General features: G+C 41.3%; 2 protein-coding genes across 4 annotated transcripts; both read left to right on the top strand.

Annotated features, from left to right (window-relative positions):
- Positions 1-36,478: 36,478 nt before the first annotated feature.
- TOPAZ1 (testis and ovary specific TOPAZ 1) lies at positions 36,479-74,898 on the top strand. Its single transcript, XM_033068358.1, has 20 exons — positions 36,479-37,634; positions 39,007-41,578; positions 43,920-43,981; positions 46,366-46,496; positions 48,449-48,510; positions 51,601-51,707; positions 53,888-53,973; positions 54,695-54,832; positions 60,022-60,085; positions 60,892-61,043; positions 61,251-61,343; positions 61,629-61,744; positions 62,614-62,680; positions 63,649-63,823; positions 65,246-65,346; positions 69,941-70,106; positions 70,885-71,049; positions 72,057-72,260; positions 73,315-73,495; positions 74,140-74,898. The coding sequence occupies exons 1-20, from the start codon at positions 36,479-36,481 to the stop codon at positions 74,348-74,350; spliced, it is 6,009 nt and encodes a 2,002-aa protein (XP_032924249.1). The 3' UTR covers positions 74,351-74,898.
- A 4,981-nt stretch (positions 74,899-79,879) lies between these two features.
- TCAIM (T cell activation inhibitor, mitochondrial) lies at positions 79,880-101,994 on the top strand. Of its 3 annotated transcripts, none has more exons than XM_033053049.1 (11): positions 79,880-79,966; positions 81,897-81,972; positions 85,182-85,317; positions 85,847-86,000; positions 86,915-87,161; positions 88,783-88,905; positions 91,501-91,598; positions 93,225-93,316; positions 96,101-96,333; positions 96,841-96,972; positions 100,290-101,994. In XM_033053049.1, exons 2-11 carry the CDS (start codon positions 81,944-81,946, stop codon positions 100,513-100,515), a joined length of 1,470 nt encoding a protein of 489 aa, XP_032908940.1. In that variant the 5' UTR covers positions 79,880-79,966; positions 81,897-81,943; the 3' UTR covers positions 100,516-101,994. The 3 variants fall into 3 exon arrangements, with proteins under 3 accessions (XP_032908940.1, XP_032908950.1, XP_032908957.1); XM_033053059.1 differs by lacking the exon at positions 79,880-79,966 and adding an exon at positions 79,993-80,081; XM_033053066.2 differs by lacking the exon at positions 79,880-79,966 and adding an exon at positions 80,283-80,547.
- Positions 101,995-141,868: the final 39,874 nt, after the last annotated feature.

Genomic DNA, 141,868 nt, shown 5'->3' with positions numbered 1-141,868 from the left:
GTAGCTGTGGCAGCATGTGTCCCTGGGCTCTTCAGGAAAACCAGCATGTGAACAGCAGCCGTGGACTGAAACAGCTGCAAACTCTGCAAATGGTGTTTCATTTGCAAAGCTCCAGCTGAATCTCACCACTGGTAATGCAAGATCTGGTGGGGGTCTGAGGAGGCAGAGCTCTGTGCTGGTTTTTGTAGGTGCCCACCACCCTCAGCTGATACAGAGCAGGACAGTCTTCTAGAAAAGGTGCTGCTATCCCCATACACCTGACAGTCCTATTCCTTGATAAATGGCTAAAGGCTTAAGCCTTTTTTAGGGTGTTTACGTGACTATTTTTTACTTGTTCCCATAGCAACAGCCATGTGGGTCAGCACATACCCCAACTCTGAAGGTAAGTAGCGGAAGATTCTTGGAGATTAAAAATCCCCAAATGCCTGGGGAACCACTGCACATCCACAGGTGTTACCAGGGAAAGTACCCCTGCACTCCATAACCTCTCCCTTTGCTGGATTTCAACACATCTAGTTTACTATTTTATTGTTCCGAATAAACTTCTTGTTCGACTATGGGGACCTCCAGAGAGACTCATCACACAATGACAGCATCTCCCATGCCAGCTGCAGTGTGTGATAAGTCTCTGGTGAGAAGCAGCAGCTCTTTTCCTCCAGGAATGGGTTTTGATCTCTTCCCACTTTCTGCTAGTCTAAACCCAAAAGTATTGAATCACATTCTGGAAGCTGTGTTGCTGTAAGAGCTCTTCTAGTTTTATCACTCGAATTAAAATCATACTGGCTTCGAGCCTTGAATTCAAAATGGCAATGTCTCTGCTGCTTAATGACAAGGTAAGGGAAGCAGAGTTGGTGACTGCTCCCAACAGCACATGCAGAGGGAACAGCATCACTCATCCTGTCATGGGGGAGATGTGTCTGCTGTCAGGAAAAAGAAACACAGAAATCCTCTCTGCCCAAAGCAATGCAGCAGTGAGCATGCAGGCAGCTGCCTGCGTGGGAGGCAGTGCATGCCCCAGGGCCAGGGCAGCCACCCTGGGCAGCTTTGGGTGGAGTTGGCTTGATATAACCCACGTGAAAGACAACCCACACGATTGGGATTGGTTTTTCCCTTTATAAGCAAAGGAGTTAAATTTCTGCTGGTGAAAAGGGAGACATTCACCAAAAAGTCCCCCTGTCCCTACCAGGATGAGCAAGCAGATTCCCAGTGGCCAAATACCATTAACACTGATGCCTCCATCATTGTGAAGCTGAGCTTCCCCCTCAGCCCCTGTCCTTGCCTGCCTGTGTCGCAGGCACATCACTAATTCAAGCACCTTCAGCAGGGCTGCAGCTTCATTCACAAGAAGCTGAAGATTTATTCTCTCCAAGACAAGACCCCAAAAAACACCAGACTGCAAAATACAGCTGTTTATAGTGACTGAAATACTCAGTGACCAAGAAAACCCTCACATGAGCTTTCTTTTTTAATAAAGCAAACTGCTCTGCCTTGTCATGTGAATTAATATCCCTGCAGCATGGCTTTGTCTATTTATTCCTTGCTGATGTTGTTTTTGATCACTACTAGATGAAAATGAAATCTTGGATGCTTTGGGGCTGCTCTTAGGACAGATTCAATGAGATGAAAACGCATTTCAGGAAACACCACTGAAGCCAGTTTTTGTTTTAATTTCCAGGCACACACAGGGCTCCAATTCCCTGGAGTCAGGAAGAATTGCAATTGAAGAAAGGCACACTGAAAACACATTGAAAGTGTGTCCTTCCAGTCCTCCAAAGCAATGTCACCTAGAGCCATTGCTGTTACGCCTCTCAATCAAACTCTTGAAGGCAACAGTTTGGCAGTCCAAGTCCCTTTCTTCACAGGCTTTTTGAATATTAAATAATCCCTGGGCACAGACAGGAGCCCAGGCTGTAGCACCCTGGAACACTTTCTACTCGCAGGACCCACAGCCTCTATCCTTCTGTCCATCAGTCCGTCAGTCTGTCCCATCAGTTCTGTCACTAGGTTACTCAAAGCCCCATTTCAGTGGCTGCTTCTCTGGCTTGCTCATGGCCTCGCAGGCAGGTCCCCAGCTGAAGGGGGCACAGGGACTTTACCCTGCACTGGGGGTTACCCTTCTGACTCTATTATGGGTAGCTTCTTTTCCCAGTTCATGTCTCCACATCTCAAGCTGGGAGGTGTCCCTGGCTGGGGAGGTGGTATGAACACCAGGTAACATTCTCTTACTCCACACTCCTCATTGCACAAGCCTAAGGCAAGTAGTGCCAGGCTGGATGATTTGCACTGTGTAAATCACTGTTTTTCACAATCTGTTTGGTTCAAACCCAAGACAAATCTGACTCTGCATCTGAAGAATCAAGTCTCTGAATTTAAGCACATTACTGGTGTCCACCAAGTCTCATAGCTACATTTGATCAAGAAAAAAAGAAAGTACTTTTCCCCATATGTTTATAGAAAGAAAAATCCATATTTGGAAACAGCTTGATAGAAAAAGTTGGACACTCTGTTACTCATTATAACCCAGATTAACAGTGACAGACTCTGGGATTTTCTTAGAGAAAAAAAATCCAAACCATTTCTAAATTACATTTTTCTGAAAAAAATAAACATTAAGGCAAAGAGCAAAACTTTTGCCCACACTTACCTTGCTCTGCAGTGCAGTGGTAAGGGTCTGGGTGCCCTGAGTCACCTCCACGAGGGAGCAGGGTGGGCAGGCATGGATCTCTCCTTCTGCCACTCCTGCTGTGCCAAGGGAGCTTAAAAGGCCAAGAAATTTGTCCCCTTTCAGATTTCCTTTCAGCACTTCCCCAGCTTTCTCTGTATATGCATCACACTCAACACAGCAGGGTTATGACCCACAGTAGGTTTTTTTAACACTCACACAAGTAACAATAAAAAGCCCAGACCATCCCCATCTGGGTGTCTCGCAGAAATGGATTTAAAGACCCATGGTCTTTAAATATTGTGCTGTTGTGACAGGACAGAGCCTACAGAGAGACTGGCCAAATCCCACCACTGCAAGGTGGGGAGGAGACCTATGATGCTCTACAGCCTAAAACTGCCTCTCAGCCACCTGCTTCAGTGTTTTGCCACAGTTTAACTCTTCATGTCTACACCTCTCCAAAGACTTCCAGCTTAGAGAAATAAACAAATTAAGTTTGTTGCCACATCAGCCCAAAAAACTCACAGCAAGGAAATGGTGCTTGGACCTGACATTCTTAGCAAGACCCAGTGAAGCCATCCACCTTGTGTGAGGCTTTATGGGTTGTCTTTTTATGTGCAGGTCAGCATCAGTCATCTGCAGTGTAAATACAGTGATGCAAACATACTGGTGAAGTGATTCAGGAACTATGGAGTGAAAATACTTACACCTCCCTCCCATCCAAAACTATAGACTAGGAGAGGAGGAGATAGCTGAGTGCCTTTGGGAAGCAAAAACTGTTTGTATGGTGTTCATTTTAATTATCCAATGAGGGAGCACAGCAGCCTGGGTGAGTCTCCTGCTGTCCCACAGCAGGGTGTTGTTTCAGCATAGTAAAATACATCAGAATAAATACCAACCCACATGGGAGTTTCTGAAACTCTCCACCAAGACTTTCCTCTTTCCCCAGATAACCCAACTTCTCCTACATGGCCACAGCAATTTCACCTTCATTTTAGAACAGAAGATATTGAAATGGAAACTAAGGCAGGAGGGGCTGGGGGGGAACCCTTCCAGACTCAAATCAAAACAAATAACTTTTTTGCATATTAATAAGTCTCCTGATTGAAAGTGTTCTGGCTGTTCGAGGAGGAATATCAACAGTAGATGCTGCTAATTTAAGCCTGGCTAATTAAAAGCAAAACGAAAAAAATTGCTCCCGTAGAAACAGCCGCATGCAAAATGCACTCACCCAGCCCATTTCATCAAACTCTGCTTATTATATCTGGGTTTAGGGAAACAATCCCATTACTTTTTTACTCTCTTTCTGGGTTGGGTTTTCCCACTCCGCGTTGCCTCCAGCACCCTGCCCCTCTGCAGAGCCAGCAGCAGCAACCAGCAGGACCTGCAGGACATCCACAGCTGTCACCTGTTTGGAGCTTTGATCAGGCTGTCACCAATGGCATGGGGCATTGAGTCAGGATCATCCCTGCCTGTAAGAATTGACACCTGTCAGAGTGCCACCCAGCTCACCTGTAGGAACATTAAACTGTAGCAGCCCCAGAAATTAATCCCTAACCCCATCTCACCACTTTTGCTACAATGATGGTGTGGGCTATTGTGGCAAAAAACCTGCTACAACAGGGACAAACGGCATTCACCAGCATTCCCCCTGCCTGGCAACCAAGGTGGTCATCTCAACACAGCAAGCAATCCGGGCGGGCACAATCTTGCTTCCCTGCAAAACTGATTACAAACCAGTCATAGAATCATAGAGTCATTAAGGTTGGAAAAGAACTCCAAGACTGTCCAACCTTTTGTGGAACACCGCCATGTCCATTAAACCACAGCACTAAGTGCCACACCCAGCTGTTTCTTGAACACTTTAGGGATGGTGACTCCACCACTTCCCTGGGTGGCCCATTCCAATGTTTAATCCCTTTTTCAGTGAAGAATTTTTTCTGTTGTCCAGCCTAAACCTCCCCTGGCACAGCTTGAGGACATTTTTCCTTGCCCTGTTGCTTGTTACCTGGGAGTAAGAAGCCGACCTCCACCTTGTTACATCCTCCTTTCAGGTGGTTGTAGAGAGAGGTAAGGTCATCCCTGAGCCTCCTCTTGCCCAGTCTTAACACCCCCACACTCCCTCAGCCACTCCTCATAGGACTTGTGCTCCAGACCCTTCACCTGCCTTGTTGCCCTTCTCTGGACTCACTTCAGCACCTCAGTCCCCTTCGTGTTGTGAGGGGCTCAGAACTGGACACAGGATCTGAGGTGTGGCCTCACCAGCACCAAGTACAGAAGGACAACCACTGGCCTGGTCCTGCTGGCCACACTACTTTCCATATAAGCCAGGATGCCACTGGCCGCCTTGGCCACCTGAGCACACGCTGGCTGGTGTTCAGCTGGCTGTCAGCCAGCACCCCAAGGTACTTTTCAGCTGGGCTACTTTCCAGCCACTCTTCCCCCAGCCTGTAGCAATTTCATTTGACAACAGCACATACAAATGATGTAAAAACTCTGCAAAAAAAAAAATGAATGCAGACACAGTGTAGGAGGAAGGAAGGCTGTATCCCTCCCTCACTGCAGAACTCTGGCAGTGTCCAGCAGGAGTCAGGAGAGTGGGTGGCAGTGAGACACCGCTTTCCCGAAGCAGCAGTTTTTAAACAGAGCTATTGTAGGAAAAGCTGCAGCTGGGCTCTCAAAAACCAACCAAGAGCTTTGCTTTAACAGCTTAGAAGGGTAAGGCTTGGGCAGCATTGCTGCTTATGTTCACTGGTTTGTAATAGATGAGGGGAAGAGTCTGGTCCATAAGCATAGGTTCTACACACACAGGGGGTACCTGCAGTCAGGCAGTGCCCATCCACAGCTGCTCTGGCAGGCAGTGGTCAGCCAGACCCATTTTCTTTCTACCCCCTTCTCCCTGAACAGGGTGTGGGTCCTGCAGCCCAAGAACGGAGGAGAAATGCCTCCATGAGTCTGGTGTCAATCAGCACATTCCCACTGAAATGAGAAATGGCGTTCTGTTCTCCTTCTTTCTCTTTATCTTTTTTTCGTTTACGGTTATTTATTGTGTCTTTTTGAATTTGCATCTCAAGGGCTCTTGTATGACAGAATGTAATAGTATTAGTCACCGTTTTACACATTAGAGAACATAATATTTAGCGTTCATAACAATTTCTAGCTTAAAAGTGCCACACAAACATTAAAATATACTGTATTTTTCCCCGTGTTTTTAAGGGATAACTTGTTCTTGCCTGAAGCTATACAACTCCCTTTTTATTATCCCTCACAAGAACTGGGGTGTTTCTGTCACCACCTCTGTCATACAAGAGAATGCCAGTTTTATGGCCCCTCCCTTGCAGCAGCTCTGAACAAAAGGAACTTCCCTGGCTCCTTTTTCTCCTCATCCATTCACAGTTCCCACACACTTGCCTTATTCCTGGCTCCTGAAATTGAAGTCCAGCATTAGACAGCACCAGCAGCAGTCAATCATTCTTTTCTTTGGCAGCTTGTCCTGCTGCCTGTATGAAAAAAAAAACCCCATAAGATATTAAATTTCTTTTTCCTTTTCTGCTGAGGCTTTGTTCATGCTGCCAACAAGCTCATTCTCTGTCGGGCACTAGAGATGCTGTAACCCACCTCACAGCCCCGTGGTTTGAGGCATGGCAGGGACCAGGAGCTTGCAGCAGGTACAGTGGAGGTCTGTAGAGCTCCTGGAGGTAATGGTGAGGCTGCCCTGCATCATTCTGGAGATGAAAAAGACCTTATCCAATAAATCTGTCCTCTGAGAGGAATGCTGAATGCATCTAATGAAAAAGCAGTATCTATCATGTTTGTGTGGCAATATCCAACTTGTGATACAGTCTCATAAATTTTACATGTGTATTTTGGAGACCAGAAGAAATACAATTTATATAATTTGTGACATAATGTTTTACATGCTATGGCATTATATGACTTCTTAGTCCCATGGAGCAGCACGTGAAAAGTGGTTAAGAATTTAAAATCTGTGTTCTTTGCATCAGTGATTTTTCTACCTACAGGAATCTACAGTTTTTCAGGATCTATAAAGCTCCTCCAAGTGTTCTGAAAAAGAGGGCTAAGATAAATGAGCTTGTCAGTACATGTCTGCATATATTACCTTTCCAAAGCACCTCTGCTTTTGGGATCCCCAAATCAAAAAACACCTCTTAATGTTATGCCTCAAAAAACATTTTTTGATCTTGTGTGTAACAGGTCTAAATCTTTCCTTCAATTTTACTGCCTTTAGACAACCGAGAAAGGAAGATTAAAAATACTGTCTCAGTTGGAGACATCATACAAGATTTGTATTCATTCCCCAACTGTGATTTGTAGTATGATGAATTCTCAAGAAATATCATATCTTGGCAACTGTATTCCTGAAAAAGAATGATTTGAGCTAGATAGAATCTCTCCTGGGTCATCTAGCCTGCTGCCCAGTAGTGATGGCTATGCTATGGCCTTGGTTGTACTGAAAGGTCTTCCATGAAAGAAAAACAACAAAAAGTATGTCGTGGTATGTATGCCAAACACACACACTAGATTTGACAAACCAAAAATCCCAAATCTAAGAACAATGAAGCATATAAATATGCCAATTCAGGAGTCATAACAATCCACAGTTTCCACAAATTGCACACATTTTTCTTCTACCAGCCCCAGCCTTACACGCCTCATGCATTTTAATGCACACTTGCAATGCAAATGAGTTTCCAATAATTCCTGTTTGTCAGCTGAACAAAAACCGTAAGTCTCAACCAGAAAAAGTTTCTTCAGCCTCAACAGATTATCAGCTTTGCCTTCAGCCTCAGCTTCTGCAGGTGAGTCAGTGCCTGAGCTTTGGGAAGGAGAGGTCTGGGACGCTGGTCCTCAAGCAGGCTGCTTTGGAAAGGGTGAAAAACTTAGTGTTTCGACCTTTTTCTCTCAAATTGAATTTCTTGTCTATGTGCAACTGCCAGGTAAAATGAGTTCTGTAGGTCACTTTGAAGTGGAATAAAACATGCTGCCTTTTGAACCACCAGAGAAGCACCTGTAGTTTCTACAGTGTTCAGTGAGCTTGTAGACGTCTCATCTGAATGGGAACCAGAGACCAGAGCTCATTAAAGCCCATGGGAACCTGGGCCCTCACCTCCTTCCTCAGCGCAGGCAGACATGGACAGGCCCTTCTCTGATGGGGAATCCCTGACAGAATCCCTTCCCCATTTTATCTGATATCTTCTGCTACTCCCTTAATCTTATTTCATGATGGGTGGGGGGGAAAAAACTTGTCATGGCTTATATTTCACCAAGGGCTTTGTAAATTCACCCATTTACAACAAGATGTAAGTACGGATGGATTCAGCACAGCTTCTCAGCCACACATGAAAATCTCCCCAGTCTGATTCTGGAGGCACCGAGTCTCAAACATACATGTGCACATCCCTCTTCTTTTCCTGGTTGTCTGCAGGGACATAGCCCCTGTCTGACACATCGCCATTACCCTTCTGCATCTCCAGAGCTCAGCTATGGGCCAGAAGCTGTCTGTAACTTGACCCAGTAAGGCTGGTACTCACTCTCAAACTCTCTCCTCTCCTCTCCTCTCCTCTCCTCTCCTCTCCTCTCCTCTCCTCTCCTCTCCTCTCCTCTCCTCTCCTCTCCTCTCCTCTCCTCTCCTCTCCTCTCCTCTCCTCTCCTCTCCTCTCCTCTCCTCTCCTCTCCTCTCCTCTCCTCTCCTCTCCTCTCCTCTCCTCTCCTCTCCTCTCCTCTCCTCTCCTCTCCTCTCCTCTCCTCTCCTCTCCTCTCCTCTCCTCTCCTCTCCTCTCCTCTCCTCTCCTCTCCTCTCAGATTTAAGAAGTATCTTGTCAAATTAATATTAGTGTATTTGATCACCTCTAGGGGAAAATACGGGGATAGGAAAGAAAAGACACCTCTAAGTTAGTTTTGATTGACTACCATGAAGTGCTGGTATAAGTCACAGCAGCACCAGGTGCAAACCAGCTGTGTTCAGGGTCTTCATGGGGTTCTGCCTCTAAACCTGCAAAGTTCTAATCTCTGTTTTACAAGATCATTGAGCCTAGATCATAGGACGAGTTGAGCTTGATGAGCCTGACGTGCTTGAGCAGGGAAGCTGGACTTGGTGACCTCCAGTGGTTCCTTCAAACCTTACCCATTCTGTGACATTGTGATATAAAAACAGTTTGGCGCAAATTATGCATGGTATTCTCCCTGTTTAAACTGGATTTTATCACAACCCTTACTACGTAGCTGTCTCCAGCCTAACCAGTGGTCTTTGCTCCCGGGTTGGAGGAGATGTGGTGAAGCAAACTCTCTGTGCGAGCATAATTTCTAAACTCCTCCTTAGCCTTTTTCTTTGCTCCAGTCACCCAGGAAGCTCCCAGGAGGCAACGTGATCACCTTGGCTCCAATTCACTTCTTCAGCAAACTTAAAAAAATAATTACACAGAGTACAGCCACATCCCATTGCTGTAAGCGTACAGAGGATCTCCATGGAGAAGACCACTAGAGCTTGAATATAGGGGATCAGGTCCACTCATATGTGTGCCACGAAAAGATTAGCTGCATGAACTCATCTTTGGGCACATCTGCCAAGTCCGTGGAGTATGGACTTCACCCAGCAAACCAGAAGACTATCACAATGTCACATTTTTGAACACTCTTACCAGCTGTGCTTGCACAGTCCTCCCCCAAAGTAGTCATGGGGTCCCTAAGATTTTGCAGGGATAGACATAACTTGCTGGTACTTAGTTGTGTCATAGATGCCCCAGATGGCAGCCAAGCACCACCCGTGTACTCACCCATGGGACTCACTCATGCCCCCGTCCCAGTGGGATGTGGAGGAGAATTGGAAAAAAGTAAAACTCATGCATTAAGACAGTAATAATTGAAATTAATAAGAATTGAAACAAATTAAAATATAGCAATAATAATAATAATAATAATAATAATAATAATAATAATAATAATAATGGTGGTGATTGTTGTTTGTTATTATTATTGTTTCTATTTAATGAAAGCAGAAAAAAAACCCCAAGGAAATTAAATCCCAAGTAAAACAAGTGATGTTTGATACACCTCAGTTGTTCACCACCCACTGATTGAGGTCCAGCCCCTCATTGAGAAGAGATTGGTACCTCCTGGCCAGCTTCCCCCAGTTTATATACTGCTCATGATGTTTTATGGTATGGAATATCCCTTTGGCCACTTCTGAGCAGCAGTCCAGGCTATGCTCCCTCCCAGCTTCTTGTGCACTTCCTCACTGGAAGAGAATGGAAAACTGAAAAGTCCTTGACTTAGTATAAGCACTGCCCAGCAGCAACCAAAACATCAGTATGTTATCAACTTTATTCTCATATTGAGTTCAAAACACAGCACTGTACCAGCTACTAAGAAGAAAACAAACTCTGTCTCTGCTGAAACCAGGACAAGCTGGAGATCTTTAAAGTATTTATTTCTTTGCAACAGGTCATAAGTTCAATAGGGAACACAAATCTATGACTTTTCCAGCTTTGGGGACAGACATTTTCTGAAGTCTTAACTGCATGCCTGTACCCCTGGGTACCCAGCCCTCTCCATATTAACATTTGCAAATGATGCTTTGAGGTATTCCAGATCTTTTAGGGCAGAGAAATTTCTCTGAAAGGCAAACCAAGTTGGCTGTGATACATTGCTCTGCCTCTTCCCTCACCAGCTCTGTAGAACCTGGATATTGCACTAGCAAGCAGCTGGTGAACTGCAGGCAGAAAGAATCGCCAGTTTTTAAGTTCTGATTCTTCTATGCAAAAAGTGGGTACATGGAGGCACCTAAGATCTAGTATGAGGTTAAAACCAGGTCCTGACCTTGTGCTGGCACACAGCAGAAGCAGGTAATTCATGGGTTATTGTCAAGAGGCTTTGCTCCAGTGACACACTTAGAGAGCAGCTGTGAGCAGGTGAATCCTCCCCAGTGCAACGCAGCATCAGGGCTGTTCAGGTTTACACTGCACCTCGTAAAGAGATGCTAGAAACTGCTCAATTTCTGTTACTCTGCCCAACCCACAAACCTAAAATAGACTGCAAAATGTCACAGCCTCGCGACCCCCTCTCGTGCAGACTGAATTAAAGATATAATTGAAGGTGCCCTATTGGCAAAGCTAAATGTCTATACATACTGCGTTTGGACAATACAAAGAACTCATAAAAGGCACTGAACGGCTTTAAAACTATAGATACATGCCATCTGAAGACGGAGGCATTCAACCAGAGTCTGTTCATTTCCTGTGACCCAAAAACCATACGCAGGCTACTAACTGAGCAAACCAAACAGGAGAAGTAGGAAACAAAGAGAATTTGGAGTGACTGAAGATCAGAATGGGTAGAGAGATCATAAAATAAATAAGGAGATAAGGACCAGACGTGAAGCAGAGACATCACGCAGAGCATCAACATGAGCGATTGCCAGTGGGCAAAGACATAGTATGTCTCAGGGATCTCACAGGTGACATGGGGAAGCAGAAGAAAGCCCTGCACTGCTGCAGGACCTGCTCCAGACAAGAGGTTGTCACTCTTCCAGCAGAAAATAGGACTATAGGTGAGGAAAACAGGGCCATAGGTGAGTATGAGAGGTCTCAGCCTGTTTCTGGGAGACAGTTCATTTAATGCTGCTCACAGCATTACTGCAGCAAGAATGCAGAATTTCAAGTGTCAAGTAAGTAAATTTATATTAAAGTAACTGCAATTATACACAGCCTGCACTCACTCCCACAGGAGGCTGTGGCAGGTTTGTGATGGACTTCACTGAGAGCAGAATTAGGATGATAATCGATACAAGCACAGGCATCATTTTGCATTTTCTTGTAGCTGCCAAAGCCTACCATAGTAAAAGCAAAGGGCTTTTTAGATTACAGAGCAAAGGCCTGCAGAGATTTCAGCTAGTCTCTGAATAATGGCATGTGATCAAGTCCTTTTGTGAACAAAAAAAAGAGAGAATTTCCCAATACGTGAATGTAATTCCAATGCTGTGATAAGTTATTTGTTTCACCGCTAGTTAGATCACTGCACAGTGTTCAGTGGCACAGAAGGTTTTGGTCAATCAATGCATTTTTCATTTCTCACCTCTCATCTAAATACTGGTTTGTGCTTCAACTGTGTTAGGGGCACATGTATCTCTGGTCTAACAAAAGAAATACTAATTTTAATGCTGTGAAAAAACCACTGTGCTCAAAAATTAACCACTTCCTTCAATTACATAAACAACTGAAAAAGTAATTCAATTTATAACCAATTTGATTGCTTTTTGAGATGAAAAAAAAAGGTAACAGAAAGAACTCATCCAAATGGCAGGGGGCCAAAGGGAATTAATGGGAGGCAACCAGGGCTGCAGGTGGATACCAAAGGTTGCTCCTTTGGTGCATCTGAAGTTGGCTCAGAAGAGAAAGGCTTGCTGAGCACCACTACTACAGAAAAGCTGAGGCTGTGAGACTGAAGGCATGATTACAGTGGTGAGCAGCCAGTGCAAAATACAACTGTACCTTCCCAGATAACTTCAGCGTATCCCATACTTCTGATCTGAAGATTATGAAGAAAATCCCCATTCAACTGCTGTGCCTGACTAACCTGAAGAAATAACGAGTTCTCTAAACAGAATTTATTTTCCAAGCAACTACCTTGATCTGCTTCAGGATGAGCCTGTGTTTGTTGCGGGGAGCAATACACAGGGCATGCTTTGGCTTTTGGGTGCTTCAGAAGGAGCTGAAAGATCTGAAGAAGCTTGAAATGGAGAAGAGGCTCTATCCAGCAGCAGGGTATGCCTGACCCCAGGCAGGGCTGAATGCTCTTTTGCATAGTGCTGGAATTAGAAAAATATTCACATGCAGAAAGTGTCTCTTGTAGTGCCTGTTGTAGAGATTGGCCAGGAGCAGGTGAAGACAGGGAGAGGGCAGCGGCAAAGAAAATCATTTACCTTCAGCTGCCATTTGCAAACTGTTCAAAAAGAAGAGAAGGAAGGTAATGATGATGATAGAAGACCTTAGGCTGGGGAGTTAGCAGATTTTTTATCTCTGCTGTATGTTGAAGCTCAATGGAGCTGCCAACCTGCTCCCTGCTGCCTGTTGAGTGAACACAGGTGAGAAATCAGGGAGTGATTTATGGTGGCCATTCATGAAAACAGGAAGACAGAAAAGGGTATCCAGCTTCCTAGCTTCTTTCCAGTCCCAAGACAATCACCCTGCTCTATAACAAGCAAAATCCTTTCAACAAGGGCTCTCACAATTTCTGCAGATTTCACTATCTCAGAGTTCCCTCTATAGTCTTGGGGTGATACAGTCTCCTCTTTCCTCAACCAGCCTCTTCTCTGCAAAGCCTCCTTCTCCATCGACTCTAGAGCAAACCATTCCTCTTTCCCCTGCATCCCTAGTTAGCAGGGCTCCTTGGTTCCAGGGGGCAGAACGGGGTATGTCCTCCTTTGCTCCTGCAACTTCTAGAATTTTTCCTGGGAAGACGGAGATGAGCAGAAAGAGCAGCTCATGCTCACTTATTCTCTGACCCTGTGAGGAAGGGCTGAGACAGTTCCAATTTGCCCCTCCACAAAAAAAAAAAAAAAAAAAAAAAAAAGAAAAAAAAAAAAAAAAAGAAAAAGCCACGCCTGGAAAGGTGCACTTTTCTTCCCACCTCACCTGTTTTGCACCTGCATGCAGTCAGGAGGAAGGATGTGGCTGAAAAATGGTTGCACAGTTCTCTTGGTAGGAAGTTCTGCTAATATGCAAATTGATTGTTGGGATTAAAAGTGTTTAAATTCCCAGCACTTTGCTCTGTATACACTCTCTTTTGACAACATGATGTCCTATTGAAGCTACTCTCCAAATCTTTTTGCTCTTCATGTGGGAGGTGTGATGGGCAGATTTGGCTCTTGCCTTGTGCCCTCAGACAGGGCACAGGGATAAGGGGAGGTCATAGCTGATCTCTGCCTCACACTGGTTGCCCTGGGGTCAGCCAGATTAATGTTTGCATTTTGTTTGGTTCATTCACCATGCTATCAGGGTAACCCAAGACAACACGAGTGACATTTATTGTGAGCTAGCCCCTTTTTCATTAAGAATTGGCCTAAATCCACACACATTTAATGGTAATTGCTAGGCAGGCAGCACAGAGCAAATACCTTTTATTTCAAATCCAAGACAAGTCAGTGCTGGCTGATAGTTTGTTGGCACTTTCCTACATTAATTAAGTACCTCTCATCTAATATTACATGCGGTCTTTCTGAAAACCTCTAGTGAAAAGTCTATTTGTTAAAAGTGCCAGTTGAAGTCAAAACAACATCCAATATTGCAAATTAGGATTCCAGATTCCAGGATGAGATCTATTAGTCTTTCCCTGTTTAACTAATTAAAAACATGGAGGGACAAAATTTGTTTTGTCATTCTTCCGTCCGTAGGAGTCCTTACAGTAGCTAAGAAAAGAAAACAAAATTCCCTTCATTTATCTTAAGATATCGGCTGGCTTACCCATCTGTGAGCAAAGAATGTTTTTGCTTAGCTTGCTTAACTAAATGAATCTTGGTTCACTTGCTTGCAGCTGAAGACAAATTAGGCTGATTATACACGAAAGGGCATACAGTACATCTAGGAATTAAACTGCGACTGGGTATTTAGGATGAATGAAATGAATAGGCAGCAGCAGCTTTGCGTGGCTCTGAACAATCAGCAGTCCCCTTCTCTTGCAATCTTTTTAAAGCACTTTCAAAATAATCCTCGGTGTTATTCTTGTGTGTAAGTCGCTGGTTTGCAAGTATGGATTTTTAAAGAAAAAAAAAAATCCCCATGCAAACTTTTCCCCCTGTGGAACGGGAAGCGCTGCCGAGCTCAGCAGCTTGCTGCGATGCCGCCTTTCCCACTCAGCGGAGGAATTCCTGACATGCCACGCCGCTGGGCTGCTCCGTGCACAGATCGTAGAGGCGAGCAACAGCATCGCCCCCTCCAGCAGCTTTATTTCCCACATCCCTGACTCCGTAGGACACCGCAGAATGTGTGCTGTATCGGCTGCAAGCGCTTGACAGGTGGTATTTCACATTCACCGCTCTCGCTGCTATCGGGAGTAGGCTGAAATACTGAGTTCTTCACGTGTCGGTGGTTTTCAGTAATTAGCATATTTCAGCCCAAATCACAAACATCCTCCCTTGAAAAGAATGATAATTGGTGACAAAATCCACGACATGCAGTTACATCAAATGCAAATTTGGGCTAGTAAGATAGATGCTGGGCTGCACTAGGAGAATTAAATGCACCGCTGTTAGCAAAAGTAATTTTTGCTAACGTTTTGGGCATAATGATTTTTTAGAAGACATTTCTAATTTTAGTGTTTATGTGATAAAAGTGGGGTTTTGAAATACACAGATAAAAAAAGTCTTATTGGACTGTTCTTGTGGCATACCACTGACCACCCCCTGTACAACTGCTTCTCAGTATGACCGTGAAAGATCGATAAATCCCAAACAAACTGGAGATTTAGATGTCCAGTTCCTCTTTGAAACACATATCCTCTTTCATTCTATTCCAGATACGCGCTGACATGCAGTAATTCCAGTTTTGTGCTGTCTCCCTTCACTGTGCATGTAAAAGAGAGGTTGGAGGGCGTCTCTGGGTTTTTTGAGCCAGCACAGGCTTAGGTTCATGCTAGCTCCTTTTCTGTGCTGGTTTTACAGCTCCATGACTCGAGCAAGGGCTCAGGAACATGTTTGATCTTGTGATTGTTGTCAACAGGGAAAAGAAAAGCAGTCCCTCTAGCAAGAGGAAACATGCATTTCTTGAATAGTGGGTGTTGCCCATCTACTGAAATCAGATGAAAACTGAAAGGCAAATATTTGTACCCAGATAGGACAAACCTGTCTTTTGAAAGCAACAGACAGCTCCTGGGAAAAGCAGTAGAGGCTTGAAATGTACAGAGCCCCAGCAAGGAAATTCCTTCAAACAAAGAACACTACTAAGGAGTTTGGAGTCCGCCGACCAAAAATTTTTTCCACATTATGATCATCTTAAACCTTGAGGAACTCCTTGGGTGCACATGGACGACTGAAAGACAGAAACACTGCACTTGTTTTACCCACTATGACACAGGGAGCCCATGCCAAAGCCAATAGTGAACCCAGGTTCTGGGGGTCTCGCTCACAATTACAGCCAAAGCCACCTTTTCTTCCCATCTCTTGTTTCCAAAGTGTGATTGTTCATTCCATCTGCACTTGCTTTCCTGCAGCTTGGCCAACCGCTCTCCCTGACCATCCCGGCCTGTACTGCCATGGCCATCTTCCCTCCCCAGCATGCCAGGACTCAGTCTCAATGGGTGTGATACCTAAAGCCTCCAACACCTGCTATATTTCCTACACTCCGTTTTAGCAGCATGGACAGTCATGGAAGGCTGACTCTCTGTCTCCTCATTTCAGCTTCCTTAACACATATTAAGGCTCTGGAGATGCAAGAGAGCACTTTCCAGACCACTGGCACAAAAAATACCAAAAGCTACAGCAGCACCTGCAGACCCAGCCACTCCCTGTCGATGGAAATGTGATTCTCATCTCAGTAAGAAATTAGAACAAAAGTTTTCTTTCAAAGACTTTCTGACTACAAAAACATGGGAAGCAAATATAACAAATCAAATCCCCAGGCTGAGATAGCATTGTCAACACAAGGCAGAATATGGCATTTGGTGTGAACTGGATGCTGTTTTATTAAAAGCTGATAGGTGCTCATGAATATTAGCAGTTTACTTTAATGTGGTTTTTTTCCCTCTGAAATGACAGGTTCCTATTTTAGTATATAAACTTGGTTTTGATGTATTGATGTAACATAGAACTTATCAGTTGTGGAGAAAACAAGACAAACCATCGTAATATTGGGGGGGTGTAACGCAATTACTGAGCTTTCATGATATAAGCATCATAGCGAAATTATTAACTACATACAAGAGTGCACAACCAGCTTGCTTTTGAAAAATCACATTCCAAACACACACACACACACACACACACACAAATAGACATTCAGTCATATCCTAACTTACGAAACATATACTACTGGCAATAGGTGTGATAAACCCTCATCTAACACTGAACAGCTTTGTCTCTTCCCTCTCCACAGCTCTCTACCGTGCTGAAAACAATTTTGCATGTACTGCTGAATCCAGGCTCTGAAATCTGAAGACTGTTAGATCACCGTGCTGTACAATCACTGAATGCCAGATTAAAGTGTACAGAGGCACCATATTACTCCATCATAAGCAAAGCACAAATACATCTTCTTTCCATTATTATTTATACAGTTTTAAGAAGATTAATTTCTTTCCAGAAAATAATGTTTGAGAATTCCCATCCTGATGACATAGCAATGTTATGGGTATCTAAAGGAAAAAAAAAAAAAAAAAGGTGGCAATTTGTTTTATACATATTCTGTGTATAATTATTAGCTTTTTAAAAAATTAGGATGAAGTTACATCCATCAGATATGTGAACAATTTGTAAAACAACTTTCTTGGTGTCATAAAAGATGAGATTTAATTTAAATTTTATATTACTGCTGAAATATATTTAATGTAACAATAAAAAGGAAAATAGCAATGTTAATAGCCAGCTTGCTTTAAAAGCCATCAGTAAGTGATCCTCACAATGAGTTCATGTGGCACAGAAAGCTGCAGTATCCCCAGAAGTCTACATGCAGGGAAATATTAAAAAGCAGTCACACAGGGAGACAGAAACTAGGATCAGAAAAGAAGTAATCGCAGAAGCTCCATTTCTTTTCCAGCCCTAGAGACATGCCAGTCCTCTCATCTTCAGCATCAATGCCATGTCAGTGAGAGCCTGGCAACCCAGGGAGACAATGCTCCTGGGGCTCGGCATGTGTCAGGAAATTCTTCCTCTTTTCTGCTGGCTGGGCTGCAGTGGCTGCACTGGCAGTAGGAGCAGCTCAGGGAAGGGAGGAGGGAGATGTGCTGCAGGGGCCTGGGGACATGGGCATCTGGGAATAACCCAAGCCACACTGGCCCTCTGCCTCATAGATGTTTGTAGGAGTTTTTGTGGGGAAATCCAATATACAGACGAACCAGGGAGTGGCTGTTTTCCATAACATGCAAAACCAGGCTGCATGGCATACATGTGAAATGAAACCTGCCTACTCATGATGGAACTGCAGTCTCAGTTCAGCTGCATAATTTTCCATTGCTACTGTATAAAGAACAGCATTCAAAACCTGACATCAGCACTTTCAGTCATACAGGACTTCCCCAAACAGATGACTAAACAATCACCCAGGAAAGAGGTTTAATGAGCACTTTGAAGGCTATCTTCATCTAGAAAAGACCCCTATGCATATACATAAGCTTTGGTCAGAATTTTAAGTGATTTTTAAAAGGCTGGTTGTAAATAATCTAAGATTTCTCATGTAGGGTCTTCTCCTCCACTGGAAAACATGGAGGCATTAATAAATTAATTTTTTTTGAAAGGCTGAAAACTGTGGAAGTGGCACCACTGAGTTGTGCAGACTACCAGCAGGGCAGGTTATTGTTATAAGCCAGAAGCACTGGCTGCACCCACTGCTTTCACCATCCTGACCAGTGGGTAACTGGAAAGCTTCCCTGGGAAATCAGCTGAGAGACACCAGCAGGTTTCTCATGCAATGAAGAGAAGAACAAAGCCAGAATTTGGGCTTACTTTGACTAACATTTACCTGCATGTTGAACATTCAGACATGAAGGGATGCCAAACCCCTCCCAAGCCCAGCGTTTGTGAGTCCCTAGCACTGAGCAGACACAACCTTGCTGATGTGTGAGCCACAACAGACAGTTTGTAAAAGCCCACTGCAAGGAACAGCAAGCCCTCCTGAAAACTTTTCCCAGGATAAAACCGAGTTTCCTATTTTTCTGTAGTGATTTTTGGGTTTGTGCATGCTGGCTGGTATTTCCCAGCTCTGCGTGAACATAACTGGACATAACTGGACATAACTCCTGGGTCTCTTCTGCAGAAGCCGGAAAGCACAGACTGCTCACAACACTCACGACCAAATTTGCAGACTCATTCTCTTCCCAAACCATTGAAAATACTGCGTTGCTAATTCCAATCTAACCAGCAAAACCTTCATCCAGGATTTCCTGGGAATGGCCAAGCAGTTTAGGATGCCCGGCAATCCTCTTTTCTAGGAGGCTCAAAAGGTAGGAAAAATAAATATGTCAAACAAGGATTTTAAAGGAATAACTGAGATGGTAGAAAACATGAGCCCAAAATGTTGGCTGTACCCACTATCCTCTAATATTTTCCCTTTCATATTATCAAAAGATCAAGTTCTTAAGCCTGCTGAACTCAGATGGCTAGGAAAACCTGAGCTCAAACAGAAGCTGCTAATGAGAGGCATTTCCTAAAGCTGCTTTAGCAGGTGCTCCCTGCTGAAATGGGGAGGGTCACGAATGGAAATCTCATTTGGAAAGTTTCTAACCCCGAGGATAATATTCAGTGGTGCTGCCACTCTCACTGCCATCTGCACTTGAAAGTGGCTCAGACTGAACTAGATAGCACTTGATCCCACTGAGTGAGCCCAATTGTTTGCATTCTTGCACAAATGTGTGAATGGCAGCCTTCCGGCGAAGCAAATGCTGGGTCTGCTCCCTTCAAAGGCTTTGCCAGTGATCCTTGCCCTGCTGGCTTCATCCTTAATTGGCCTACACGGTGGGGAGCAATTAAAAATAAATGGTAGCTTGCTGTGCTGCTGTAAGGGGAACTTTTGCGACTCCAGGCATGAGCGCAGCTACCTTAGTCCATGGCGTATGCCATTCACTGGGAATGGCACAACGAAAGGGGAGAGACCTGGCTGTTCTGAGTAAGTGCCAAGGGAAAAAAAATCCCACTGTAGTCTGCAATAAATCAGCATTAACTTTACAATTAAAGGTTTGATTGTCTGGGGCCAAAGCATGCTTTCTCTTGTGTGCCTGTGGAATCTGGGAATGGCATTTCCTATTATGCCTGTCATCCAGAAATAGGATTTTTCATACCATCTTCGCAAGACAGTATGCCCCCCTTCAATTCAGTCTCACCAGAGAGAGAAGAATGGCTCTTATCTGCCTGGGGAAAAAATGAGGTTTCTTCAAATTAAATATCCGATACCAGAAGCTTTAGAACTAGTCTTTAATGAAAGACAGCTAATCTCAAAGAAAAACAGTGTCCCATAACTGTGTCATGAGACTCTCTGAAACTTTAATCATAAGGAGGGAATTTTGAATGAGCAATTAACTTGCCACAATCATCTGTATCAAGCAATGAAGTTTCTTAGATAATTTCCTACTACTTATTAATGAAAGTCTGATATAAGGATGAACTGAAGAACATGATCATTTATGGAATTAAAACTTGAATTAAATAGAGTTTTGCTACACAGCAACCCATATTTCCATGACATTCAGAAGTGGATTAAAGCACAAAAAAAGATGAGATGCTGAGAGTCACTTGATTTTCCTTTATTCCCTGAAGATATTTGACTCTGAAGGTGGTCAGCTTCACACAGGAACTAACCAGGTAACTCATGTCAGCAACAGCCATTTTACAAACATGACATGTATGCCATTTCATTATGATGGAGTTGCACATCATTTTTTGCATCTTGCTGCTTTACTACAGAACATCTCTGCACTTCCTGTATCACAAATGTGTGGTACCTTCAGGGATGTTTCTTCATTTCCTCGTGGAATAAAAAGGGATGAAGTCTGCCCTAGGAAAATCTCCAGGACATCCTTTTCTTTTATCTGTCTTTGTTGATACTAAATAGAGGCTAACAAAAGGCTTTACTCAGCTGATACCCTGAAAATTTTGTGATGCAGTATATAAGAGCTTATCATCTCTGGGAAAAACTACCACTCTTTTTAAGCAGATTCAGTGAGCATGGAATAGAGCTAGTGTAGGACACACTTCTTGTTGCACTGATTTTTATGCCCAGTGTTTAGAAAGAAAATCTAGACATAAATCTATAAATTATTTCTCCCATAGCTAACATGTGACATCCCACCATCTTCAACACACGTGTAGGAGTAGGACAGCAAGGTTTATTGGCTATGGCAGGGGCACTGGGACTAGAAGGCCTTTAAGGTCCATTCCAAGCCCTTAGCATTCTATGATTCTATGCACCAGTGCAGTTCAATCTCAGATTATGCAGAGCTCCCCCCTACCAGGAAATTTCCTAAAAGAAGCAGTACAAAAAGATTTTTTTTTCAGTAGATTTCATCCTCAGGGGGAAACAGGTTATATAAATTGGATTTCTGCATAGAAGTATCTTGTGTCTTGTATTGCAATGTAGCAAACCATCTCAACTGCACTGACTATGATTTACTCAACTGTTGAACTACTGAACTGCTGAACTAGGACATTTATGTGCAAGAACATACATTTGCTGTATTGTTTGTAGGCACCTCCAAAATTCACCCTCTCCAAACCTGCAAAATTTCGACAGCAGTAGGATGCTGTGGGGGTGGCAGAGGCACTTTTTATGTTCTCTCCATAGACGGCTGGAGAAGATAATGTAATTTCTAATTCTTCAACAAAGAAATGTCACTCATCTAAGGCACTTTCTTTTTAGTCCATTAATTCCTGATACAGTTTCTAAAAGAGAAAAAGTTTAAAATTAGGCAAATCTCTCTAAACCAGATCTGAGCACAGAAACAGTGAGGGGGCAGTTGCTTAGTGATAATCACAAAGGCAAAGAAGAAAATACTGCAAGCCCTGCTATAGCTACATGGTCAATGTGATGAAAAGACCATGGCCTTGCAAGGGAAAAAACATTGAGCTGGTTTGTTTTGTTGCTTGTAAAGATTTCTTATATGCTCATCCTACCTGATTACATTCAACACTGACAATCAGGTTTTTTTACTCCAATATTGATAAAAAATTATTACTAAATAACACTAGGGTTCTAATGTGTTGTTACTATGACTTTGGAGTAAGGTCTTTAGAAATCAAGTCATCTTCTAAAGCACAGGGTAACTCACAGCACCTTGCACATACTTTTTCTTCCTCCCACACACTTAAAACACAACATTTAAGCATTATGAAACATATTTAGATGAGGCACAAAAGATGCCAATGATACAAAGGCTGCCCTAAAAAGTTTGTCTGTTCAGACTATTAGACAAAATCTGTGAGAAGACTTTAATATTAAAAAGCTACTTTTGCTAGGGCTGGTCTTATCAGCCATGAGGTCACTTATGAGGTCCCTTCCCCACTGCTCAGGACCTTTGACCCCCTATTAGTCACTACACGAGTCACAGACAAATGGTCCTCCACATGGCAGGAAGATATCTCCAAAATAATTTCTGACTGTTGCCAGTCTCTTGTGTTCGAGAAGCACAAGCCAGAGCTTACTGAAAATTCACCTTTTTTAGTGTTAATTCCTGGTTACAGTGCTTGTGGTAAAAATGTGATTTTTATAATGCAAACTATAAAAATTGCAGTTTTACTTACCTACCTGCTAAGTGCTTTTAGCATTTACAAATCACTCCAAAACAGAGAAAAGGAAGTGAGACAAAGATTTCCTTCCTTCCTTCCTTCCTTCCTTCCTTCCTTCCTTCCTTCCTTCCTTCCTTCCTTCCTTCCTTCCTTCCTTCCTTCCTTCCTTCCTTCCTTCCTTCCTTCCTTCCTTCCTTCCTTCCTTCCTTCCTTCCTTCCTTCCTTCCTTCCTTCCTCCCTTCCTTCCTCCCTTCCTTCCTCCCTTCCTTCCTTCTTTTCTTTCTTTCTTTCTTTCTTTCCCAAAAGGTTTTGTAATACTTTAGTCAAGAACAAAAGAGGAGCACTGCCCTGACCCATCTAAAAGGACTGACAAAATGAATATGCACATAATTTCTAGCCCCGAAAGTAAGTTGTATATTTATACAAATTATGTGAACCTTGGGGGAATACAATACAAAGCCAATAGTGCAAATGAACTAAAGATTAACACAAACATAACGAAACACCGCAAGTGGAAATTCAGATTGTGCAGCACCCATGCACATGTGTAAACAGGCCACTTCCACACTGCTCAGTGGTGACTTTCAGTGTCCTCTGCATCCCTTTCCCTCAATAAATGTTGCATCTCAAGTTGCGTCTCACAAAGGGATGGTACTGGACGAGGAGCTTAGTCCTGGACACATCCCTTGCTTGTGGCCACCAGTGCAGCACCATCTGCTGGGAACACAGACACTTTGGACAAATCCAGCACCAGCACTTACCACCTGTCCTAAACATGACACACAGAGAAAATTTCTACCTCCCTGCTTTTTTACCCTTCTTTTCAGCAAATATGAAGTGATTAACCTCCAAAGGCTGATCAGACTATTACTTGAGCAACTGGCAGCTCAGAGGACTTTGCAGAAAGCAACAGGATACACAGAAAGCTGGCATGTTAAGGTCCTATTCAAGAAGTCATTTCAACACAGTTACAGATTAGTGATGCCAAAATGAAGCCAGGAACAGGAGGCAGGGCCCTATGGACTGAGCAATGTTTTTGGGTGTTCAACCCTTGCAAGGAGACTGGTTTCAGACATTCAAAATTGAAACAGAAAAGGCAAGGGTTAATTCAGCTAAAGGTGCTGTTAAGTGAGAGATCTACGCTAGTGAGCACAGCACTTGCTGAGTTATGGTGTCAGTGGTAAATCTGTAGAAGAATCAGTCATATTTCCACAGTCAATACTAAGCTTCATTATAAAGTAGGACATCAACATCTTTATTAGCTATGAAAAACACCATGCGTTCTCCCTACATTAACAACAAGAGCCAGCTGGAAAATTTTGGCAGGCTTTTACTTTTTCTCTCAGAAAAGGATCCATTGGAGGAGTCTGAATCTTTGACAGAAATTAGAAAACTTTTACCCTGACAGAATACTGCAGGACAGAATTTCTGCAACCTCAGAAGGGCTGGTAAAGGGTATAGGCAACACAGTGAGACAACCATACTGCTGCTGGTGTGGGAAATACCTTGATTTGTCTATCCTCGGAGATCTCCTCATCCCATCCTGTTGAGTGACACAGGAATGGCTAGAAAGACATTAATGAAAAATGTCCAAACTTTTTGCTTACAGAAGGAAATACAGAGTGATACTCATGAAGGTTCCACAGTTTTGGAGTGGGACATCTTTGGCAAAACCTTAATTCTTGGATTTCCTTCAAAAGCAACCCAAAACCTCTGACAGCTAAGGATCCCTTACTATGATGTAGCTTAGAGGGAGCTGAACTAAAATGATATTATCTTAGAGTATAAACTTTGCATTGAATAAAAGAGAGGAAAGATGTCCAGGAATTCTCAGTGAAATGGCATTATTCAGTATCAGCTAACCAGCTGTGCATGCTGTAAAGTGGCAATATATATCAGAGATTTAAAGACCAGGGTCACTTATGAGAGCCAATTCATCTAGTTTGTTTGAAAAACTCCTCCACTTCTTTTGGTAACCCCGTGGACTGAGTTAGCACAGACAAGTCTGCTTGTGTGTTCAGACTTCTGTTGAGAATTAACTTTTTATTCACTGAGAATGTCGTCATGGATTAACAATCAAGAAAGGGTAATCCATAATGTTTTTCAAATAAATGCTCCCTGTTTATCAGTGAATCAAAATATTACTAGGTTTTCATCGCTACCTGGCCACAGCTTTGCAAATTCACTATGCCACTGTGTCATTTGCTACACGATTGAATTTGAAAGTAAGGCAGCCATTCCTGAAAAATCTGATCTACTACCCACATCTTATATTTCTCCTAAAACATTTTATGATTTTGGAAAACAATTTATATCATGAAGATTTCATAAAATAGCAGGGAAAATCGAGTGTATAAATCTATATAAATACCTAACTGTAACAACCTCTGGCATTTTAATTCAACATAGTTTAGTTTCCTTCTCATAAAAATGGTTTCATTTCACAAAAGGTATGTTTTAACACAGGAACTAACAGAGTTTGGATAATGTGAATTGTCCAAATTTACTGTCCTGACAGTCCTAATTAATTCTTTTTTCCAACTATTTTTAGGAACAAAAAACGTACAGGAGGGAAGGTCACTCTGACCAGCAGTGTTCTCTGAATCCAGCTGGATACTGCTCACAGCAGCTATTTACAGTTTCAGTAGACAAATCCACAAGTCCCAAATATTTCTCAAATGATAAATCAATTAGTCAGTATTTAAAGGCCATATATGATAAAATTCTTTGTTCAGTTGCCCCTGCAAATGTCACCACTGTTATCTCATATGTACAGGGCACAGCAGTAACTTGCAGGCTCCATCAGCTGATGGCTCACCCTGAGAATCAACAACACCCAAAATAATTGTCTCTGACCCAAAGGCCTACAGTTTAAATGGCAAGTCTCCCCAAAAGGATGACACGAAGCATTATCTGGAAGGGGATAATAAAAATGTTGTGTTCCTAGTGAATACTACTGCAGTGTATATAATTCCTTTTCAGAACAGTACCTCTGCATCTCCATTTGACTAATAAGGTGTGCTGGTTTAGTTTGGTTTTTATAGCAAAAACAGGCCATACACTGTAGCCTTTTTATAGGCTATGTACTAATTCCTATTTTATGGCTTGAAGCCTTCATGCATGGTGGAGCAGTCAAGTAGACAAGGGAAAAGAAATGGTAGTGTCCTCACAAAGCATGCCAGGATTTCTCTTTCCATAGTCTCCTGCTTCTCCTGTTTATTTTTCTTCTCCAGAAGAGCAGAGGTTTGTATATGTGAGAAGCCTGGCTGTGGTGGCAGGGCATGCACTCCAGCTCATGGGGCCAGCATATGCTGGTCAAGCAGGTTTACCTGTCACCCTGAAAAACAGACACAAAACCCAAACTGAAGACTCAAGCATGGAGAAGGTGAAGTTATAGCATGGAAAGATTTGTTGTCTGAATACCAGTTATTCACATTGGGGTATGCCCTCAGAATCTACTCACACATAAAAGGGCAAGACCAAAAAATCCCATCAGAGAGCTCTGTGCAACCCCATGTGTAGCCTCTTGGCAGTGCAGTAGGTTCAGCCGCACCAACAAATTCCATAGTGAATGTAAGAACTCAGTGTAGCCCCTGAACTGTTTACAGTAATTTTCTCATCTTACTCCACAGAAAATATTTGTTTAGAGAAACAGAAGAGGAGGATGAGGTTATCAGAAAACAGGTCTCTGAAAAAGCAAATGCTGCATATAGTGCCTCACTTTTTAATGAGGCAGCAGTTTGTTAATTCACCTTTCTGTTTTACTAAATACAGCCTATAAAGTAAGGAAACATACTGTATTCACAGAACTACTTCAAAGAAAATATGTTACTTAAAAACATCCAAATTCCTGATTGGAAATAACTATTTGGCTATTTCCTCATACTAATTTCTTCAGCAGACAGGAAAAACAAGCTAATAGCCCCCAGGAAGACCACAATGCAGATTTATGTGACAAATCACCACCTGAAGACAAAGTGTAAATGCTATGGGTGAGAGGGGAAAAGACAAGGTACTGAGTATATCCTGCAGCACAGGAAGAGGTTTCAGTTCAGCATTCACCCAGCCCTGATCACCTGAATCCCTGCCAGCATCATTCTTAGCCTACATAAGGCAACTGACTAATTTCAGTTGTCTCTTTTCAGACTGTTGAGCATGCCAAATGAATACAAATACCTGGCTTTTTTCACAGTTCAAAACTGAGTAGGAAACTCAAACATAAGCTGCAAAGATAAATACCTATTTGCATGTTTACAAAAGCAACTCATATAAGTCTAACATAAATAAATATATTGTTTACATTTATTTGAAATTTCACTACACAACATAAACGGCATATATAAATTTTTTTCCTTTCAATGCCCATAGACCAAGGAACAGTCCTGAAAAACATTCAGATGTGTCATGTATGGAAACATTATTCCACTGAGGGATTAATGCTGCTTTACAGCTTGTGTGCCCCAGCTTTAGGAAGTTGTTCCCTCAGGAACAACATTTAGAGCCTTCTGGTCATAAAGCTCTGTCAGTAATTTTAATTCCCATGGAAGCTCTCTCCTCCGACAAGCAAGATGCCCCCTGACACCCAGTTGTGCCTGAAACCCTGTTCGAGATCTTATAATCCCGAGCTCTGTAAGCAGTGGGACACGACCTGGTATGTGACATCTCTCTTTTCTGTGGATTCACTCATGTTTAATAAAGGGCAAGTCTTTCTTTCCATGGATGATTTCTCATCTGCATGTATGTCCATCTTCCTGAAATATGCAGGAATTTAACAGCCCTGGTCTCTATCCCATGACAGTCAAATTTAGACAAAATTCCCCAATACTTACTCAGAGATCAGGAAGGAATGACTGGCATAAGCAGGCACACAAATAGTGAATGCAACACGATTGCTGCAGCCAAGAAAAAAATTGACTGCCTTGATGTTCTGACTGGTGTGTTGGATGGCGACAACATTGCTATTCATTGAGAATTATCACTTATTGCCAGCCTTCTTACAGGTGAAAGAAATGACAGCGTTTGAAAGAAAGGCTCCTGAGGTGCAAGGAAGGTACTTCTGCATAGATTCTGTAACATCAGAGAAAACCCACTCTTCTTCGTTTCTGTACCCTGTGCTGTGTGAACACATAACCTCATTTCCTACCTGATCATCACACCATGATTAATGCAAAGCACCCCAGTTTTCATCTTGAGCAACATGCCAAATGTTGTGAATGTGAAACTATGAATTACTATCATGAATTAAAGTCTTTAAACCACACATGTACAGTCTCTGCTCAGAAAGTCTTCTCATCTTCATAAAACTAGCACTTGAGGTGGCTCATTCAACTGTCCTCAGCTGACTGGTCTGGGGACCAGGAATATAACTACTCACTTAAGAATTCTACCAACGTAATAGTAATAGCAACAGTAATATTATGCAGGAAACCTATAGTGGAGTTATGACTCATAATGGGATTTCAGAGCTGTTGTGTTATATTATTAAAGAATGTTTTCTCTATGTTGCGTCAAAGGAATTGCTCTTGAAAGTGACAAGGCTGAAGGGTAGTCCAGCAAATAACTCCTCCTATAACAGTAAAACATCTAATTTCTTCAGTAATCACATATTTCTCTACACCAACAAGCACAGAGATATTCTGATCAGCTCTCAGTAGTTGCTTGCAGGACGGTAACTCCAGAAATCACACGTTCCACAATTACTTATGGGCTCAGTCTGGCCCAAAGAGTGGACACCCTTGCAGTTAGCACAGCATGGAACCTGGGCCATCACAAACACATCAGCAATCCTCATGCTGATTAGAAAAATTTTTACCTAGGTGAAGAGGTGAAAAAGAAATTGCTTGTCCCCAAATGCTGGCTAAGCAGCAGGACACACAGGCATGGAGTGTTTAGATTTTAAATGAAACTGTCTTCTCATACACAGAATGCAAGTAGCTGAGATACCACTCAGAGGTTATGATCCAGCCACTCAGCCCACCAAAGTATGAAGATATACAAGTGCTGTCAATATTAAGCAAATTATTTATGCTGGATGCAACTCTGTGCTGAATGGGTGCCTTGGTTTGACTCAGTATCAACGAATTTTACCTCCAACCCTCATTACAGCACCTAGTACGTGCCTGGTTTAGTTGAAGATCATTTTCTGTTGTTTTCAAATCGCATAATTAATAACATGTGAAGAAGCAAGCAAATGAATGCAAATGTAGGTAAATCTCTGTTCTACTCTGCTCTTTCCTACACAGCAAGTTGTTGCACTCTTGTATATGTGAACCAGTAATGTCAGCTTTCATGCAACTCCTCCTATAGATTACCCTGGATATGTCAGTGGGAAAACGTTCAATGCTAAAGTCAGTATACACTCCAAAATGGTTGCATGCTGCTTTGGTAGGGCAAGCTATATAATTAGTGCACTGCACAACAGCATGGTTTCATCAACTGTAGAAGGTACTTCCATTTCTAGAGAGTAATACTACCTCAAAAAAATTATAAATATGTAAGTAGCAGACTTTTCCTAGATCTGCAGCTCTAAAAACACAGAGTAACTGCAAATACACTCCTCAGGTTCAAAACTATATATACAGACTATGTAGCATACTGGGGGATGTGGAGTGACCTGATGCTTATGGATGAATCACCCAAGGAAGAAAAGACACATCAGGTTGTTCTGAGGATTCACACATCAGCCACCTTGACACGACTAAGCAGACAAAGATGTAAGGCCTTAATGAATGACCATGGCACAAGAAATTGAAGCCAGAAATTGAATGTAGGAGCCAGTCACTTTCGACGCCTAACAGCAAGATAAATTAGGTCTCAGATTGGGGTCCCAGTTTGTGATTGATCACTGTCATTATTCAAAGTTCAGGATTTCCTTACTTTCCCTAGGACACTGCTAAAGACCATTCCCCACTGTTTCTTCAGTCAGTCTAAACCACAGGAAAGTTTTCTATTACTGTATTTAGTCTTCACCACCCCTTTCTGTCCTTTAAGAGTAGTTCTCTGAAGCCATTTGTGGGGTTTTTTTTGTCAGTGTTCTAACACTGTTTTCCCTGACTATCTACTGGTTTACTGCAGTCTATCTATACTTTACTCCATACCCTACCATTTCTAATACCATGCCTTTTGTAGCTCTGCTTTACTCAACTTTATTTTCCTCTTTTCCTTTCTTTTTTAACTTTCTCATCTTGAAATCACATTTTATAATCTTTTTTTGGCAGCAAGATGGAGGTGTCACGTACTTGCTGCTGTGCAGATACTTTCCTCCTAACGCCATCTCTTTCATCCACCCACTAGAAGGTGTTGATTCCAAAGGCAGACTTAGTGGTAGGTACATGGTGTGTATTACCTATGTGAAAGCAAAGATACGTTTTATTTAGAGAATTTAAAAAATAAATCGAGACTGAATGTGTAGTCCTCTGCTTGAATAGTTAATGCTCTATTGCTCGTGCATTTCTTAAATTTCTGATTGCAGCTAACTAGCTAGTTTATTCTTAAACTTCAAAAGATACATGGATGAAAGGGAGTAAAACAGGATACGAACAGGAGTTTAAACAGGAGTTCCCTTGTGGAACCTTAAAACTGGTTAGTGCCACTTTCTGTAAGGTTCAGATCAGATGTGATCATCTGAAAAGTCAGTCTTCCAGAATAAATGTCAAGCAGTATAATTACAAAAAAAAAGGCAAATTATACAGATGATTTTCAAGGCTTGCAAACCCAGTGCAAGAGGTCCTTATCCCTCCTATGACTATCCTTTGACAGAAACAGCACTGCCAGAGGGTAACGTTGATTCTATATAATCAATAATTTTGATTTTCATGCTGTCACAATTCAGTAGTAAATTAGGAATCAGAGGATCTACCAAGAAATGCCAGATGGTTCATTACAAAATATAGCAGCTGTCCTTTTTCCTCCAATGACTCATTTTAAACTGGTGGAAAATGAAGTTACTTTAATCTGCCGTGTACAGCTCTATAAAAAAACAGAATCCAGCTACTCACTGGACTCACCTAGTCTGCCACGCAGTGTAATCACTCAGTAGTTTCACAAAACAGATTACATATTTTCACCGAGGTATCTTTGCTCTCACCACCCTACCGGCCCTTGTCTAGCAGAGTTCACAGTGTCAGGGCAGACAAGGAAACAGCTGTCAGTATGAACTGGGTCAGCACCTACACAGGGGAGCTACCAAGGACATGAGCTGACCACGAACATTGTACCTCAAGCCCAATACAATGGCAGTTAGCAGCATTCTCATTAAATGCCATGTCAAAGGTGGCTCCTGACTCAAGAGCCTGAAAGTGAAAACCAAAAGTAATTTTAGAGGGATATACATGAATGGCTTGAGAGAAAAAACAACTTCTTACTTAACAGATTAGCAATATACCTATTTCCAAAGCACCCGAGTATTTGAACAGAAATCAGAAGATAAAGAAGTTACTTAAAAATCATATCAATATTTACAATCTTTGGATTCTAACTTTGCAAAAACAACAGCTCAAAACTGTTAATAAATCCTTGATGTTATAAAAGAATAATTTCTTAGACATACTGGACTGAAAGTCTTTCCTGTTTCTTTTTAGTTGTATCACTTAAGTGTGGAGAGCTAGGCTGAAAGGATAGTGCAGAAGGGAATCTTTCCCAAGGACTTGCAGCTGTACTGATTACCAAACATCTGTTCTGCCCAGTCAGTTTTGGGGTATATAAAAGAGTGGGATATAGTCGTTACAGGTACTTGCAGTTAGAGTTTAAGACTGAGAGCCTGTTGGAGTAAGAGCAGGAGGCTGCTGGCTGTGCTGTGAGGAGGTAAGGGACATGCAGTCATGTAAAGGGACAGATAAGGTAAGAATATGCTGTATGAGGGATAGACAGGGCTGGGCAAGGGACAGCTTGGGATTAGCTAGCCATGAAGAATGAAAGAAAGAGTCGGAGCTACGTGAGACTGCCTATAAGAAAAGTGTCTTAGGTTGCAATACAGCATGTGACTAAAAGTATGCATTCTATCACCATCTGTTGAAACTCGGTGGGGCAGTGTTCTTTACGTTTTCTACAACCTATCCTTCCTCCAGGAAGATATTGGCTGTTAATGGGCTATTAAGTCCCACTGTGGGACTGATAAAGTTACATCATCCCATTGGGAGATGCTCCAGCCAGGGAGAGGAGCCAAGCCTTTCCTACCTAGATAAAAACTGAGATTTGGAACACCAAGGCAGCCTTCTTTCCACTGGATTCCAGAGGAAAGCTGGACCTTTCCACATCATCACTGGACATTCGGAGGAAAACTGCACCTTCTACAGGACCACTGCTTCAACTGAATCACATCTGTCACTGCAAGAAGACTGCAGCCACCATTTAATGGGACTGCTACCAACACCCTGCCTGACGGGGTGTCAGGGTGTATTCTGACTCTGTCAGTGTTTTGAGTTTGTTCTTTGTAATACTGTATTTCTATTTTAATTTTCCTAATAAAGAACTGTTATTGTTATTTCTCATATCTTTGCCTGAGAAGCACCTTAATTTCAAAATTATAGTACAGTAATTTCACGACTATAAGGCGCACCCTTTTGACTAAAATTTTCCCCTGAACCCGGAAGTGCGCCTTATAGTCCGGTACGCTTTATCTGATGTACAAAGTTGCGACATTTGCCACCTCGGAAGTGCGAGCCCGCAACAGTCCCCAGCCGAGCAGAGCCTGCCCGGCGGCGGCATCAGGCCAGCACCGGGCCAGGGCGAGCCCGGTGGCATCGATGCAGCGGCCGCGTGGGGGAGGGAAAGGGCGAGCCCGGTGCAGCCCGGGCAGGGGGGCAAAGCCACCAGCATCAGGGAAGTGGCCCCGCGGGGCGGGCCCGCCGGCATTGGGGTGTCCCCTGTGCGGGGAGGGAAAAGCCGCCGGCATCGGGGCGGCCGCCGTGCAGAGGGGGGAAAGCCGCCGGCATCGGGGCAGCGGTGGCGCAGGGCGAGCCTGCCAGCATCGGGTCACCCAGAGCGCCAGGGAACTCCCAGAGCAGCAGGGCCCCGGGGACGCTGCACAGAGCGGTGGCGGGCCTGCCCCGGCCCCGGGGACGCTGCACGCAGCGGCGGTAGGCATAGCCCGGCCCCGCCAGGTACAGGCGGGCCCGGGGGCCCATGGCTGCCGGGTTGAGGCGAGGCCTCGGCCAGCAACCGCGTGGGGGGAGCTGAGGGCGGGGCCTTGCTGTAAAAAAAAAGTGCGCCTTATAGTCCGGTGCGCCTTATGTGATCTACAAAGCTGCGAAATTTGCCGACTCCTGGGGATGCGCCTTATAGTCCGGTGCGTCTTATGGTCATGAAATTACTGTAATTTGGAGAGAGGGGATTTACGTTCCCAATTTCAAACAGAGGCTCCCGCCTTTCTTAGCGGACAGCTGTCCTCCAAACCAGGACAAAAATGAATTAGTGCAGTGTGAATCTGCCAATAAGAGGAAAAGTCAGAGTTATGAGAGAGAGAGGTCTATAAGAGAAGTCAGAGCTGTGAGAGAAAAAGGTCTGTAAAAGAAGGCATGTAGAGTTTGTGAATAAAGAACTGGTGGGAATGCCAGTTAAAGGGCTGGTGGTGATACCAGCTCTGTCCATCCTGACTTAACAGTGAGGGCTTCATTTGGTGTGTTTTAAAAACGTAACAGACTGAACATACTCGTCAGAGCTCAGTCTCAGTTATTACAGCATAGCCAGAATCTTTTCACCATGGTTTGCTAGAGATAACAAATCTCTCCCTCAGCCAAGCATAAAGATGCAAGCAGTATAAAAAGAAGTGGTCCAAGGGGACATTTTTCACATTGTTTCACTAAAAAAAAAAAAAAAAGTTCATTTTCAAGTTAATTCTTTCCAGTTCCCTAGCTAAAAAAAAAAAAGACAAATTAATTCCTGTTGCTAGGTGAGTATATTACCAAAGTCTAAAACATAACCCAATAAAAAATTTATATCATTTGCTCACCTATGTAGTTGGATTATGTGTTTATAAATTTCAGTCTTCCAAAAACTTTTGGAAGATTGCTCAAATGTATCATTGTTAGATCTGCAGCCACAATTTCTCCACAGTAGCAATACAAATTATATCAGCTGGGGAGATAAGTGCACACACTTCTCTGAAGGAAAGAAAAAATTATGGACTTTACATAAACATAGTCCCACAAGTTCCTTCTTCCTGCTTGAAAATTGCCAGGCATCTGTGTAATACTGTGTAATACTGGCATTTATGGGAGAAAAATATTCTGGGCTCCACAATCCCCTTTTCACTTTCTGACACCTGGTACTTCATCTTTCTATTACTGTCTTGAAGTGTCTAGAATGAACAAGAAATCAGTGAAACAAAGCAACGGATCAGAAAAAGTTTAATTCTAAGATTTAGATATGGCATTGAGATAAGCATTTATTTTTATTTCTACATAAGATATAATTTAAAAATAAAGTTCAAACATTTCCCTGCAGTATTACTAATGCAAATGCTGTTGGAATGTGAAAATAACTTTTTTCATTCTTGAGCTGTTTATATGATTTTTAAGTTTTTTCCATTTTAATAGCCTGCAATTCTAATAAACACTTAACACAGGATTTCTTTAAATGTGCCTATATATTAAAATTCTCTTATCTTTCAAGTATTTTTAAAAGACAGTTAAATTGATCCACTTTGCAAGACAATGTTTATACTACCTCTTTTTAGCAGTATTGTAAACTGAATGCAATCTGTTTTTTAACATAATCCACAGCTGCTTCAAAATGTCCTTTCTGAAGCTCTAGTGCTTTTTTTCAAAGTACTTTAATGAAGAATGCCTTTAATCAGTATCCATTTCAAGCAGATTTTTATTCATTTCATAAAAATCTGGTCTGAGGAGAGTTCTCATCATTGCAAATGACTAAAACTAAAATCCTGAAAATTAGAGTTAGTAATAAGATAATTCATATGTCATTTTTCCAGATTTCCTTTACTGTTGCTTTTCAGCATATCTTCTTCATCGTTATAAAACTTAAGATTCTATCACACACTGAAGAAGGTTTGAACTGAAAGGTTAAATGGTTAAATTTCACCAGAGTTGAATGTTTTATGTAATACCAGCCTTGCAAGAACACTGACAATGATAAATGTTGTGCAGTTAACTCCCTTTTATTGGATCCCTTCTGTCCCAAGGTCCAGAAGCACAATACTGAGCCACGGGAGAAACTGCCTAAGAAATCTGTATTCTTTGATTAGTTAGCCATTTGCTGACTTTCTATACTTAAGCATGTATGTGTAATCTAAAAAGACAGCAAGTAAATGAAAGTTAAGTTTCCCAGCCTCCCTGTTGTTCTTTTTTTCATCTGTGGAGAGATTTTAGCAAAAATCCAGTGTTCTGTCTTTATTTGGACTGAAATGTATTATCTCTACCTCTGGATGGAGAAACAGAGCTAAAGTGAGTTACATGGGCTGAAGTCATATAGGGACCCAATGCCAAGTAGTAAAATACACCTTCCCACCTATTCTTCTACATTCACAGTACTGCACTTCTAGCAAGTTGTGACATAAGGCACTTTATTTCTTTGCATTGATCTCAAACTAGGATGTATGAAACCAGAAACACCAGAAAGCACTAAGCCATGGTGAAATGAATTTGAGTAAGGTATTTCATCCCTCAGAGACCACCTGAGGCAAACACAGAGACTGCTTGTAGGACAGTCATTTACCAACCATGTGCAATTTTGCTGATGGCATTATTGGCATTACCATACCACCTTATTAAGTTTAATAATTCTGGATTTTCATAGCTCCTGCCACTTAGATTCAGTCTTTGTACAACATTGTTTTTTTAAGCTAACTTCTACCTGTTCTTATCAGTAACACAGGGGATGGTCCTGAAGCTTTGGTGTTCTCCACCTGTGTTGAAACTATCACCCCATTCAGAGTCCAAACACCAACTTCTATTGTTTTCTGACTATATAATCTTTTTGAGTGACTTTCTTCCCCTAACTGAAGTCCTAAGAATCTGTGTTACTTGAAATACAAAGTTGGTGTCCTAAGTGCAACGGAGACATGGAACTCTTAGAGCAGGTTGCATGGAGAGCTTTAAAGTTGATCACAGAACTGAAGCATCCCTCTCACAAGGAATGGCTGAGGGAGCTGGGCCTGTTCAGCCTCCAGAAGAGATGACTGAGAGGGGACCTCATCAATGTCTGCCAGTATCTAAAGGGGAGGTGCCAGCGGAGCCAGGCTCTTCTTGGTAGTGCCCAGCAATAGGGCAAGAGGCAACAGCCAGAAACTGATGCACATGAAGCCCCCTTGGAATGTGAGGAAGAACTTCTTTACTGGGCAGATAACCAAGCACGAGAACAGGTTGCCCAGGGAGGGTTGTGGAGTCTCTCTCGCGGGAGATACTCAATAAATCTCTGGACACAACAATCCACCGTCATGTGCTCTGGGATGGCCCTGCTTGAGCAGGGAGGTTGGACCAGGTGACCGCACTGTGGCCCCTTCCAACTTGACTCATTCTGTGATTCTGTGAAACCACCGCATGGCCCCTCAGTGTTGGCGAGCTTCCGAAGGAAGGGCACATCACCGAGTGGGATGGAAGACCTAATGAAATGGGCGAGCCTGGGTGTTCACCCACGCGACTCCGAGCCCGGGGCGAGTTGGGCGTTTGCTCACGGGCTCTGGCAGTTCCACACCCGGTACCTTGGGCGCCCCATGAGCCCGTGGCTGTGCCCGTGGCAGAGCCCAGTAACTCCGCACGCCGCTTCGGGCACCATGGGGGCAGCACGACGGCTGCGCAGCACAAACCAAGGCATGCCCGCCTGGCCGCGGGCTGCTGACACCGGGGTACGGCCCAGAGAAGCCACGCTCGCCACCCCCAGCGCAGGGGTTTAACCGCGCAGGCGGCACCGCTGACCCGGCGAGCGGGCGAGCGCCGGCAGGCGGCTGTTCCCGCCCCGCCGCGGAGCCGCCCTCACGCCGCCGCCCCACCACTGCCCGCCGGCGCGGCGCTTAAACGAGGCGTCGGGAGCGGTAGACGAGGGCAGGGGTGGAGGAGAGAGTGAGGGTGGGGAAGCGGCGCGGGAGGCTGCAGGCAGCGGCCTCTTGAGTTTGGAGAGGTGCGGGGCTGCTTCCATCACCGCCCTGGTCTGAGAGAGGTTTCGCCGGGTGTGTGCTTGGGGGCGGGGGGGTGAGGGTGTCAGGAAGGGCTTGTCGGTGGCCGTGGTTTTTCTCTGGACGGCCTGAGCCTCCTTTCTGTCGGTCTGGGCTCCCCCAGGTGTCCTCTGAGGCGGCAGCCTGGGAGGGATTGTCATCCGCTCCAGGTCGGGCCTGCACCCATCGTGGGTGCCGGGCTACCGAGGTTACAGCGAACCCACTGGCGAGGGAGTTTTGTGCGCTCTGCGGCTGTCTCTGCGCCACCGAGATGCCGCAGTTGAGGTCAGGGAAGCTGGTGAGAGCCAGCGAGGTGAAGCTGGTTGACCCGGAGGTCAGCAGCCCCAGCTCTTCGGAGACAGGGTGTGAGCCAGGGGAAAAGCTGCTAGTCAAAGAGAGTCCTCGCCGGGCACCAAAGAGAAAACTTGGGCAGCCCTCACCTTCCTTTCCGCAACCTGCCAGGCTTTCTGGCGCTTCTGTGAAGTGTTTTGCTCTTCCTGTGCCTGTGCAGAAGGAGCAAGGTGAGAAGAGACAGAAATTCCCAGGTAAAAAAATCAAGGGAATCCAGCGCAGGAAGTCTCCCAACAGAAGCAAGGGTGTAGCTTCAGCAGTTTCAGACAGAGCTGAGTGTGAAGATTGGCAAGCAGCAGCCATGGCTACAGCAATGTGCTGGGAAGAGACTCTAAGAGGGACAGGTCAGAGTCAACAGCTGTTTTTCTCAGGAACTACCTTGCAGAATAAGTTCTCAGCCGAGATTGAAAGGTATGAACGTTGCTCAGAAGACCTGAACTTCTCAGGTTTCCGCAAGAATTCAAGGAACTCAGGAAAAGAAGGCAAACATTCCTGTATGGAAATAGAATTAGAAGTCCCATCCTTGAAGGGGGAGATTGAGAACACAGAGAGACATGGAATATCCTGTTTCCCAGAACCAGGAGGTCTTCAACCCAAAAAAATCTTATGGAATACTGAAGTGAAATGCACTGACTCCATAATGACCAAGAATATGCAAATCTCAGATTTTAGGAAGAATTTGGGCACTCAGGAAGCTGTGCCTGAACCAAAACCTCAGCAAGAGGTTGATATACCAGAGAGGTTGAATGGGTGTGAATTAGTTGGATCAAGAACACTAGGGACACAGAAAAAAGAAAGGAGATATTTGGGCAAAAAAGGCAGGAGATCAGTGGTGAAACCAAAAGTACATGGTCCCAAAGAGAGGGGTAGTTCTGCCTTGCTAGAACAGCATACACGGTGTGCAGAGTCCAGGAAAGGAGCTTTGAGTATGAGGAACAGAAATGCATTGCTGTCACAGCAGCTGCGGGATTTGAGTGGACAAGAACAACCAGCAACCAGAAAAAAGAAGTGTTGCATGAAAGAAGAGCAGCAGAGCTCAAGCTCTCAGAAAGGACCCGACAGCCCAGGGGAAGGTGGTAAGCACTGTTAAGAGTTCCATTGTAGAAGTACAGGTACAAAATTTGGGATCCCAAATTGGTCCTGCAGAAAGATCCTTTTAAAAAGTGGCTGCTGACTTAGTTTGAGAAAAGCTAGGGTGTGCTTCCCAGTACTGTGAATACCACCAGTCCTAGAAGGAGACAGATTTTCAGAAAGAGGAAAGGCTTTTCTTGAAGGAGAAAAGCAGCCTATCTAACACCAAGGAGAGGAGGGCAGTTAGCCTTTCGAGGGGAAGAGGGAGGGAGGGAGGAAGAGATATGGATAGAAACAGGCAGCCTTCGGTAGGAAGTGCTGGGAGTTTGTTTCTCTCAAAAGCATTCCCCATTTCTGCAGAGGTGGTCAGCCACAAGCAGGAGAGGGGGCAGTAGTTTCAGCAATGCCAAGAATAAAAGACAGTGAATTCCTCATTCATCTATTATCTGTTTATTTTTGATTATGTTTGATGCTGTCTTATTTCAGTGTCTGCCTTTATAGGATGCTGGGGTTTGCTCTCAGACCTTTTTAGTTGCTGCTTTCGGCAAAATCCCAAAAGATGTAGAAGCAATGATTGTGTTTTGATGTTTTGAGTGAATGCTGAGTCAAACTGGAGCAATTCTGAAAGAAAAGTCTTAAAAGTCTTTTTTTCAGGATGATTGTCTAAAAGCATTTTTTTTACTTTTGAAGTGAATACATTCAATGACAAATGCTTACTGTAGATTATTAATATTTTATGTTAAAACCATATTCTGAAAAACTGAGGTATTAACATTGTGTTTTGCCTTGAAAATGAAGGTCTAAAAAACCCAACATTATACTAGTATATGCGCTTGAGTCCATACTCTAGTCTAAATTTTCAGATACACAGTTAACATAATCTCTGTTTGCTTTAAAATAAAAAGTAGTAGTATCTAAAAATCCAAGTCCTTCAATTTTTCTGGATCTTCTTGGTCAGTCTGCATTTGGTTGGACTGCGTCTCTGAAAGATTGAATAAGTGTTCTTATTACAGAGAACAAAAGATTTTTAAGACTGAGCGTGCAGACAGCATCTGCATTTTCTTGACAGTTTTGCTCTAGTTTGTTTTCCACCTATGTGGAATACACAACAAATACACAACTTCCAATGTCCTTATGATGCTGTAAGGTTCTGTTTCTCTGCATTTGTTTCTGAAGATGGTATATCCTTTTTACTCTAAGTGTCTCAGTAGTGGTTTTTTTTAAAATCATTAAACTTCACAAAAATATTTTAGCCTTTTCCAGTGTCATGTTCTTTAGCAGCCTTAAATATTTGGGGGCTTTTATTCTCTTTATAAAATAGGGTAGTCTTTTTCTCTAAGAGTTTTCTTTAATGACACTTCTTGTGTTTTTAATCAGCAAAGGAACAACTGAAAGCAATTGAGCAAGATTCTGGTACTTCACAGGCTGTGAAGAGGGTTAAGACAAAGCAAAATAGAGCAGAAGATTCTAAGGAAAAGGAATCTCACTATTCTAGATATTTTGCAATTTCTACATCAGGTGACACTGAAAGCAAGAGCTTTCTATGCCATGCTGTAACAAAAGAGCCTGGTGTGCGGTGTAGAAAAAGACAACGCAGATCTGGTCAAATCAAGCACTTGCAAAGTTTAAGTGTGACTGCAGCTGAAAAAGTGATGAATACATCTGCAAAATGTGATGCTGAACATTGCAGTAATGCCCTAAACCATTGTAGTGGCTTGCTCTGTGCAACCAATAAGAATCCATTTGTCATATTAGAGGACTGTAGTTACATCAATACACTAGTGAAGCCTTCGGCTAGTGGAACTACCAGCAGTTACAAATTAAATGGATTCTCCCATGTAGCCCATGGTACTGGAGACCTGAACGATGGAATTTGCAGCACTAGTAGAATGCAGAATGAGAGATCACTCATTAAAGGTGGTTTATCATCTAATAAAGAAAAGAACGAAAATGAAGGAGGCTGTGTTGCATGCTACCTGAGTGAAAGCAGTAAGTGTTTAAGGGGGAAAAAGTGGAATATTGGTAGAAAGCCTAGAAAAAGGATGAAAATCACAGAGAAATCTGCAGACATGGCTAGTAAATGCAAGAAGTGTGAGTTACAAACAGAAACAGCAGTTGCCATGTCAAGCTCATTTGCAGTTTCAGGACTAAATCATATTTTTTCAGCTTCATGTGATCATACATCAGATTTTGATGCAGAAAAAAATACTCATGAAGTGCAAACTGTATCAGCCTGGAGAAAGAATAATACTAAATTACTTTCATTTGAAACTGGCTTTAAGAAGACATCTGAGCTCTCTGTAGTAGTAAAAGGAGAAAATTCAAGCAGTGTGGCACATTATGCAGATGCCTCAGATAGTCTGAGAATGTTAGCTCAGATCCATGATGTTTCTGATCATCACAAAAGCAAGACAGGAAGAAATTTGAACAAAGTTAGTGAGAAATTGCAGCAGTTTACCTGTCAAAGAACAATACCCATGACTGGTAAAAAAGTTTGGCCCATTGAATCTTGTGCCAGGACTTCTGAATGGTTCCTTAAAAATCATAGGTCCATCTCAGAAGGAGAAAGACTTTTAAAGGCTGCTTTTGAGGTTTCCTCTGATAAAAGCAGTGTTAAAGCAGTAGGACATAGTGCAGTGACTAAGAATGTGAGACAGCTGGATTTGCATACATCATTGGCAGAAATTACAAAAAAAATGACACATAAAAAAATTGATCCAAATATTGACTGTCAAGCTTCACGTGCAGAAACAGAATCCTCTTCTGTGGACATTTATAAGACTTTGACAATGAGCAATGAAAATGGAGAATCGCTAGTTAGTACAAATGGAAGTGACATGGCTTTTAACCATGATGATGTGCAAGGAATTAAAGCAACCTTGAATTTTACAGCAAAACAAAAAGATGAAAATGAAAGTGATGTAACAGAAAGAAACCTGTCTGAGACAGTCCAGAATGGTAAAACAAAACAAAAGGATAAAAACAAAGGAGATATGACAAACAGAAACCTGCCTGCGACAGTCCAGTATGGTACAACAAAACAAAAGGATAAAAATGAAGGAGATGTGACAAATAGAAATCTGTCTGTGACAGTCCAGAATGGTACTTCTACAAGTAACATAAACAAAATAAACTTTAGCCCTGAAGTATCAGTAGTGAACCAGACAACATTTTCTGATTTAAACATAATTAAACCATTAACTTCTGGAAGCCTTACAAAATTCAAAATTCCTTACTGCAGAAACAAACCTAAATCCAAGAAACGGGAATCTGTCCATTCATTTGAAAACAAGACTTGTAACACTTGTACTAGTCCACTAGAGCTTCTTGAAGGCATTGGTCCAGGAAGGCAGAAGACAGGTGAAGAGATTTTCTTGCTAAAATCTGAGCAGCATCCTCTTCCTGTCATGAGTGATGCTACATCTCCAGCTTCCATACAGAAAAAAGCAGATGAGATTGACAGTAAGGACTTTCAACACAGTGGCTCTGTAAACCTCTCTGATGAGGTGTCTGAGCTCCCTGAAAGTTTTTCTGTGTATCCACATCCTCTTTTTGATGGACAACCAGAGCCATCTGTGTCTGATTTCAGTGGTACTGAATGTGTACTGAAATCTAGTTTTCCTGATCATTCTTATAATGCAGTCGACCACTTTGTTGGATTAGAAATAAATGGTGATAGAAAATCAAGAGGGAATTTTTCACAACGCGGAAGTCAAAATTTACCAGATATCCTTGAAGCTTACAACCAAGATGTTCTTGTCATTGATGTGATTCAGGATGACCCTGACCTTTTTGGAGCCAGTAATGAAGAGGAGTTTGCACCTGCATGCTGTGAACATAGTCCAGTGAAAGCGTCCTCTGCAAACTGCATTAAAAACACAAAGGTGTATATTAAGCCTGAGTCTCCTGGTACCTCCGAAAAGACATATTCAGTAGAGAGTAGTTTTAGGTAGGCATATCATTCTTTTTTTATCCTAGTATCTCTAAGTACTTTTGTTTCATATCCATATACTTTGGTTGTCATGGTCAGGCTTCCTTAGAGAACCTCACTAATTTCTGTTGAAATTATTTTTATTTGATTTTGAGTGTCTAAGTTTGAGCTATGACAGTATTCTGAATACAGATAAATTAATTTGCTCTTCATAAGAGGTGGTATAAACTCTGAATTGTAAGACAAGGTAGTCCTAAAAGGCTTCTTTAAATGAAGTGAAATATGAAAATAGAAACAAAGATGATTAAAAATAACATTCTTAATCTGACCTGACTGGAGATAGCAGATATCCCTTTGAAGACAGTTTTCTTAATTGTGAAGTGGTATAATACTTAGACATGTCTTTACTTTTTTTAGATGTAGTTTATTCTTCTCTTGAATCTCTGAGAGTAAACGGTTGTCTCTACAGTAGTGTTCCATTCTTGCCATTTTTCTTCCCTCTTTTTCTCCTATCTCCAGTCATATGAATATTTTTCAGATGTGTAATTTGGCTAAAGTGTTGGAGAGGTTTATGATCCTGCATCTTCATTCAGCAAGTTCCTGGTGTAAATCATTGGGTGTTAATGTTTTACTGGGTTTTGAGATGATAATAAAAGTCACAGGAAGAGGAAAAGAAATTTAAACTAGAAACTAACTTCTGTAAATGAGATAGTAGTTCTTCATGGAATGGATGAATTCATCTACTGTTTAGTCTGTTTTCTCTCTTGAGCTTTGATACTTGCATTCAATGAAAAAGTTTTAGGATTGTATTTTTCATTTTGCAAAAAAACAAACAAAAAAAAGTTTAGATAGAAATAAAGCAAGATTTTCTTCCAAAGATTAGGTTTATTTGTTGGGTTGGGTGTTTTAATTTTCTTAGCATGGTCTTTCTAGGTGGCTTTATGTTACCTGTATTTTAAGTAACACTTCCAATTATTTTCAGGATTGCACCACCTTATAACTGTAGTCTTTTTTTTTTTTTTTACTCACTGCTTTCCTTATCCTTTCCTTTTCATTAAATCCATATGTAAAAGAGGAAGGGAAATTTCTTTGAGGTGTTGAACATTTTTTTGAACATGAGAATATAAAACTTTCAGATGTTAATAGAATAAAATTTCTACCAAAACAAACCTCTAGGGAACTGGGCAAATCTGGAGTAGGAGCATCCAACTTCTTGAGGAGCAACTAGGCTGTAGCATAGTAAATTTATTAGGAGTATTCATTTCTTTCTGACACCTGTTGTATGTTTGCTATTAGCCAAGGAAAACAAAAATGCATGTTTTTTCTTTCTTAGAATTTCCCCTTGATTTGCTAAAGAAACAGGCAAAATTTCTTATTTTGCTTTTTACCTTCCATAATTTGATGTTAGACAGTGATTAACCATAGTTGGTAGCAGTCAGGAACATATTAATGAACTGAATATGAGAATATTGAAATAAGGCAATAGACCTTACAGCAGTTTTATCAGGTAACTTACGATACCACCAAATAATAACCAGATCATGACCAGTTCATACTATTTTTTTAATTGAGTTCTACCAAATACAACTGAGACTTCAACAGGTTATTTCACTGGTGCTTGCATTTTACATAGAGTAGAGTGCCGGTCACTTGCAGGCATCAGGAAAACATTCTGGCCTGAAGCCTGAATGGATCAGTAAAACTAATTTTTCACAGGTGCTTTTGTTTGGCATTTTCTATTGCCTTAACTGGACAGCTTGCTGTCATTACACTTGGTGTCATTCACCAGGTACAAGCTTCTAAAATCTGTGATGATCATTATATATTCTATATGTAACATATAAAATTATTATTTGTCCCTCCTGAGCTTTTCTAAGGAGTAGTAGTAATTTTTTCCCAACTTGTCCTTGAAATAGGTGAAGTATCTTTCCTATGAACAGTTGTTTTTGTTGCTTTCTTTGAGATTCATTGTTGTGCAAATGATCTTGAATATAAAATGGCTGTAAATCATATTTTTTAGTAACTGATGAACTGGCTCATTAGCACAGTATTTTCTTGATTTGTTATACAGAGAAAATTTCCCTTCCCAGTGTTTTAGGCAAAGATTAAATGAGATCATGAGCTTTTACTAAAATTTTGGGGTTTGAAATGTCTTTGGTTTACTTAACATGTTTGGGCGTATACCTGAAGGCGCATACCTGAAGGGATAAACCTAAGAAAGCCAAAAAGAGTCTTAAAATAGTGTGTTAGATGTAAGAATTCTGTCCATGGCTAAAGAACTTTAGATTTTATGTAACTGATAGATTATTTTGCTTTTTTGCAAGGTGGAAATCTTAAATATGCTTTTTGTTCAAAACAGATGCATGCAAGAATCTGGAATGTCAAGTGATACTGAAAATTCTTGTAATTTGATGTTAAAAGGTAAGGGTTTGTGGAAATTTTTGGTATATAATCGAAAGAAGAAAGAGACCAAAAAAATATTTTGTGGCAAAACCAAGGCTTTCTGCTTTCCACAAAGGAAAAAAAACCAAAAAAAAAAAAAAAAAAAAAAAAACCAGAGCAAAAAACTCACAAAAATAACTTGTCTAGTTTTGTATTATCTTTTATTGTAACAGCAATTTGTTTCTTAATGCATATTGAGTCAACATCTTTCAAAATGACACAAACTTACATCATACAGGGAACGTACACTTTGTAGTGCTTGTCTGTTGGTAGTACTGGTGGGTTGGAGTGGGGTATTTTGGTTGGTTTTGGTTCTGGGTTTTTTTTGACGTTTCTCTGATAGTTTTAGGCAAAGAATCATGTTGCTTATTGAGATCATAGTAAGATGCTGAGTCCTGTGGTACTGCTTTGGAGTTTCTCTTGTGTTCATCAACGCACAGAATTTTGTAATCAAGTTTATTTCCAGGTTGTCCTTTTGGGTCTTTTTGTGGATGCTATACCCATTCCACTGCAACCCTGTTTCGTTTTTAAAGGATGCCTTTTCTTAATCAAGTAAAGTTACTTATGATTTAGTGGGGTTTTTTCTTCCTATTTAAAGCAGAGCAATCCAGCTAGGCAGCACATAAACGTGATTTGCTTTGTTTTGTATAGCTTGCACACCAGACCTACTGTGCAAGGTATACCTAATGTAGAAGTTTCTACTAGATAGGTTGGAGAAAGAGGATTTTGATTTTGAATAGAAGCCCATTACTGATAGTGGTGGACACACAGTGTGATGATACTGGTTTTGAAGGTTCATGGTGTGTCCCTTCTGGTATCAGCTTGTTGTTAATCTGACATTCTGACATTACATGTTGATTTTGCTTCAGGCTTGAAAGGTGTCTGTGACAGTACCTCTGGTTTTCCACATTAATGTGTTATATTCACGTAGTAATGTAGAAAGTGACAGATAGTGCCTCCTAGAAAGGAGTGTCTGGAGACTATTTGGGCAAGAGAACATTTTGGGTTTCAGGTATTAGAAAGCAAAATAAAAGGTAATGAGGTTTTAAGAGCTCAGATACCAAGAAGTAGACACAAGTTACCTGAGAAGGGGTAAAGAGGAAGTGCACAATTAGGCCTCTGATCATGTAGAGACTGTGGCCTGTGCCATGGAATCTGCAATGTTGAGGTGATCAAAGCCAAACCTGGCAACAAGTTTTGTACTATTCAGTAACTTCTGCATTTTCTTTGTTATTTTAATTCATGTTCTGGCAAAGTTTGAGGCTGGTCTTTGGTTCTTTTTGTGGTGCCTGAAGTCCTTCTTCCCAGATCTGAGAAGCTAGATCACATCATAATCCTAGATGAATATGCACACATTAACTTATGTTTAATACATGACTTTTAAAAAAGACCTGCACAGAACAAAAGAAAGGTGTCTGGTTTTACTAATTGCTGATTATTTATGTATTTATTTAGAAATACATGTTACTGCTTTGGTGTCTTATGTTACTTAGTGAGATCATGGCTCCTTGCCTTAGTGGCCTCACATTTTAAGAAGGGGAAAAAGTACTACAGTTAAAATATCCTGGATTATATCAGTCCTCTTCACCTTTCTGGTGGAAATCTTGTGTACGTTGTCTTCAGCCGATGTGTCTTATACTTGGTGATCATAGAGACCAGTGACTATAAGAGAAAAGCCTTCCCAATACTAATGTGATTCTTTCTTCCTGTGTCTGGACAACACAGTGTAGTTGGAAGTCGTTGATGGGATACAGTAGTGAATTTCTTTTCTATGTAGAACTCTTCTGTTGTACATAAATGGCTGTTTCAGAAACTTGCAGCCAGGTTTATTGTTCATTTCCTGTGGCATCTGCAAAAGGTGATGAAATTTCCTGACACTGAATTCTTACTGAGTTTACTATACTACAGATCTTTGGAGTTTATCAGAGCTCTCTGTATTTAGTTCAGGGTTGCATCATGTCAGTATGATTAACTTAGGCCATTTTCTAACAAAGACTAAGTATTTTTGCTTAGCAAATTACCACACTTATCTTTGGCTGTGTTTTAATAAAAAAGCTTAACTGAATTTATTTCTAAAATACTGAATTCAATATTCTATAAATAAACCTCTTGTACTGTTCTACAGGGACTATTAAAGAACATACAACTTGGATAGAATTTTAATTGCAGATTCAGCCTAATATTTATTTGAAATGGTTCCTGCCTTAAGCATGAAATATTTTTCCATATAAATTTCACATTTAGGGTGTCTTAGGAGTTCTTAAATGCCATTGGTTCTAAGCCTTTATAGTATTTAGGAAATAAAAGCTTTGTTGTCTGGTAGCATGAGAAACAAATAAAGCAATGCATTTATACATTTTCAGCTGAAGATGTGAAAACTCACAACTGCTCCAGAGGCAGCAGTCCTTCAAGAGATGTTAGCCAGGACTTTCTGAAAGATAGGCAACAGAGCAAACTAGATGAACTTTTGACAAATTTGGACGTGGATGAAAAGGTACTGAGAAATTATGCTTTCTCTCCTTAAGTAGTTTTAAGAAATTAAATCCACATGATTGGATAATTTTCGTTACTAATGCTTTTTTATCAACAAAATTTTAAATTTCCTATAATAAAAAGAATATTAGCATTTCATAGATCATTGTGTATTGGCAGTATAATCTTTGCTTAACAGAACTTGATTTCTTTTTAATTGTCACCAACAGCTAAGATTCAGATTTGAACTGAAACAGGATATTGTTATGTCAGTTGTTGCAGTAATGCTGTGTTCCCAATGGTATGAAAATTACAGTTCCAGTGTACACCTATGAATACTGCTTTGCATATATTACATTTTTACATAACATACCTAATTTTAAATGTTGCTGTTAAATGCCTCTCAGTATCAGAAGGATGGGGCAGTGTTGGAAAGCTGGGGAGCTGCAAAGCCATCATCCATCATAGAGGAATCATTCTGGGCTTCGTTACTTGAGCAAAAGGACCTTTAACATACAGATTTCTGGCTGTTCAGGGGAAATAATTTTCATACTCACTGACTTTATCTGACCTTTCTCTGTCTTCCCTCCTCTAGATAATAAGTCTAGGTCTTTTAAGATTTGCTGAAGTTTTATACTATTTGCTTCTTTGATAATGAATTGGAATTTACGTCTCTGTAATGCTGATAGCATTTACTGTTTTCCACTACTTCAGGAGTGGCTAGTGGTTTTAACTGGTAAAATTTGCATGGTTAAAAATTGGTGAATAATTGAGAAGTTAATCAAACAGCAGAGAATCAGTTTCCCTTTCAAAATCATTTAAAAGAAAAGGAGCATTTACTTCAGCAAATGGAATTGGGGCTGCTAACATGCGATTCACAAAGTTAACAGTGCCATTTCATTTCCCGATCTTTTGGAGAGACAAAAAGGGTCTGTCAAATTGTAAGGTTTGCTGAAGGTGCAGTACTTGTTGCAATATTACCTGGTCAGTCCCAGTTGGGTTGTTTCATACCCTTGTGGCTTTATAAAATCAGTGTCCTAGTGCTTGCTTTTCTGTGCTGTGTTGGACAATAGAAAATATAGACAAATAATCTCACTCAACCCAAACTCAAACCACAAAATGCGTACCAAGCCCTACATAAACCTCTTCTGTATGTGGATAGAAAATAGCGGTGCCCACCTGCAGGGGGAATGCAATGGCAGAACAGTTATTGCAGGTACTCTACCATTAAGAGAGATTTTCAGGTTTTGCTTTTTTGATAGTTTTTCCAATTAATAATCCTGTGAGAAGGGCAAAAATTAACCATGGAGAAAATGCTAAAACTATTCAGGAACTGGTAAAATAAAGTTTGGAAATTTTATGAGAGCATATGCGGCTCTAATTCTTTGGCTATAACAAATTTGTGCTAGAATATGAAGTCCTAAATTACTTCATGAAAAATGGACGAAACAAAGATAGGGTTCTGTTACATCATTCTGTACCAGTCATTTCAGATTCCCTCTTCCAAATACCTTTTGTGCTGTCTTTTTTCTCCATATCATTGGGGACTTTTTAACTATCCACGATTGTGTAGAACTGAGCAAAAGGCTTAAATTCCTCCTTGGTGCAATTCTAAATTTCACTAAATTTGATGGAGTAACTTTTGTGGGGTTCCACGCATCTGTCAAGCACAGTTAAAATTGGGCAGTGGGCCTAAAAATTGCTGAGATTATCATGAGAGCAAAGAGAAGCGAAGACAGTCACATCACCTTTTTTTTTTCCAATTAACAGTCACTATTTTAAAGAGTATAAAGGCCGTATGTCCATGAACAAAGATGATGTAAGAGTAATGCTACACTGAATTACAGTTTCTGTAGTTAAGACTCTTATCACACCTTGCAATGATCACTAACAGTTTTAAGTCTGTAGAGTAAAGCATAACAGGCTTAGTAGTGCTTTGGTGTACCTGAAAATAACTTTTAAATATCTTCGCAGTTCAGACTTGCTGATGGAGTGCCTGCTGTTGAAGAAGAAAACAAGAGTGAAGCTGAACAAAGGTACATATAGTGTCCTTCATGTAACCTGTGGTATACTATAAAAATAAAATGTGATGTTGTTACCTGAACACTACCAGTATTTAATTCAATTTTCCATGTTACTCTGTAACTATGTGATGAAGAAAATAAATATGTGAAATAATTTAATTTCACTGTACAAAGTACAAAACAGGTATAGTTATAGCCTGCAAGGACAATGGGGCTTATTTTGTCTTTTGACTGGTAGCAAAATATATTGACTTCATGACAGTGTCTCACTTTAGCATCTCAATGTGATTGTAGCATAAGATGCATTTCTTGCCACAGTAGCACTTACCAGAACTTAACAAAACCAAAAAAACAGTAATAAATTAATTGTGAAGCTTTTGTTTTCCTTCTCTGCTTATGGAAGAATTATCTCATTCTAATTCATATTTGTACAGCAGTAGAAAAAGGTGCTTAAAAACATGTCACATGCTTTACTGTTCTTCTAGCTTCAAACTGTGTTTGAGGTGTTTGTTGTATACATCATTTCTTAGTCTGATTTGCAGAATCACAGAATTACCAAGTTAAGCTGAGTTGGAAGGGATCCATAAGGATCATCAAGTCGTACTCCTGGCCCACCACAGCAGTATTCCCAGGACTCAAATTGTTTCCCTGAGAGCGTTGAGTCCAAATGCTTCTTGAACTCTGCCAGGTTTGGTGCTGGGACTGCTTCCCCTGGGAGCCTGTTCCAATGCCCAACCACCCTCTGAGTGAGGAACCTTTTTCTAATGTGTAACCTAAACCTGCCCTGACAAATCTTCAGGCGAATCCCTCGGGTCCTGTCACCAGAAAGAAGAGATAAGTGCCTGCCCCTTCTCCTCCCCTCACAAGGAAGTTGCAGACTGCAGTGAGGTCTCTTCTCAGTCTCATCTTCTCCAGGCCAAACAGATCAAGTGACCTGAGGCACTCTTCATACTGCTTCCCATCAAGGCCCTTCACCATCTTCATTGCCCTCCTCTGGACACTCTCTAATAGTTTAATGCCTTTCTTACATTGTGGCACCCAAAACTGCACAAAATATTCAAGGTGAGGCTGCCCCAGTGCAGAGCAGAGCAGGACAATCCTGTCCCTGATGCCCCTCAGGACAGGGTTGGCTCTCCTGGCTGCCAGGGCACTGCTGACTCACATTCCACTTGCCATCAACCAGAACCCCCAGGTCCCTTTTCACAGCACTGCCCTCCAGCCTCTTGTTCCCCAGTCTGTTTGCACTTAGAGGGTTGCCCCATCCTGGGTGCAGAATCAATCCATCTCTTTCCCTTGTTATGGTGGGTGATTGTCTGAGCCTGAATTAATGTCAGACTGCGAAATTTTCACTCGTCAGCAGTCCACAAATGGCAGAAAATTAGTTTTTGTATGAAAGGTACACTCAATTCTTAAGTAATTAGAAGAGAAATGACATATTTTACAATGTCATGGTTTAGGAGCAGTAATCACCAATTAGCTACTGCAAAAATTAATCCTGTCCTGGAACTAGGACCCAGTAATTTTCAAAATAACCGAGAAACCTTAGCTGACATAGAAGAGGGTACTGCCTTTTTTCCAACACCGCTCACATTTCTGCGACAGACTTGAGTGCACCAGAAGTCTGTTAGTGGAGAATACTGCATCTTTTTGTTAATCCACTAGAGAGCTCCAAGCTCCTCCTTCTGCTATAAAATACCCATTTAAATTTGCCTTGGTAGCATAAATAGTTCTTTATATTATAGAATAAGTAGATTGTGCTAAATAAAATGTTTGTGCAATGCAGTATTCTGTGTGGTTAGAGAAGAGGCCTTCATTTGGAGTTGAACTGTTTTCTTTAGTTCAACTGAAAAATGTTGTCATTGCAAGGTTTTGTCTAGCAGAAAACATAGTTGCTGTTCTTATTTAGTGACCTCCACTTCTAGTGATGCTGTTGCTAAAAAGAAAGGCCTGTAGAGCTGTACAGTTTATGTTCCTGGCAAAATTGTCTGTAGTTTCATGTCTAGACTAAAGAAATCTGAAGGGAAACTTACGAAAATCTTACTGTGTCAGCACCGAGGCTGGCATCATGAGGAAGCATAAGAAGATTTTATGTGGTAATTTGAAATTTCTGAGTAACTGAAACTGCAGATTTTTTATTCCCTCTGGAAACCAACTCAAATGCATTGATGAGAATAGAGACTGATCTTTAAAAATTTTGGTTTGTTAGATGGAATTTCTTCTTCTCTACTGTAGCATTTTTATTTCAAATTGTATTGAAAACATCCTGAAGTTTAGGAACTATTCGAATTATCCTGGCTGTGAGAAGTATTAAATATCTTTAATCCCTTATAGGAGGTAGCAACTCTGTTTCTGTCTGCAAAGGATCAAGCCGGTTAAAATGTCCTTTGTACTGAACCAGGATTCTTAATTGAAGGGGAGAAGGGGATGATGTTTTTCCTGTGGCTTTGTTTACAAATATGAAAGAGATTACCAAGTATTTTGCTAGTAATATTTTAGCTTATTTTTGAAAACCCACATTTTAGCTGTTTAATTCTCTGGAATGTACATATTTGGGAATAAAAGCAGAACAGTCTTTAATTGGAGTTCCCTTTGAAATCACCTAAATCTTCTGTCCAATAGGCAGTTTTTAGGAGAGAAAACAGTTGTACTGTTACTGTTCAAATGTAATTTGAAAAACCTTGAGGTTTACTCCTTAATGGATATTACATAACTGATTAATGTAAAGTAGATACTTCAGACATGACAGAAACCATCTCAGTCTCCTTGTCAGTGTAGGGTGTGGGAGGGAAGAAGTGGTTCACAGGTGCCTTTTCTAGTTATTCATTGAATTTCATATGGTTATGCATTAGGCAGAATAACCTCACTTTAAATCATAATCATAATTGGACCAGGCAAATGAGACTAATGAAAGTGAAATTCCTGGCACTGCTGGCTATTTAAATTTATTGCAAGTTTTGAAGTGTTGTGTAAGGTGTTAAAGAAATTCTCTTCTTTTATGCACTTAATCCCCCTTTTTAGGCATGCAGTATATGAAAGAAATGCCTGTTTAATTTGGTTAAACAAACTAATTTTAACAATTTTTTGGTTTTTAATGCTCAACAGTGACTCTAAATGCAAAGTGAACTGTGAATTGCTGCCGGGATTACCACCGAATGACAGAAAAGTAAATCTCTTCAGTGGAAGTACAGAGGTGAAATCCTGGACAAATGGTATTGTATGCTGTATTGGTGAACCCTGCAGATTTTATTTTGTTTGTGCTTTATTTGCCTATGAAATCTTAAGGACTATCTTTAGTTCCCAAATATGTTGGCTGGAATTCTGCTTTACATATATAAAAGCAATTCTGCAAGCTCTCATATGCTAGATTAGTGAGAGGTTTGGGGTGGGATTTTGGCAGGATTCTATTTGGTAGGATCAAATAGAAATAATTATATCTAGTATTTATGCCTCTCAGATACCTTAACAGTACAGCAGTGCCTGCATTCTTAGTAGTCTGGCACACTGTGTTTGAGACATGATACTAGCAAGTAACTTGTTTTCCTTTATTTGTGGTTAGAGAATGTGACTGCAGGTTTGTTTGATTGATTGTTCTTAACAAAACTTGCTAGAGTGGTTTGCCCACCTTGCTGAACGTCAGAACTTTTATGCCAATTCAAACGTTTTTGAGGCATTCACTAGACTGGATCAAATAATAATATAGATTTAATAAGTACCACTTCATGTTGACCCAGTATATTCCACACCTGGGACAGATACCACTTCAGTGTCTGTGCCACCAGAGAAATCATAATAGAACTGCAGTCACTGCAGTGACAAATCTGACATTTAGCCTTGCATAAATGCATGGTTTATTTGGTGTACAAGATAGCGAAAAAACAGAAATCGATTACTTGTGGATAGATACTGCGTTCTGTTTCTTTGCAACAGGTGCTTTGGAAGTCAGTGTTTTAAGAATTATTAACATGGATGTTTATAAACATAGATTTCTTGAATTAAGATCAGTGACAGAGGTTCTTGTTTAATTTCAAATTATACTGTCAGTCTGAGGTTGTGGAACAATTTTTTTATCATATCTTTTAACGGTATTTTCAGGTAGTGCAGGAAACATGCTGTAAAAAGCAATTTTGAATATGTCTTCAGACTCCAGTCGTTTGAACCTGTTTATGTCTTTGGCCTTCAAAGCGTATACACCTTCTGAAAGAGTTCTTCTGTCTTCCTTCTTAAAGTCATTTGAAAGTTGCCAAAGCAAGAGTTTCTGTGCTAGGACAGGGCAAAACATCCTTTTATTCCCAGAACTCTGCAGACAGGATTGGCTATTTCACTTTAGTGCCTGCCTCCCTACAAGTCTGACCTACAGTCAGCAAGTGAATGTACAAACTCTTGAAAGGACCTGGTCAAAAACTGTGCTTGGGGATGGCAAAGTTCCCAGTGGCATTTTTCTGTAGCTAGTGGTTGGCTGTTTTCTCAGTCTTGTCACTAAATGTATCCAATCCTGAATTTATCGAGTGGCCCACCATCACTTGACAAGTTTTTTCAGTGTGACAATACATAACAAATACATTAAAAACATTGTTCTACTTTATGCTCTTCCTTCTTATCCTGTGATAGCCCTATCTGTTAGGAAGACATGGAGATTAAGAACCATGTACCTAGAGCCACTATCTAGTAGAACATTCTTCACTGGATGCTCTTTAGTAACTACAGTTTGCCAGAAAGGCCTAAGCACCCTGTCTTTTGAACACTCAGTTCTTTGAAGGGGCCAGATGGGAATCCTAGAATGCAAGGCATTCAAAAACTCTCATTTGTCTTTAGATATGGAGTTGAAAATTTGAACTTTTATCTTCCAATAACATAATTCATTTTTCAAAGAAAGAAAACTGTTACTCAATAGTAATTAAAGTTCTAAAACAAAGTTTCATGGTAAAAAAAACAGTAACTTACGCTGGGCTTAAACTTGCTACTTGCACTGCTTAAAACATAAAAGTGTGAAAGGTTTTCTATCAGTTCTGAAAAAATAGCTTAAATTTAGGGCTAGTGATGTTGGAATGCAAAGATTACTGATAAAGTGGGTAGGTTTTGAAATTAAAACTTCTGGATATTTTTATTCCTTTTCTTATCTCTGTAAGTTAGAACAGGAACCTTGCATAAAGTAGTGAAGTTTTTAATTTAAATGTGCTTATTCTTGAAGTTTGTGTAAAATCTCACTTTTAGGATAATTAAGAAAACTGTAATTTAAATTTGTGGCTTTAGACTGTGTTAATCAAATTTTCATTAATCATTGCTGTGACTTGAAGGAACTATAAATATAAAGGAAAATAAGATTAATGAGAGTGGTTTCAGTATGATTCATTTTTATTATGTGATTTGCTGCCCTCATCCTAATTTTTAGGTTACAAATCTTCAGAAAGAAGTACTTTATTGCCAGTGAAGAATTGTGGAGATTTTGAGCCATGGAAGATGGAGAAAAATGCAATTGTGAGTTGTTAAATCTTTGATTTCTGATCCTGTGACATTTAATTTTTTACAGATGTTCAGACAGTTCCCTATGTATCAAGTCAGAAACTGTGAATCTGTATATGTTTATGTTTTTGCACCTTTAAAGGTGTTATCACTGAGTAAGTATAATTTTTGAGAACAAAATCAGTGATGAAGGGATCGATATTCACAGTTAAGTTCTCTTGATTTCTGTTTTCAGTTTAAGCAAAATCAAATAATAATTTTTGCTTTATTGGTGTTTGTAGAACTGAAAAGCAGACAAGGTTTTCACATATATAGGACAGCCTGCTTTACCCATGATGCTGGGCACTGACAAAGGGTTAAGGAAATTGATGCCCCAGGATTCTCAGATGGTTACTCAGAGATATGCAGGAATTTGTCACCCTTCTCCCTCGTCTCTGCTCATTGTCCATCTCATTTAGGACTTCTTGCATTCTCCCTGTTTGTGGTCTTCAAGACAGGCTTTTGTTGTATTAGATGCTAACTCGATGTGACCAGGGATTAATCTTTGTGTCCTTTGAAATGCTGCAAGTACAGTATAGCGATGAGGGTTGTTTCAGAGGCTTAATTATAGATCACATTTTCTGCTTTTGTGTATGGTTTGTAGATATTTTGAAATTCTAAAAAAGCAAAGACCATGTTTTCTTTCAAGAAATATTATTTGGCTTTTTCTGCTTGTTGTAATTTTATTTTATTCCAGGCTTGTCATTCAGTCCAGCAGATCCTTGATGCACTTAACTTGCCCCGTAAATACTGCAGATATTACTTCATGACTTCACGTGGGTGTGAAAGAACAAAATGTTGGTTCTGTCATGTTCCAGGACATGGAGATGAAAAGGTAAAAAGATTCATTGAAGTAAGGAACAGATTGTAAATGTGAGCACTTTTGAAAATTAAAACATCATCTCCTTTGTTCATTTACGTGTGGCAAGTGAGTACATTAATTTCATGAATACAAGCCGCAGCAATTTGACCAAAATTTTGGTGGAAACCCGGAAGTGCGGCTAATACTCGGGGGTGGCTAATATATGAACAATACTCTAAAAGCTGCCAACACGGAAGTGAGAGCCCACTGCAGCCCCAAGCCAAGCTGGAGCCCGGCCGGCCCCGGCACAGGTGGGAAAGCCTGGCAGAGGCGGGGCCAGCGGTGTGGGGGGCGGGTGGCAGAGCCCGAGCCAGCAGGACGGGGCAGAGGGGGCGGCAGAGCCCGGGCCAGCAGTGCAGGGGAGCCCGGCTGCGCAGGGGAGCATGGCAGAAGCAGGAAGCCCGGCATGGGGGGCTGCCCGGTGGCGGGAGGAAGCCCAGCAGAGCTGAGGCTAACAGTCCACTGGAGCCCAGGAGAACTGGGGCCAGCAGCGTGGGGGAGCCCGGCGGTGCAGGGGCCTGCAGTGCCAGCCAGGGCGAGCAAACGCGGTGGCGGCGGTGCAGACGGTAGGAGGGTGGCCAGGAAACCCAGCGGCAGCACCGCCCGGCCGGCCCCAAGCGGCCCCGCCGAGCCGTGGCGCCGAGCTGGGCCACCCGGCCCCGTCGGCAACCATGAGCGGGCCGAGCCTGCCTGGCCCCGCCCCGAGCCAGTAAACCCCGCTATGCCGCGATCCTGTTACTAATTGGCAAATTTGTGAAAGCTGCGCACGGATTCTCGCTACGAACGAAAGTGCGGCTAATATTCGGGGTGCGGCTTATTTGTTGACAAAGACATCAACATTGTCGACGCACCGGAAGTGCGGCTTATACTCCGTGCGGCTTGTATTCGTGAAACTACTGTAATCGGAGATTGATGTATGAAAAAATTGTTCAGAAATTTCCTCTCAAGGTCTTCTAATTTATTTTTTTTTTACGATACAATTTTGAACTAGTAGATGTTTTAAGAGAGTATGCATCAATAATTAGGCTGTACAAATACAGAGTAGTAGAATGGGCAGATTCTGAGACATTTCTATCCTGAGCATGAGAGACTTCAAGCAACCCTTTGCAAAGACTTTGTATGTATTGTTAAAGTCAAAAGCCATCTATGGTATATTGCTTCCTGCATGTTTTGTGCAACAATGGGCATGTTTGTTTTAAGATGCTGTAATCTCCTTAAACAGAGCAACAACTCTCATCATATTTGCAAGCAAGAATAGTTTTCCAATGATGGGCAAAGTAAATGTGTTTTCAAATAATTTAAGAGAGACGTGAGTTTAATGTTTCCAGGATCTGTGCAAGGCAAGCTAACTGTACTGGCAAGTAATAAGATTTTTAAACTGGCTGTATGAAAGTTTTGTCAATTAACTAGAAACCAACAAAAACATCAAAGCAAGAAACCAGTAACAAATGCCTAAACTTGACCTCATCAGATCTTACCTACCATCCTACTGGTATGAGAGCAGTTTTATCATTGATATCAGTAAATAAAAAATTTCAGAATCAAAATGTAAAAAATAACTTGCAGTTAACCTGTTAGACATAATTACTAAAAAAAATTAACATCTAAAGGAGCTTGTCCATCTTACTGATATCTTAAATATACTGCATCTGAATTTTTAAAATGCATCAGTGTAATTTGGTTTTATTTTTCTTAATGTTTTCCTTTATATATATATATACATAAATCTGCATTGTATTTTTGTTAATGATTTCTAAACCCTTTAAAAATTTCTATTATTTATGACATCTTGAAAATACTAAGATAATTTGAGAGTAGTTTTGTATAGAACATTTTTCCTTTTTTTTGAAGTGATAGGTCTTTGGCAAACTGTAGTGAATATTTGTAATTTTCAGCTAGTTTATCTGAATTATTGTGGTTTACAGTGCTTCTTTATGTTACAGGCATATTAAATAATTATTTACCTAAAACTATTAAAAATCCATTCCATTGATTTTACTTGTGGTGCAGCATTCCAGCACACTGTAACTGTTCTACTCACCAAACCTAGCCAAATATTCTTGGTAGCCTGAAAATAGACCTGAGTTTTGTTTGATTGTGTATGAATTTATTTTTAGACCTGTCCATTTGAAAATGATAATAGGCCAAGCACCTCATGGTGGCACCAAAGTACATAAATGAAAAACAGGTAAAGAAACGATAAAGGAGTCTAATCTTACACAGGAGGAATAAATCTCTTCAGGAGGAGAATTTTTATGCAGACTGATAGTCCATCTGCTTAGAACTGTGTTCTCAGTGATAATAGTTACCAGAGTTTTTGAAGAGAAATACCTTTCCCCATAATGATGTTTTTTCTTTTTCATTAAGTAACTGGTTGATGCTTTAAGATGTAACTTCCTAGTATTTAGCACTTTACAGTTGCAGTTGATCACACAACACAGCAGTGCTTGAATTCATAAAAACATCATACATTTTGAAAATCAGCATACTCTTGAGCTCAGCAAGTTGTACAAGTTACCAATTTTTGTTTTTTTTTTTTTAAACATGCTTTTCATTTTCAAATAATGAAATCTGTATTGTATTAGGTAAAGTAAATAAAATACAATACTTGCCAAAGTGTTTAAAGGCAGGATGGATCTTAACAATGCACATCAGCAATGGAGACGAGGGTAAAGGAGGTGGCACTGGACTTTTCGCTGTGATCCTCAGTGAAAGGGCAAGAGATAGTGAGCTTAGTACAGTAAATTGTTTTGCTCAAATGACGCTTCAGAGTGTAGCACAATCATTTAATGGTTAAATAATTGGTTTCAAAACATGATGTTATTCAAGCCGTATTTCTCCTTGTAATTTTATCTTAGCTTTGTGAACCTTAAGTTTTTGGACTCCTATCCATTAAAGAAATTTTTACTTACTGTGACTTCATACTCACCTTTTGCTTGATCCTATGAACCTCTTAACTGGAAACTGAAAGGATATAAAATAGGAAGATTTCTACCTTCATTAGTGTTGTTTTACAACTTCAGGGTCTTGGATATATGCTTCTGTTGTGGTGGATTTTGGTTTTGTGTTTTTAATGTGGCTTCCTAAAGAAATGGGATTCTACACTGTCCTTTTATTACTGTCTCTAACCACCACTAAATGACCTTTGAACCTTTTGGTCTGTTTTAGCCACATTGAATAGGGATTGTGGATCTCAAAGCTTCCACAGCATACAGAAACTTCCTGTGAGAAGGATCCTGGTTTTGATCTCACTGAGATAAAGGCTGCAGTATGGGGCTTTCTCTCTTATTAAACAGTAGAGTGGGCACTGACAGGGAGATGCTAAATTATTTAGTGAATTTTGTGCTTGTTCTTCTGAATAAGCACCTCTGTTGTAGTAGGACCATGTTTTTACTGGGAAGTTGGTTGTTTGTATAAGATACAGAGGCCTTTATTATGGTTTTTATTAAGTTGCTGTGTTAAATGAGTCATGGAATCAACTGATAGATGACAGAATAGTATGATTTATACTGCCTTTTGAAAATAGGAATAATCTCTTTCATGTACCTTCATTCAAAATCCATTACAGCTAACTCAAAATTTAGAGATTCTCACATTTTTACATAGTCTGTGGGTGCAGTTACACCTTTCAAAAATGGAACAACTAAATCAACTGAAGCCTTCTAGAAGGTGTAAATGAATGACACATTTAGTTTCTTTTATTGATGTAATACAGCATGTCCCATCATTGAATATTACTACAAATGGTTGTCCAAGCAATTTCGCTAATACTTGGAACAGTCACTCCTCCAGATTCATTCTTGGCTTTTTTTGGGAGTCAGTCCAAAGAAGGAGAGAAATAGATTCCAAAAGAAAGCAAACTAATTTCCATACTGTAAACATGTGCTGAAGTTTATTCTGGAAGTGCCCTCAACCACCTGGGAGTATGGATTTGGATTAAGTGAGTTAATCTGTTCCCAAGTGACTCCTCACATATATTAATGATCAAAAATTTGACATGATTTTCTGAAAGGTGTATCTTGGAGAATAGCTCAACATTGTGATACTGCTTCCAAATAAAAACAATAAGCTTCATTTGTACTTCGATGTACAATTTTTGTATTCTTTGGCTTGATGATCTGAACAGGTTAATAGTTTTAAAATAAGAAAGATGTCTTGGCCATAAACCAGTATCTTCTGTTTTGATGATAGTTCATTTGCTATATAGCAAGCTTCATGAGTGAAACCTGTGTCATTTTGAAGTTGCATGTGAAAATAAATCTGATTCAGTTCTGTAATACCATGACTATTATTAATTTAGGGCATTTTCTGCCTCTTGATACTTAATTATTTCACAAAATGGTATTAAATATGACAAATTTACATTGTTGTGCAGAAAGACTGTAAATGTTCCAGAAGTGACAGAGAATTTCAAAAAGGGGGCAGGGGTTTACCTAACTTGGAATTCTAAGATACAATATCTTTATTTCTTCATCTGCAGAGATGGAGAAAAATGTTTTAGTATCACAAGGCTGTCAGCTTAAGATGTTAAGACAAGAATGTTCCAATACTAAATAACATTATAATATATAGGTATGGATTTATATTTTTTTTAGCCAATTCAGTCTATGGTGAAATGGGTCATTAAATCAAGTTAGTTCTGAGTTTTTTAATCTATGACCTTATGAATGATTCTTTTTGGCAGTCGATGTTACCAGCTTCTTTTTTGGATGATTTTTTTACTTCTTATTTGATACATTAATGGATTTTTTACTTACCACATTTCACTTTCACATTTTTGCTTCCCTTTCTTTGTTTGCAGTCTGCCACATTTATACTAATTCTGAAGTAACTGCATTTTCTAATTCTCTTTTTTTGTTGTTTTTGTTTGTTTGTTTGTTAGCTATGAGTATATACGCACACATGCAAACACTTGTGGTCCCAGCAGCTTCTTTCCCAAACATTTCATCTACATTGTTTTTTCTGTTTGATTTGATTTGTCAAAAGGAGGCCTTTTGACAGAGCCTGTGCCTACAGACCCCATTACCTTCTTATACCATTTATCAGTATGTATGGAAGCAATGTAAAGCTCATTATATAATAGAACTCATGTTTGTGAGTAGTTCTTTGTTTGGCATAAACTGAAGTTACATTTTACTTTAACTTTTTTCTTTTTTTTACAGATTTGCATGGCAATTCTTAGGACATACATTAGTATCAAAGAATCAGGCCTCCTAAAACGTGCAGGTATGGTATAGTAGTAGCTGTTGATGTATCTTTGTTACTTAGCTTATTTGAAGCAAATTAAATAGGCTGTTGAGAGAGAAATGGTAGCCACTTCAGCAGCGAATCTTACTTCAAATGAAAGAATGCATTCAGTTTACGTACGCGCTTACCTCAGGAGGTTCTTAGAAATCTTACTTCCACATAAAATGAACTTAACCTGGCTGTAACTAGATTTGGGAGTAGAAATACGTAAATAAGGCAGGGAGGAGGTTTAACAGAACCCAGATTTTATCAAGGTGCTTTTGAACATCCTGGCAAAACATCACAAACTTGAGAATGGAAGCACTTGAAATTAAGTGTTGCTGCTGCACCCACCCCCAATAGCTTTAGTTTAGTCCTTATACCATGTATGCAAATGTTAACACATTTTAGGGACTCTAGTTCATTCAGATCCAATCGAGCTTTTGAGTTCAGTCAGAAAGGGTCTTTGTTTTGTTTTTACTCTGGACAGTGATTCCTTTTGTACTGGCCCTGAGCAATCTTTAAGTTTTTGAAAGCTTCTTAGAGCGTAGCAGAAAGAGAACAGGGAATCTCAATGATACAGCATTATTTTCAGAATAGTCAGTCTGGTTCTGGTAAGGTTAACACTCTATTCAAACTGGATCCTTTCACCCATATTTCTCCAAATCCTTGTCCCATAATATCTTGGGCAATTAATTATTATTGCACTGTGTCTAAGGAAATTACACTGTGTGTAAGGAAATAACTTGTTTAAATAGTTAGCATCAGTTAACCCAAAGTTAAATTGAATTTAATTCCTTTTTCAGTCAAAATATTTGTGCAGTATTACAAAGAAGTTACTCCTGGTGTGGATTTTTCTTCTGAAGTGCTCAATGATCTTCTTGTTTCATTGCTCAGCAACTGTATGTTGCAGGAAGTATTTCAGATATTGAATGTAATTGTACAAATCAAGACACTGGTAAGTGGCTTTGTAATATTTTTTAAATTTTAGTTTCATAATTTTAGTTTTTTGAGTACCATGCCGTTTGTAAGTAAGAGGTTTGCTTTTACTCTGGTACCCACATCTTGGGAGAGGGGAGTAATTCAGAATACCCTAATATAAAATTTCTAAGCTTTCTAACTGAATGGAGTTGCAAAATTGATTGTGCTTTTTCTGTCTTATTAGCCAGCTGTAGATGTTCTTCTGAAAGTTTTTGAGCATGTGGCTTCTTTGAATATAAGAAATGCTGTGCCTACATTAATCAGTACCTTCTGTAAGGTATGAATTTCACTTGTACTACTTCTGCTTTTTGGAATTTCTGAAATATATTGCCTATTTTACAACTCGGATATATCAATTTAAAAAACAGTACTGAAATAATATTTAAAGTGTTACTGTGAGTAGCTGAATTTGTGGTATCGGTTTTCATTTTTTCCTTTGTTTCTGACTGAGATTCACTGCGATGTGTTTTTCCCAATGTTCTTTGCCTCCTACCTCTGAAGATACATTAAGTCATCCCAACTTTTTGTGTGCTTACTTTTCTTACCTTGTCTGATATTGCAGCTCGTTGATGCTGGTATCTTTCTTGAGTTAGAACATTTTAACTACATTATTAAGTTACTTCACCAGTTGCAAGTTTCCAGTTGGGAAATGAGTACTGTTTTGAACATAAAATCCAGGTATGTCTTTAAGGAGCTGTTTTCTGATTACAGCTGCCTAGTTCCTTATTCAGCATCTATTTTTATAAATTTATGTGGAATGTTTAAAAGGTCTGTTGGATGAAAATACTATGATATCATGTCTAATTGTAACTTAAAGTGCTGATGATCTACTGTGTTTCAAAGACCAAGCATTGTTAAATCAAAACTTAGATTCTGACCACAATTATTAGTTTTTTCATATCAATCATCATTATACAATCTGCTGCCAGCTGTGATAGAAGTTTATATAGCTAGCCAAATCAGAAACATCATGGTTTAATATATCGTTTAGGCCCACTTAAGCAAGCAGTACTTCTGCAATGAACAGCCCTTCTAGGATTAGTTATAATCTGAAGTAATTTTCTAGTTTCCTTTACAGTGTGACTACATAAACATTTGTGCCAACACTACTAGAGAGGAGGGTAATTTTTTGAGTGCTGCTGGGATATGCTGGGCAAAATGTCAAATCTGTTCAAAAACTGCTGATACTTCCCCATCTCTTGAACAAGGTTGTGATCCGTTTTCATTTTTGTATCATCTGCATCATACACACACACACACACACACACACAAGTTGAGAAACTAAATTTGTGGTTCATAAACATATCTTTGATTCTTAGTGGAAACCAAATATGCAGCATCTGTGAAAATAGCTCTACTCAATTATTTGTTTGATGCATGCACTAACTTCCCTTGGCAAGGTTTTAAATTAGCGTTTTCAGTGTAATGTGAAGCAAATAGGATCAACAAGCACATCAGTTCAATGATCATTTGTGATAATTTGTTCACCTTCTGCTAGTTCAATAGGATGTGTTAAAATTTAAGTATTCCTTTTTTTCATATTGAAGATTTAAGGAAAGATATTTTGAAAAGACATGGATTTTTGACTTCAACTTGGCAGTTGCTGAAATTCAGGTACAGTATGTGCATTCTTCATGACTTCTTTTAAACCTACATGAAATAGCAGTTTCTAGACTTTTTTTTAATTAGTGGGCTTTATTATTAAGTATAGTGAGCTTATGCAAAGCCATGTTTGGGAAGGCTTAACATTCAGGAGAAAACTGTCTTTGGCCTTTTTGTAATGTCAGTATTTTAATCTACATACTTGTAATTTTTATCTTCCTTTTGCATCGAATTCAAAGATTTTGTAACTTTAGGCAATTACTTCCTCTGCTTTACATTTGTTGTGTTTGTAACTGGTAGTAGTAGATCATTCCTCACCAAAAATGTATTTAATACATTATTTAGCAAATAGAATTCGTATCTAGTATAAAAACACACAGTTGTAAAAGCTGCAATGGACAACATTAAGCTGTATTTTAAAGAATAAGAAAATACTATAAAACATTCTTCATTTGGACACTTGTGTCTTTCATATTCAGGGTCAGATTACTCATTATCCACAATTATGATATGGTTTACATATTATTACACATCCTGTATAGATCCAGAGATTGAAATGTAAATAGGCAAAAAATAGTATTGATTTTTTTTACTCCTTTAACACCAAAGTCATCAAGTGATCTGGCAAGCAAAAGACTAATTCATACAGAAAATAACCATAAATTCAGTGTACATCATGGGAAAAAAAAATTGAATTAATGCCAATTCCTAAATAAGATGAATAAGTTATGAGCTTCCTCAACTGGGGTCATGACATGAAAAAAGGAATTTAATTTCTTGAGGGGTAGAAGTAATTAGTCCGTGCAAGTTTGGCAACATGTAACTGCCATATGAACATGAAGGTTCTTGGCAGTAGCATTTCATCTCCAGTTTTTTCTCCTTTAAGTCTATTCCAGGTACATATCTCAAATTTCACTATATTTTCTGTTTTGTTTTCTGGAAGCTAGTTTACTTATATTTGTTCTTTTCCTTCTTTACAGTATTGCAAGGAAAAAAGGGATTGGACCAAGCTGGGAGCTTTGTATCTTAATGCAAGAACTGGATGTGAACATTTTGATGATCTTCAGAAATTGTTTTTATCTATTGCTGAAATTCTAACCAGAGCTTCTGAGACAGACAAACCAAGAGTCCCTTTTTGCAATTTTGCTGATGCAGGTAAAATTAGGATGCAAGAAGTACTTTTTGTAGAGTTCTTAAAAGAGATAAAAATTAATTCGTATAGTTTTCTGATTATTCGTTAATTTAATGTTACAATATTCTGAATTTCTTGAGGTGCAAATACAGCTGCAATGTTCAGTAGAAGCTATTCTCCAGCAGAAGTAAAATAGTTACACTTGAAGTCAGGGAAGACTCTGAAGGAGCAACAGTAGAGTTTTGTGAAATCATGAAGAGATTCCAGAATTCATGATCTTTTAATAAAATGGCCTATACTCAGGACAATGGCAAATGTATTTTAGTATTTTCATGTGAAGTGTCATACTATTAATAGCATAAATAAGCTTTAGTGCTGTAAATATATATCTATATAGTTGTGTATTTTAAAACACATTGAACAGATTACATCATGTATTTAATTTTTTTTTAGTAAATTGGATTTTTAGAATTATTTTATTCTCTAAAGAACCAAGGGTTTCTGCAAGGGCTAGGTGTTCAAGAACCCAATGTTTTTAATAGTTCTGGCAGGCTTTCTTCCCTCTTTCCTTCCTATGCCCCTTCATTATTTGCATGTTTGTATCATTCTTCCTAATGAGTTTACAGATTACTGAGGCTTGGTGAAGTGTCAGTGGGATATTAAATCGTTTTGCAAAGTATTACTTAGATATTTTTCAACCTTTATTATGTACTAAAACCTAATGAATATTTATTCCAGCTATGTAACATATCCTTTCTGACCACAGACATTCATATCATAAAAAAGCTGTCAGAGGTTCCAGTTGTGACACAGAGAAAAAATTTTGTCGGAGCTTGGAACTTAGTCTATCTTCCCTAGAGTGGTGGTCTTCCAACTGATATGCACCTCCATCAGTAAAAAATTTTTGAGCAGTCACGCACGATTTATTTATTTATATATTGCATACATATGCTACTACACCAATGCTATTAAATTCACTGCAAACCATACACAAAAACAGGAATTACAAATATGAGATAAAAGTTAAATAAGCACTACATTTTAAAGTATTTTACTTATTTTTATTTTCTAATAGTACAAAAAATATTTCCTTACACAGCTGAATGGATTGTTGTGCTCACACCCTACTTTGATACCGCTGCTCTAAAATCCTAACAGTGCTTCCAAAGAGGTTGTAATTACTCAGTTCTGCAATTACCAGAATTTCTTTGTGGTGCCAGGAAATGTAAAGCTTACTTTACAAATAATGATGTTACTAAATTAGGCCATTACATGTCCAAGCATTTTATGGAAACTTAGGAAGCTTCTACTTTCAATGGCAAATGCTTCAGAAAATGTATTTAGTATTTTCACAATTACTGTGTTTTTGAAATGTGTAATTTCTTTAAAACTGCATTTACATGTTAAATAAATAAATAAATAACCCTTTTTCTTTTTCTTTCCAGTAATGAAAAATTCACGCCATAATAAAGCAGACAGACTTTTCATTGGAAGGACTGGGATAAGCGTAATGTATTCGTATCACAAAGTACTGCAGTGGGTAAAGGTATGCAGAGCTACAGGAACCTGACTGGAAGAAAAAGAGAAAAAGAATTAGTAATTTCTCTTCTGGATATTAAACTCTAGTTTCTCTAGTGGAATGACTGGGTGTGCACCTGCCTCCCTGCCATCTTGGTACTTCCAAACTGTCCAACTGGACTAAAGCATTTTATTGTGCCTTCTTGAGCAGTAGTCTTCTATGGAGCTGATCATAACTTGGTCTTGCACCTAAAAACTGACTGCTCTTGTTCATCTTGTGATTTTTCTGAGCTGAGGTTGAATCTGAAGTAAAAGACAGGTCTTCCTGAGGTTTTGGGGTGAGATGCTGATGGGATTATTTCCCAGAAACATTATTTTCTTCTGCCTGGCAATCATACTGCATTCTGAGACCTCCCAACTGAAGTGATATTTAGAGATGTTGGGGCAATTTCCTGCACTGGTGCTTCTGCATCTGACCTCAAATGGAATAGATAAGGCCAGGAGGACAGAAAAGCAGCATAGCATGGCTGCACTTTGTAAACTACTTGTTCCCCAAGTTCCCAGAACTGCTGGAAGTACTTTTCGTCCACTGAATCTAAGTTTCTAAGTTCCGTGAATCTTGCAAAACTCAGATAGCACAAAGAAATACCTTTACAATCATACATTTACTGTCAAATATTACACAGGGCCAGGGTTAAGAGACTAGACTTTTGACTGAATGTTTTACGTTTCTTAGGCCTCAGGCAGCATTGGTCATAATTTCACTGCAGCAAGATAATTTCAGTGATAAATTTGGAAGGAAGGAACCAGTGCATACCAAACTCAATCTCTTATAGAAAGCAACATGAAAAGTGATAGCATAAGAAGTAATATAAACCCCCAATGATTTTAGATTATGTTTTGGTCAGTGATCCCATTCTGAACTTGGGCCTGATCCTTTCAGTGATAATTGTGCTGTACTGGGATGTTCCTCATCCTGTACAAGATGATTTCTAGAATGCACTTCCATGAACAGAAGGAAATGCTCCATCCTCTTTTGTCTCTTGAGGTTTTGGGTTGGCTTTTTTTTGTGAATTACCATCAGGAATTCTTTCTGGTTCGCATCAGGAATTAAATCGTCTTTTGTATGATTGTCTCTAGGGGATGACTTTCAGGAATTCTGTTATATAAAAATCCTGTGCACTGCTCAGTCTGTTTACAGAGTCAAGCCAAGTCCCAGGAGATATTTGATAGAGGGGCTTAGTCTAGAGACAGGATACCTGTTCTGATGAACCATTAATTTTGCAGCAATGACTTCTTGAGTTGAATGGCCTTCAGCAGGTCCCTATCAAGCTGCAGCACAGTGTGGTACTGTTTAAGAGTAAAGGGAAGGAGAGAAGGTCTTTGCATTAATACTTGTGTAGTACTGCACTAGAACTCTTTAGGCATTTTTGTTCCATAAAACTTAACAGTTAGAACAGTTAAGATATTCCTGACTACAGAAGGGAGAGTCTAAATTCTTGACATTGAGGAGTGGTAGTGCTCACATGCCCACTGAAGAGTTTAGTTTGCTTGGATTTTGACTATCTTCTTCAGCATATAATATTTGTGTGCCTTCAGACATTTTAGCTGCTTTCCAGATCCATCTTAAGGAAGAGTCTTATCTTGGATTGCACAGCCCCTGATATTTCAAGGAGATTTCTTTTCATGTCCTAATTTCAGAAGTGCAAGGTGTGAAAAGCATGTGTAGCACTGTTCTTGTACAACAAGATGTTGTAGAAGTAGATGAAGTAGATGCTTCTTATAATGCTGAGATTTCTTTCATGTCTAGAGCAAAAATCTTTGTTTTTTTGAGTGTTGTGTTATGTATCAAACCTTCTTCTCAAGAGATTACTGACAAGATCCTCAAACAGCTTTGTAGACAACCTGTATTGTCTATATTAGAGTGTGAATGAGGCACTGCTCTGAATGAGTTTTATCAGAATTGGCAGATCCCAAATTTATCTCTGTCATTCTTACCTCTCTACCAGTTTCTCTCCATTATATATATCAGATAAATCCCTAATCCAGGGCTTATGGGCTAGTATCTCCTTGGTCCATGTCTTTTTTGCCCAAAAGGTAGTTAATAAAGTAAGGTAGTAATGGATTTGTTCTTCCTGCTCTACCCAAATTAATTTTGGCTTTAGGACATGCCCTGTGCTCTTTTAAGAATATGTTGGACTGCCTGAAACTCTAAATGTGCTTTTCATATCATTTTTCCTTCAACAGCACCAAACCCTTTTATTGCAGTACTTTGGTGGCTCTTGGGGGTAAAAATATGTATGCTGCTTGGTTCTGAAGAGAATTTTCTTTGTAAGAGGCAAGGAAAGTTCATAAAACAGATGTACTTCAAAAAAACATGCAACAGGAGTGTGTCTTGTATGGAGACAGGTCTTCAAGTAGCACTAGACTGCTTTCTGGATTTTTACTTGTAGAGAATTCTGTAACATCAGTGCTACTTTGGCAGCTCTTTCATCCATTTCCTATTTCAACTTTTTCTTGAAAGACATCACTATGGTTTATTTTTACTCAGCTTTTTAATATTTCAGAGAACTGGTCAGCGGTTCTAGTCCAATTAAAGATCTCATTTCTCAGCTGCATTTTAATTGAGGGCCCTTCTTTTAAGAGGATCACTTTTCTGCTTATAGCTGCATACTTACCATCTTCCTATAAAGACCACTTCCTAGTGGGCCCTTCGTTTGCCAGAAGCATGGAATAGATGCAGATCCTCCTTAATTTTATATTTCATTTCTGGTTTGCACTCAGATTTCAAGTTTCACCTGAGTCTTTCTGGTATGTATTTTCCCCTTCAGCCTCATACATCTACAGTTGAATGGGTTTTTTACACCTTAAATGTTAACTGCAGTTAGTGTTAGTATTTTTTATGGGTTATGTTGAAATAAAAGATTGCAGATACCCATAGGCCGTCAAAAGTGTCCGATTTTAAGATTTTAAGCACATACCAAGTCCATAGAGTATATGTACATATGCATAAAGCTTTTTTTTTTTTAATTAACTTCTTAATAAGTACAGTAATTTCACAATTACAAGCCGCACCTGATTGTAAGCCGCACATCCGGGTGTCGGCAACATTTAGGTCTTTGTCCATATATAAGCTGCACTGGATTATTGGCCGCACTTTCGTTCGCAGCGAGGATCCGCGTGCAACTTTCACAAAGTTGCCAACTAGTAACAGAATTGCGGGATCGCGGAGTTTACTGGCTCGGCTCAGGGCCGTGTGGGCTCAACCCACTCAGAGCTGCCGATGGGGCCAACTGAGCCAGCTTGGCGCTGCCGCTCAGCAGGGCCGCTTGGGGACAGCTGGCCAGTGCTGCCACTGCTGCCGGGCTCGCTCACCCCTGCCTGCACCGCCGGCGCCGGGCGGGCTGGCCAGCCCTGGCCCGGCACTGCCGACCCTGCCACTGCCATGTTCGCTCTCCCCCAGCCCGGCGCTGCCCCGCCGGGGCCGGGTGGGCTCAGCTCGGCTTGGGGCTGCTGCGGACTCGTACTTCCAGGTTGTCAAATTTCAGAACTTTTTTCATATATTGGCCACTCCGGATTACAAGCCACACTTCTGGGTTTGGACCAAAACTTTAGTCAAAATGGTGCAGCTTATAATCAAGAAATTACTGTAATTTTCTGCTGACTTCTCTGTTCTCCTAAACCTCTCTTTCCCTCTGTCACCATGGCCCTTGTTCTGCCACCACAATGCACACTCTCACACACCGTAGTTTTTGGTAAGCCCTTCATCACTGATGCACCCACTAAGCATGAGCTGAAAAACATGTGGTTTGGAGTTTTGTCTTTGTTGCTTGACTAGCAAGGTGCAGCCAGGTGGGACAAGTACTAAATTCTCTCTAGCCATACCTTGCTGGGGACATGATTTTGATATCTCACCTTGACTTGATCATCCTCTTTTTTAGATTCACATTCTAATTACCTTTGAATCTGTTACCTTTCTTCCATTTTTGACAGAAAGGGACAGCCAAAAAGTTGTTTAAGATGAAGTTTCTGTAGAAAACTAGTCTAAATATAAGTCTAGAATACAGTGATAAAATTGTTGGTTTTTGCAGTGTTGGCCAGATAGGCCCAACTTGTTCCAGTTTATTGTCCTGCTGCATACAGTCATCAGTGTTTCCTTTGACTTATGCTGGAGTAATTATTTCAGTTTAACAATTATATCTCGGCTGCAAAATGGAAACTCTGTATGATCTAGAATTTTGTAGATGGTGTAGTGGTGAATGGAATCAAAACTAAAAGTATTAATAAACCAAAGTAAGCACATACAAATTAATTACAAAGTATATTAAGAATACTGTATGGGACATTATATAGTAGAAATAATGTTATGGGTAATAGTGTGTTGGAAACTCTTCAACAATAGGTTGGTAGAGTTTTTTTGTCTACACAGTAAAAAATAACCTAAACTTTTCATTTGAAATTTTACTATACTTCACCCCTGACTCAGTTTTTATAACTGCATTAGTACCTATAAATATGGGTCACCAAATTAAATCTGTTCTATTTTATGTAAATATATTTTGTGCTCACTGATATCATCACTTTCTCTGACCTTCCCCCTTTCCCTCTCCATCTTACACTAGGGAAGCAAGGTTTTGGATAAACTGCATGAATTACAGATAAATTTTACACTCTTGAAAGGACTTATAGGTCCAGGGAGATCAGCATCCAGATGTCAGATTGTTAATAAAGCCACAGAAATCTTTCTTCATTCTGGAAATTTGGATGGAGCAATTAGGGTATTGAGAGGTAAATCTGTCTTACAATTTTGACTTGAATTTGAACAGTTCACTTCTATGACAGATTTCAGATAAAAGTTACACACTCGTGTGTGTTAGTAAGTAATAATACTGAGGCAGTAAAGGAGCAGTGATCATCTTACTGGTTAATGTTTTTCTTGATATGTATAAGAAATATTACAACTAATTTTTTCAGATGTCAACACCATTCTACCCAAAAATCTGCCATAGTGAGGGAGGAAAATGATGCTGTCCCATGTAGTTTTCCTTTGAACCAGGGGACATTCAGTATCAAATTTCTGGATTGGGTCAATGCAGTGTTCCTTTGCAACTCACAGTATCACCATTTAATATAATTGCTTTAGAACAGTACCGTATTTCTGCAATTATTGCATATGGCTTTTTGGAACTCAGATCTGCTGAAAAGAGAAGAAATTCAGAAGTAAGAAGAACAGAATGCATGCTATAAAGTGATATTGAGGATGTAAATTTGCTGTTCAGTTTTATAGCTGTACATAGATATATACATATCTATATAAGCCACTGACTGTCCATTTTACTCCAGTGATATTTCACAGAAGGGGTGATTTATAATATAAAGGTTCAGAGAATCAGTCTAAGGAATATTAGTCATGAGGAATGAATTATTAATAAGTCGAGCTGCACTTTCGGTGCAGTTCTGAAGTTTCTGTCATGGTACAGTTTACAGTACATTCTTAATGGCTTAAAGTCTCAACATCCAGGAGTTCCAGTTCCTAGAAATAACTCTGCACTATTGTTTGCCACAGAGTCAGAGTGGATTACAGATGCACCATTGTGGCCCTGTGATAAAATGGACATCCTCAATCGACATAATCTGTTATGTGCAATAGTGCACAAATACTTGAGGAAGAGTTTGTACAGGCAAGCGTTTGAAGTTCTGCAGAACTTACCAGGTTTGCAGAAACATTCCGGTAAGTAAAGATACTGTGTAAAGAGTAAAAATTTAACAGATTATTCTGTGCTGTTCTTGTAGTGTTTTCTAGCTAAAATTTGTTGAAGAAGATGCATCTATACAAGTCTGTTTCTGTTTTCCAAGGAGTACAGTGTCAGTTAAGTATGTGTTGTTCTCTGCAGCTCTTGCTGCACTTGTGCACACACACTTGGATGTGCACATACACCTGTCCTCTTTTGCTCAGTTACTACACAGGCTAACAGGAAAGACCCATTGACTTTTTAAGGATCATACACAGTCTATACAGTGAGATGAAATAGGGATATTTTAATTTTATCTTAATTTCAGATGAATGAGGTGGGGATTTTTTTTCTTTTAACTTAACGTAGACATCCCTTATGTACCATGTTAAGAACAGAGCCCTCTTTCAGGCTCTATTTATCTGACAAATTTTGGATGAGTACTTCAAAATGAGATACACAATTACTTAGGCTCCACTGAGGAAACCTCAGCTGATACCTGTGTTTAGGTCTCACTGTGTGCTGCCACTTTTGGGTATGTTAGGAGAGATTGTTTGGAGGACCATCTACTTAGAGAATACTGAAAGGATCTAGTTCTTTGTGTTATGAGGTGAATACAAGGCTACTCAGTCCTGCCAAAAAGGAGACAGTTCAGAATAAGACTAGAAGCAGAAAACCAAGGGGATTTTTATTGGTGGAAATCTTAAATCTGAGAGATCAGGTGAAAATTGTATTTATAGGCTTAAGCAACTAAATGTATTTTTATCTGATTCTATTGGTTTTGTCAGGAAATTATTACTTGAACCTTAACACTTGTCCTTCACAATATGAATGAACTACTGTATGAAAAGACTTCTGATGAATAAAACATTCATATTTTCCCAGCCTTGTTCCATCTTGCTGATAGGGGCAAGAGTTCTGATTTAGGTACTTATTGAGAAACAGTCCTTCAACTAGATTTGTATTTGAATTAATTAAGTACTTTATATTCCTAATTTCATTTCAGATATTGTAGATGCTTCTCAATACAGCCGCCTTTTTAACAAGCTGATAAATGCCTGTTTTGAGAACAAGAACCTTGGAGTCTCATCTTCTGCAGTAGACTTTATGTTTTCCAGGAAGATTGCTATTGATTTTGTTTTACTTAGAGGATTAATCACAGCTTTGGGAAGAAGTTCTTTATGGTCCAAAGCTAGAACCTATTACAAAAGTAAGTTGCTTCTTAAACAATATCGTCTCCTTACATTCTTTAGATAATGTGCTCATAAGATTTCAGTGATACTAAAAAGAAAAACAGTACTTTATGTCATTCTCAGGAATTCATTTGTAACCAAAATATTTATAAGGAAATAGTGAGTTGAAAATAAGAATCAGTGCATACTACCTGGCATGAAATAAATGTAATTGTGATAAAATTATTTTTTTACATTCAGTTTCAGAATTTCAAGTATGTGAGTCCTGAAGTGTTTGAAAAGTGCATCATCTTCACATTTTCATCTAGGCAAATTAGATTTCTTCATACTTCTCTCTAGAAGTTTACCAGCATCTCGGTGGTGGTATAATATTTAAGATTTGAGAAGTCTAGCTAATTAGTTTTTCCTAACTATTAGAAAATTCATTTCAGCTAAAGGCTAATAGTCTGTAATTGTTTTCAACTCCCCATTTCTGGACTGAGATAGTACTCAGTGTGCCACTCTGCATAGGGTCTCTCCATATTGTCACATTATTTACTGTTTGATTCTGTCTTAGGATTGTTGAGGTTAGCAGACTGCTTTAAGAGTCCATCCTTCCTAGGATGGATACTTGGTTTTGTTAACATTGAAATTAGTGTTTTTCCTCATCTCTTTTTTTTTCCCCTGAAATGCTATGTATATTGGGTTGCTGAGATCACGTGACAGTAGAGAGGGGAGCAAAGTGCGAGACGCTGTTCAAATGTTCTCTCACTTTGACCATTACTAACAGCTTCTGTCTGACCTGCCTAAATTGTATTTTTGTTATGACACACTTGGTATGCCCAGACTTCTGATAGAGCTTTATAATGATAGGTGATAAAACTAATTGAAAAAAAAATCCAAACACTTTACAACCGTGAATATTATGTGTGAATGTTGTGTTCTCAAATCAGGCCATTTCATAGGTGAAATAGTAAAATCCATTAAGGGTTTGGAGTTGGGGTTTTTCCACATTTTTTCCACACAGAAGAAAACAGTTCTATTATTAGTATTGGTAATCCTAATTCCTTATGTTTCTGCATTTACTCACAGATGCTTTATCACTGGGTTGTTACCCAGAGCTGCAGGGAAATTTATGTCACAAACTTCTGAACATTCCCTCTTACCTGTCTGAAGTTGAGATGCTGTTGACCATTGAAATATTTCTTGTTTCAAATGCCAGTGGTATTCAAAATCCAAGGACTAGTCAGGCTCTTCAAATAACACTGAAAAGGTTTGTTGTCCAATAAGTACCATTTTGATTGTATTTATTCATGTGATCATGTAAGTAATAGATCTTGTTTTCCTTATCCTTTCCTAAGAATACATCTCTTCATTTTGTTTCTGGGATAAATGAGAATATTTTTATTTCTTGTTTCCATGTGTATGCTACTGTACATCTGCTTGTGTTCTTAAAGAGTAAGTTCTGCTCTTGCAAAAAATGTAGGCATGTCACTTAGGCACAGCCTTGTTCCAAAAGTGATTACATGCCAAAACTGAGTAAACCTTACAGATTCAGGCATGTACATGAATTCTTGCTATATCCAGTTCATTAAATGGTTTGCATTCATTTACTGAATTCTTCAGCCCAGAGACATTTTTTCATTATATGTGCTGTGAATATTGCAGAGCTACTTTGCACTGGCATTAAAGCCTATTACTTTTTATTACCATTAAATATGTTAAAAATACACTTTCTATAACTTTTTAATTATTCAGAACAATAATATAATCTGTCTAGAAATTAGCATAATATTTATCAGTGAAAAATACAAGGCATTATTTTAATGTTTTTATGTTTTCCTACCAATATAAAGTGACAAGTGACACTGAGCCTGTATGGTACCTAATTTTTTATTTTTTGTAATTCCCTTACAGATCTGAAGATGCAGTTCAGAATAACAGTGCCTATCACGGGGCAGTGGAGAAGCTGATCCAGGCGGCTCATTTATCTGATCCAAAGCTTTTTCTTAAGCATATGACAATGAATGTTAATATGGAAGAAGTTTATAGCCTTGAGCATTCATCTGCTCTAAAATGGCTTCAAGAGAATATGGAATGGGCTGAGAAAGTCTGGCTGTTTCAGTAATTACTAAATAGTTTCCACTGTGTTCAGAGTGTGTCTTAATGATTTACAGCAAGGTTTCAAACTCAAGTTATGGTTTTAAATACTATATTGATGATAATGCAGATAGTACCACAAAAAGAGTATTTTTTTCTTTAACTATATAAACTATCACACTGACATATAGGTGTTTTGCAATGGCATCACCAGATAATGAGGAAGCTGCAGCCTCAGAACCTATGTTCTCCCTTCTTACAAAGAATTAGCACTTAGCTTCTTTCTCCCAGCAGGTAATCATATAAGTGTAGTATAAGCATAGATAAAAGTGTAGGTAAGTGCATTGGTTGAGTGCATATACTGTTCTTCAGTAACACATTTTCCATAGTCTGTAGAAGTAATACCTGTTTTCTTTTACCTGTTTGCTTCACAGTAATTTGTGAGGTCACTGTCCCAACTCTTTGCACCTTAGATCTTGATTTCTTTGCTCCAAAAGTCCAGTAAAAAGCACAGAGAATAAAATAACTTCAAAATCACTTGAGACATGCCTGATTTAGGATACCTTTCTTCACAGAACTGAGAGCCTACACGCTGCTCACAGCTAAAGGTTTAGTTGATCATTTAATTAGATATTTATTTGGTATTGATAATAGCTTTTGTATGGCTTCACATTTGTATATATGGATACTTTCACTGAAAAGGAAAACTTGCTTTCTTCCTTGATTGTGCTCTTAGAGAGAGGTGATTTTGCCCATCTTTTAGGTTCTGCCAACTGCATGATGAGATGGAGTCTTCTAGCAAGCTCTTTCCACCATTCCTGGTTCTTCAGGATTTCTGCTTTTTTCCACCTGAAAATCCTGAATCACATTCAAAGCATGAGTTGCTTAAGTCACACTCTACAGCCTGAATAAGAAGAACCAAACATTTAATATCAGAAGACCTCTCATAGCAAAACAAGCCTCTTTCAAAGTTGATACTGAGCTCACCACTTTTGTAGTGTTGTTAGTTTAGAACTCCAGCACTAACCTTCACAAACTTGCCAGTAATACACAGCTCTTTTGGTCCTGCTCTCCGTCAGTTTTAAAGCTTTCTGTTCTGAACACCTAAGTTCTTTTACCTCTAGAAGCTGATGAGTTTTAAGGCTATTCCATTAGAAGTGAGATTAAGATGGTGGCACAGGACCTCAGTGTTTGAAAAATGGCTCTCCTTTGGGGTAGCGTAAGTCTCTTCCCAGTTCCTGCAGCAGGTGTCCTTTGCAGCTCTAAATCATGGAAGCCATCATGACCTTAGTACTGGATGGTTGTGTGGAGGGTTTTGGTATCCAGGGTTTTTCTCTTTGGGGAAAGTTGCCACTCCAGTCTTGGAGTTTATGCCATTAATCTGATGTCCTGAATCTGATTGTCATTTGTTGGATTCCTGACCTCCTCAGGACCAGGTCCTGACCTTTTTCAATACCACTTCACATCCAGTCTGTTAGGGAGTTGCTACTGGAAGAGAGAGGATTGAATCTGATGACCACCAAGATCACTACTTCCTTCTGTGCCACCTGTACAGAGAAATGCTATGATAGAGGCTGTTTTCACAGGGTGTCATTCTTCTGTAGGGATCCTCTGCCTGCCTTGTAGGTAGGTCCAGTACCAGGTAGGTCCAGTGGTACCAGATGGCATTTCTGTAGGAGCCATTCACCTCAATCTTAGAATACAGTTGGCTCTAGTCCAAACAGACTTTGGGTTCTGCCCCTTCAGATTCATGAAGATGGTTTTGTCTTTTGGAAGGGTATCCACCTGGTCAAATCCAACTGGATTCTCCTGATTTTGCTTCCCAGTAGCTGAAAGACTGGGTTAGAAGTAATCAGGTTTCAGGTGAGGGCTCTAAATTGATGCTCTTGCAGCCACTCTGGCATTAGTGAAAAGAGCAATTTTGGAAGGTTCCAACAAACTAAAACTGGTAGTAAGAAACAAAGTAAATTTTGCTGATTACTCCTTGTAAGATCCTTTGTGGCTTAACCTCTCTTGGGATTAGCCAGAGGCTATCTGACGCTCAGCTAAATCCCACATTTCTGTGAGTGGTACCCGATGTGGCTAAATAGTGTGTATGACAGACACTGAAGGACAAGATTCTCTTTATAGTATGTGCGGCTTCAAAACTTGGGATTTTCTGGAGACAGCAGAATTTTTTCTTCTGTAAGCAACCTTGAATTTTCACTTAGAACATCCCCAGAACAAAACTCCAAATGTTGCTTTATTTTTCAGACAGAGGTTAATCATTGACCTTCAAGCTTGACTTGGAACTGTGTAAAATTTTTGCAATGTTTTGGCTCCATCTCCTGAGTATCATCTACAGCTGATAGGGTATAATCTCAGTCATGTTTTATATTAACAAGCAAAGCAAGCTCCCCACATCATTGCTTAGAAGTTTTGTTACAACTGAGGCTTCTGGTGTTTGTGTCAATATAGTTTCTCCCTGTATCACCATGATAAACCAGTAGGCAATTGAAAGAACTTTGCTGTTAAGTCCCTTGTTTCACATTTTTGTTCTGTCTGGGTTCACATGAAATACAATGCAAATCTCATCATTTTGAGGTGTATCAGAAGGCCAGAAAGGTTTCTTGAGTAACATTACCTCTATTTTGGTTAGAGAAATTCCATGTGCCGGACAGGACAAAACCGTTTTTTTGTCTACTGCAAAATGGAAATTAGCCTGGAAAGATGGAAAAAATATCCTGAAGAATAAAGTACAACAGGGACAATGCAATTTTGCAGAGTCAGCCACGCAGCAGACAATATCCATATTTTTGCTTTCTCTCAGTATAAGTTAAGCTGAAAGAACTTCTATGTTTGACATTAAACAACTTATTTGGTATAATTTTTCATATAGGAAATAACGTGTATGTTTACTTGTTTGCAGAGAGAGATAGGAAAATGTGCAAATAGAAGCTTCCCTGTGCTGTGCTCAGTAGCTTGGAATAGACAACACTGTGCTCCTTCAGTATGTTGTTAGATGCATGAGAAATTCCCTCTGTGAAAATCTTTCTTCAGTTTTCACTGATTACTATGCTCTTGGAAAGATTATTTTTGTTGGGTATGGACAGTTTCTGTAACTAAAACAGAATAAAGTAGTTTGAAAGACTTACCACAGTTTTATTTCAAAATATTGATAATTTTGAGAATTTCAAAATGTGGGACAGAGGTGAGAAGCTGGGAAAAGGACCTTGATAGTTTTTTGGTGTTTTATAAAGAGCAGTAGGGAAAGAAGTGGGAGCATTTTGGAGGAGTTGTTGTTAATAATTTTTTAATATTTATATAAAGCATTCAAAATATCTGAGTCTGTGTTGTCATGAAATTATTTAATTCTATTCAGATTCCTGTAATGAAATATGCAACAAGATAGGCAAGCAGGGAAGTAGACGTGGAGAGTTTAATATCTTGTAACCACTACAAGAGTCTAGAGAATGATATGCGGCATGAGGAGGTTAAGAAAGTGTGAAATCATTCAGGCTATGCAGTTCTTTACCACACCAGAGCACACAATGTAGCAAATGCTCATGAATAAATTGGGCTGAAACTCCCAGCTGTGGAGATGGCCAGCTTCCAGCTTTAACTGGAATTAGAGGCTACAGCCAGGGTTACAGGCTGTGCTCAGTTCACTGAAGAATTCAGATGGATGTTAGTGAGAGCTTCACTTGAGAAATAGTAAAATTAAATGTCTCTGCTATAGTAGTAGAAGTTTAATTACTAAAGTCTCAATATTGTACTCCTAAGCTTAGTAAAATTTAGCCACAGTAAAAGAAATGATTCACATTCCTTGTCCTTTCACATTTTCCAGATGTGTCTTGCGTCTGTGGTTTTATTGGATAGAGTTTTGTTGTAAATCCAGCTCTATATTTTGTAGTCTTAATTCCTGCATAACTTTTTTTGTTTGTTTGTTTAAATTACTAGAATGATGTGTCGTGTCAGAATAGAGTTCTGGACCATTGCATGTGATGGGATTGCAGAAACTGATGCTATCATTTGATCTTCCACAGATCAAGGACCAAAACGGAAACAAAGGAGTAAGGAGAAAACAGTTCCAATTGCCACTTGTAGCAACTTAGAATTAAGAAGCAAGAATGTTTAAAATTCTCTGTTAGGCTCAAGACATCAAAATACAAAGTTTTCCAGGTGATAATTTTATCTGGTATAAAACAAGTTTTCCATTTGGAAATCTGTGCAGCTCTTGCTGAGCTAGTGGGATGTGTCCTGGGTATAGATAGGGAATATCGTGACCAGATAAAGCTACAGTAATACCACCATCAGTACAATAAATGTTGATACTTAGCTAAAAAGCAGGAATGAATTCCTGCACTGGGGCAGGATAGAGGTGCTTTCTTTGAAAATGTATCCCCTAAGCAGTGGAGCTGGTATCTGGCACTGGCACTTGCTGAGGACCTCTCCCAATTTATTTTATTCCTCAACAAGTTAAAATAAATTCCAGGTGAAACAAACAGCACGCTTTTCTGTTGAATAAATTAAATTTATTTTTCCATTTGCATAATTGTCCAGACAATTTGCTTACATAACTGATTGGCTTCTATTGGGAAGTGAAAAACATGCTGCACATTATGGAAATTATGAAAATCCCCCTAGGGCTGTGAGACTGTTAACTTGATTTAAAGCTTCACTGAACTACAGATAGTTCCTAAACCTTGACAGTTCTCTTTTTAACCTTTTCTGACTGAAAATGCAATAAATTGCATGCAAATAACTCCAATTCGTAATCTCCCTTTGTTCTCGGAACTCCGGCAGCAATAGACATTTTTGCTCCGAGACTCCATGTCCCTCTATCAGCTGCATTTTGACACCAAGTATCTTGGAAGAAAAACAGATGTGAAAATGTATGTGTACATCGAGCATTAGTAACGTAAGACATCGTCTTAAGCTGTGCCAGGGGAGGTTTAGGTTGGACAATAGGAGAAGTTTCTTCACAGAAAGAGTGATTAGACACGGGAATGGGCTGCCCGTGGAGGTGGTGGAGTCCCCGTCCCTGGAGGTGTTTGAGGAAGGACTGGACGTGGCACTCAGTGCCATGGTCTAGTGGCCGGCTGGTGCTCGGTCACAGGTTGGACTCGATCTCAGAGGTCTTTTCCAACCCAATTGATCCCGTGTAACTGCAGGAAAGCAGCTCTTGCATTCCCCTCGGGACTGCAGAGCTCATTCCTGGTTTTTCGCCTACTTGGTAGGGTTTTTTTGTGCAGAACAAAGGGCGACATGAAGCGCACGAAGGCATTTGGCTGAGCTGCTCCCATTCCCTCAGCAAAAGGGCAGGCATTCCTTCCGTCAGGGTTTTCCCCTCCAGTATCCGTGAGGAGCCGCTACAGGTGCGGCGGGACTGACGGGCGCAGCAGTCTCTGGAGCGGGAAGGGGTCGCTTCCCTCAGGCGCCCCCGAGGGGCGGGGCCTGCGCGGCGCGCGCCGGGGGCGGGGCGGGGGTGGGTGAGCCCCGCCCACCCGAGCGGCCGCTCAGCGCCGGAGCCGCCAGGGGGCGGGAGCGCAGGCGCGCGCCGGCCCCGCCCCCGGCGGGAATCCCCCCCCCGGGCCCGCCCCCTCCGGGGCCGTCGGCGGGGGCGATGGGGCCGAGCCCCGGCGGGCGCTGTCCGGCCGCGGCGGTAAGCGGGGCCGGGCGGGGGCCGTCGGCGCGCCTCTCCGCGAGCGGGAGAGAAGGCATCGCGACCCACCGCCCACCTGCGCGGGGGGCCCGCTCGGACGGCGGCCGGAGGACCGGTGTGAGGCCGAGCCCGGGCGGTGTAGGGGGGATCGGGCCGCGTCGCTCGGTGCCCGCCGGCGGGGTAGGGGCCGGGGGCTGCCCGCGCGCTGGCACGCGCGTGGCGGTACGTGCGCGCGAGCACGCGCGGCCCCGCGTGTCGGCCGAGCTCGGCTCGGTTCGGCTCTGCCCGCCCGGCCCGGCACCGGCGGCTCCTCATCCCGCGCCTTGCTCCTTCTGAGGGTGCGAAAGGCCCGTGAGCCGGATCGCGGTCGGCTCTGCCGCCCTCTGGGAAGACCTTGCCTTTAGCAGATCTTAAAGCGAATTCTACCAGGGCTCTCTTTTCGGTAGCTGAAGTAATTAGTGGTCGGACTGCTGCAGCTGATTTCCTTTCAAGCAGTGAGCGAGTCACGTTCGCCCGAGCTTATTTTCTGAGCGCTGTCATCTTGTTGATTTTCACGCTATTTTCTCCCTGCTGCCTTAAGTGTATGTAAACACCTGGAACACACAAGAGCTGGGGGGTGGCAACGATGGGCGACGTCGTGGTGCCAAAGGCTTCTGCGACAAAATTCACATTTTGTTATGTTTCAGCGGGTTTGTCTTTGAGGTGGGGTGCAGGTAAAACTTAGTCAGACCCAGGGAGTTTTGTTTTTCAGCTAAGCAGTGTACCAATTTCCAAGCAGTTAATAGAGCATTTAAAGTAAGAAACAATGATGCTTTTGTCTGGTTATATAAAGTGTCACCGCGGATTAAGTGAGATTGTTGAGTTTTTTCCATTCTCTACCCAAATGCCTAAAGCTAAAATTACAGTGAGGGCAAACTGTTTTATGACCAGAGAACTTGTTAATATATTTAACTTAATTTATGATTAGCACTGTTGTTACAGACAGCGAAAATGTCATGGTTACTGTTTTACCCACCTGTCTGAAAATCAGAAGACAAGAATTATCAAATGTTTTGGGGATATTTTAGCTCAGTATGCTTTTTTCCTCCCACTGTCTGCCTCTAGTAAAAATTTAGGTTCTTGGTTAAGTACATTTGTATTAGTAATACGTGCTTCTGAAACTTCAAGTGTTTTGCAAAGTAGGCATAGGAAGTGTCATGCTGTATTGGAACACAGATGATGTTCTCTGATAGCTGTTCGTCTCGAGTTCTTTAAAACAGCATATGTAGCAGGCATGTTATTTTGATAAGTGCAAAGTGTACTTTAAAAAAATGCTTGAAAACATTGCCAATAGGGAGCTTACCACATAATCCCTAATAATTAGGTGTATACAGGCACTCTGACATGCCAAGTGGTTTGTCTCCTGTTGGCAAGCTCTAGCCTACAGTTGCCTAGTGCAGAAGCTACTGGTAAGAATTGCTAATTCATTTTTATGAATGTCAGCAAACCTTTGATAAAGATTCCCAGACATTGTTGTATGACAGTGATTTTCCCTCTGGTTTTATATTCCCTCCTATAAAGTAGTTGGCACATGTGTTTTAAAGTATTAATATTTGAGTATAGGAATTAGTAAAAGTTTATGTGGAATTCCATGTGTTAGTGCTTAAAGAAAGCTTCTATTTGTTTGCTTTTTAAATTCTTAGGAGTTCTTCTCTAGCTGGAGTACCTTTCAATATTCATTCTCAAATCAAGATACTGTAACAACTCTTAATATTGGCAAGACTCATTCTTACACAAAGCTTTAGGTTTTATGTGTGGTTGCTCAATGTTATATTACTATTGCAACTTGAAAAGTTATCACCCAAGGTTTAGAAAATGCACTGGTAAGTAACAGGGTAAAATAACCATGTCTATTTCTAAAAGGAATTTTTTTTTCCCTTTTTTTTTAAAGTGAGTTAGTGGATGGCTGAAATTTGGCTCAACCATTAAGTTGCTGAAATGTTTTGCTGCTTGAGAACCGTGAGAAGGTACGGCATGCTACTAACCTAATTTATCTTTAGCATATGTTTCAGTGTTTACTTATGATTTACATATTTGTGAAACTGGTTTGGTATTTTTGTTTCATGCTTATTTCTTTGACATTCTCGTCTTTACAGCTTGAAGCTTTCAGCAGAGCATCCACAGTTGAAAACCCTCCAAAGCTAAATGCCTGTCCTCAAGTGAGACATTAAAAAAGCTCTCAACAAAACAAGGGTTTTTAAATGGCTTAATTATGAGAAATATGAATATAATATCCAATCTATTATTGCATTATTGAGTTATTAAAGCTTAGTGCTTCAAAATGTGTGAATATGTCTGTAACTATGAACTTAATTTAACACAGCTTTTTGGTGCCTTTTAAAACTATACGCCAAAAAGTTGAACTTTGAGAGATATGAAGAAAAAGGAAGTTGAAGGGAATTATTTAACCAATAAATTAAATCAGTCTTGGAGTATGATTGCATAATGTGTTCTAGTAGGGATTGTGTTTCATGTCTTTCATGGAGACGCTGTCCTCAAGGTGGTTGTGACCTTGATTTTAATATGAAGCCTTTCTCTGCTCTTCAGATCTAAATGAAGCTCTTGGAACAGTCTTTTCTTCTTGTGAGTGAAGCCACAAACATCTTTCTTGTGTTTTCTCCCTCTAAATCCATTTTAATTCACTTACTTTGTCACTTCAGTTGAAAGATGCCTCAGAGTTCTGTCTTTCACCTTCAGTGAATGAGTTCTTCCTTCTGTCACGCAGACTAATTTTGGCCTTTGAGCATTTCTCTTTTAAGCAAATTCAAAATAGATTTTTGGCTGGAATCCTGAGCCTTCCTTCTAGCATGACAGTGTTGTTTAGATACAAAACAAGGGAACTAAAGTTAGCCATACTTGGCCATTTTTCATGTAGAATAAGAGATGGAATTTTATGGTTAATAAACTCAGAAGTGTGATTAATGGTTTCCAGGTATGTTGAGCTTTTTTTCTGAACTACTGGAAACATTAAGCAGTGATGAGAGTGGATGTGGGAAATGCTGTACAAACAGGTGGACAGAGAACTGAGCTCCCCTTCCTCCTAGCAGCTTGGTCTAGGAGGATGTGAATTTCTTGCATGGCAGTCAACTGCAATCAGAAAGGTAGCTGGTTAGTTTACTTTTTTCCTTTGTTGGAAATTTTTTTTTCCTTTTACTGTTTTGTGTCCACTTGCTACCTGAAAAAAGAGAAAAATTTTTATTTTTTTTTTTGTCAGCAAGACAATTATTTTGTCCAGATCCAAAGTGATAAAGCATATGACTAAGTGAACTTTTTTCCAGAGTGCTTTGCTTCCTGTCTTGCCTAGTCTAGTAGAGGTGTTTTTCCTGCATCACTGGGCAACTGTGGCATGATTTTGTCATTAAGAGCTTTCACTCTCCCTAATAACATTATACTTCTTCACCATCTCCTGCTGTTTTGAGTAGGATCATAGGATGTAGTAATGAATGGTCTAGTCTTGGAGTCTCTGAGATGCAACCAACAAGGAGGTAGAAGTGTTTACCACTAATATATTTTAGCACTTCTTCTTTTTTTTTTTTTTTTTTAATCTTATATTTCATCTACATGCATGAAAATTGTTTTTAAGTCATACAGGATTTGGAATTCCATCGTGAGGTTTTTGTCCCACTTTTCTACAATAACTTCTGTTTTCAGAAAGATGACTTCTAAGATTTACTAATTAAATATTTGCCCACCTCTTAGGCAGAAAAAATTACTCTTTAGTGCTTTCATGTTTCTAATTGAAGAGCTGGGAAGGTTGACAGAAAAAAGGTAAAGTAAGGGTCACTGCTTCTGCTTGACAGCTCAAATGTTGTCATTTATCATTTTCCAAAATGAAACATTCTGCTTATTGTCTGAGCACAAATTTGGGGATTTTTGGATTTTTTAAAATTAATGATAGCAGTTGGGAAAGTCTCCCATTTCTGTGTCCGGGATGATTATTTGGTCTGGGATGCTGGACAAATAGCTCTCTGTAAAACAGTCCTACTATCATTAATAAAGTTATTCATTTTATGTGAGTTGGAAGCAGCTTTGTCTCTAATCTGCCATATATTTTCCTATTTGGGGGCTGCGGTTTGAATGATACTGTACTGCATTATACTGCTTAACAGAGCAGAGTCTCTGCCCTTCTGATTTGCAAACTGAAGTGAATTTTAACCACCAAAATTGGCCTGTTGAATTTGTTAGCTTGTGAATTCGGCTGAAGGAAAAACCTATTGTTCTATATCTCCCAATTCACATTTTCTCGCTGCTTTTATGTATACTTTCTTGCTTTTTAGTTTGCTAAACCTGAATATTGCATTTGAACTATGGCAGGATATTTTTGTGGTTTTTAATGCAGGACTTGGTTTTTCTTTCCATTTCAGTCTTCTGTTACACAAGTATACTTGTTACAGAACTGTTGTTTAATTTCTACATAATTGCAGGCATTCAATCATTTGAACTTTCTGAACTTCCTAGAACTTCTTCAACTTAACTTTTCCTTCTGATCTTAGGTAAAACAATCTTCTTCTCTTACCATTAAATTTCTTTTAGTCCTGGTTTCTTGTAATTCAGTGAAGATAAAAGGGCAAAAAATATTGTCTTTTTACTTGATGTTTTCTATAAAAGGTTATGTTCAGGAAAGTAGATTTTTTTTTTCATGGACACAAGTATGGAACTCAGAAGCTATTGCAGAACTTGTTTTCACTGAATCATGATTATTATTCCTGGGTAAAATTTAATATTCTTTTGGCACTACTTGAAAAATACTGGGTTTGGCTCTTTAAGTTGGAGGTTCAAAGGTATATAAGGGTTGGCTTTTAAGAGCAGCTTCAGCAATGTCTACAAAAAATGCCACTAAAGCCAGTATTTGCAATTTGCCTAGTTGCCTGGGGAATTTTTATTTGAGGCGTGTTTGTGAAACTATAGAGAAGTTCCTGTACTTATTTACATGTCTTGCTGAACCACTAGCATCCACCATTCCTCAAACCTGTTGGATTGGCACTGTCAAAACACAACTTTGTAAATACCAAGGGGAAAGATCCAGAATTCAGACTCCTAATTTAAATTCTCCAGTTTTAAATTATTATACTTGTAACTATGACTGTTTACTCCATTCTGTCACATTTTAGTGTAATTATATCAGTTTGTCACTTGATTGGTAGCATCATACATGAACATTTTACTACTTTGTTAGGTTATGTCTGGACAAGATACTGCTGCAGTGCGTTCTTCAGTCAAGAACTTTGTCAGGCGCTGATGCCATCAATGCTCTCAGACCTTTCTATTTTGCTGTACATCCAGATTTCTTTGGCCAGCATCCCAAAGAGAGGGTAAAAATACTTTAGTATGCTTTCTTTGTAAATATTTCATATATCAAGGATGGAAACTTTCTCATTTTCCTGCTGTCAGAGAGACAAAAGTAATGTTAGAATTAATTGTGGTTGGTACCAGAGAACAAAAAAATGAACTTCCTTGATTTTTAACAAGGATGGGTTCTGTAAAAGTCCCTTATTTGTTAATCATATTTTCTAATTGTTATAAAGAAAATACTGAATTCTTCCAGGCTAATTTATAATACATTTTACTTTATCCCTTTGAAATTCTTTGCATTATATTTGGATCAATAAATTTCTTAAGGCTGAAAGCCAGTGGGTTTTGGAATGTACACATATGTACAAGTATGTACACCATACAAATGCAACGTAATTATAAATGCTGAGAATATGAAGCATATTGCTACTTGTTAAAAGCAACTGACATTTTGTGAAACCTAATTCTGCATGTAAGATTAATAAGGTTTTGATGAAAAATGGCCAAATTCATAATCTGTAATTTTTGTTTGTTTTTGTTTTAAAACAGGAAGTAAATGAGAACTCTCTGAAGAGGCTAAATGGCTACTTGGAGAACCTGCAGAAACCAGGATTTCGTTCCTTTAAGCCTACTCAGCTTACTTTCTATGTAAGAGAAAGAGAACCAAATTCTTCTAATGTTCAGGAATCCTTCAGTGCTTCAGGTGCTTCTATATTGGGTAGAATGTATCTTCCTGTATTTTAATTCCTTCAGAGCATTGCTTAACCTTGTGCAGTCATAACAGCTTTTCAACTGAATAAAATCCTGTCAAAGTGTAAAATCTGTCTTAGATCAGGCAAGGTGGGACCATCCCAAGTAATTACAAATCTTAAGCTTTAAAAAGCCTTGAAAGAATGAGACATGATACCTGTAACAGGTCAAGTTACAGTAGAAGGAAGTAAAAAAGGTGGATGTAAATGATAATATTTCTACTTGTAATACCATTGCCATGTTTAACTGTAGCAACAGTTGGTTCCTTGTTCTCATTGCATTTCATGTGTACTACACAATATCAGGGCACTTGTGGAGTCAGTAGGAACTTACTCTCTAAGCAGAAGCTGTATAATACCTGAAGTTTCAATTTAGTTCATGGTCTCTTCTCTTTGAGACTACAAAAAATATTGCCAAATTTGGGATGTTGGCTTTTGATTAACTTTATTCTACATATTTGTCTCCAGTAGCAATATGCCTTACCTAACAAGAGTTTTACATTCTATATCCTGACAGTCAGAGCACCTGAGCAAATTGTGAGGGACCCTCATGCTAGAAAATAAAATCATGCTGTTTTTCAAGAAAATGGTAGTGTTATGTCTGGTCTCCTTAATATAACATTTGAACTAGAAGCTGTCCTCTACTCTTGAGTCAAAGCTTACTTTCTAATAAGGGAAATTAGGTCTAGTAGCTAAGTGATGGGACATAGTTAAACTATGTGCATGTGAAATTTTGCAGTGAGTGTTGAAATAGCAGTATCATCATAATTTCCAACTATCTGAGCCTTGTTTAACTTCTTGTGTAAGAGGAAAGAAATTTGAATGCATTTTAAATAATTTTAATTAAATGATACTTGTTTTTTTACAGGGTTTCGAGCAGTCAGTTTTACGTTACATACTCGGGATCTCCTGAGCACAGTATTAGATATTCTCAACTCCTGCAGTTTATCTACAGAGCACGTTCAGAGTTTGAATGTGAACTCTCAGCCCCACAAGGAAGCAAAAAGCACTGTGAACAGACCTATCAAATGGGATAAGACTTATTATTCATTTACTGGATTCAAGGATCCTGAGGAGGAACTTGAGCAAGCCCAGAGAGTGGAAACAACTTTACTGTATGTAATGCTTTCATCGAACTAAAATTTTGAAACCTAAATTAGTCTTATTCTAATGCTGACTTTTTAAAGGTAGGCAATAAACGTTCTGAACAATACAAAACTTTATTGTCCAACATGTAATTTTGCCACGTTTTTTAGAATTAGAGTTCAGATGAGCTCCTGAGGTAACTGAAGTGCCAGTAAAGCATTCTTGTCTCTTTGCCCAGAAATCATGTTTGGTCAATCTAGTTTTGGTCAATCTAGTTTTTCAGATTTGTGGAATATTGGTGGCAATTCAGAAGGGCTCCACTTGCTCCAAATAGCTGTTTACATCTTACAGGACTTCTGTAACACAAACTTATATGGCTGTTAACTTTATTGTTCCTATTTCATTAGCACATGCTGTTGAGGGTGAGAGATAATACACGAGAACTAAGGTTAAAAGGTTTTAATATACATGGGTATCTTACTGTTGTGCTTCTCATTTGTTCAGCAGGAAAACCTTAATATTTAAGTCAATGTAGTTATAAATGCTGAACTTGCATTACATGTAGTATGTTTTGTAGTAAAGTTGGTGGTTTAAAAGAATTTATATGTGCTCATTTTGGGACATATATGCATTTTGGAGCCTTGAAAAACGTTTTTGGAACAATGAGATTTAGGTGCCATTTGAAATGAGTGCCAAACTGTGCTGAAAGGATCTTCAGAGCAAAGTATGCCCCTTGTCCTGCATACCACCTCACAAATAAAACTACTGTAATACACACAATTATAAAACACTTAACTGAAATTTAACATGCTAGAGAATATTTTTACTTATTTTTACACATTTACAAGGAATGCCACAGACAGTTACGTATTAACAGTCTAGTTTTAATACATAGACAGCTGGCATCAGGCCTCCCTTTTTACTTGAGTTTGAATTTTTTTGCTTCAAATACAAATGGGAATTAAACTATTTGTTTTGCAAATGTTAGATTATGAAAATTAGTTTATACTGTGAACAAAGACTATTAAATCTCTTAAACAGTAACCTTTTCCTAGAAACAGAATTACCTACTGAAAGTCTAGATGTCCTCAAAGAGTCATGTTTGTCTGGTTGTGATTATTGGCAAAAAAACTATAAAACTTTGACCTGTTTGATCTATGTTCATGTCAGCTCTGTAAAAGTTACCTAACTTAGCTCTTTAGTACCACCTGCCATATTTGATAGTCTACTATTATCACTTTGTGTAGGGTTTTGGTTTTTTGTTTTTTTTTTCTTTTTTTAGTAGATTTTGGTGTGTTTGGGTTTTTTTTAAAGGCACGTATGTGGAAATTCCTTAAATTAAGTCGCAGAGTTCTGAAGATCTTCCCTGAAGTCACACACATATCCAAGTCTTAAGTTTTATCACTGTCAGTGGTTTTGATTTTCATTTTTTTCATTTCTTAGTCCCCTCCAAAGACGTTAAGTGCCACAGTTTCTACAGATATCTTCAGCTGAAGTACTTAGCCATTTCATCTTCTATCCTGTTTTTAAAAAATCCATTTACCTGATAATTTGACTTGAAACACATTAACAGTGAGAATTAACTGTACTGCTTACGTAGTAGATCATATAGCAGCATGCTTCTACTGTTGAATATTTTTCCTCTTTCAGGTCCTGGCTAGATTATAATGAAGCAAGTGCAGTAAAAAAGCTGAAAAAGAGTTTGCCTCTTAGAAAAGAATTAGAACGTTTAAAAATTGAACTTTCTCATGAACTCCAGCTCTCAGATATCAGGTAATTAATTAGATCAGTTGAACTTGGATTAAGACAATCAAAGCAAGGAAGTGTTGTCTAATACTATGCTGTGAACTTTAAAAACTTATTTCAGCAAAACAGCTATATTTCCTATATGAAGAAGTGTTACTGCACTGAGTATTTTTCTAGAAGTATTCTCCTGTGACAAAAGTTTTCCTGTTACAATCTGCTCCGAGAGAGCTCCTGTTTGTATCTGAAAAATATAGGCTCCATATGAAGCATACACAGAAATAGAATTGACGTGTATGTTGGTTTGGGTGTTTTGCTGGTTAAAATTGATTTCCGTAATTCAAGTTAATATCTACAAAGGCAACTAGACCAGCAGTGAAATGCAACTTTGCGCATGGTACGTAATGACATCCTGTGAATGCTTAATAAAAATGTTCTTTCTTCTGGTGTTTAGTTTCTCACTCTCTGGAGGAGGAGATTTGTTTGTTTGAAAGATCTGAGTGCCATTGGAGGTCTTGATTCTTCAGAATATTTTCCAGAAAATAGTTTGCAAGTTTTTAAAAGTTTTTGTGCCTTTGAGTGAGGATGTTGTGAAGTGAGATATTCAGGGTGGGAAAAGTGACAGCAAAGGTATTCACAAATAGAAAAGTAAACTTTGGGTGATTATTTCAAGGGGTAGTCTGTTAGGTTCTATTTTTTTAACCAGGAAAGAGAGTTGGAGCTTCTAAAGTCATGCTTTTGTCCTTTCACCCTGCAAAAGGCCCTGGTTTCCTTTAAGCTGAAGCCAGGTTTTTTGAGCACAATTTCTAATTCTCTGTAACACTACTGTGGTGAGGGTTTTAACATTCTGAAACAGTCTTCAGTATTAAATGTGTAGGTTTGATTTTATTCATGGCTTAACTTAATTTTCTGAAATAGTTTGTGCTTCCAAAATACATTAAAATTACTGTTTTCCATGAAGAGTTATTAATCTTCCATGAGTTACGTGGTTGTAATTCAGAAAAGGATGTGAGTGTTGGAAAACTGACAAGCCAGTATCTTTATAGGACACTATTACTTGTGATTCTGGAGCCTCATGCTAGTGTTCAGATGTTTGAAAAATAACTGGGTCACTGGCTTTATTCCATGTATAAGTTTAGAACAGATGAAGAAATGGCCACCTTTTTCTGCTCCCGTCTGGTGCTGCTGAAAGTAAAGTGATATTGCTAGGTAACAGTAAATAATTTTAATTACTTATATTTGATTAAATTGCCTCACAAGTGCTGTGGCATAGTGCCATTCTCTCCATCCCAAAGAGCGAGGTTTAGCCAGTTAGGTTTCCCTAAATGAGATTATGTGCCTGACCCCAGCCAGGACCTGAGCACTCACACAACCACTTGCTCCTACACCCCCAGTGGAAGGGGAGGTAAAAAAAAGGAATAGCACAAGCAAGAAAATTTGTTGGTTAAGGCAGAAGTTTAGTAGCTGAAGTGAAGCAAAACTCTTGAGTTCAAGCAAAACAAAATGAGAAATTAATTCTCTGTTCCTCATTGATGGACAGATGTTTAGCCACTTCTGGACAGTTGGGCCCTCAGCATGTGTAATGCTTGCTTGAGAAGGCAAACACCATAACCATGAAGGTCCCCCTTCCTTCTCCTTTCCCTCAGCTTTTATTGTTGAACATGACATGATCTGGAATATCCCTTTGGTTAGTAGGAGTCACCTAACCTGGCTGTGTCCCCTCCCAGCATCTTGTCCACCCCAGCCTACCTGCAGAGTGGGGGGCAAAGTGGGAAGAAAAAATGAAGACCTGGACACTGTGCCAGCACTGCACAATAGCCAAAATACCAATGTGTTATGATCACTGTTAATAAAATATAAAATATGGGTGTTACGAAGAAAATTTATTCAATTCCAGACAGACCCAGTAAAATAAAGGAATGGGAATTTTCCAATTTCAGACAGTTTTATATCAACTAAAAGTCTGTAAAATGGTGTATTTTTCCAATACACAGGGACAACTTTCGCAATTCAGATGCTTTTTGAAATTTGCTTAGCAATTAGTCTGATCAGTCTGTGATGGAAAAGATGTCAAAACTATGTGTATTACAACCAGCAAGGTAACACCCAGCTCTTGAATGGTTTAACAAAACTTAGTCCACTATAAAATATGAGTAATACATAGCGACTTTCCATTGGAATCATAGTAATGTTTTGGGCTAGGAACAAAAAAAAAAAAAAAAGAGAAGAAGACAATGTCCTTACATATTGTATTTGCTCCTCTGGACAAACATTACACTGTCCAAACAAACTGCATGCGCCATGACCAAATCAAATACTGACTGTTTTCTTACTAACCCACTCTTGCTGGGGGAGAGATTTACAAGTTCTGTCTGCCTGGTTTTATTTTTATTTTTCCTGGTGTTGGTTTTCCTTGTTTGTTTTTGGGACTCACTTTAAGAAACACTGAAATTTTATTTAGGCTTTTTATGAGTTTAAATAGCATATGGCATGGACAACTTTTTGTGCTTTTATTACTATTGGGGTGCTATTTTGTAAGGCTTTGAGCTGCATCTCAACTTCTGTGTTGTTTTTTTTTTTTAATAATATTGAGGATTAAATGCTTTCAATTACATTTTTATTTAGGTGGCAGAGAAGCTGGGGCATTGCTCACCGCTGTAGCCAGCTACACAGTCTGGGTCGCTTGGTCCAACAGCGACCTGAAATATTAGAGAATGTTAAAGGTATTTCTGTTGCTTGTTTCATATATCCTAATATAGTATTGATTCAGAAATGAGCATGGACCTTCTGTGACAAGGAAACTCTAGTTCTTCCTACAAATTCTGTTGGTAACTGCAAAAACAAACTTGTCAGGCTTACTGAAAAGCTGGTGAGAACTTACATTTAAAGCTACAGGGTGTTTTTTTCAAGTGACCTTTCCTTAGAGTTTATTCACTGCATTCAGCATCTAGTTTGCATCTTAATAAATGCCAGTGTTGTCTGTTGAAGGCACTAGATTTAATATTCACAATAAAAGTAAAAAATCTAAACTGAACCTCTCAAAAGGTGGAGGTAGCAATAAATTGTTGCCCATGGTAGATTCAAGACATAAATGTGAGTAGGTCTCTAACCCTAGCGAGGATTTACTAGAATACCTTTAAAATGCTACTGCTTTCTTTTCTCATGTGGATTCCATAAAATAACTATATTAATGTCGGTATTTTCTCAGGAAAAACTAAAACATTCTGTAAACGTGACCTACCATTCTTCTCACACAGCTGTTGGACCTGTGGCAGTAGCTGTTTCCTCTAATTGTAATTCCACATTTTATATCTGTCTGCAGATACTCAGTTTTGAACAGCTTTCATTTGAGGGTTCACATAATCCTTTGCCAAAACACAGAGCGGGAAGGACAATGAGTAGTAGTTTTAAATTGTATCAGATTTCAAATGAATTACTTTTCCTGAGCATGCTAAAGATTGAAAGTGTTAGAGAAGTCTGTCTTGTGAACCTGTTGTAGTCTCCATCTTTGAAGATACTTAATAATGCACTGGATAAATACCTGTCAGTAATTATACAAGTACAGTTGATGTTGCCTTAGGGTACAAGGATGGACTAGATGCATTGAAGTCAGTGTTGCTCTTTCTTTGAGATTTTGGAAAACTGATTTCTGAGAGCAAGGGCTTCTACTTAAGCCTTGTCTTGTAGATTAATACATTACACTGAAGACTTTTGTGGAAGTGTATTTCGATAAATGCTTGCCTGTGCTTTTACCCTAAAGAATTCTTGAGGATCTTTTTACTCAAGTTAAAAAACATACACTCAAAACTGACTTATCCCCCTAAAAATCCAAGTAGAATTAGCCTTTTATATTGTCTCTATTTTAAAAAAGAATAAAAACATAATGTCCAAGTGTTTCTTACAGCTTACATCTTGCTGGGAGTTCTGAAATAGAGTTGAATGGCCTTATTAATAATTATTTGACCAACTTTTATTTTGTATATGCTTGAAGCATATAACACATGTGTCCACTTTATACATGATTTGTACAGATTCTTTGAATATCCTTTCTGATGAGATTTTCTCATATTTTAAAAGGAGTAATTAAAAAAAAGTTGAAGTAAATAAAAATCTGTAGAGTTCAAACAGAGAGAAGGCAAATGCTGGGTCAGGTTTGTATGAAAAAAATTCTTTAACTGGACTGTCCAAGAACCTTTCAAAATTTTGAGAATAGCAGAAGTACCTGCTCACATGTGTTTGTACTGCAGAAATACATTGCTCGTGACATGTTAGCAGCCTAGTTAAGTCTTCAGTAATTGTGGGAATGATTGTATAACCCAAATTAGTAAAGAGCTTTGTTCAATCTCTAGGACGCACGGTGGTATTTACAGACCGCTCGGGTATGAGTGCAGCAGGTCACATAATGCTGGGGACCACGGATGTTCACCATCACTGGACCAAAGTAAGAAGATTTCAAATTAAATGAAAACACCCCTTGTTGTGACATCCTTTTTTAAACTATAATTAAAAATGTTAATAGGTACAGAAACCATTGAGTGATTTAAAGCAAACACTTAGCTAATATGTTTAGCATAGTGGTGTACACTGCATTTGAAATTTAATCTTGTGTGTGCTGTTACTAACAACAGTCCTTGCTAGATCTTTATTTTCGTTAGTAAGTCAGTACTACTTCTGATTAGATATAAAGAAAACTAATTTGTTATGCACTGTTCCAGTCTGTGCAGTGAGTCCTGGCATAATACTTTGTGATCTGTAAAGAGCTCATTCCCATGAAGAGCTAAAGGATTTTATTCCGATCTTTTGTAAATATGGGATTTAAAGGGAGTTGTGAACTGATGATTTCAGTCAATGACTGCTAACCAACTCTGTCACCCCCTTTTGTTCTTTTAGGTATCTAATGTGGATGTTGCAGAATTTTATCTTTAGTGACTATGTCAATTCTGCTGCTGCTTGTGTAAAGTTCAGAGTTGATAAGCTTTCTGACATCCTAAATGATAACATTGTATGCAAAGGACCAAAAACTAAATATGTAGTAATATCAACATGTCACTTGAGGAATTTTTCTTTCATCTTGATTACTGAAACATTACTGATAGTTCTATCAAAAAATATTTCTTTGTAAAGGGGATTATTGGTGGAATTTAATAGTTTGGAATTCCACCGTGCTAGAATATCAGAAGACTATCAGAATATTCTATTTCTGTATTCCAGTCAGTGAATAATACAAAAAGTTAACACTCAATATTTTTTGGTGGTGGTTTGAATTTTTGCCTTTTATATATTTCACTGAGGGGGGAAAACAAACCATGGCTTGTTGATGTGAACAATTTACTAAGAATTTAAAGTAAGAAGCTGGAATTTAATAGACAACTTTCTGAGATTTGAGTGTTGATAGTCATTGCAATGAAAATGTTCTGATTATACCAAAATAGACACTTCCTTGAAAAGATAAATGCTTCATCTTTCTGGCCTTTGTTGTGGGTTTTTCCAAAGGCATCATAAAGCTACATAAAGTGCTATGTAGTTAGTTGTAGTGATGGTATTTCCTTAGGAAGACAAAAGAGTGGTATATATTTGAACTTGAAATCAAAGGCTTTTTATTTTGAAATGCACTGAAGATCATGTGAAATGTTACACAGAAAGTCAGTGAAGATCTTGATAAGGTTGGTGAGTCAGTTTCTAGAGAGTGTATTTGTCCAATTTGCCTCATTTTAGAAAGCAGTCCTAAGTGCTATTACTTTTTGTTACTGATTACTAGAAGAAGGATGCAGTGGAGTACTGTCCAAGTCAGTCTGTAGAATGCTTGGTCAGAGCTACAATATTTAAAGGAATTTTGCTGGTTTTCTCTGTAACAAATGCAAATGCTGAACCAAATTTTATTGTGCCAAAAGCTGTTCTGATTCTACTGCCAGAACTTTCTACTGTCTGTTCTACTGTTCTTCTGAGTTTCTAAAGAGATAGTTCTGAAATCACTTGACTTGCTGCAGCTGCATCTTTTTTTTTTGTATGAAAAACTACTTTAAAATAATATCAACAGAGTAGATGATGGGTCGTAACTACTGTATGGGGAATAACTCTACCACTATAACTGTGGTGATAAATGTTTTATATAGGCATCAGATTATATATATCTTTTATCTGAGACTATTAATTTCTGAATATATAGAGGACATCCATCCATGTTTTTATGTCCTTTTGGTACCTTTATGTTATAAATACAGAAAATACTTAAAAGCTTCTTGGATTGTATCTTGTCCCAAAATGTATATACAGTAATTTCACGAATACAAGCCGCACCAATTTGACCAAAATTTTGGTGGAAACCCGGAAGTGCGGCCAATATTCCGGGGCGGCTAATACATTAACAAAATTCTAAAAGCTGCCAACACGGAAGTGAGAGCCCGCGGCAGCCCCAAGCCAAGCTGGAGCCCGGCCGGCGCCGGCTGAGGTGGGAAAGCCTGGCAGAGGCGGGGCCAGCAGTGTGGGGGAGCCCGGGAGAACTGGGGCTAGCAGTGCAGGGGAGCATGGCAGAAGCAGGAAGGCCGGCGGGTGGGGCTGCCTGGCAACGGGGGAAGCCCAGCAGAATCGGGGCCAGCAGCGTGGGGGAGCCCGGCGGTGCGGGGGCCTGCAGTGCCGGCCAGGGCGAGGAAACGAGGCGGCGGTGCAGATGGGAGGGGGCGGCCGGCGAGCCTGGCAGCGGCGGCAGTGGCTGGCCCGCCGGCAGGGCGAGTACGTAAACGCAGCGGCGGGGCGGTGCTGACGGGAGAGGGGGGCCAGTGAGCCCGGCGGCGGCTGCAGCACCACCCGGCTGGCCCCGTCAGCAACCATGAGCGGGCCGAGCCTTCCTGGCCCCGCCCCGAGCCAGTAAAGCCCGCTATGCCGCGATCCTGTTACTAATTGGCCAATTTGTGAAAGCTGCGCACGGATTCTCGCGACGAACGAAAGTGCGGCTAATATTCGGGGTGCGGCTTATCTATTGACAAAGACAGCAACATTGTCGAGGCACCGGGGGTGCGGCTTATAATCCGTGCGGCTTGTATTCGTGAAACTACTGTACTTGGTATTTTTCACCTATGGTATTATTTGATTTTAATTTTTTTCCTCTTGGGTTCCATGTTTGCATTGTTAAGTGTCTCTTTTATAGTTTCATGGGGTTTTTTTAATTTATTAGAATTAACTTTTAAACTCTGTAATACAGAAAATGTTTGTTCCTGTGTATGCATAGATTTTTGAGAGACTGCCAAATTATTATAAGCTTCAGAAAAGGCTACTGCTCTTGGAAGATCGGATAAGCCAACTCCTGGGAGGCATCCAAGTAATATATATTGAAGAGCTGCAACCTCTGTTGACTCTAGAAGAGTACTTCGAGCTTCTGAACTCTTTCTATAATAGACTACATGACAGCAGACTTCCTTTTCATCCTCGCAGTCTGCGAGGCTTACAAATGATTCTGGAAAGGTAGGTGTTGGCAGGGAAGGTTGGTTTCTCCTTTTACTCTTTTCTTTTTGTTGCACTGCTTATTGCTCTCACTGAGAAGAAAAGTGATACAATCTCAGCTTTTGATTATGTCAAAGTCTTTTTGTTTCTGAAGGTTTTAAGTGCATTTTTTGGGTTATGAAGGAATCAGACCGAAGAAAATCCTGCTTAATTTCATTCAAGTTGGACTCAGAGTTCCTGTCTATTTTAGAGTGTTCTGCTGGGTTAAATCAAAAGTTTTGCGCTGTCATGATGGTGTTTATATTTTTTGAGTATTATTGTCAGTTGCTTTTGAAATGTAATTTTAAAAAAGCGTAACCTACTATATTTCTCTGTTCTCATGAGCCAAACTTGATGGATTCACCAGTTATTCTGATTGTGATTAATTTGTATTCTTTTATATTTGATTTTTTTTTTTCTGAAAGTAATTTATAGAAATAGTTGCATTAAAAAAATTATACCTTGTTCTTTACTTCCATCATTCATTAGTGACAGATATGCACCAAGCTTGCATGAATTTGGACACTTTATGATCCCAACAGTCTGTGATCCAGCAGCTCTTCAGTGGTTTATTTTTGCCAAAGCACAGGAAGCAAGAGAGAATTTGAAAAGAAAGGAGGAGTAAGTGTTTCTGACTCTATACATTTAGCTCTTTAAAATCCTGTTTTTTGTTTGGAGAGGGAGCATAATTTTAAGGAATGTATTCATACCATGTGGTGGAAAAAACCCTTTTGTTTCTAAAGTAGAACTTTACCCATCAGCTTTACTAAGTAAAGAACTGCAGCATTAGTGAATGCTAAGTTATTAGAAAATATCCTCTTTTGCCTTGTAGAGACAATTGTACATCATTCAGAAGTAAAATATCTTTGCTTACAAGACAGAATTGCACAATTCTTTTCTCTTCCCCAAAGAAGAGGTGGAAAACACCTTCTTAATAAATAAGAAAAGCAATAATTTTTAATAATGTTAATAAAAATGTGACAAAAGAAGCAGTGAAATCTAAATTCAAAATAACTGAGACCAACTGGAGAATCATTATTTCTAGTTGTTGGTCAGTGAATTGAGAAAAATATTAATTAGTACCTAACAAGCTGAAGAAAAAAAATGGGGAAGAATGGTGAGAGAAACAGATGTGAGATGAGAGTGGTTATGATAGGGAGTCACAGCACTATACTTAATATTAGGGGGGCCATGTGCTGTAATACCCATCAGAACTGTGAATTTGGTTCTTGACCTTGTACCCTGTATGTGTCCTTGAGGATGAAGTACAGATATGGGTTTTTTAAATAAAATACTATTACAAGTAAGTGGATGGTAGTTGTTCTTTCAGAGGACGTTATTGCAACTTTGAGTTGTTGAATTGTCACAGTGTCATAAATGTATACATGATGTATAGATCCAGATATGTTTCTGTGAAGTTATTTTAGGCATGAGTCTTGCTGAAGGCACTGTGGTTTTAGCTCTGTTAAGACCTCATTGCTTGGAAAGTTATATTTTGCAGGTGGCCTTCAGTAAACATGATTTTTTGGGATTTTTCCACAACCCTAGTCCATCTTGGAAATTAGATTTTTGCCATATAGATTGTAATTACTGAATAGTTATCTATAGAACTATCCACATATGACAGCTGGGAAGGTATTGTCTATAGATTTTGGGAGGGATGTTGTAGCAAATATATGCTTTTACATCTGGGTAACTCACCCTCCAAAAAACCTCACGCTACCACACTTCATAGACACTAATCCAGGAAAACTGTGCCCTCAGAGTACAAGCAGCTGTGTTGTAAGAATGTAAGAGCCAAGATTCGTATCTCATGTGCTGGATGATTGCTGGTTTGTAGGAAATAGTAAAGAACAACTATGCTGGGTCATAGTGTCTGTCCCCATGATCCATTAGCTTACGGAGAGGCTTTATGGATGGGGCAAAAAATGTGGTGGGTTTTTACTCCATACTCCTTCCCAGTTTCTGTGTGACTGCACTTGAGAAAATACTTGAAGCTGGAAACATTATCTCATGTTAATAGCATTCAATAGATGTTTTATTTTCCCTCCTCTTGTCTTACTACTTTTTGAGCCAATTTGCATTTTGTGGCTCCATATAGCCAATGGCAGCAAATTACATATTTGAATCACGTAAGGCATTTGTGTGTGAAAAAGGGAGGAGGTATTCTGTGATTTGTAGACCCACAGCCTGATGATTTAATTTGTCATTCTTTTCTTCTTCTGTGATAGGAGAAACAAAATAGTCGTTCTGTATCACCTCTGCTTTTGTTTTGTAGCTGCGTCGTATTTCCTCTTACTTGTCTTATATTGAAGCTGAAAAATCCTTTTCCACTTAATGCTTCCTTGGACTCATTCATGTCCTTCTGATTTTCCATAGCCTTGTTTAAAAGGTGTTTAAAAAGGCCCTAAGATAAACTTGGAGATGTACTGGCTGTACTTTGCCCATGGACTTGAATGCTTTACATGCAGTAAACGGCATAGAGTGGCTGTTCCTGACCTGCATGCACAAGGAAATCCAAACTCTGCTACCCTACAAAGTTCTGTTATCTGTGCAGATAATGTCAGTCTTCTTGTCATGCAGGATTCCCCTTCCCATGTTTCTTTAAAGTATCAGGTTTGTGTGGTGATAAAGGTGTAATCCTCCCTGTGGAAGTTACAGAAAACAAACCTGTAGTTCTCCAGCTAACTGAAATTCCTTCAAGGGAGCCTAAGATTTCATAGAACTGGAAAGCTTGGGGCCTAGGTATTTGGGAATGCACTCAGGAAGGTGGCATGGAGCTGGTCTGTAGAGAGGACAGGCTTGCTCTGAGGCTAACACTGACTCAGCTTATCACTGACTGCCAGAGTGGGCTGGGCACTTGGGCAGTGATCTGAGGGCCTCAGCAGGGCTCAGTGCCATGCCAAGTGCCATGGCAGTGCCATGGGACACAGAGGTCCCATCCTGAGCTCTGGACAGTAGTGGCGAGGCCCCACAGTAGCATTTTCACGTCAGGCAAATGGTCTCAGTAGTGATATGTGTGCTTAGCTTGGGCCAATTCACACCCCAGTGGTGCTGCTGTTTTGTAGCTCCTCCCCTGTCTAGCACAGGGTGCATGCTGTAGGGCAGCAGTGGTGCTGTGTCTGCAGCCAGGCTGGCTTGGAAGTGCAGCTGTGTTCATGTGGCACAGTGCCCAAGCTAGTGAGGCTGGCTGAACCTGAACTGTCTCTTCATCAGTTGATCAGTCACAGCTCCAGTGACTTAATTAAATCTACACATTAACTTTCTTTCTGAGTAGTTTGAGTTTGCCAGGTGGTGTCTTATTTCTCTGAGGTGAAGAAAAAAAATTATCTGCAAGCTTTGAATTCAAAATTCATAGAATCATTTAGGTTGGAAAAGACCTTTTATATCATTCGATCCTAGCACATCAACAAAGTTCTGCAACAGGGAAGTTACTAACACAATATGCATCAGTTTACTGTACCTATCAGTTGTTGGTTTTGATTACATATGGAGTACTAGTTTAATTAAGACAGAGTAATTATGAACATGATTTTATGCTTAAAACCTAAACTTTCAATGTTACTTATTTTCATTCCTTACATTAAAAATGAAGCAGGATTTTTATTATTGCGTTTCTCCCAGTTACTTAGTGAGCAAAAAGATGTCATGGTGCAGACTTTGAAATGTGAGTCCGTGGGCGTGCGGTGCCCACAGTCATGGAAGAATGCTCACTCTGACTTCTGAGATTAGACACATGTGTCAACCTGCACAAAAATCCCAGCTCCACCATAGCTGTGTCTGAATTGGCACTTTCTCTTACGAGCATATAATTACTTATTTCAGTATTTCCTGTTTGTAATACATGTTCAGGATACAGTGAAATGCTTCTTTCAAAGCAGGGGTTTTAAGAGATGAAGTTATAACTTTGTCACTGTGTGTTGTCTCCATTTTGCTAGGATGATGATTACAGAGAAGGAGCTAATCAGTACTTCCACGGAAAGATTTTCTTTGGATCGGTTGTATAAGGAGCCCAGTGTTTCCAGTGCACAGATGATAGATTGTTGTAAGAGGCTGCTGGAGGAATCGTTGCCCTACCTACAAGGCATGCACCTTTGCGTTTCGCATTTCTACTCTGTGCTGCAGGATGGAGACCTGTGTATACCTTGGAACTGGAAAAACTGAGGGATGTATCTGATAATCAGATTAATTGTTTTATTTTCTGTAAGAGGTTATAAATATGAATGTTTTTAAGAGTAAATTATTGAAATCTGTATTTTGATATCAGTATTCAGTTCAAAAATTTTCTTCCAACTGCTGCTGAGGAAGGATTGCAGTCCTAGACAATTTGCACAATGCACAGTATTGGTAGTCCTGAGAAAGACATCTGTACATTATCCATACTACTGTAGGCGTCCCAGTTTATGGTTACAGTTGTGAAACCGCATTTTTGTAGTGAATTCTGAAAATACATTAAATTGCAAGTCTGCAAAAATGTGCATGTGTATTTTTAATATACATGAATATCGCCACATAGATCATCTTAAATAAAGAGTGTACTACTCCAGCCTGACATTACATGCTGTCTTAAGGGGTTCATTAAATGCAGAAGTTAAGAACAGAAGTTATCTGGTGGCAATACTGGCATTTCATATTTGCTACCTCTCCCTGAATTAGAAAAAAACAAGGGAAAAAACATCGGAATATTTCTCCTTTGCAGAAGAGAGCAGTACATTAACTTGGAGTCTACAGTGGAATTTCACATGCTGGTCCAACACTGTTGCCTTAGAATTCCAAAATATGCCAGTTACACTGTCTGTGGTTACTTTAAAGCAGATGTCATTCTCTTTTTGTTTTCCAGCATTTGCTCCGTAAATACTGACAATCCTCTTTACTTACATTATAACAGATTGCAAATCCTGTACACAACAGTTAAACCCTGAGTAGTTCAATGTGACAACTAAGGAAAGGAAGCACTGATTTGTGTGGGTTTGTCTGCAAAAGTACTTCTCAGTAAGAGCAAAAGGAGTTTGCAGTATGGCAAATGTGGATCCTTACTGATACGTTCTTTATTCCTTGAAAAAAAAATGAAATAAAGTGTGAATGCATGTCAACACTTTTTCATTGTAATATATGCCAAGATGCATATTTGGATTACTACTTTGCAAAATATCATTTGAGAAAGACCAACTGCTTAACATTTTTTCATTTGAATTTACCGTAACTGGCAAAAAGAAAAGGAATTGTTGAATGCTTACCTGCCTTTTATTTTTGTTTGTAGTGGGGAAATTGTTTTTGTTCTCCGTTTTCTCCTGTTAGAAGGCTCAGTATCAAGTTGTTTATTAAGATGTCAAAGCAAAAACCCCTACTGTGTTCTCTAAAATGTCTGTTCTAAAATGTCAGGACAGAAGCTGTGACTTCCTCAGACCTTCAATCCAGGGGATTTACCAGCAATGCCTGGAGAGGTTTTGAAAATCAATTGACAGTTTCTTTTAAGTAGTTAACTTCCATGGTACATGCCCTCCCTCAGTCCATCTAGCACTGCTGGCACTCTGTGTCCTACCTGTGCTGAACAAGTCCCATCAGCTGTAGCCCAGCAATATTCCCTCGTTCCGCTCTTTGAAATAGGATGTTTCTGGGAATAAAAAAACTGTATTAGTGTTTTGTTGGGGTTTTTTGTTGGTTTTTTTTTTCCTTGAGTTGAATGACCCCTTACAGAGCTTGAGGGAAGAAGCAGCTGTCCAGTTTGACTGTAGAGCAAATGATAAAAGGTCTAAGGGAAGGTGAGTAGCTGCAAACGAGCCTGAGGCCATCCTGTGAGGACTGACACTAATGTCACTGAAAGCAGTGACTGCACCTTCTCTTTGCAGCACAGAACAGGCAAGTGGAACTGGTGAAAAGGACATAAAGAACCTTTATGAAATAGAGCATGGAATGTTTCTCAAGTAATGGAGACCCTGATGCGGAAGGGGGATTGAAGAAGATGAAGTTTCTCAAGAGGGAATGGGACTGATCTGAAGTGTAGAAGCAGCAAAGCAGTTGCTGTAAAACATTTCTAGTCTGGGTTGCATCTCAGGATTCTCACCATTCCTTCTAAGGGAAAATACCCAAAATCCTCTGGCAGAATGTAGCATGACAGCTTACTTTCCTGACTCAGGCTAGGTCTGTGCAATAAAGCAGAGTTCCATGCCTGCCTCCTTCCCACCAGGGAGGTGGTTGTCTTACATGCCATAGGGGTACACCTTCCCTCATCTGTTTTTGTTTTTTTTCCTGAGTTCTGAAGGAGATGCATTATGGAATCTCTAAACCTGCTCAGAAGTTTAGCGATATAAAAATGAAGGTTGAGTATCTGTCAGTAATTCAGCAGTGTAAGGTCTGGGTCTTAACAGTGTTTTTTTATAGTGTACTTTCTGTAAGTTGGTTTTGCTACTGAATGAACAAGTTGTTTTCACAGACATATGGACCTCTTTACATTCTTTAAAAAAATACTTAGAAAAACAGTGGGGGGGAAAAGGTGCATTGCATGTTGTAAGTGCTTATTTGGTCATTTTTTATTTATTTTCAAGACCAAAAGTAAAATAATTAGCCATTTAGGTAAATGTATATGGGTTAAATCTGTCAATTACATTTTGATTTCTAACATTTAATGTATGGCAGAGAAAATAAAAGGGGTGAGAACTCTGAAAATCTTTGTCACTATGGCAGGGTGGAAACAGATGATGAATTTAAACTCCTGTGTTTTTGAATAGTGCAGAACATCTCAAATTCTGTTCAACAGACAGTTCTGTCACCTCATTGTGGAAATATATTTGAATGAGTACTGACATCTACTGTAGTTTTATCCAGTACAACACTCCTATTTGCTCTGTGACCAACAACTAAAAACATTTGGTATGAAGTTTCAAGAAGCATCCTCTGTAAAAACAAATCCTAATATTAAATCAGGAGGATTTGATGTCTTGCTGTTTTAATCATTTTTGTTTGGCTTAGATTCAAGTTTTTCTACTATTCAGAAATTTGCAACATACATTTGAAAGGTAAGTAAGAAACCCTACCACTGATCAAAGAATTGAAATGTGTGTTGGTTATCCGTCATGAGTCAATAAACCGTGATACCCAGATCGTGTCATTCAGCCTCTGAGCGTGGTTTAGTATTTTAGTGCAGCTGCCAGAAGGAAATTCAATGCCAAAATAAAAGAGATGGGGGCTTGAGACAAAATTTATCACCTTAACAAGTTATTTTGATGCTGTTTAATACTGTGACCTTGAGATGCAGGCACTGGCAAACAACATTTTCCATTTTGTCAGGTGTTGGTGTAACATTTTACAGTATCAATTCCTCGTGAATTCCAGTGTTACAGAACTCCTGCCTGTGTTTTAACAGCTGTGTATGAAAATTGCATAAAATTACATGCAATAGTGCCTGTTTTGTCATTGTTCTTACGGCTGCTAACAGCTGGGATGCAGTCTCCAGCACTAGAAGGCTTGTATTCATGTTTTGTAAGGCATTCAAAAGGTTGATAATGAATCTTAAGGATGATGAAAAAAGGGAAAGTTCTCCCAGAAGATTAGAGCTGATGTATCAAAGCATATCCAAAATTCATCAAAACTCTTCATGGAAAATGTAAATCTCATCTGGTTTGTGTACATGACAGCTTGAAAAACCTTTCTGAGAAAACTGAAATTTTTACGCTTTGTAATTTTCAATTGTCTTTCTGAAAATATATAGTATTTGTCTGAAAAGTGTTATCTCTGTGACTCCTTGGACAGATTAATGTACGGTATGTGTCTAGTACATGTATACAAGGATAAGACTTTCCTAGTATTACTTTATAAGTTTAGCATTTTGCAAAATTTTAATAGAGAAGGGCAGGAGTATTTGTCAGTTATTTTTTTAAAAAAGGTAGCCCAACTGAGAAAGAGAAAACATAGCTCTAAATACAGTAAAAATGTTAATTTTATAAGTTCAGAGAGAGGATATCCTTTTCAGCTGTGTATAAACACTAGAGTAATTTGACTTTAACATACAAAATGAAAAGCTGGGATCTCAATTCTGTGCATGGGAAAAATGTCTAGATATCTCCCAAGAAAGCCCTGTTAAAATTACAGTACACACTGATGTAAAGGGGAAATAATCTTGTTTTGCAGTTTGTCCTTTTCAGCTACATGTTCCTTATACAATTGTTTAAATGCTGAATAATTTAGTACTTCATTTTTGCTAAATCCTCGATGGGGCGCTCTGTCTGAATAGCCAGACTGATTGATTATGAGCTCAGTAATGTGTTTAAGACAAAAACCTTTAGAAGATACTTAGTAGAGCTGAAATTTAATATTTTCTTGGAAGCTTTTATATTCTGAAACTGTCTTTTCTGTGATCTTCTATTTCCATAGCTTTTGGCTATTGTGTGGCTCCATATTTTAGTGACTTTAAATTATTTTTAACCCTTTTGCTTTTTCTAATGTATTTACCAAAAGAGCACAGGTTTAAATGTCTATGCTATGAACTGTGCTAACTACAGACTCCCCCAACATGCCTAAAATTGAGCTAATTATCCTCTTTGTAAAGTTCTCTTGGGTTTCAACAGGGAATAAGATTTTGGAAAAGTGAAGCAGACCAAGTTTGTGCCAAATGTAATGGCTGCAACAGCAACATGAATGGTTCTTAACATTGAGATTAAATAAAAAGAGCAGGGTTCATTTTCTTCTTCTTTAATACTAACATCCCTACCTAGCTACTCAGGACAATGCAAAGCAATTTACTGTAGATTAAGACACCAGTCAGTTTTAATTTCTTCTTGATTGTTTCTCTTTCATCATCTTCTTTGTAATTTGATTTTTTTATGTTGCAGGGACATAGTTGAGTAGTTAGCTAATGCCTGTGGTAGCTATGTGCACCTTCTCTGTAATGGGATATTCTGGGACCATTTAATAAAAGCAGCAATCAGATGGGAACCTGATGTCCTCCCTCAAGACTCCTCTGTGATCTGGAGGCCACAGTTCAAGATCAAGGCGTTTCCTTGATAGTGCTTTGTCCAGCCCACACGTTATTTTACCTATCAGTTTGTCATGCTTCTGGGAACTTCTCATTCAGAGTTGGTTTTTTTAAATGGGATGTTTCAAGTTCATTGAGTCAGTGGGTTGTAGTTGTAGACTGACTGTTTGAATCCTGCTTGTGTTATCATCCAAGAGCACAGGTAACTTCCATTTTCAGGTTGCATTGATTTCAGACATTCCATTGAGAAAGCTGCAACTTTTATAGCCATGTCAAAAAAGAAGGTAGAGTACATCCAAATCCTTCAATTTCATGCAATTCAAAGTGCTATAAAGTACTTAACAAGGAGCACTGGGTATGACTTTAATTTGATCTCTGTCACAATTGGCAGCCAGGGCACTGCTGTACATGGACTGTATGATTTGGGGCTCACCCTGCAAGCAGGATGTTGTGAAGGTAATGTCTCAGAAAAGCCGAGCTACCAAGGGTGAGCCAATGTTGTCTTCATCAGGACTGCCTGGACAGCCCCAGGGGAGGACATCTGATCACAGCAACCTCCCAGGTGGAGTGACCTGAGGAGCCCTGCTTGTCTACAAAAGATAAATAAATAAGTAAAATAAAAATAACCACAGAAACAGAAGTGAGGAATGGCCTTTCTCAAACTACTACCTGAGTTTGTAGCAGTGCTGACAGAATTAACAGCTTAGGGAGTTTTGAGTCAATTCTTTTATTATGCATAATTCAAATAAGGGAAGATTCCTGGAGAACCATGTTGCTATCTTCGAAATACACAATGCCTCCAGCCAGGTGATATTTAAACAGGGCCACTAGTGTATTGCACGATCAGATGCACATTCCTCTCTGTTTAATCTTTGAGCTTGCAAGACCTTTCTCTAAAAGGTCACAAAGTGTTAATCTAGATGTGACTAACCACTTCACAAAGGTTTTGGTAACAGGGAAACTTGTCTTGGTCAATATTTTTGTGATGGCTGGAATAGCTCAGTCTCTTGCACTCTATATTACCACAAACAAAAAAACAAAACAAAACACAAAAAAACCAAAACAAAACCAGAATCTAATTAATCAGAATTTTGCAAATGTTTCTTTACTGTTCAGATCTGTCGCCCTGACATGACAGACTTTGGAGGGAAAATAAACTGTGCTCTAAGTTGAGGGATATATGTGCATTCTGGTTTTAACCAGAAATCTGTGCTTCATTTTGAGATGGTGAAAAGTGAGTGGGACAATGGGCCCTGCAGGTCTAAACCCCTCATGGCCAAAGTCAGGAGATAAAAAAAAAAAAAAACCAATTACATATGCTTTATGGTTCTTTCCCTCCTTACTGAGCATAGAAACCATAACGGTAATCTTCTGGCAGGAGCCACACTATCTACATTTCTGGCCTAAAAATCGAGGAAAAGGAACAATCAAGTTTGGGATTGTTTCAGCTTGGCACTTATGAGTTTCTACCCACCTGCTTCCTAATGCAGCTGAGATTTCTACTTGTGATTTAGCAGCATATCTCTAACTGAGTGGCAGGGGAAAGCCATAGAGACCTTACTGCATTTGTAGGTATCTTCAGATGCTTTTAAGGAGTCCTAAAGGACCTTCTCAGCTCATGGCTCTCTCTTAGAAGCCTTGAAATTTAATCATGCCTTTATTTGAAAAATCTCTTGAAGATATCCTCTCAAATACTGAAATGGACAGATATTCTCTCATCCAAGTAAAACTGTGTGTCTGTATAGGGAGCATGGTGTATCTGCATACAAGAAATTGCAAACCAGGGTTTCCAAAACTGCTTTCTGCTTCTGACAAAGCAAAAGCTTTGCTGGGCACAGGCACAGTGTCCTAAACCCTCATGCTCCATCATAGCCTCACAAAATGTAGTCTGCCTGCCTTCAAATATGTTCTTGCATGCTGCTCACCTCGGTGGTAAACGGTGGAAGTTCTATACAAATACTGAGTCATCCATGGCACGGGGTACTTGGTAACTCCTCTATTCTTTTTTGGTGTAAAGTTTGTGCTGATTTTGTCATTCTCTCATTGTTCCCTTCTTTTATTATGTTCATTTATTCCAAAGATAAACCAGCCTTTCTTGAGGACGGAGTTAATATTAGGTGAAACTCAATTATGCAGTGATTAATGGAGGCCTAGGTGCAGTTAGCAATTACTTAAAATGGGCTGGATTTCCTAATGATTACATTGTTCACTACAAATTTGTTTTGCAGACAACTTATTATACTGAATTTTTCTTGGATAATAAATTTGTGAAACATTTGCAGCATCACCCTGAGGCACTAACAGAAATTGCCTCCTCACTGATAAATAATTTAGATGGGTAAGTTCTTGTGCAGACCCCATACACTCAAAAGGTCTCATCAGTTCCCAGTTTCTGAAGGGAAAAGGTGACCACAAAAGCAAGGAGAACGGCCCTGGAAAATTTGAATATTCACACCATGGTGCACTGTTAAAGTCATGGGACATGTAGGTAAGAGGCACAGACAATATCTGAAAAATAACTTGGAGTAGCTGTAAGCTGTGTTAATGTTTCCCTTTCTGTTTTTGTAGTCATTGTGCTAGCCAGGTTATGACCTCAGGATTATTCTTTATATGATGAGTATGTTTAGAATGAATATTTGTGTCCTATAACTTTAACCATAGCATAGGTTATTAAAAATTAATTTAATGGTCCTCTAGGATCCAGCTCTGGAGGTAGCAAACAAGCATCTCAGTTATATATTGCCTTCAATTATTCATTAAGACCTATGGGGAGATCTTCTAGAACATATCTCTAGCGAAGCTCAGAGCTGCTCTAATGCCAACGACAAAGCTCTGCTACTTAGTTTAACAAAAATGGACATGATTTCCCTGTTGGATTTCTCTGTTTGAGCTGTATAATATCTTATCACATTTAATAAAGTTTATTACAAACGTGACTTGGTACAACAAAAAAATCCTTGTGGTGAGGCTACATCATCATTTAATTTTGAACGGACATTTTGCCAACAAGAATTTTAATTTATCACCGTGTGTGTGAGCATAATAAATAGCTGACACACAGTGCTTCAGTATGAATTATTTTCTTGTACACTGGAGCCATTTTTCTCAGCAGTTTGCATTCCCAGTTGTGTTTATTCTATACTCAGTGTTATTCTTGTTTGGACTTTGTAGTTGTTGCTGATTCTTTTTTGGTAAAGCAAAGCTGTTTCCCTCAAATACTGCCACTGCTGCATCCTCATCGTGGGAAAGGGTCTCATTCCACTTTGTACACCAGATGTACAGGTGTATAAATGTACCAGGCTCTATGGGAAGAGTGTATCCAGGAAAATCTCAACATTGTGAGAGCCAGAGTTGAATTCAGGATGCTGAAATACTCTTCTGAGTATTTTATATTTCTATTTTATATCTGTATTTTGTTTTGGTTTTGGTTGTTCTATTTTCTTAAACATAAACTCTTAGCCATAATTAAACTTTTGAAAATGTATTAACTGTTGCAGAAGTGGATTTCCAGTGGAGAATTGCACCAGAGTTGCTGTAAGCTGAATGTACACTTAAAATGCTGTCAGTTTTGTGGTGACAAGCTCTTGTGTGGCTTCAGTGAAGTTCTTTCTCATTTACATGACAGCCAGCTAATGTGTTTTATAATATTTCCCCTTTCCTGAAGGATTGCATAGCATTTCTGTAATCCCTGTTGGATGCTTTGAATCCAGAAATTACTGCTGAGATAATAGTGCACCAAGTTACCAAGTGTCCTGGATTTCTTTGTAGATTTTTAGTTCCTGCTATGAACAGGTCAAATGCATAGATTTGGTGAAAAGTCTTTATTTTCCTCTTAATATCCTATATTGAAAGGAAGAACTTGCTTTGTCCTGTAATTTTACTGTCCTAACAGGAGGGCACAACATGAAGGAGAAGATAGATTGGTACATTCTTCAGTGCAGTTATAACTGCACTTTCAACAAAAGCAATATGACTATATGACAAAAGCAATTCCTTCCCACTGTAAGAAGGTTCTGAAGAGAGCCATGCCACAAACTTCACACTGACAAATTCACTTGACTGCATTTTCACCCTGCAGGGATGTGACTTTCCTGTAGGATGCCTCTTGGAGAAAGGTCCTGTCCACGTGCATTCCCAGTGATGTGCTGCTTCCATTAAGTTACAACTAAGGGAACACTAGGTCAGTCCTCTTCTATAGCCTGCCTATGTTTCATTTCCAGACATTCTGGTTTATAAAAAGCTGTATCCTCTGCTAAATTTCCAGCAAACAAAAGATGAGTGATGGTATTACATGATCCAGCAGCTCAGAACAATTCAGCAGCTCTAGCCTGGAGGGGAGGGCTGTGAGCACATGAGCTGTGCTGGAACCATTAAGACCCCCAGTTCTCCTTCCCTGGCATGACCTCCACTCATGCTGAAAGAGGAATGTTCTGGTGTCTGGTGCCTGTGAGAGGAGATCCATGCATATGACTGGATTTCTCCATCCACATCATCTCTGCCAGCTCAGGAATCAGCATGAACCTGAGTTCGAAGAACCCATTGGTCCACACAGAAAGATCAAGAAAGCAAAGGTACTACAGCAGTTTCTGACCATCCTTCAGGTCATGAGCTCTGGGAAGAAACAGCAGTTGGTCCTCTGGTGTGCCTACAGTGGAGGCCAGGTAAAGATCAGAGTCTGCCTACAGGACTTGCAAAGACCTGAGCGAAAGGAGGGCATTTCAAACAGGTTGTTTGCAGGTCCCCTTCAGACAGGTTGGGATGTCGTAAGGGACATGAGGAACAACGCTGTGTTCTTGTCACACTGGTTATCATCTGATGTTGGATCGCTGCTGCTGTGGGTCACAAGCAGCAATGCCTGGGAGTACAGGAGCCCACACTGGGCAGTGATATCTTGGTAAGGTGAGGGGCTGGATGGTGAGAAGCATCTTCCCAAGAGCCAGGACTCCCCATGTGAGGGAAAACACTCATCCTCTGTGGGGAGCCCAGCTGGGAAAGCTGGTGGTTACCTGGAGATTGGGCAAGGAACACGACGGGCAGGGAGAGCATGGCTGTGGGCAGGAGTGCTGCAGGCAGCAGCATTGCACCATGCTGTGTGAACACAAGAGCTGTGCTGAGGCTGAGGACCAGCACAAAGGATGTTGATTCTTTCTAGAGTGATCCAGGACATGTGGGGAGGCTGGGCTACTCCTTGTACTACCTGCTTGTAAAAAATGTGTCAGTCTCCTGGAAATGCTTCTTTATGATGGAAATGCTTAGGTTTGGTACAGGATAACTGTGAGATCTGTAGCCATCCTGGTATGGAGGGGTCGCATCTAAGAAAAAACACACAATCCCCACCCCAAGCTCTATATAAAGGCCTGCACATGGAGCAGAGGTGGATGAACAGGCTTCTTCCATTTGCTCACATTTTATCTCGAGAGATTTGCCTAATCTCCAGGCCTTACAGGTTGCTTTTCCTTCCTGAGTACGGGCAGTGATAGTCAGCAAGCAGCAAAGTGCTGCCAGTGGCAAACAAGAGCGTTCCAGAGGAAGAGCACTGTTACAGCAAAGCTGGCCATGAGACCCCGCCACATCCCACCCACTGCCTGTCAGGTGGGCTGGATACTCACCTCTCCATCACTACCACGTGCTGCCCTCCCCCAATATAAGGCAGCAGTTCCCCAGCACTCACTGAGGCACAACTCTCTGTTCCCAACCCATTCATCCCCTACCATTGCCATTTCCCCCAGGGACACAGCCAGGCCCCTCAGTTCCAGCCCCTTAAGTCACAGTGCAGTACATGCTGTTTAGGGCTCCACTGGCCAGTAAAATTAATTATATCCTGTCTTTTCTTTATAGCACCTGCAAAGACAGAGATATCCAGGTTATTCGTGTATGTTGAGGGTTGCGTTCAGTCTGTCCAGCTGAACTCTTTGGGTCTGGTTTTTCACACAAAAAAGAAAATGTCTATTTTTAACTTAGCTATTTAAAGGATAAATCTGCAATGCAGAATGAATCTCTCAAATGTTTTAACAAAGGAGAGTAGGGTGTGTGGGACCTGGAGCTCTGTCCTGCCAGAGGAGCAGCCCTGCCGGCGTGATGAAAGATATTCCACTGCAGGATTTCTGACACATGCTGCCCCTACATTTCTGGTATTTATTACAGAGGGAAGGGAAGACAAAAGCTCAAGGGAAAACAAAAATCTAGGTCTGCCTCAGGTTATTATAAACTGAGAATTGATAGGCAGGCTCAATTGCCTGTTGCTAAGCAGCCAAGAGAATTGGTTGACCATACCCTGGGCCTTTTAAAGAAAAAAACACAAAGCAGAAAGCTGTGTGTGTATGTTTGTGTGTGCATTTGTGTGTGTGTTTGGTATATGAAATAACATGTAAATAAGATATTGGAAAACAGATACCCATTTTTTGTGGTTGTTGAATGTTTGTGAGAGGCTGCTGCATGGGTGATGTGAAACAAGTCAGGCCATTGGGTAGGCAGGATAACCTTTGCTTACAAATAAAGGGAGGGGGGGAGGATTCTGCCATACAGAAAGAGAAAGCAGCACTTTCTTAGTGCTTCCCCATGCAAGAGTCCCTTCAGGGCTCCATCTCACATCCCCCTGAAAAGCTGAAGACTGATGATCACAGGAACTGATTCCTGAGGAGCCAAGTCCATCTGTCTCCCAGTTACTGTCACCAGACAATTTAGCATTATTTTTTCCAAACACCAATGTATAAAACAGAACAAAGTATGAAGAGCCCCCAGCCCTTATTCTCACCACTGCTGTTCCCAGCTTGCTTTTGACCAGAGCTGTGAGAAAGGCAGGATGCAAAACTACTACTGGGTGAGGTAACACCAGCCCCACCTGGGGACACCTACTATGTTGCTGGCTTTCCAGCTCCTGGATTTCCCCTTTGTGGTCCTGGCAGTCGGGCAGCTGAAGTGGGAGAAAAACTGTGTCTGCCTGGCAAAACAGTCTGCCAGAAGGTTATGGGGGGTTTTGCTCAAACAAGCTAAAATGGTAAAACAAAATAGACATTATACTTGCTGAAGACAATGTTGTCTTGGGAAGCAGCTTTCCTCTCACCACCCATGATTATTTCACACCCATTTCCTTGTTGCTTCAAGTATGATTTGGCCTGCCTTAAAGCTAAAAACCCAAAGCCTAACTTGGTTTGCAATAATCTCTCTCAAAGTTGGTGATTTCTGTGTTCTGACTCTGACATCCCCACGTCCCTCCTCCACTCCAGTACCTTCCCAGCAACCCCTCATTCACCAGCAGCACCCACAGGGTAATCTCAATTCAGAACAGGTCTACAGCAACCTCACTCCTTTGCACTAAACTATGTCTTCCCCCAGCACTCAGAGCCAATCCCCTTGGAAGCTGCTCATTATGGAGAATTAGTCCCTGTCCAAACACGCTATAACACGTGCTCCTGCTCCTCACACATGCCAAGCAGACCGCAGTCTGCAGGGTTTTGGGGTGGTGACAGTACCCTGGTACTACTGCTGGCTCACTCAGTGGCTTGGGGTGTGTGTAGGCACATGGGGCCATAGCTGCCATGTGCAAACAGCGGCAGGCACAGGGAGGGAACACAGCAGAGCAGGGTCAGCCTACCTCTGCTCCCCCTCCTTTCTGGACCATGGGCCTAAAAATAGATGTAATCGGGTTTCAAAAAGAAAAAGAAATGGAAAGGTCAAGTGCCATGACCTTAGACATGCTCTGAGGCTGCTTTTCTCCTGGCCCAGCTCGCCCTCGCTGGGCCCCCCGATGGCGTTTCCGGACCAGAAGCAGCCAGGGCGCACGCCCTGGGCACAGCCATCAGCTGTGGCCTCTGCTCAGGGGATTCTTCCTTTTATCCCTCCCCATCCGCCTTCCTGCCGCCTGCAACCAGCTCCTGCCTTGCCTGGGGGAAAGCACCAGTGGGCCCCCAGGGCTCCATCCCTGTCTCCTTGTTGCAGTCACCTCACAGGGCCAGCTGTGCCCTCCATGGGGACACCTGCAAGAGCCGCACTGATTTTGGGGTGCTTGAGCCCCACTCTGTGCCAGGTGGGTGCAGGGAGGGACCCAGAGTTTTCCTTTCATTAGCCCACAAGTGTTGGCTTTCCATGGCTGGCACACGTGGCTGCACTGCTCTGTTTGATTTTGTCCCCATCACAACAGAAAAAAGCAGCACATTTCACGCTGGGAACTCTGGACCTGGAGCAGAGAAGGTAGAGGATATTGCATCTTTGCAATTATGTTCTCGTTTTTCCCAACTGGTGAGAAATCCCTCCATCCTCCTTTGCTTTTTCCCTGCTCAAATAACATCTGAAAAACTTTGCTAGTTTTTTTGTGTGTATGTGTTCACCGCAGGTATGAATCAGGACTCACATTCTGCCTTCTCTTTCCTTCTGGTGCAGTGAAGAGCACACAGTCCACCCTCTGAATCCAACCAAAGATCCACAAAGACTATTCTCTGCCTCTGCAAGCCCTAAGTCTGCCCTGACACTCTGCATGAATGTTGCAGAAGTCACTACATTTCATTGTTCATCAGTGCATATGGGGCTGGCATGGCAACAAAACCTTTTCCTGTGCTTTCCATTTGCATCTTTTCATGTTTCCTACTGGGACTATTTTACTCAATGGTTTAATTTTTATTGCAGCAGGAAAATGTAACAGCGCAGCAAAACCAACCCATGGGTGCTGTCGGCTCAGAGCATCCTAGGGGCAGATAAAATCTGCACTGTGTCCTGACCTGCAGATGCAGGAGCTGGCAAAGCAAAAATACTGCAAGCAAAGCCCCTATAACACATTTATTCTGCAGAAGGCAGAGGGGGCAGAATTTTGGTTTCTGGGAATGCCATGCAGCTGCTCCCTCCTCTTCAGGGCTGGGGGCAAAAGGGTAAAAAATGACATGTTAAATAAACCATGGCATTTCTGAGGTGTGAATGGTTATTCCAAGTGCCTGAAGTATTCAGCAATGTATCACTCTGCCTTTAGCATTTTACTTGTCCCCTCAGTTTGTCCTTGTCCCCTGCTTTTATCCTACAAAGCTCCCACCTCCATGTTCCCAGTGCTTCCATCTGGTTTGCCTGTGCCTCAGCCCTCCTCCTGCATCCTGCATCTCTGAGATCCTTCCTTACAAAGCACAGCGGAGGATTTCAAAGCTGGTTGTCTCTATACCAGTCCACCCAACCTTGCCTAAAATAACCATGGCACACAGGTGGCTGTCACACAGAAAACAAGTGTTTTCCAGGAGCCACCCGTAGCTGTGTGCACACACTTTGCACAGGCTATCCTGCCATCAGCTAATATCCTGGATGGATGCATGGGGATCTATAGCAGATATTTTTTTTAAATCCAAAATATTAATACTAGAAAATCACTTTGAAAGGGTGTATTGAGAACAATACTCTCTTTAATTAAGAAGATTTATCTATTAAACAGGCATATTCTCTGCTTTAAAATGTTCATTACTTCTGCAGTTTTCTGCTTCTGTATGTCATAAATCTTTTCTGGGCACGTGGCTTCCTCCATAATGATGTGTGGAAAACCTGGTGCGTGTCATGTTATTTACTACTGGTTATTTGTTTCATCTGCAGTACCAGGATCTGCCATCTGAGGTGGGATTTGCCTCAGGATCCTTAAAAACTTTATCTCAGAATATAAGTCAAAGAGCTGCTTTTAAAAAAAAAGTTAAGACCGAGCTCTTCCAGTAGGAAGTTTTCTTGACCCGGATGGGAACTCATGCCAGCTGATGAAAAAGCTTTTGTTGGAGACTGGCTCAGCCTGGCCAATGGTGCCAAGTGGTACCTGAAGACATCAGGTGTTGCAAGAGCCCTTGGCACTCCTGGGTGAGCACAGGGAAGTTCCTGGCCATTGGTATCTTCAAACCTGTAAGGTGTACCCAGGCAGCAGGGACCCCTGCTCACAGTCCAGAAGGATGTGTGTGGGCCATCATCTCCAAAACATCCTTCATGACCCACTGGATGAAAGGCGAGGCAGTGTTGTGAGACCCCAGGTTCAATGCACTCATGCCCCTCTGACCTGCATTTTGTAAAATGGGATCCATTGATCATTCTTTTTATTCCTTCATATTGGTCAATTCTTGCTACAACTATAGATGCCAACACACAGCTCCACCAGATCCACCTCTGGTGCATCAGAATTAAAAGCACTCACTGCCAGACCACACACAGCCCCAGGGAAGGATGTGGGAGCTCAGGGGCTGCTGTTCCCAAGGACTGTGCCTCAGCTGACAGGGACATTGTCACCAAAACACCTGTGCGCTCCCAGGACACCCCAGGGACAGCGACACCCCAAAGGCTTTGACAACTGGTTTCATGGATTTGAGCACTGTGTGTCCTGGTTTAGAATACCCTGGCACAGCAGTCCCATGCTGCCAGTAAGGAATGCTATTCTGGGGATTGAAACCTTGCTCTTACCCAGCTGTGGGGGCTGTCAAGGCTCACTCTTCCCACTGGAGTTGCGAGGGGCTGTCCACCAAACTGCATCTGGTCAGACACATGACTGCTGAAATGAGTGGGGCTGTGTTAGTCCTGGAAATCACAGGATTACCTCGTGCCAGGCTGAAAAAAATCTGTGAATTTTTATTAGCACAGATTGCGACTTCTTCTGAAATTTGATGTAAACTTTCCCCATAAACTGACTTGCATGAGCAAGGAAAACTTGCTCCTGTATCCACTCAAGCTGAGCATCTTCAGCGGGTTGAACAGGGCCACCAAGCTGAGATGAGAAGGCTTGACCCAAACCTTCTGATGTGCAGTGTGACTGCTCCAAGAAGACAAGAGTTGTGCTGGTGAGCTGAGTTTTGGATTTTTTGAGTTTTTCTTGAGGTTTTTTCCCAAAGCTTTGGCTGACGTTGGCCATCTACCCAGCGGCAGCATTGCACAGCGCATGGCAGAACACGGGCAGTGTGCAATGAATTGGGTTTTGTACACAAAGCACATGCCCACAGCACAATCTGATGCAAAATCTGTGCCAGGACCAGCAGAAGCCAAACAAGCTCCATCTCCTTTGGGTTTCTGCTCTGAGTGGCACAATTACATGCAGGCAGGGTCTGTAGCCTGAGCTATGAGTTACCCTATAGCTCAGCTCAGGGTCTGTCCCACGAGACTGCCCCACCTCTTCTGACTCTCCTAGGAAGAAAAACGTGTTGGAAGTGCAACCTTCCTGAAACCTGATTTAGACAAGACTGAAAATACTGAGGGATAATCATGATGGCTAAAGGAGAATTGGACTTACTTTAAAACATTTCTTGTGAAAAACAGATTCTTCATGGCATTTTTGCATGAACTCCTGAATTTTGTGAATTTTGCTTCAGCTGTCCTTGAGAAACTTACATGCCAGCAGCCAAGTGGTGCTGCACAGAGCATGGCTCTTGCTGTGGCAGATGAATTCAGTTACTTAATGTCTCACAGCCATGATTTTCAGGCTCCTGCTGCCTCACATCTTGAGCAGGAGGAGGTCAGGAGCCATCAGCCTGGGTGCAGCTTCTCTGCTCTGTTTGCACTTGTAGAGCAGAAAACAAAAAGCAAATCCCCAGGGCCAGAGGTTTCTCTGAGGTTGTGTCTCCACAAAAAGCAGTTGGATTCCTTCTGGCTTGTCAATCCTGCTGCTAATCCTTCTATGAGAGGACAGCACCCTCCAAGGTGTGCTCAATTCGGTAGGCAAACCTGACAGATGTTAACAAAAGGTTTTTAATTATCCTTTGGGAAATATCTATTAATTATCAGGAGGAAACTCAGATGGGTAATTCTCAGAAGTGAGAAGCAGCTCCTGAGGGAGAGTGGCAGATAAGCCTCGCTGAGTTGTTCAAAGTCAACTGGGGTTAAAAAGTGAACACCACATAGCAGAAAGTGAAAGAATTATGGCAGTGGGTCAGATCTGGTGTGTCTCCTCATCCCAAACCTCCCTCTAGCAACAACAAGTAGCAGATGTTCAAGGAATGATGAGAAACAGGGTAAAAGTGATATCCTTGTATGTTCTCCTGGTTTTCAGCACACAGTGGTTTTGGCAAATCTCTAAGTCACAGGGATAAATCACATATAAAATCTTTTATAATTCTCATTTCTGTGATGCATGACTATGGGATTTTTGTCCCGAATCCACATGAGCTCATTCAGCCACTGAACTAGCTTTTCAGAAAGACAGCATTATTGCAATATCCTGATCTTCTCTGTGGCTTTCCACATGACTGCTGCGGAAGGGCTGCCTGCTGGCCTGTCTAAATCCAGCCAAGAAGCCTATACCAGCTACCACTCAACAAGTCATCAGCTCCTGTTTCCCAGTAGTTGCATTAAGGGTTGCAGGTCTGACCACAGGGGGAAGGTGTGTTCTCCCTTTGTGGAGCAAGAGCAAGGCCACAGGGCTGGGCTGCTCAGTCCTCCAGGGTTTAAGGGCCATTAAAGTCTGCCAGGACGGCTGCAGATTTCTCTGCAGATTGGTGGGAGATATCCCAAAGGTTTTATTGAAAAAGGGAATGCCTAAAACACTGGGGAGAACATTTTGAATGTGTAGGGCAGGAGGCTCTACCCATATTTAGATGGAGAGGCTTTGAAAAAGAGAGAATGAAGAGGCAAAAGCCTTTTTTCTTTGCAAAATGCCCCGTTTCAGCTCCAGACTTCGCACAGCAGAGGTCAGAGTGGGGCTGTAAGTTGTAGCCTCAAGCAGCTCCTATCCCTGTGCCCTTGGGGTACCCCGTAGCACACCTCAAGTCATCAGCCACCTCAAGATGCTTGGAGAGGCAGAGGGGCTGCAGGTCAAGGAGAGGATGTGGCCTCTCCAAGGGGTAGTCCCAGGCTGTAACCCACACCGGAGATGCCTGCTTCCATGGGCTGAGCTGGTGGTAGGAGAAAAAGGGAAAACTTGGGGCAGCCTAATCCAGCATTAAAGTCCTCACTAATTCTCTCCTTCCTGAGGACACCTGAGCCGCAGGGCTGGTGCGTGGGGGCTGGCGGCTGCCGTCCCAGTTGGCTTGAGCACAGCTGCAGCCATCTGCAGTACTTGCCTCCAGCAAGGTACAGTTTCTGCAGGATGGAACCCCGGGGTTGGATTTCTGCTCCTCAGAGTCATGGGGAGAGAGGGATACAGCTTTCTGGATAAAAGGAGAGGGAATGTGTTGCATAAACAGCCGTGGTGCCCGGTGGGAGATCCTAAACCTCTGTGTCTCTCCAGTAGCAATGCTTGGCAGGAGGGAGAAGTGGCTGCCTGGAGCAGAGCTCTCCCCTTACCCCAGTAGTCTGAGCTGCTGGGAGCCAGGATGCTTTTGAAAACTCTGCATAGGGCAGGCAAAGGGAAAGCAAGGAAGTCCTGTCCCAGGAGGCGAATAGGGCAGGTCCTGATGTAAGCAGTTCACATGCAGATTTTATCCCCAGTTGAGGCCAATGATAAGGAAAATTGCCAGGTCTGTGAAAAGGTGAGATAAGGCAGCAACCTTCTGAGAATTTGTGGCTTTGCATCTTTACTATGTGGTGATAGACACACACAGATCCAACAGTAATATAAACTGACCTGAAAAAAATCAGATTATGCAAAACCTAAAAAGAAAAAAATATACAAGGACAACACACTTTGCATTTTCCCGATCTCTTGGGTTGTTAGACACTGAGGCTGAGACGACGTTCAAAATGAATAAACAAATCAAAGAACTAAAAATAACACAAAATCATTAACTCACACAGCTGTATATTCACAAGCAATGCTTACTTTTAAAATGAAAGGATTGGACTTTTAAAATCCTTGCTATTGTTATTTAAATACACCATAGGCTGTGGTGAGCATACAAATCTATATCCTTCATCAGCTTTGCTTTCTACCCTGAACACTGATTTTTTTTTCTCCTTATCTTTGTTTTCTCCTGCTTGGAGAATGAAATCAGTCCAAAGACCAGAGGAGCTTGCTGGCTCTTCTGCCCTGCCTCAAAAGCAGCTGGACAGTGAATGAACATCCATCTAAGGGCTGTCATCAGCCCTAAGGGGCAGAGGGTGTGATCCAGCCTGGAGGATGCTGGTATAGGGCAAGGAAGGTGAGAAGGGCATGGGAGTGATTCTCACAAGTTACAGCTCAACTGCAAGATTGCTGAGTGCTCTCAGGGGAGGTGCCAAGTCTTGGGCCAGAGCCCCACATGTGTAAAATCGGGATAATGTTTTCAAAGCTTGCATGGCTTTCAGGAAGGTTATGACTATGAATGGTCATGAAAAGCTCCACCATGGCAGACCTGCGGTCCTTATAAGGGCTGCTGTCTCTCACTTGAGAGAAAAGGCTTAATTTAAATCAGTTGTCCCCACTGGTATTAAAATTGTTATCACCATTCTCTTTTGGCTGTCTTAGTGTAATTGTCCAAGAACTAATAATTCATTTCAAAGATTTTAACTGCAGTTTTACCTCCACAGCTCAGACAGATTCCTTGAAAATAAAGGTTGGAACTTATTTTGATTATCTTCTCACAGTTCTGGCCATGACTGGGCTTGAAAATATAAATACCAGTTATCAGCATTCAAACAAAAATTACTCGGAGGAAAAACAGCACCATTATTTGGAAGTCACAGCACAAGTTTCTGGCTACCCTCCTTCAGAGCAATAAAACACGGATGTTTCAGTTGAAGAAGTAAAATTAGTGCCTGAGTTTCATACCCCTGACTGCTATTCCAGACCGCAGTTTAATTCAGCTGTTTATGTGAAGATGCCCTATTGGGATAAGGCAGTGAATCTATCCAATGTTGCAGAGATGAATGCCTTTATTCTTCCTGAAATAAAAATGGTGTCACGGGATCTCTCATGCCTCCCCATAGACAGAAGCTTGATTTAAAATGCTGTCTGAGGGATCACATCACTAGAAGCACATATTACTTCCTAGCTCAGTGCTGGGGTGTTGACAGAAAGCAATAAAGTGTCCTCAGCCATGACATGCAGTGAGATGTTGTGTTCTCCGGTGCGGCTCAACACCCAGGCACCTGTTCTGTGGCAAGGGACAACCAGGCTCTTCAGTCCCTGGACCATGATGGCAGATTTGCATCCCTTCTCTGGAGACACTTTTCTATCCCAATCAGTATAAGCATGGCTTTGTAAAGAGCTAATGAACTTGAAACATCCAAGCTGCAGTATTTACTGAGCTTGGCTTTTGACAGCGTAATTTATATTTCCCCATCCACACCACTATTTTCAGACATAGTTAGTACAAGTATTTCAAGTATAAAGATCCCTGCTAAGCAAAAACTTCCCCATAATTTATCTATTATTTGAACCATCCCTTGGAATGTGTTTCGTCAATGGTGACAGCAACCCCCAGCTGACATCACTGGGCATCGTGGACACCCACCACATTTGTGAGGAGGGCTGGAACCTGGGCCACTGGAGAACACATCTGGGAAATGTGCCAGCCATCAACTGGGAAAGATGCAACAGCAGGCACCACCTGCCACTGCAGGACCACTCTGACCCAGAAAGGAGCTACAAAATCCCCAGGGTCAGTTGTTTTTGCCCACATTTCCCAGTGTGGGAAGAGAGGAAAAGCGTTTTGTGGTCAAAGAGAAGGTAATAGTGGGTGTGTGCAGAGGAGCAAGGCTGTGCTGGCTGGAGTGGGATGGCACAGAGGAGAACAGGTCTGTGCCCAGAGGTGCAGAACTGCCCACACCTGGAGCTCACTTGGAGCAGCACTGTGAGATGAAAAACACTGCTGTTAGCAGTTTGTGACAGCCCAGCCTTTGGAAAGCAGCCAGCGGGGGGTGGTGGAGTGTGTTGTGTAACCAGGTACACTTGCTGGAACGACGTTTTCACCGAAGTTGCTAAAACATTACTTTTTAGCCTGGCTTGATGTCCTGCCCCTCCCACCACCCAGTGTGTTTAGGAGAGGCAGGCAGCAGGCAAGCAGGGCGTTGCTTTAACGAACACTTGGCCCACAAAGAAAAAATTACTTAAGCCACAACATGGAAATCTCACTGCACTGAAGTCACTACCAGGAGTAAGGCTGTCTCACCACCACCACTCAACATGTTTGGCTTTCTTCCCTGATGGCCCATATCCTTTGGAATAAACCCCTTCTCTGCTCCTATACCTATTCCTGATCTCCTCGTGGGAATTTACTGTGTTGAACACCATTTTGGGGCTAACTTTCTGGCACAGCACTTCAGGGTCAGCTCTGCTCGGTGACAGCTTGCTCAGGTCTCCTCCAGCGTTTTTTTTTTCAAGACAGTAGGTGAGCTGAATAGACACAAATTGCCCTGAAAACGAAAAACAACAACAACAAGGTTTTATTCAGTGATTTGCTGTCTGTACAAGAAGTAAATAAAATAAGTAAGCAGGCATACTTATGAAGCCATTGATGTGAGAGGGAAGAAGCTGAGCTGATGGGGAATGATGACTCCACAAGCATTTATGATGCAAAACATTTTAATGACATGGCACTGGCTCCTCAGCAAAATCTAGTTCAATTCCTGCACTGCATAAATCCCTGTGGGCACAGGGAAAACTGCTGGGCAACAAGCTCCTGGGTTTGTCTGCAGCCAGGCTAAGAAACAACTTGTGTGCCCCTTTGCAGCATCATTTGGGTCACCAGAGGAAAAGGGCAGCTTTTCCTCCAGGTCTGGTCCTACGAACAGCTTCTGAGCCCAATCCCAGAAGCAGCTTAGTGTGAGGCATGCTGGCAGAGGCCGAGGTGGCAGACTCCCCTCTTGCACTCCTGCAACTGCTGCTGCTGAAACACAACCCTGGTTTTAAATCAGTTGCAGTGAAACGGAAGGCTTTGAGAAAACAAACTCCTTCCAAACATATCCTTAACTTCATTTCCTCTGGTGGCCCTCCTTCTTCCTGGGCTAGGTTTCATGGGTCACTTTGTATTTTAGGATTTTTTTCTTCTTCTTCTTCTAATTTTAATTCTTGTCCCACCAGGGGTTGTTCTTTCATAGGATCCCAACCACGAATTGTCAGAGCTGAGACAGGGACTTGCCTGTGTTCTCTCTGCTTTTTTTCTTTCCTCTTTTTTGCTAGGTTTTAAGCTGAGCTCGTAACATATCCCATATTTTATTCATTTAGGAGGATTCTTTTACACCACATGAAAAGTAGATTGTCTGCCCATTCTGTAATCACGCTAAAAGATTTAAACCAATAATAAATACAGTTTTTTTCCCAAAATATTTTTTCCACCAAACACCACTTCTACTGAAATGCAGCCATTTGAGCTCTATTTATTTATCTATTGTGTTTCCAAACCCACACTTGGATCATCCTTATCAACAATTGCTTCTTACAAAGACAGCAATGTTCAACACCTTAAACAGGGGTAGGATTAAGATTCACTTGCCTTAGGAGTTCAGCTGGAGCAGAATTTGGCAGAACTGGCAAAATTTCTGGATCAGACCCAGAGGAGGAAGGTGAGGGATGGGCTGTGGACTTTGTGGTGGTTCACACAAGCATGCAGACCATTCTAGACATGATTGATGTGGTGTTTGTTACTCTGAGGTAGTGGATTAAGTTCTTTTTGCCAAAAAATCTGTTCTTAAGTGCAGTACTCCAAGCGCACAGCAGCACCACTGAAATGTCGCTGGCTGGGATTACAGTTGTCTGACAGATTTTCAACTCCTCTTCCATTTCTCCTGTTGTCAGGTCAGGTTTGCCTCATGCAATCCAGCCCTGACGCACCTCTGGCTCCCTCTTGATAGGATTCCCTCAGGACAAAACTGGTAGGTAGAGAAATCCTTCTCCCTGATATTTGTAACAGCAAGAGAAAGGTCCCAAAGCCTTTAGTTCCCTTTCCCCTCCTGCCCCCAGCACAACGGCAGCAAGCCCAGACCTTCCCTCTGGCTTCCTCAGGCCTCTGTCACTCCTCCATGTGTATATGATTTTTTATTAAAACAAAAACAAAAGCAGAAAACCACACCAGTTTTCAAGGCCTTCCCAGGGCTAGGAGTCATAGAACAATAGACTCACTGAAACACAGACTCATGGTATCATAGAATCATAAATCCACCGAATGGCTTCGGTTGGAATGGACCTTTTAAAGGTTCATCTAGTTCCAAATCCCCTGAAATGATCAGGGACATCTTCAACCAGATCAGGTTGTTCAGAGCCCCATCCAACCCATGAAAGTTTCCAGGTGCATCCATCACCTCTCTGGGCCACCTGTGCCAGTATCTCACCATCACTCGCTGCGCTATCGCCACAGGCGCTGCTAAGTTGGTGGCCCCGTCCCTGCGGCATGACCAGTGTCACACGGCGCTGTCCCCTGGCCCGGTGCCGCCCGGTGCCGCTGGGTGCCGCTCTCGCCCCGCCGAACCCGCCGAGCCCGGCCCAGGCGCTGCCGCTGCCGGCACCCCTGCGGCCGCTGCCCTCAGCCCCGCTCCCCTCAGCCCCGCTGCCCTTAGCCCCCCTCAGCCCCCCTCAGCCCCGCTCCCCACCGGCCCCGCTCCCCTCAGCCCCACTCCCCTCAGCCCCGCTCCCCCCCGGCCCCGCTCCCCGCCGGCCCCGCTCCCCTTCAGCCCCGCTGCCCTCAGCCCCGCTCCCCAAGTCCCCCGCTCCCCACGGCACGGAGCGCCGGGGCGGGGGCAGAGCGGGGTCGCGCCCCGGCGGGAGCAGCGCTGCCCGGGAGCATCGCCGGGACCGCGCCGTGTGCTCGCCGCTCGCATCTCGGGTTCCTGCCTCCAGAACGAGCCCGAGCCCTCCGCAATCTCCTGTTCCATGGCGGGGGTCGCGCTCTGCTAGCCCCACCGCCGGGCAAACAGGCGGGGTGCTCTACCCAAATACCTGCAGCGGTCTTTGGGTACACACCCCGTGTTCCCAGCGTTTCCCATCGTAAGCGCAGATGGTGCCGAAGCTCCGTCAGGGCTGCGCACAGTGCAAGGCTGGAGACTCTCAGACCAAAGCTTTATGATAGCACCCAGGCGCTTCACTCCCGCTGTACTCAGCGAGAGTCCGACACTCGAGCAGCTTCGTGGGTCTGGATGTTAAAGGCGCAGGATCAAGGGAAGTAAGCTAACGCGGGTTTTGGAGCTTTTCATTTGGCAACTACATCTTATGGCTTACTTTCATAAAGTGCCTTCAGTTTGTCCCTCTGGTAACACAAGCTACTGTGTGTTTTGGTGGTTTTTTATCGAACAGAATGAACATTTAGATGAAAAATACTGGATTGTGTAGCATGAGGATAATACTTTAAACTAACATCTTTTCATTTTAGTAGCGGATGTTTATTTTTAAGCTGGCAAAGAGCAGATGGGCAACTATCAACAATCACAGGACAGTAGCAAGAGCAGCTGGGCAATGCACTAGTTCAAGTCTATTTAAAAGTACCCAATTAGGACTTCAATATCAGAAGTCACTTAAATATGGAAAACGAGTTCTGACTACAAACATAAAACAAATTTCCCTCTTTTCATCACTGGTGAAGTTCAGCAATCAGTTTTACTTATGGACTTTTCAGTCTATTTAGAATATTTATACTGACAGTTTCCAAAGAAATGAAGAAACAGGACATGGGAACAACACAGACTTTGGATGTAACATCTACTGAAAAATTCATTAAGTACCTACCTATCTGTTTGACCCCAGGCCCATTAATCCCAGAGTGAAAGGTCTGACAACCCAAGAGGGTGTGGGCTTTCAGAGAGGTCTTTCTTCTTGGTCCACATGGTTTCCTCACAAAGAAAGCCCCCATCCTGCACATGCAAAGCAGCAATGTCCCTGTGTGACTTTTATATCCATTGGAGATTGATGGACCTAGATATCCACTGACTTGTGCCCATTAAGCTGAGATACCTTTCTGTGAGCCTGCCAACTATGCTCAGTCAGAGGAATTCCTCCTGGAAATGTGTACATTGAGGGAGTGTGGATTGTATGGGATTTTAGTTGCTATAGGATTAACCTTTACTCAGCCTGTAGGCTGGGGAGGAGGATTTAAGTGATGTGCTGGAAAATGTCCCCTGGAGATACTAATCTTTTCCCCTTCTTTCTTATTTCACTTTAAGCCTTCTTCAGGAAATTGCTTGTGGTTTAAAACTGAGATCTCTGATGTACCAGCAAGTACATCTCCCAGGGGCCCAAATCTGCATTTCACACACAAAACCCACTTTAGCTACTTCAGGTGTCTGTCAAAGCACCAGTGTGTAAACCAAGGCAAAAAAAAGATGCAGAGAGTGGAGAAACGTGCTTCTGGAGCTGTGGCACATGAAAGAGCCCATCATCAGAACTCAGCATGAGCTCTGAAAAACCAGGATAGTGCACGACAGAAACTATTTGAACAGCCAAGGAAAAACAGTGATTTACTTGAATGAAAATTTATTGAAGGTTAGGTATGTCTTTTCTTGACCAAGGTCTGCAAAGCTTGGGTATGACTTGGTATTGTTTGGATGGCTTAAATCTCTAAAGGCTGGGCTTCCAGTATAGTCCAAATACAGCCCGAGTGGGAGTTTGGCCATTTATCATCCTGGAATATAAATCAGGCTGTGGACTATGCCCAAACTGCACATTCTGTAGGGTAATCAGGAATGTGAAAAAGGCTTACGAGCTTCAAAACTGAGCAGCCAGTATTTAGCATGGCAGGCCAAAGAGCATTTAGTATCCCAAATCCTGCAGCGAGCTATAAAGGTTTCAGATGTATCCAAAACATATCATTAGGCTCTTTCCTGATTTTTGGTAGTCAGAATTTTCCCAAATATCTCCGAGCATTTTCATTACTTCGTAAATTTTCCCCAAATAGTTTAGACAAATTGTTTTCAGCAGATGGCTTGTTATGAATAGCTTGTGGATTTTTCACTTTGACATCTGTACTGTGTTTACTGGGTGGTTTAATCAGTTCCTGGGCTGAATGACTGAAATGTTTGCAACGGAGGAAAAATGAGCCCAGGATACTAAATAAGAAACAGTGCATTTCAAGGACAAACATATTCAGCTGACTGTTTTCACAAACACTTTCAGAAATTTCCAGCAATTGCTGGCTACCCTGTGGATTCTGAATGTTGTCATATTTCTATGCCTGCAAGCCAAATTCATCTCACAGCCAAAGCGTAATTGTGAGCTTCTTCTCAATTTTGAGCAGCCATGTTATTTGGTCAGAACCCACCAGCAGAATTTTTGCTCCAAGTAGTTAGTTGTATTTTAACCACTGCCCAATCCTGACTGTCTCGACTGATGTGGAGGCAGTCTAACATTGTCAGGCAGAGTTACATGTCCAAACTACGCTTATCTCCTGGCTTTGTCTTCCTCAAAATAACACTGGAAGATAAGGTACACTCTTTCTTTGATCACTAACCTCCAACTCGTGAACGTTGACCACAAAGGATAAGTATGCATTGAACAGAAGTCCTAATGATCAGCATGTGGTTAGAGTTTCAAGGAATGGGAAACTTTGTTAAAAATTAAAAAAAAAAAAAAAAACCAAAACAAACGAACAAAAAACCCCCCCAAAACCTAACAAAAACAAAAAACAAAAAACAAAAAAACCCCAAAAACCAAAAAACAAAACAACCCCCAAAAAATTGTCCAGAAACAGAAACAAACAAGAAACCAAACCAAATATGAGGGAGGCTTAAATGGTGGGGGAAATAAGGCCAGTATAAAAAATTTCAAATATCTTCGACAGAGCAAGACCATAAACAAACATACATTTGCTGATGACAATTAGCATACTCTTGCTTCGTAGTGTCCTCTCCTACCTAAACATAGTTTAATCTATTAAAAAATGGCAGTAATGGGGAGAAAACCACCAGGATGAGGATTGTCTCTGTTGTAGGTTATATGGCATGTGGTATAAAGGGGTTCTAGCATGGCCATCGTGCAAATATTCAATAAAAATAGCACTGGGAGGAGTGGCAGGAGGTTGTGAGACTGCAGCACCAGTGGCAAAGCCATCTGCAGCAGCGCAGGCTGCATCACGCTCCAGGCTCCAGCCATGCCTTTTCTCACACCAGATGCTGCTGCGCCCACCACCTCGGCTCACCCCCGAGTCCCCGGCATGTCTGGCACGCAAAGGCTGGCTTCAGGTTTCTTGAAAGGCTTGTGATTTTCTGCCCTGAGTTGCCATCCAAATGGTAAGTAATAAACACTTTAATAATTCATTACCAGTCAGTAATATCTTAAATAATTTAACAAACAATTTGTCATTTTTCCTTGTGATAGAAGAGGCTGGCTGGAAAAAGGCTGAGCAAGGTTTAGGGTCCACCTCAGCCAGCCCCAGGAGTGAGCTTTGCCCCTGCCTGAGCTCAGCCAGGTGGGTGCAGCCTGTAGGGGAGCAATGGGAGCCTGTAGGGGAGCAATGGGAGCCTGCCCTGACCTCAGGAAGGGGTGAACATGGACCTGCTGGTCAGAGGAACAGGAGGAGCCACACACCCTCTCCTCTAGTGGTTGTCTATATTCTGAGTTGTATTTGTGGAGCTGCTTTCCTACCCACTGCCCTTGGTGCTGAGATACTTAATTCCCATCTCATGTATCCCTGATTTGTTCCAGTGAATCATCCAGCATCCCTGCACAGCAGCACAGAGCTTGGAAGTCCCAGCTCCTGCTGTGTCACCCAGGTTGTTAAAGGATCACAGCAGGCCTAAGGCAGCTGGAGAGCCAAATGGGCCTTCATTCCCACAAGTTTTAATCAGCAAGTCCCAACAAGGAGGATGTTATCTTCCAAAAGCATGGAGAAGACCTTGGAGCCGTGCTTAGTCCAGAGAACCACTCCAGAAGATGAAACCCCAAGAGAAATAAGAGACAAAACACACTTCAGTCAAAAACAGTAGTTTTACCTGTTTAGGGTGTTTAGACTGTAGCACATACTGCAGCATAACCCTGGCACCAGGCTAAAGAGAAGCAACACCCAGTGAAGCAAGTCAAGGTCTCCAGCTACCTGGAATTATACAAGTGCTTAAGAATGTAATTGAGAAAAACATATAAAGAGCACAAGTGATGTCAGCCTGAGCATAATGAATATATAATGAATCATACAGAAGCATTCTTTCTTATTATGTTTCAAAAGAAATCTGTACTCTTATTTGCAAGCAGTTTAAATCCTGATAATGGATGCAATCCCCTGTACACAGGCTTTATTGGAAAAGATGTTGCATTGACTCCATTGAAGTTATGCTGGCAGAAAATGTGGTTGCCCAAAAATTAGCTGTTCCCCAAAAGCTAAAGCATTTGCTGTGTCTAAGTATATATTTTCATTTAAGAATAGCAGGCCAGCCCCTTATTAAAAGCGTTTAAGACAGCCCCAGCTTTGCAGTGAGCATCCAGCTAGAGCAAACAGGCAGCCAGCCCAGAGGAGCACTGGGAGAAGGATGGCAAGAGGAGCAGGACAGAGCACCAAAGGGCAGCACTGCCCAAAAACCACACCAGAAGGAAGTGCAGCCCATTCCTGCCATCCATGAAGGTGAGAGCTCAGATATTTTGCAGAGCTTGCTCTCAGGAAATGGTCTAGCTGAAAAAAGGAGGGGAATCTCCAGTAGCATCCTTCTTAACCTGAAAACACATCTGCAGCTGATTGGCATGGCACATTTTTAAAAGCAACAAAGCAGGGCTTAGGAGCTTTACCCTTCCCCAAACAAAAGTAAACTTCTAAGCATTAAATAAATTTTAAAATGCCCTCTGGGAATTAAAAGTCACTTTTGTGACTCATGACATGAGGCTGCTGTTGCTGAACTTTTTTAATGGCAACTCCAGGATAAGGGAGAGCAGAGGGATACAAGCATTTCCTTGCATGACAGGGTTCTTGTCCACTTTAAGGAGTTTGCTCATGAGGAGACAATTTTGCCCAGCTGATCCTGGGGATCCAATGGCTCCTGGAAACAGCCCCAGCCCAGCAAGAAACAGCTGTAGATGGCAAGGAGCTAGACTGAAGCAGTCCTGGGGATTTCTTTGAACCAAAGGGCTTGGACTTTACCCTGTAATGCCTTTTCCAAAATGAATGACATGTAAATGATCTCTCATAGTGGGTAGTATGTGTGTCAGCACTGGCATTTGCCAACAAAGAGAGCTTCTTTGGGAATTTCTAAATGACCTCACAAATGTATGTCCTTACTTACTGTGTCTGCTTATTCACAAACACTAACACAGCAGTAATTAACTCCTTGGAAATTCTCTCCTAGCCCTCAGTTCCCACTGTCTTTCTCCATCCCTGCTATTTCTTCTTTGACAGATTTTATTGTGCTCAGGGGAACCCCAACATTGCAGCCACTGTGTGTCCCAGAAGTCACACCCATTTGATGGTTGCAATAGTTTTTGAATCCTTTTTGAAGTGATCTTTCCTTTGCCTTACAGGTTTTCCCCCTCAATAACCCCAGAAGCGTTTTCAAAAATACACAAACTGACACATTTGGTGGATGTCAGGAAAACTGTCAGTTACTGTATGGGCAGAAATCAGCCTTCCGGGAGATGCAATGCATTATTCATCATCTTCTGAAGATCATCTAGAGGTCAGGTTATTTTGGCCTCAAGGTGGCTGAGATATGTGTTTGGCTTTGTGGGCTGGCCACGCTCCCTGTACCTGGAAGCCTGTGGTGTTATGCAAGGCTCTTGCATCAGAAACCTGAAAAGCAGAGAGGGCTTCATAGCTTTGCAGATCACTGCTGGCAGGCAGGATCAGATAGCTCTTCATTGGCTTCTGGAGACACCCTCAGGTCTGAGAGAGTCAGCACTTCAGGCTTTGCACAAGGAAAGCTTTGCTGCTTTGTTGGTGGGGAACTACAGTTTTAGAAGTTTTTCACATAATTTTGGGATCTGCACAATCAGAGAATAAAAGTTCAAAACTTCATCCTAAAAGACAAATTCACGCTTTCAGTTCAGAATGGCTACCTGCCAGGGCCAGCATGGTGGGGTGCCCAAGGGCAATCAAGGCAGTGTAGATGCTGCCTCAATCCTCAGCCCCTGCTGTCAGGGACCTTGACATGCCCAGTTTCCTAGTGGTGTTCTGGAAGTTTTGTTTTGACAGTCATGGAGTCTATCATCCCCATGTCATGCCTTTGGTCAATAGTCAAAGTATCTTTGGAAGCTGTTTAATATTATGGGAAGTTTTTAGGGTGGCATATATAGCTACATCAAGGAAAGACATAAAATCAGTTTTTAAAATAGTTTTTTCATGTCTAGGATTTAAAAAAAAAATTTAAAAAGTGAAAAGTGATACAGATTTACCAAGTAGAAATACTGTTTGCACCCAGGAAATAGAAAGAATTCCCTCATACCTCCAGAAATGACACAGTATTTTCCACCTGCTCTGATACTGCCTTTGTTATCAAAGCTGAAAAAAGATGTTGAAACAGCCACATCAGAAAGGCTTGAACTGGACCAGATTCTCATATCCAAATTTGTGCCTCTCATTCAGCTCTACAATATGCATGCAATCGAAAAGATTAACAAGTACTAGCAGAAATGGAAACACTTCAGGGGACTAACTGTAGTTCTTCAACCTGAGGAACCCAATATAGTGAATTTTTCAATTGTTTGAAAACAGACTGGAACACCATGGATTATTTATTGGTCAAACTGCAAAAACTCTGCAGTTTTAATTGCAGTTATTAGCTGTGACTGTCCTGTGTTGTCCACCACAAGGAGCATTTGGGCTGCAGTTTCCAGGCTGCAAAATTCTCGCTGAGGTGCTGAGCATAGCAGATTCTGCAGCAGCTCTCACACTGCACAGAGATCTTCACTTGCTGCTTTTACCATACTTGAAGGCTGCTTTGTACATCCATCAGCTTCAGCCAGGTCTGTGTTTGATCTGCCTATCAATGATTGACATGAGGTCTGCCTTTAAAAAAAAAAACAAAACCACAAGGCAGAGAGGAGAATTTGGGGAAGAACCAGATGGTCAGACTCAATTCAGTGCCTGGGAAAATTATGACGCAAGTCCTGAGGGACTCTATGTCCACCTTGTGAAGGACAGGAGAGTGACTGTGAATAGCCAGAACAGCCAGCATGGGTTCTCCAAGAGTAAGGTGTGCCTGACCAGCCTGCCTGCCCTGCTGATCAAGTATGTACCCTGCTCTGAAGGGGTGAGGAGGGCAGTGGATGTGTCTTTCCTTGGCTTTTAGCAAGGCTTCCACCATGATCTCCCATAGCATCCTTGTAGCTAAACTCAGGTGATATAGGCTGCATGGATAGATTAGAAAGCAGGTGAAAAACTGTCTGGATGCTTAGGTTCTGGAGGGAGTGGTCACAGATTCAGAGTTCATCAGGCAGTCCGTAAGTGAGTTTTGGGGTCAATACTGAGGCCATGATTAGTTTACACCGATATCACCCACAACCTGCACACTGAGGGATAACACCTCCTCAACAAGCTGAGAGATGGTGACAAAACAGGAGGTGATCAATATCAGAGTAGGGCTGCTGTTCAGGACCTGGACAAGATGGAGAAATGGGGAAATGGGGACCTCATGAAGTTTAGCATGGGGAGATGGAGTTATTAGAGGTGCACCTCACCCAGAATAACTCCCTGCTTTAGTGGGGACCTGGGCAACAGCTCTACAGAGAAGGACCTGAGGTCCCTGTGAGCAATAACATGAACATGAGACAGCAGGTGAAGGCTAATTCCAGGCTGGGTTAGATCAGCAAGTGCATAACCAACAGGTGAAGGAAACTGATCCTTACCTTGTTTTCATCAGCAAGCAGTGAAATTGCACTTGTGCTACTGTGTCCCATTTGGGCTTCCCAATGCAAGAGAGCTACGAATATAAAGAAGGAAGTGCAGCAGAGAAACACTAAGATAGTTGGAAGACTGGGGTGTGATGCGTAAAGAAAAGCTAAGAGAACTGGGTTAATTTAACCTGAGAAGACTAGGAGGACAAGAGGCTGCAGTCAGGATTTGCAGCAAGGAAAATCCCACCTGGATGAAAGGAAAAGCCTTTGTTGTGATGGGTGAGTCAGACACAGGAGCAGGGTCACAGAGGGGCTGAGGAACCTCCACCCCTGAAGATTTTCAAAACCACCCTGGTTGTGTTTTCTGTGCCAGCTGCCACTGCAACAGTCACTCTCACAGGGGCTACAAGAAATAAACATTTTTACCTGACTTATTTTTAAACTTCTGCCAGAAGAGCGACAAAAAGTACCATTTACTCAGTGAAGCCTTGAATGTCTTTTAGGATCACAGATGCTGTGAGTGACCCATGGGCAGTGTAAGGGCAGGAAGGTGAGTGCCTGGGGCTGTGGCAACACTCAGTCTCATCACCCTGGTATGGGACTCCATGAAATGATTGAGAAAGCTGCTATGACCACAGTTTACTTGGAATTTGGCCTGGAGTGAAGTCAACAAGAAAGAAAAAAGCCTGTAACATCAAAGCTTTCCTTTCAGGGTCAATTTACACCCTCAACTTGTCTGTTGTCTGAGTCAATCTAACAGCTCCTGCTGAACAGGGAAGGTTTACTTACCTCCAAGGACCCTCGACCCCCTCGTGCTCCAGCTCCCCATCCCATCACCTCCTCTGCTCGAGCATTCATCAGACCCTGCTGTCAGCTGCCTGGGGTGTCCACAGATGAGCAGCAAACAGCAGGAGCTGGAGGCAAGAGCAGGACTTGCCCCTTTCTGATGTGTTGAGCTGTTAGATTGGCTCAGCCACCTCCTGTCACCTCCTGCCAAAGGGCTGATTGGGAGGGAGAAGGAGCTGACAGAGCTGTCCAGCTGCAAAAGAAAATGCTATTGCTGGAAATGCGGAAGACCAAATTTCTCTAACCTAGTGCTTGCAAGGTCATTTGAACAGTCTCATCCGTGGGAGGTAGTGGCAGCAGATAGAGCAGTTGTCCTCTCTGAGTGCCACTGGCAATGGCAGGACAGACACTGGCTGCTCTGCTTGGTCTCTGCACAGGGGATTGCAGAGTGCATTTACTACACACAGAGGGGAGTCACTGACTTTGTCCCCTCAAGTGCCCATGAGACCAAAACAATTCCCAGGTGGATGCTTTTTCTTCACCTACCCAAGGCCAAGAAAGCAGCCTATCTAATATTGCCTGGCATAGGGTCTGGTAAGAGGAGATTACTGACTAGCCACTTATTTTTGCATAAAAGGAGCTAGCCACATGCATGGGTCAGATTGTCTTTCTGCTTCATGCACCACCTAGAAGACTGTCCCCTACCACTGCTGCAAATCAATCAGTCAAAAGTTTCCTGGCTTGGTCTCCAAATCACTTCTCTTTATTTCTAGTTCCACTGTATAGTCTACCATGTCTTGAGGCCACGGGACAAAAGCCAGGAGTCCTACAGTGCAACTGCTCTCTTAATTCCTTGGGTGTCTTCCCTGCTGATACATAACAGAGATTGGCAACTAATCTATATATAGTACAGCACTGCAGCCGAGACACAATGCCTGCATTCAGCGTGCATACATGATGATGTCAGCAATGGCTGTTTAATTGCATCATGGGAAGTGAAGGGAGAAAAGAATTGGAAGAAAAAAAAAATAAGAAAGAAGGCCCCTGGCCCCTCCACTTTACATAATTTCCTTCACCACCAGATGGGAACGCATGGGAATGCTGGCCCTACATCTCAGGAGCTCCCTCCCCAAAGCCTGGCATTGCCACATCTGTTTCCCTGATTTCCTACTCTTCTGATCTTCTTCACCTGCCCTGCACCCCACCACCTTGGGTGAGCTTCCTGAGATGCTGCTACCGCCATTTGATTTGGCTTCCTGAGACCCCCTCCTTCCTTATTTTTACTTCTCCAGCTTGCAGTAGCATCCAAAGTCCTGTAGCTGTGAAACACCCTGGAAGGTAGGGTGTTTGCATGCGGAGACCACAAGCCCCCTGGCTGCTTTTATTCAAATAAAGGAGCATCTGTACTGCCAGGCAGTGGTTCACAAAAGGGGCTGTCAGGCTCAGCACAACTCCACTGCTCTGCAGCTAGCAGAGAACAGAAGATACACAAACTTCTCTTCCCAGCAGACATCCATCACCGTAAATGTACGTGGGCTTTATTTAAAAGGAGAGACAACTCCCTCCCTGCTTTAGTACAGCAAAAAAGGGAAAAGATCCTCAGAGTGACAGCGTTCCCCTCTCTAAGACCCACAGCATCAACCAAATCAACAGCTTTAAAACTTCCCTGAATGCCTATAAAGTTCCCGCTCCTGCAAACAGGACCTGAGGTATCCTCCATTTTAAGAAAGCTTCCCTTTGTCTTATCCCCCAGCCTATTTATAGCTGCTGGGGTGGAGGTATACTGGGAAGGTTTTACACCAGCAGGCGCAGGGCCCTTGCATGCACAGTGAGGAGGCACGTGCAAAGGGACATTTAATAGCCTCCAAGAAATGTGTGGCTCCTTGGGCTCCTTTTCTGGGAGGACACTCTCACCCAAAGGGTTTTAGCTGCCTTTTTCCCCAGTGGCATGCGATGGGGGCTTTGGCTGCGATGTGACCCATCAGCTGTTTTTGTAGGTCCACTTTTACGAAGAACTGTAGGGATGCCATTGGGGTCTCATGTAGGAGAGGAGGCAGCTGCCTTCTCCCACTGCCAGAGAGAGCTGGCCCAGCCAAGAACGTCTCCCTTCTAGGCTCCCTGGTGGAGCAGTGAGGAGGGGAAAGGAGGGCCTCTTCACAGGGCACTCCTTGTTCCCAGAGTCTTTGCAGAGAAGCCAAGATAGGAGACTCCAACCAAGACGGGAAACTCCAACCTCTTGCACGTCTGTGAGTACAAAAGCCTCAACCTGTAACCTGAGCCTGGAGGAATAGCATGCTGCAAGGTAGCAGAAGCTTCCTCTGAATCCACCTTACAGCTTTCCCTACAGGAAACACAATTATAACCACAATAAATACTCACATGAACCAGAAAGTTTGGTTAGCACACTGCCTGGCTGCTTGCTTGTTCATTCACTCTCATAAAGGATCACATTACCTTTGTATGTACTGTCCCTAACCAGTGCTGGTTTCAACATACAAAACCCTATACAAATTAGCTCCAAGCATGTTTCCTGCTAAGGACAATGCAGAAATCACACAGCTTTTCCCTCTCAGCATTCAGTTTATACTTCTGGAACTGACCTGTCTTGATCAGAGCAGATGCAGGAGAGAGCAGCACCTGAATGTGGGTCAGGATCAGTGCCGTATGTTACATGAAATCATCTGAAGGAGCCTGCCACTGGCTGAGGGTCACAGTTTGCCAGTGCTCAGGAAATTACACTGCATGGCCCTGAGGGAGAAGCAATCTGTCCACACTCCTCAGGGAATAATGATGAGGAGTCAGAAAGGGAGAGGCAGTGCTTGGATGTAGGCAGTCTTAAGATGACGAAAGATATAGGAGACTTTCACAACCATCCAAAGAGATGGGAGACACTATTGTCCCTCTGAACACACTGCACAAGCACTTCACCCTTCTCAGCACAAGGTCAGTGCTGCAGCGTGTTAGGGGACACTCACACGTCCCAGTTTGGGGGCTGGTAATGAATAGCTGAGGGTGCCAGGCTTCCCAGCTCCTGCTGCCAGATCTGGAGGGGAACAGCTGCCTGCGCCCAGAGTTTACACAGCTGTGGGGAAGCATTAGCAGCTGACAAGCCACTCTCCCTCAAGTGTCAGCATACACCACCTCTCTCTGCTAGAGGCACTCCCTCAGCCAAGTAAAAGGATCTTGCAGATGTGAGCAAGAGCGAAGGTACAGAGAACCTCTGAGTTACAGCCGAGTTAACTGTGTGGAGAGGATAAATGCGGAGTGGGGGATGGCAGCAGAAGCAGTGTCAGGAAACAGGAGGCTAATAACAAAACTCTCACAGTTTTTAGCCCATAATGTTGGCACCTGCTTTCTACCTGCAGCTGCTCAGAGCTTGCATTTCTTGACCTGCAGACCATGTTTGCAAGATATGTCTATTTTGCCAAGCTTTTCCTGAAAGGGAAAGGTGATCTGATGGGACATTGTGTTGAAAGTGAGTTTGAGAACCTTCAAGACTACTCCAGCATCAGTTTTCACTTCCAGTCAATGAGGTCACTTCTTGTGATTGAGACATGGATTTAGACCATTCTTAATGGTAGGCAGAGCATTTGAAAGCTGTTTAGAACAGAATCAGGGGCAGAAGAACCAGACATTTGCATCTTCTGGCCTTGAGCCCATCCTTGGGGGGCAATAGTTGAGCTGTCATCATCAAAGATTAAAGCCAACACAGGTACTTAGCCTAACAAGAAATCTGATTGAACAGATGGTGAATAGAGAGAGATTTGAGAAGTCTGGAAGAGGAAACAGGCTTTAGAGATAAAGTCATTGGGAGGTAAAGGTGCTAAAAGTCCTTGTGATGCTAAATCCCATTATATGGTTAAAAATGGATGATTTTCAGCCAGAATTTCTGAAAAGAAGAAGGAATTTATCAGAATGCACAGGGGGAAAATAAAGGTTGTTTAGTTTTGTCTCAAATGCATACTGTGTAGTAGGTAAGCTAGAGCAAGGCCTAAGCGTCAAGGTGAGCTTGGAGACATTATAATAGAAGTGAAGAAACCCAAAACTTTCTGTAGCACATCGAAAAATGACATCTTTGCATCAGTTGCATGCCAAGTTTAGTGCTGTAAAGCAATACAGTAGATGTTTGCTTCTTTCTGGGAATAGAGGACTGATGCCTAAACCTGGCAGTGTCTCTGGGGTTAAAAGTAATGTCAGCTGCTTGAATGCAAGATCCCTGCTTCCCAAAGACAGCCCTTGTAGACTGCACAGATGCAAAGATGCACACCAACAACATCTATATATTTCACTTGCACATGTGCTGAGAGGAGGCTCTCTCTGTTCCTTTCTGGATCCCATCACACCCTAACAAGCACATCTTTAAACTCAAGGTGACCCTGCAGCAGGGGAGATGGATGGGTGGAGGAGGGGGTGTCAAGAGCTTGAATTAATACGCTGAGCAAGCCAGTTTCCAATGATTTATACCATGGGGACAACACTTACTGCTTCTTTGCTCCCCAATCCTCCACCCTGCTCAAGATCCAGCATACCCTATGGGAAGCTCAGCAACACATGCAGAAAGTTGAGCTTACTACTGTACTTACTAATGGATCCAATGACAGATATATGGTTGAGCAAGAGTCAGTGTGCAGGAGCAGGCATGGCAAATTTGGAATCTGAGGCAAATTTAGAAGTTTGTGCTCGCAAGAGGAAAAATGAGAGAAGGAGAAAAAAAACCAGCACAAATCAGTGCTAAAGTGGCAGAACTTAAGTGGCACAGTTGTCCATGGAGCACAGTTGTGGTGAAAACCAAAAAAAAGATGAATATTCCTCTGAGTGTAATGAATAAGTCACTAATAGTGAGCTAAAAAACAACAACAAAACCTTCCTCTTTCATTTGTCTGGCACTATTTGACAAATGTGAAATCTGTGAAGGCTACACCAGCGTCAAGATCTTGCTAAAGACTTTCCTTGTTAGTAGACCTGTCGGAAGCAATGTCTTTGTACGTTTATTTACTAGATGAATTCTTGAGCAGGAGAGGCAAAGATCCAAGCAGATTGTAATGCTGTGTCTTGTCTCTGTTAACAGATAAACAAGAAAGGGGATTCTCAGGGGCACCAGGACAGGGAGAGTTTTAGATCTTGGTAATCCCTAGGAAAGACTGTGCAAAATTTGAAATGATGAACCACTGTATTGGCTTTTTATATAGCAGTATTGGAGTTGGAAATATTTTCTGGGTCCTTAGGTGAAAAACATCAACAATGATAACAGAAGTTGTTCAGACCTCTCTGTTTATCATTACCTGTGCACACTTGGGAACTTACACCAGCTCCTCAGCAACTCCTGCCCACAAGACTGCTGAGCTGAGCTCACAACACTGCCTTGGTTCTCAGCACATCAGGCTCCCCTATGCCACTTCATGCAGGTGGCATAGGGGAGAGCTCTTCCTGGGAATGTTTGCCTCTAAAATTACAGTAAAATATCCCCAAACTCATGATTACTCTACCTGGTTCTATTTAACAAAGCTTTTAACCTCCAGACCCCTGGGCTTTCCAGCTGTATTGCTTTTGGCAGGAACACCATTCTGTTTGTCCTGTAGTGCTGCTGGCAGAGAGCTTCCAAGTGGAAAGCACATCCCAGTATTCTAAGCAGATGCCAGAGAATGATTCAGGTGCAGTCTTCTGCCCTAATGTCCCATTTCCCACTAAAATGTAAGGAAAAAAAAAGAAAAAAAAAAAGAAAAAAAAAAGAAAAAAAAGAAAAAAGGCATTTTCAATGCATCCTTTAGCTGCAGTGGCTGGGCAGTTAGTCAAGGACAGACAAATGTTGCCAAATAGAGATTTTTCAACTAGGTAGAAGCTGGCCCGGATCTTCAGAGTTATTTCAATTCTTGTTAAGTGTCTCTGAAGATCTGGCCATTCATGCCCAGATAGTTAGAATGTTTTGATGGTTAATGTTTTAACACAGTTCTGACGTGTTAAATGACACAGTTATGATTTCGACACCATTTAAAAGATGGGCTTGCCTTTTTTACAATCCATACCACTTCAAATTCAGACTAGCAATAATGTATGAATGGAGGACAAAAGAAAGATGAGAGAAATGGGTTGAAAAAGACTGGAAAAAGTGGGATAAAATGCAAGAAACCTCAGAAGAGTGACACAAAGGAAAACCAGCAGAATGCAGAGAAATGTCTCAGACGCTCACGTAAGCAGGGAGATTTCATTTATTTGGCACAGAGGGACAATAGCCCTGCTAACCAGGATAGCTATTGTTCTTTTGTTTTTAAGAAACAAAAAGGGAAAATGCGAAGCACTAGCTTCCCAGGGAAAAATCATAAAAGTAAGTTCTCATCCTGCTGTCCAACAAGAAATGAGAAGCCTCCCGCACTTCACCTATCGCCCCCACGCTGTTATTCACTCACATGTTTGTCGGCTTAGAAAACAAATGAAATATATTGAGACCTCACTCTGAGAAGAGCTGAGGGTTTTTTCATAGCAGAACAACTTAATCGAATCGAAAACCATCAAGTCAACGCATTAAGCAGAAAAATGCACGGTGCTATCTGCTGTGTAGTTGAACACACAAGTGCTCCAGCAGCCAGTGTTTCAGAAGGATTATAATACCAGTGTGTTGCCTTTAGCTTTATTTCAGCATTTTTTATTGTGAAGACAGAAAGCCATCCATAATTGAAGGAAGCCTCAATATGTTGCATTCCCTCAGTGGTGGAAGTGAAGAGAGCAGAAAAGGAGGACTTTGATTCAGCAAGACAGAGGTGCTCCAATACAAGGGTGACAGCTGGAGAATAAGGACACTCTGTTCAGGGACAGTGAATTGCTTATAGCCTTTTACAAGCTCAGGGAGGGCGTAAGATGTAAACAAGCTTCAGGAGCTTTGGCACAAACACAGTGGATCCTGTCAGCAGAAAGGTCCTTCCGCAGCGATAGGTAGCATCGTGAGCCCCATCAAGCACCATTTGAAGCATCGAGGCGCAGAATTGCCCCCTTCAGCCAGTTTGTTGGAAAGCAAACAGCTGTCACTGAGGGAGGCAGGGGTGTCAGATATGCCTGGAGACATGCATCTGGGAATTTCTGCCCAATTAAAATATTTCTGAGGACAAAAGATGACAGTTTCCATTGAGGGAGCTGGTGCAAAGCGTTATCTGGGAAACCCAAACAGATCAACCGTGCGCTTGTTGTTCGGGGAGTTCCTGCTGTTCACAACTGACTTCATCAGGGAAAGGACAAGCTCTGCAGCATCATAATTCTCTGCGGCAGCCACAGGACAAATAAACAGAGCTCAATGATTTTTTAACCTCTAGATAGTCAAAGCTGTGGTGGATTTCACCTGCATGCTCAAATGCGAGCATACGGATTTGCCATACAAAGACCACAGCCCCAGAGTCAAATCCTTTAGTGATACAGAAGACAAGTTCTGAGCAGAATATTCTACTGAGGGGCATAATAAATATTCATGCTTGTTTACAACTTAATGCATGTGTGTTGCCCCATGGACTTCACAAATGATTCCCACGGCTTGATCTTGCTCAAGGGCATTAGCACACCTGAGTTTCTAAGTTCTCTGAAGGGCTTTTTGAGATCCCCACAGGTATGGCTAGAGCTGTGTTTAGTGCCTGTCAGCAGAAGGCAAAAGGCGTTTTTAAGTAGACAGTTTAAGTTAGTGTTATTGGTGTTATCTAAGGCCTAAATAGCATTAGTTGTTTGCATATTTAAGGGCTAAACAAAGGAGAAAAATAAGTTAATATATTTTAATAACCAGTTTTCCTGTTCTGTGGTGCTTCTGAGAATTTATTATTATTACTTAACAACAATTAGTTTTGAGTTTATTTTGCTTATTTACAGATGCTTCCACTCACTAATCTGCCTATTTTCCCATTTTTATTCCTTTTCCTGTTTTTTTGACTTTCCAATCTCTAAGCCAATTCCACGTTTTAAAAGTCCTCAGATTTCCAGTTCCCTTGTTAAGGGTGCAATGCCATGCGTCCCCTCTTGCTACCGCAAGCCCCGCTAACCAACAGGGTGGCCACTCGGTCGTGCTGCAGAGCCGAAACTTTCCACCCACGCGTTGCTGGTGGCGAGGCATTTCATTAGAACCAAAATAATTGTTGCAGATTTTTCATTTAAGTGCCGTCTCGCAGCAGCGCAAATGGCATCCCGGCTCATTTTTTGCGAACTTCATCGCGTCACTTTGAAGGAAAGGAAGCGCCTGCCCCTGCCCAGCAGCAAACCGCCCCCTCCCAGGCTTGCCCGCCCGGGAACAGCAGTCCCGGTGGCAACCGCAAGAGAGGAGCCCGTCACCCCTAGCCTGGGCGTCAGAAAACAATTACTCAAGAGACTTAATGTTTAAAGCTGCATTAACGCCTCGCTGCTTTCAAAGAACGGCCCCGCACGCATCCCAAACCCAAAAAGGGCGCGAGGGGCTGGCGGCCGCCCGAGCCTTGGCGCGTCAGACCCACGGTGGGAGGGGGGTCCCCGGCGCTGAAACCGGCGGTATTAAAACATGGGGGGTGGGTGAAGGGGGCTGGATGCGGGCGGATGGGGGCAGGTCGGGCCGGAGGAGGGCGAATGTTTCCTGCCCGCCGCCGCCGCCCCCCGGCCGCCCCCCGCAGCCGGGCGGAAGTCAGCCCGCGCCGTCGGAGCTTAAAAGGCTCCCGCACGCCGCGCCGCCCCAGTGCCGGCGGCCGCAGCGGGGCCGGAGCTAGCGCCGCCGCCAGCCCCGCGCCCCCCCGGGGCCGCCCTCCGCACCCCGCCAGGCGGGGAAGGCGCCCGGCGCGATGGCTCTCCCCGGATCCCACGCCGCCTGGGACGGTGCTGCCGCATCAGTGAGTAATTCCTGCTAATTCACCCCCCGGGGCCGGTGGGCTCCGGCTCGGCAGATCGCGGGGGAGGCGGGCGTTTTGGTTCTCGCTGCTTTCCCCTGCCGCCCTACTTCCCCCCTCCTCTCGCCCCTTCTTCGGGTTTTATATTATTTTTGTTTTCTCAATAAAACACCACGCGAAGAGGCGAGATGACAAAGGAAATGTGATCCTAGGCGCTGCAGGGGCTCAGAGCGAGAGAGAACCGGAGAGGAGGAGGAGGGGGCGAGCGTAGCGCTCTCGGATAGCATTGCACAGCGGCTCCAATTTGTGCGAGCGAATATAATACACCCCCCATGAATAATTCAGGGCGGCCGGCGGGGACCTGCCGCTGCTCCTCTGCCCGGCCGCCGCAGCTTCTGCGAGCCGCGCCGAGCCCGCGGCACT

This window comes from Catharus ustulatus, chromosome 1 (genome assembly GCF_009819885.2).
Source record: "Catharus ustulatus isolate bCatUst1 chromosome 1, bCatUst1.pri.v2, whole genome shotgun sequence".
NCBI classification, from domain to species: Eukaryota; Metazoa; Chordata; class Aves; order Passeriformes; family Turdidae; genus Catharus; species Catharus ustulatus.
This window is presented reverse-complemented; position numbering and strand designations above follow the sequence as displayed.

Excerpts from the sequence above, each read along its gene's own strand:
- TOPAZ1 (XM_033068358.1), top strand. The coding sequence starts at position 36,479 with ATGCCGCAGTTGAGGTCAGGGAAGCTGGTGAGAGCCAGCGAGGTGAAG. Across the intron at positions 61,745-62,613 it reads GTTTTGAACATAAAATCCAG|ATTTAAGGAAAGATATTTTG; the intron begins GTATGTCTTTAA and ends TTCATATTGAAG. Across the intron at positions 72,261-73,314 it reads AGCTAGAACCTATTACAAAA|ATGCTTTATCACTGGGTTGT; the intron begins GTAAGTTGCTTC and ends ATTTACTCACAG.
- TCAIM (XM_033053049.1), top strand. The coding sequence starts at position 81,944 with ATGTTTTGCTGCTTGAGAACCGTGAGAAG. Across the intron at positions 81,973-85,181 it reads TGCTTGAGAACCGTGAGAAG|GTTATGTCTGGACAAGATAC; the intron begins GTACGGCATGCT and ends CTACTTTGTTAG. Across the intron at positions 91,599-93,224 it reads AATATTAGAGAATGTTAAAG|GACGCACGGTGGTATTTACA; the intron begins GTATTTCTGTTG and ends TTCAATCTCTAG.